Raw genomic sequence first — 144179 nt, 5'->3', positions numbered from 1 at the left:
AACCTCAATTGATGGGTTGTATTTCGTAACATTTAAAATATTGAAGATACATCATCTGTTAGATTCCATTTAATTTGTACTGTAGTTTGTTTATCCTTTCCCTTGGGCAATCGTTTGATTCTCATTTGTAGAAGTTATTAGTTTTGATTCTGTCACACAGTTTAATGCTAATACACAAGAGATGCCCATTAAAATAAAAATTAGTAAAAATTATATTTGCGTGTATAATTTGCATGAAGAATGTGTATAGATATGTTACTCACAGTATATTTAGAGACCCACTTAATTCTCTTAATGTTTTTGCCCCGTTGCGAAGCATGGGCAGAATAACTATTAGTGTATAATGATGGTATGAATTAGAACCAGTAATTCATTATCAATGGTTTACTATTGATGTTGTTTATATATGTTGTTTTCACTTTAATTCGTTAACTAGTTCAACAATTGATGTTTGTAATAGAGGTTATTTTTTGCAACGATTGCCTTAATAATTACATTTCACCAAATGGGGAAAAATCATATCTGTGTGTAATTAATAAAACCAGTTGTTTTAGATATTTTTTTTTTCAATCAATCAATTTATTTATTGAACTATAATGAATACATGCATAGTATACAATAGGTGCAAAAACCATACAAGGCTTGTCTGCACCAACATATTATGAAAAACATTTTTAGTTAATTAATATATAAAGTTGAGTTCAATCAGCAATCAACACAGTTCTATGAGTGTCCTAACGTGTTCCATTGAGAGTTACATGCATAATTATATTACCAAAAACCACTGATATTTAAATCCAAATCTCATGAAAATAACAATAAATAAATAACAATAAATAAATAGTATTACTAAGAAACAATGAGAAACAGCACAATAGACTATAACAAATAAATAACAATATCTTATAAAATTTATAAATCTAACAAAACAGAAACAAATATAGCCAACACCTGAAACAAGCATATAAATAGATAATAATTTAAACATTCAGATAACATTCACTGACAGAAAGACCAGTATCTATATTAAACCACTCCACATTCTTTCTTTCAGACTAGTTTTAAAAGCTCGATAAGTGGTCAAATTAAACAAATAATTTGGCAAGTTGTTGAACATTTTTGGTACAAGGACTTCTAGAGACCTTCAACCATATTTATTTTTAAATCTGGGAACATTGTAATAGTTTCTTCTCACCCTGTAATTATGATTATTTACCTGTTTTAGCTCGTTTTGAAATAAATAATCTGTATAAATTAAGATCATGAAGAGTTTACTTACAGGCAAAGTATCGGTGTATCGAAAAATTTCCAATGGTGGCAGTTGACTTGCATTTAAAGGTACAATACTCCTGATTGTTTGTTCCTGAATATTTTCTATTTTTTTTAGATGGGTCATTGAGGCATTACCCCAAGCCCGTAAACCATAACGTATCACAGATTCACACAAGGACCTGTATATTAACAATAAGACATCGTATGGCAAGACACATTTTAAATGAAACAGCTTAAAAGTACATGATCTTATCTTTTTGCAAACATAATCTATATGTATGTCCCACTTAAATTTGTGATCAACATGCACACCTAAATATTTAAAATTATTAACATTTTCCAAAGTTTTACAACTACAATTATCAACTAATGAGTAAGTGTTGCAATGTAAACAGTCAAAACTGTGGTATTTAATATTTACTTTGGAACACTGAAAAGCAGGTGAATGAATATGAATAACCTTTGACTTGCTACCGTTAATTATAAGGCCATTATCATGACACCATTCTAACAAGTTATTTACTGCACTCTGCATATCTGCTTCAGCCTCTTTAATGTCTTTCTTAGCAACCACAATAGCAGTATCATCTGCATACATGTATGTATTAGCCTTTTTAATATATTTGGGAAGGGTATTTGTATATATAATGTATAATATAGGTCCAAGAATACTTCCTTGAGGCACACCTGACTTAAGTTCTACTTCTTCACTTGTAATGTCTTCTATTTTAACTATCAATTTTCTACATGTCAGATAATCTGAAAACCAATTAAGAAATCTACCTCTTATTCCTATACTCCTTAACGATCCTATTATCTTTTCAAATTGCAGCGTGTCAAAGGCTTTTGTAAAATCTACAAATGTAACCAATATTTGATTTCCTTTATCTATCTCTTTATTTACGTTATTAGCAAATGCTTGCAGTAATAACTCTGTGCTTTTGTTTTTCTGAAACCCATATTGACACTTATCTATAATGTTATTCTCTGTCAGATATCTGTTCAGGTTTAGGGATATGTATCGTTCCATTATTTTATCTATTGCACATAATATTGATATAGGGCGGTAATTTTGATATAAATTGTGGCATCCTGATTTATAAATTGGTCTTACAATAGCTGTTTTAAGTCTGGTGGGAATTCTACCCTCTGAAAGTGAATTATTTATAATATTGACTATAATTTCTGAGACATCGGCACTACATTTTTTTAAGTCATCAACTCTAATTCCATCAATACCTGGACTTTTTTTCTTTAATTTCATTAAAATCATTTCTATGTCTTGCTTTTTAGCTTTTGGGATATATAGAGAGGTGTTTTGTATTATTTCCTCAGTTTGTTCAACATCAATTAATTTAACATGGCATTTATGAACAATACTATTTATTTCAGTTGTAAAAGTGTTTGAAAAATTATCACATATCTGTTTTAAAGTACTTCCTTTATTTACCATGTATTTTTGTACCATCTCATCAATGCTCTGCTTTTTCTTCCTTCCCAAAACTATATTAATCTCTTCCCATGTCTTTTTTATATCTTTTTTATTTTCATCAAAAATCTCGCCATAATATTTTACCTTTGCTCTAAATATATCTTTATTTATAAGATTCCTTAGATTTCTATATTCATTTATTAAGGTTGTATTCTCTGGGTGTTTCTTAATCCACTTAAATAATTTATCTCGTCTCTTAATCTTATTAACTATATCCCAGTTCATCCAGACCTTTCTTGGCTTTTTTTTATGTTCTGTACGTGTGATTTTAGCCTTTTCATAAATAGAATTAAACCTATTGTACAATTGTTGATAACTGTCAATTGAGGAAAGACCTGAATTTTTTAGTGTTGTCCAATCTATATTTTTTATGCCCAGATTGATCAATTTTGTATCTAGTTGTATTTTATTAGAAATAATATTATTCAGGTTTAAGTTTCCCTCTCCTACTTGAAGATTCAACAGGCAAGGGTAGTGATCAGATATCTTTAAGATATGATCAATAAGTATCAAAATAATTTGTCGATAACATGCTTAGCTCAATAAATAATACAAATTTACTATGAAAAGACCAAATAATTATATTAATGAAAATCCATAACCCTTTTTGTAGGTATCTGTGGCAGTAAAAGATTACCAATAAGGATTAGAGGGTTAATCCCCATTCACCAACACGTTGCACACTTTGTGTCATTGGTTCAGCAGTTAGCCTCTCGAAACATCTGCAAGTCATTGTAACGTGTACCCAACAATATAGTTTAAAACAATAAAACAATTTTACATCCACAAAGATTTAATTAAACCATTGCAGGTTATTTGAATGGTTTAATTTGAGTTATTTATTTATGAGATCACCAACGACATACACCACTTTACATTGGATTGGTCGAGTTGATTTTGGTTCATAATATACATATGTATTCATGTACATATACATAATAGTCGTATAAACTGCTTCAATGACATGATTAACTTAAATCAAATAAAATACCTTTTAAGAAAAAGTAAATTTATAATAGTTTTATTATATACAAAAAATATGTAGTATTTGTATTTATTTAATAGCACTGTTTTCCATGAATCTGTCTTATTTAATCATTCAAAATTATATTGCAATGGATTTAATTTACAACATCAATAAATATTTGCCGGTTTTTTACTTTACGAATATCAAAGTGTACAAACTATTTAAACTGGTGGGAACTCGTGTTGTATTGTACTATAAGTGCCAGTACAAATATTAAATTGCTATTCAAAATTATGATTGGTATATATACAGGGTGTCCGACGTAAGGTGTCTTAAAATGATAATGGAAAACGGTATAACGTACAAGGATGAAATAAAATTATTTCCCACTAAATTGACCCCAAGGAATAACGAACAAATATTTGTCACTATCCGTTAACTAAGGTTTGACCCAATTACGTTGAGGAGTTATACAGTAAGGAGTTAGTTGTATGGATGGATGTTAACAGATCAAGAAATTTAACTGTTTATAAATGTAAATATAGTAATTACTAACAAACTTTTAAACAGTAGATTTGCATAAATAAAAAAAATATATTCACATCCATGCTTTACAAACCTGTATAAAGGGTGTATTAGAAATGATTCGTCGAAATATTTATATAGTCAGGTACTTTGTAGCTATAATGGTTAGTAGTAGGCTAATGTGTATGATTACAAAGCATTAAACATTGTCAGTGGCCTTTGATTAATTAGCTAGTAATGGTCTGGACCAATTAACTTAAGGCAATTAAAGTTATAATCATCTCTAATTATAATACACAATCATAGGCTCTCATTTAGCTGTCGTATTTCGTAACAACATTTGGCTTTTATTTGTGAGTGTGTCTTGAAAAAATGTTTCTCTTTAACCCTAATTTGTTTATTTAGTTTGTTCAAGTCTTATCTTGATTCTCAACTTGAGCTGTCTTATCATCAACGGGTTTACCAGTAATTCAAATTCTTCAATAACGTAATATTAATTTATGAGGCAATTACAATATTTGGGGACGCCATATACTTCGTATACAGGAAGTAACAATACTTCAAGGAGGTCATACCTACAGGAATACTTTACCGTACTTTAATACATTTCAATGAAATGGCGACCATATAAAGTAAGTATTTTAAGCCAAGTATGAATGGAGATGAGAGTAGGATGAGTGGCGCGATCTTGCAGTCTTGTTAGTGACTAAGGCCATCTTTTTATTTCTTATTATTATTATTATTAACTATTACAGGAAGATGTCCGTAAGGCACACTTATATTAAAATTTTTACTAAGAGGCCTTATAACCACTCAGTTAGCTATTTTAGAGTAAAGTGGAAGCTTTCAATGTTGTTATCATCTGTAATTTCCATCAACACTCATGTTTATCTCGAGTTATTTACTCTCATTGCAAAGATCAATGACATATTCATTACTCCGGTTCCTAAAAAGAAACTTTGACTGATCAGTGCTTGGGGGAGTTTGTTTTTCTTTATAATTGAATAAAGCTGATGTCTTGAGGCCAGTTTAGGCTTTATATTATGATAAGACCTTTTTAGTTGTTTTTGTTTTATGTTTTAGTTTGTGAAAATTTAATTTTATGAATGTGTCCAAGAAAATTACCAAGATACAAACATTATAAAAAAGTCTTATGTAATTCCATAGTTCCGGTGATAATTAAAACGTTTTAAAATAACATAAATATAACATAATAAATGGTCTATTCTTGTAAAATACAGTCCTTAAATAGATTTCGCAGTCACATCTACGTGTCAATTAAATAAATAATGAAATAAAACGGATATAAAGCTGTTTCAAAAATCCAACTGTTTCTGGAATCAAATATTATAGCTACCTTCCTGAAATTATAAAATCTTAAGAGAGTTTTAAATGCTTTGAAAGGAAATTAAAAAGATTTCTTGCAACCAAAGTGCTATACAGTGTTTAAAAAGGCCATTTAAATAAATATTTCTAATAAATTATGTATAATGTATCAGTTTTACATCTAGTTATTAGGCGATATAATGTATGATGTATTGTTCTGAACGCAATTCATGTATACTTTTGTATATCCGTGATTAAAATATCTTTGAATTGAATTGAATTGTATACATCAGTCAGGGGATGGACACCTGTGTTGCCGTGTCAACTGAGCTCACTGTAATATCAAACAGATTTAACTTTAGTTGGATACTCAACCTCTGTGTCACTGTGTTACAGTCTTTGATCATACATGAAGTACCAATCTAACGCATTTTACTTCTGTTAAATTGATTCAATTTGCAACCAGCTTAGCGTGAGTCTACATGTTTTGTATCAGATCTATTTATTTTACATCACAAATGGGCTCGTTATTGTGCGGCAAACCAAAGGCTAGAACAAAGTTACAAAGAAATGAGAGAAATTTGCAATAATGTTTACCATGTCACAGCAATTACTGAGTACACAACTTGTTTTTTAACGTTCCGGGTGGGAAGGAACGTTATCAGGTTGGTCAGCTTGTTACACACAACATAGATAAATCGGTAATAACATATGTTAATGGGTAAATATATATTTTTATTTTAGGGAGCAAAAGTTTTTGAAATCAGACTTAATATAAAAAAATAAAAAAAAAAATTACAGGTGAATTAAAATGTGTTGTATGGTCCGTAAATGATAGACACTTAAATAATAACATTGGGTTCAATCCAAATTGCCAAGAATATAACACTGTTCATAGTTTCTTATCATTTTCTTTTACCTTATGAAATACTCTTTGGGGATAAAATAAGTGTTATTTGTTACAATTTGTTATTTTCTTATAAACTATTGTTATACGAGTTATCGGTTGTTTGTATGTGTTTGTTTATAAAAACTAATAAAAAAACATAAACATCAACATTAAAAAAATAACCAGTGACATATATATATATATATGTAAGATTATTACATAAATACCACGAATTGACTGCCTAAATACTCTTTTGTATAATAATGTATTACGGATACGCATTATACAGGGTGTCCCGGAACTCTCTACCAATATTTTAGGGCAATGTTCCTGGGTAAGAAACGTATCTAAATATCATATTTAAATTGTCCGGAAGTCCTTAGTTACTCAGATAGCCGCCATTTTGTTTTTTTCACTTATTAATTTTTTTCTGAAAATTGGTTAAACATACGAAGTTGAAACTTTGCAACAACATTTATGACAACTAGACAAAGCTACAAAAAAATTATGACGATTTTTCAAATTCATAAAACAAAATGGCGGCTGTTTAAAATTTTGTTTCTTAAATTACTTGAAAACCGTTGATTTTACAAAAATTTTACAAGAATAACTTTTTTATGGCAATTTTATTACAAATCGATCGACACCTTAGTCTTTAAGATCGGACGAGTATTAACTGAGATATGGCATTTTTAGTGATACGTGACCGCCGGATATTAGTTGCAGCGCATGCTGAAAGCGGTCACGTATCACTAAAACTGCCATATCTCAGTTAATACTCGTCCGATCTTAAAGATTAAGGTATCGATCGGTTTTTGATAAACTTGCCTTAAAAAAGATATTCTTGTCAAATTTTTGTAAAATCAACGGTTTTCGAGAAATTTAAGAAACAAAATTTTAATCAGCCGCCATTTTGTTTTATGAATTTGAAAAATCGTCATAATTTTTTTGTAGCTTTGTCTAGTTGTCATAAATGTTTGTGCAAAGTTTCAACTTCGTATGTTTAACCAATCTTCAGAAAAAAATTAATAAGTGAAAAAAACAAAATGGCGGCTATCTGAGTAAATAAGGACTTCCGGACAGTTTAAATATGATATTTAGATATGTTTCTTACCCAGGAACAATGCCCTAAAATATTGGTAGAGAGTTCCGGGACACCCTGTATAAATATTATCTTAATTTGAAATAAATGTAAAATATGCATGATGGATTAAGAACTCTTAACATAAAATAATTTTTGTTCGCTAAAGTACGAACGGGACATTGTTGAAACGTGGGCGGGCACCTGTAAATCAACAATGTTGGGTCATAAAATACACCATACCCTGAACCACCTACTTACAATTGAGACAGAGACATATATCAGTTTTTTTTTTTTTTTTTTTGTATTGACCAAAGTTTTTTTTGAGGCGTACTTCAACAAACTGTTTGTATCAACTTACTTCTTATAACAAAGTGAAACAGAAAACGCGCCCGTTATTAGATAAATACGAAAGGTCAATCGTATTGTTCAAAATGAAACATCCGGTCTGGTCTATTTTATAATGTTTCACCATCACATTATAGGACAAAATAAAAGGTAACTAAATGTATGAACGAATCTATTGATTCAATGAAAATGTCAGAGACTCCCAAAGTAAAGCAGTAAACCCTCAGGTAGCGAGTGGTCATATTTAGATGCTTTGGCCTTGGAAAAACATGCATTGAGAATTGAGAATTCGATACTTAAATATTGTTTGAAGTAGAAATATGGATCGAGAAATAAATAACGCTTGATAATCATGTTGGCTAATAAACATTTTGACATTAATAAGTAAAAATAACAACAACAAAATAGTATACTGGGATGTATTTATTTGATTTAATAGAGTTCAAATGTAGGCACTAAAATGGCAAACACCATCAATTTAGTTTTTAAGTTAGAGACCATAAAGTTCAAAATGTTAAATTATATTGTTTTTATGTTGTTTAAAAATTACACTAATCTCAACACCCGACTAAACTGCCATTTTAAGTTCATATTTAGACATATAAGGGCAACAAAACACCATCATAGTATTGATGTTTGCCACTGAACAATCTACTATTTAAGTCAATACTAGTGCTTTGTACTAAAACTGTTGGTTAAAGCAGAGATGATTTGGTAGTGATATGCAGAGATAATACAAGTTACGAAGCTTAACGTAACGGTTTCGCTAAAAGCATGCGATGAAAACTTAAATGAAAAGCTTGAATTAACAAGACAGAGATATACGTCGAAGAAAACTAACTGGACGACGAGAAAGTTACAGTTTCTCTTGACATTGATGTTGATCGCAGTCTGTTTTACAGAGCCTGAAACTGTATATTTCTATAAACTTTATATGCATCCTCGGCAATATAGTAATAAAACCATGACCACCTTCATGACCAAAAATTAATTACGAAAAATGGTGGTATTTAGTGTGGAAGAGAAACACAAAGTCCAAACAACAAAACTATATACGTCTGAAACATAATACAGATGAAGAGCTTTAATTTATTTCAAAAGCATTAAAAAATAATGTAATTGTAATAGAAATGTCTACGAACGTACTTTGTGAAGTACTATACACAGTTCTTCTTCTAACTCCCAAGTAAAACAAACGTTCGTTGTAATTGACACAGCAGCGAGTGCCTGAGATCAGTCTTTATGACTTAACCTCGTTAACACAGATGTTAACACTTGAGCTGGGTCTTATGAATACAAATTACCTCTGAGATGTCAATTCATTGTTCTCACATGCACTTCATTAATTGTTGAATAATATAATTCTAATACAATACATTTAGCGCATTCATAATTCTAACTAGGCTGTTGCTAATTAAAGTATATAATTTGGTATTTAGTTCAATTTGACCATAGTTTCCCTGAACTTAAAACTGTCTTTATTTATTTAATAGTTTATAATAAACAATTCTGGCACCCTCTTGTTCGAATATGCTACATATTGCTAAGAACATACGTAAATAAATTCAATACTATCTTTTTTGAGCTTAAACTTATACTCAATTTTCGACAAACTATGGCAAAACAACCTTTTAACATTGCAAGAGATGATATAATTTATATACACGTTGTTTCATTTACGATAAAACTTTTGATGCACACAAAATAACCAGAATACGGAATTAAATCAACTATTTTAATCAGTCAAAAATATTTATTGTTTTAGAGATTTCATCAATAAAAACCACACTGCTTAAACCAGATTGAAATGGGTTAGTATGATAGGCAAAATGTAGAATGGTGTACGGTTTCGTTTAGGTCATGCACTCGATTTTTAGTATCTTAATGTCTTTGAATTGCAATGAACCTAAAATGCCCTTCACTATATACCTGCTAGTCTGTGTAGTCTAAATATAGCAGAAATTGATAAAGAAATGCTACCAATTTAGATAAAATAAATAAAGAGGAGCAAGTTAACTTTCTTTTAATATTCATGGGAGATAATGCAGAACATGTATTAATAGCAGCAGGATTTATTGAGGAAGATGAAAATATTTTATGATACAGGGATGGAAAAGCTCACCAAGTATTTTTACACCAAAATACATCTTTGGAAGCAGAGATCACCAGAAGCTCATGTAAGGACATAAGTTCAGTCAAACTAATAAAAAAATCCATCATCCAATAAAACGATTGTAATCATCAAGAAATATAAAGAAGAATTACAGGAATTTTTAGATTAATATCAACACTAGGGGCCTTAACGTAAAAACCTAGTAAATAAAACTTAAAAGAATACTAAGATAATCAAGCAGTATTCATCAAGGTTATCAAGGCATTAAAAGATGTAAAGGGATGGCTAAAATGTCGGTGTGGTGGCCCAAAACATCACATCGAGCGAAAAGTAAACTATTGCCCACAATACATTACTGACACAGTGTCTTCTCCCGATACTATGATTCCTACAGAGGTTCTTGTAAGACCCTGGAAGAAAATCACAGTCAATTTGTGTGAACTCAATAAATGCATAATTCTCATGGATTACTATTCCAAGAATATCGATGTATCTAAGGTATCAAACTGTTCAACGACCCAATTGATTAAATCACTGAAGAAAACATTGCATTCCAGAATCAATTACATCAGACTCAGGTGACCAATTTCTGTATTCAAATCAGAAAACGATACCGTCATCAGTGGAATGGTAAAGGTTTTAAATGGGTGTATACATCTTCAAAAACATCTTAGAGAAGTGTAAGGATAGACATCTGGGCGTTTGGCCAAGGGAGTGTGGTTCATCACAGCTATTAATGGGACGGATTTCAAAAACGAATCTACCAGCGAATAACTCTGTTCTTCACACAGCCACTCAAATCACAATCGATTTTGACATAGGCAAATGGAAGAAAAGAGGAAACGAGAAAAAAATTCAAAAGAAGTCATATAGTGACTCATGTTAAGAACTACCCAGAGGCACTAAAGTTTGGATATCGGACCAAAGAGAAATTATGATAATCAAGGAGAAATTGGAAATATGAAGTTGAATCAAAATAGGGGGGAAGATATATCAGGAATTCAAAATTCTCATTTCCAATGTTCTTATCTGGAGAAAGAGAAAATCCTGATTAAGAAAATTGTGAAAGAGAAAATCCCCAAACACAGACACATTCTCCAACCACACAAAGACAGCGATCTTCACCAAGATCCAACCTACAGACACATACTTCAACCATACACAGACCTCAACAAGACCTACCAGATTTTTTAAACCTTACAAGAGATTCATAGAAGAACTTAAAGAGGGAAATGTGCTGAAGTCTGAATTTGCGAATCTATATTAGTTTGTTTGCTTGGCTATCACGTGATGACCTTCATCAGTATAGTTGTACCTTCATAGTATGGGCGATGTTAGACCATAGTGACTAAAAGTGCTTGGACGTAGCTTTTGAAGAAATATATTATTTTTTTCGATTTAAGAGTTAAATTTAAAATCAATCGAACTCATATATATATAAAGTTAAATTTCTTTGGTGTCTAGATGAAGGAGCAAAACGTGTATATACTCTACACATATATAAATAGTCTATATCTGTATAGGTACAATAATCCTTACTACACATTTTTCCTAGTGCCATAATCAATAAGTTTGCATTTTCAATCAAAAAATCAGATATTGAAAATATGATGGTAGAAGGTGGTAGACACGGTGAGGCAGGCTCACTGAGGCGTCGTAATCCGAGAGTCTGAGCTCCTCCAGGGGCCTAACGAGACTCTTAGTGTCATTAGTAGTGCTTGGCATCTCAACACTTGGTATCGATCCGACTATCTGACTCTGCAAATTAACAGACAATCTGTTAAAAACTTCGATATGATCATACTACCATCCCTTCACCTGGATAATCAAAGTTTTACAAATAAAAAAGCACTCTTTAAAATTTTTATTTGTTTGTATATTTTTGAGTACTTGTATACAAGCTTGTTGTATACTTGTTTCTTATGAATAAGAACAATGTTGGAGATATAAAAAAAATTTACCCCATTAGCATGACTATTTTTTAAAGGCATTTTTCATTCTATTAGCGAATTTCCCATATAGGGAATAAGCTATTACCGTAGTACTCATGGTAAGACCTGGACCCGGGACCGATTTTTTTTTCGTTTTGAGGTCCCTAAAGGCCAAAAAAACCATCCGTTCAAATTCATATATATATATATATATATATATATATATATATTTATAAGAATTATGGTTGTGATTAGGGCTACTACTATATTAATAATTGGAAACATTATAACAACATTAAGTACCCTTTTAAATTCATTTTAATTAAGAAACTAATTTAATTTAATTTTAATTAAAATGAATTTAAAAGGGTACTTAATGTTGTTATAATGTTTCCAATTATTAATATATATATTTATATATTTATGTGTCCGTTAGCGCGATAACTCGAGCAAAAATGATCCGATTTTGATGAAATTTGGTACAAACGTGTAAACCTACGTTTATTCGAACGAGTTCGCGAACCAGCATGATCGGACCATGGGAACGGGGGTTTATGGGGGCTTTTATGGGGTAAAAATGTGTTTTTCCCATTTTTGACCCTGTAATGTTTCAATTTAACTTACCGGTAACCGTTTTAGGCTATGTTATGCCTAGGCTAGGTTAGGTTTTTGTTAGATCAATTGTAATAAAAGTAGGCCTATCTCACATTTTTCATAGTTTAAATATTTCTTAATGTTTATTAAATTACTAATGTAATAATGTTTTTAATAGCTTGTTTTGTAAATAGTGGTACCTAACCAATAATATTTCTACCCAATTACCGTACCTAGGTTAGCTTACCCACTTACCGTATTTAGGTTAGGTTATCCATTGAAAATATTTCAGCAACACAATTACAGTTATAAATATACATTACTATTTTATTTCACACACAAAGGGATAAACATGTAAATATAACAACTAACTAAATAATTAAAACATATTTATTTATTACATTTGTTTGAATGTTTGTTTATTAGTCTACAATAGCTTCTCTGACAGCTCGAGCTCCAGCCGACAGCAGTTGTTGGATCAACGACGATCAAGCGGGCAGCGATGACGTCAGGCTGCCGGAAAAGGAAGATAACTTTTGGTGGAAACATCTGGGTTTAAAGTTCTAGAACATTCCATGGTCTCCATAGCAACCAAATCGGGTATAAATACAGCAGTCCACGGGCCAGTCTTCATTACACTTCACGAGTTGACAGTCAGCGCTGCGGGTTTAAACCATTTGCCAGGCGCAAATAAAACAATAATTAATAGTAATCAAATTTGTATTTGTGAAAGAAAATAAAAACAAAGAATAAGGTCAGTCCCAATTGTGTACTCATTTGAAATATTAATAAGGTAATTTGAATTAGACAAGTAAGTAGGATAGAAATTAGAATAGGCCTACACACAAAGCATTTGTCAGGCCCCGGCAGACCGCTGGTGCTGCGGCTTTAACACTCAACACTCACGCACATTCGGTAGTTGTCTGGCACCTTTTTTTAAAGAGTGCTGCGACCGAAATAACACTTACAACAAGTAGTGGCACTAAACAATTTAACTCCATACAAAGCATTTGTCAGGCCCCGGCTGACCGCTGGTGCTGCGGCTTAACACTAAACAAGCACGCATATTTGGTAGTTGTCTGGCACCTTATTTTAAGAGTGCTGCGACCAAATAACACTTACACATAGTGGCTCTGTATAACTTAACATTATATCTCACATTTCACACATTCTGCAGTTAGGATAAAATCAGTCACGTGGCAAAGAACCCATCCCTGAGAAACATTGATAAAAAATACAAAATAAAATAAATACAATTAAATGAAATTCAGATTTAAGGTATTGAGACGTTACAACCCAAAAAACATAAAATTTTGCAATTTCTTTCTAAACTATTTTGTAGAGCTTAAAAAAACAAATAATTTAGTATATTGAAGCAATATAATGCACCTAATGGTTTCGGAGAAAATTCAAAAAAATTTTATATTTAAAATTTCCATGTTATTCTTATGGAGAATAATTAAACTGTTGTAGTTTGCTTGTTTATTAACATATTTTGCCCAAATTTGGAAAATGTTTTTATTTCTTACCAACTATTAACATTTTACATAAAAAACACTTTTACCCTCCCTGTTGCAGCAAACCTAAGTATGTTTTAAACTGATTCTATTTAAATAGGGAATAAATGTGATATTTTTAAGGAGACATTTTAGTGTAAATCCATTCAGGGAAATGGAAATTCGCTTAGTCTGCAGGTTTGCTGCGGCGGGGGTATTGTTATAATACACATCCTGTAATTAATCAATGAATAAACCTAAATATCTCCCATTAAAATGCTTAAACATCTTTTGTTTCCAACTACTTTAGTGTGGTTTGTGTGTAATTTAAGATGGTTGACATTTTAAAAGCCTGTAGGACGAAGTGCTTTCACGGGATATTATCTTAACCCGCAAAAGACACATCTAGAGGATAATCACTTTAAATTGATACCCATTATGTCTATAAAATAAATATTCTGGAGTCAATTTTCTACACACAAAAATCCAACAAATTATTTTAATAATATAGATACTCATAAGTTGAACATGGGAAACTCCTGAGCCACTGGGGCGGAGCCAGAAAGGATTTTTGAGATAAGAGTACGTCTATACCATGATCGGGAATGTGAGCTATTGTCATACCAAATTAACCCTGTCGCGTTCAGTATTTTTCGCGTTTACTTGTCACAAGCATCCATCCATATAGGCAATCCTTCTCACTTATAATATTAGTAGGATATACATTTCATGCCAATATGGTAAATGATCCTCAAGTAAGGATACACGACATATTGTAGTGCAGCACGTTAACAGACTTCTAGTATTTACTATTTATCAACTAAATATTGTTATATTTCAGTGGATCATTATCCATGTTTTAAAGTTTATATTTTATTAGCAAACAGTTTAAAGACGACCAAGTACCGTAATTAAAATGTTTTTACAGGGCAATTTTACTGAAATAACTATTAAATGGGTTGTCACGTAATTTCTGTTGAGTTATATTTGTTTTAAATATCTGGATTTCCTCTAGGTTACTGTAAATTTTGATAATATAAAGTGGCCTGTTATATAATTTATATGTAAACATCACATTTAAAAATATATAAATATAGGCTGGATATAAAATTAGAATTCGTGAAAGCAACGCTATACTATCGAATGTAGCAGAATATACTAGCAATAATATAAATATACATTAATCTATTTTGTTTACTCTTTATTTCGTAATCAAATTACTCAACACTTTCTAGTTTGTATACACGTCTTTTTCTTTTAGAAACTTTTAAAGATCAAGTTGATGCGAGGGAGATTTAAAGAGGTTAAGTATTGACAAAAAGATTAAAAATTCATTAAGCATCTCTAGATAAATTACATAATCCCTTCTACATACAATCTATTTTTCATGTGCCGTTAATTTTATGAATATAAAAAAATAAGAAATAAAAATCAGATCATGATTGGAGTATAATTAAGGAATGTTCTATATATTTGTATTTAAAGCAATTTATAAGGTGCGAAATTTGTTTACTACCCAGTAAAATGCAGTTTCCAATTAATTTTCATTAACGAGGAATTTTTTTGGATTGGAAAACAAATAATGTCAAAATATTTCAAAGATGAATTCATAACAACATATTTTATGGACATATATTATCCTTTAAACATCCTATCTTGGAAGAACCTCTATTGGCATACGTAATCACAATTGCATGCTCAATGGCGTAATATCGATAGAGTTATCACAGGGATGGTGTTTCACAAAAGTTTTACACATACGATATTTAATTAGTGGTTTAAAGAAGATACCAATCTTCTTTAAAACTCTATTTAAATATCGATTACATTTATCGTGTTGGATACGAATACAAACGTATAGACATACGTGAAACAAGGACCGTTTGGTTTGCAAAGAGCCTTATACAGTATATTCCAATTGGTTAAATATAATTTAGCATATTTTTCCTTAAGACATAAATATTACTGAAACTAATCCACATCAAGAACAAGCCACTTTTTATAGCGAGTTGTGGCTGCTAAATTAGGTTAGGTTTGGTTAGTTTTTATTATTAATTATAATGTGAAATGAGGTAACGTTCAAAATAACAAAAGATGTGGGTTCGAGCAATTTGTGATAGAGTTAAATGTAGAAAGACGCCAGTTTGTATTCATATACTCTTTTTATTGTGTTTAGAAATGGGTAAAAATTTTAAACATTACTTCGCTTATCTAAAACCAAATTAATTTAAACTAAAGTAACCTAACATAATCCAACAACCCCAGTTCTATTTACTTAAAAATATTCTATCTAATTCAAAGACATAGTAAATGCCATTAACTTAATTCACAAATGCAATGTTTGCATATACAAATAAAAATTTTATTATATTACAATTGGATGATTTCAGCAATTTCACGAAAGATTGAACAAAGACTGCTTGGCAAATCTTCAAACCATTTCTTTAATGTGCAGCTTAAAAACGAGCTTTTTTTTAGCGAATTTCCCTATAGGGAAGTAGCTATTATCGTCTGTGGCAGATAAGACCTGGAACCAGGAAAGTGGTACTTTTTTATTTTGATAACCCTAGAGGCCAATACCACCATTCGTTCAAATGTATATATATACCAGCTGTTGATCCGTCCTACGTACGGTAATCGAGCAGTCCATTAAAACTTAATATATTTATATCAATATGTCTATTCCTAGATTAAACTAAGCTTGCTTAGTTTAAGCAGTTAAAAAATTATTGTAAATAAAAAGCTGCCAAGATGAATTAAAACGTTGTTACTTTCCCAACCTTTCCTCAAAAAGTCGAGTAGTAAAATCATTTTCATAAGCTTTCTTTTGAAAACTCGTGAGCTTCGATCCGTATACAGCAATGGATATAGAATATTGCTTATTTCCTATAATCAATGACAAAATCACAGAGTAAATAAACTAACCTCATAGTTCTATAGAATATTTTTATATTCAACCAGCTGTTAGTTATTTCAAATTATATTGCACTAAAATAAACTAAAAATGTTTAAGACTGTTCAAAAAAATAAATTAGAAGATCTAGTATTATACTATGTATATTTAAGTTATCACTCATCCTCTAACCAAATAAATGAACTATCAATGATTATAGCACTACACATATTATAAATAATTCAACCCTACGTATGTCATTTCATTTTCACCCAAATGCTGAATTTGTGTCAAAAACGCTGAATACAGCTGTTACGTTAAACGAATGGTATTAAACCAAAAGCTAGAGTAGTATGTTAGCGTCGGCTGCTAGACTTTTAAAAAATTTATAACTTAATTTCTAAGAAACTGAAACCCTAAACTAAAAATATGGCTTCAATATGAATAAATGAATAAATGATTTTATTTCCATCAAAAATTTAACAATGTATGAACATTTATAACATTTATAAATATAACTGACCACTTTAACAAGTTGTGTGGTCAGTAGAATAAATTATAATAATCTAAAAATAAACATTAAATCAGCCTAGCTCAACATAAAAAACTTAAATTTATAACGTGGACTAAGGCAGGGGAAATTACATCTACACATCTTTTGACACAATCCACTGTTATTTTATCATAACCAGAGGATTTTTTTGTTTTTTAGGCCAGTTATTACGGCAGTTACTTCTTCGACTGTAGTAGGTATAAAAAAAAAAAGATCGTGGTTGGATTTTAAGCGGCGGTAGAACACCAGATACGATTGTACCTATTCCTGTCATTTGTCCAGATTGTACAGAGATTAAGTAGTCGTTGATAACTTGAGCGACAACAGCTGGGTCAGAGATAAGCTTGTTATCATGTGATTCAATCTTAGGCCCCGTTTATGCACCAAGAGCGGGAGCGGGGCGATAGCGGGCCCGCTCCCGCTATGAATGGGGCTGTTTATGCACGAAGAGCGATAGCGGTAGCGGTTGGTTAAAGGTGAATGGAAGGGGGACACAGTCTTGCCAACTCAAACTCTGCCAAATAATTAACACAACTATTTGTCCTAAGTGCACGTGCGCGTGGGTCAAGTTGGCAACTCTGGCTTCAGCCGCTCCCGCTCCCGCCGTGCATAAACAGTCCCATTTGACTCAATGTAGTTGAAAACCGCTCTATCCCAAGCAACCGCTGCGATTTCTAACTACACAGTGGGCGAATTAGAAACCGCAGCGGGAGGTCAACCGCTATCGCTATCGCTCTTGGTGCATAAACAGCCCCATTTAACTCAATGGTGTTAGAAATCGCTCCCGCTGTCGCTACCGCTCCCGCTCTTGGTGCATAAACGGGGCCTTATCCACAGTGCCCCTGCTTGTTCTACCTGTTAGACTATTTATTATTTTCCACTGCTGCACTGTATCACCTTTGCAGCCCTCTAGTTTAGTTTCGTAAAATTGTTTTTTTGTAATAGCTATTTCATTACCTAAACTACTACTGAACCTACGAAAGTAGCTTTCAAAATGTGTTTCATATGGCCTCCTCCTAAAAATGTTATACAGTTTTTTCCGTTTTTTAATTTTATTTATGATACTTGATGAAATCCAAGGTGTAATCTTTTTTGCCTTATTCAATTTACTATTTACATTTGTCTCTTTCATGCAATTCTTCAAAGTATCAACTATATTATTATGAAAAAAGTTGGAACTAATATTTGTATCATTGCTATCAAAAACATTTTTCCAGCTTACTTCTTTTAACTTTTCGTTGAGTAAATTTATATCAATGCATTTGTTTTGCACATCTGAATTTTCAAAAGTTTCACTCTGTGTATCAAATACACCCTTATATTTAAGCCCTATAAAACAATGATCTGTTACACCTATATCAAAAACAGCACTTTCAAAACTATTTACATCCTTAAACTTAATAAAAATATGGTCAATACATGTTTGAGAAGTACTGCTAATTCTAGTAAGACTGTTAATCATCGAGACAAATCCATTATTATTTAATAAACTGTGATATGCTAACGTTGCATTATCTATACTTAACAAATTTATATTGACATCACCTACATAAATAGCATTACCTGTAACATTCTCTAACAATTTTGACAATTCTGAGGTAAATTCGTTTTCTGAAAATTTTTGTAATCTATAAAGGCAAAACTATTTGAAGAAACAACTTTTTAATTTAACATGAATAATTAGAATATCTGCAGTTTTAAAGTCAAAATGTAATGTATCAATACTAAACGAGCTATTTACAAAACATGCTACTCCACCAGCCCTGTAAACATCATTACAACTAAAAAAGGCCTTAAAACCCGGTATCTTACTAATATTATAAATGTGAAAGTTTGTGTGTTTGTTTGTTTGTTTGTTTGTTTGAAGTTCAAACACGCATTAACTACTGGACGGATTAGGCTGAAATTTGGCAGGATGATAGCTCACATTTCGTGTTTAACATATAGGCATATTCTTATCTCAAAAATCCTTTCGGGCTCCGCCCCAGTGGCTTTGCAGTTTCCCATGTTAACCTTATGAGTATTCATATTTAAATGGAATTAAATAATTTAGTCAGCTGTTTCAACAAATCAAGTTGGTTCTATGATATGCAAAAGCATTAAAAAGTTACAAGATTTACCAATAGGATGCAGCACTATATTTTTTTGCATTTATGAGAACAGATAATTTGAACTAAGCATTAACAAAAAACTGAGATACGTAATGAGAACTGTCAAAGTATGATTGTCTGCAGTTATGTTTATGTTATTAATTTCTTGAAAATTGTTGATATTTTGCCGATTTTTTATGATTTATATTTCTCTATTGTTTAGGTGAAGTGGTAGAAAGTTATAGCTATGGTAAATGTGTAATACTATAGTATACCGTAAATTTAAAGAAGCAAATTTTATCAAACTGTGTCCTCCCCCATTACAAACGCAAAGTACGAGTATAACTGCAATAAGCATTTTATACTTATATGCCAACCCCATACGAAGGACGGGTACTCTGCTAGTGTTATATAAATTAGTTTCATCTGAGCCTATCCATATTTCACTCAAAATAATAAAATGAATTGTAGCCTCAATTTGATTTAATTCTAATAAAAAACTGTCAAAATTTTTTCTCAAACTACGTATATTTAGACACAATAAGTTCAATACAGATGTTGTGTTTTTGTCGCAAAAAAAGTTACTTAAATTGATAATTTTTGACGAACTATCTTCTGTAATAGTGAAAAAGAAGACTTAAATATATTTTAATCCTTGTATTAAAATAGAAAAATTGAATACAACTAAATTATCAAGAAAAGTGTCAACCATGAAATGACTCATTGACTCACTTTTGATTTCACTTGAGCGCATCATCGTAGCTGAGTTCATCGTAGCTGTTGATTCTCTTGCAACGGTCCCCATCCGCCTTCCTCACAAAAAACTTCCCCTCCCGGTACCACTCGTAGGTGAATCCAACTTGTTTGCACTTTTCCTTCAGCGCCTTCAGGAACAGTTTGTTTTCTGGAGACAGATGCTCGCTGATGTACACTCGTTGATGTGTGAAGGTCGCATTGATCTGTTTAGCAATGAGAGGAGTCTTTAATTCCTTATAATTTGAAATCCAGGTTTCCTTTACTACGCGTGCGGTGAACTGAACAATTATAGATTGCGAGCGGTCTTTCTTGAAGCTGGGGATCCTGTGTGCCGCCGAGATGTCGTTGCTATGCACCTCTACTCCAATCGCAGCTCCTACATCTTCAAGTATTTTACTAATATTCTCCCCTGCGGTTACCGGAACACCACTTATCTCGATGTTATTTTTTCTGGTATATTGCTCTAATAGACGAACTCTGTTCTTTAACGTGCCCACTTCATCATTCAGGACCACGTTATCCTTTTTAAGCTTTATAATTTATTTAAATATTCCCTAGTTCTCAAAATTATCTTTCTTTCAACACAAAAATCATATAAATCTTTCAAGTGGTTGATTCAGAATCGTGAAATAAAAAAACCCTGCCACGTTTTAATATATATGATAAACTTGAATGAGTTCGTAAACCAACATGACCGGACCATGAGAACAGGGTGTTAAAGGGGGTTTTATGGGGTAAAAATGGGTTTTCTCATTTTTTCCCTCAAAACACATCATTTACCAATTTCTCCTTAGACCGTTTTAATGAGCTTAAAAATAAATAATTTAGCGTACCAAATTGTTCTTGTACGGTTATTGGCAACGGAGAAAAAAAAAATTAAAATTCCCCATGTTATTCTAATGCTTGTTTATAGAAATATTTTGATCAAACTTGGAAAATTTAATTATTTTATAGTAAGCTACTAATATTATATTAAAAACTACACTTTATTAGCCTCCTTGTAGCAGCAAACCTAGGTACTTGTTAAACCTAATGTTATTTAAATAGATTTAATTTAAAACCAATTCTGGCAATTAGAAGTTCACTTAATCTGCATGTTTGCTGTGGCTGGGGTATTTATATATATATTAGTAAGTATGATGTAGACCGTATAAGTTATGTTGCTCGTGCAGATATTTAAACTCTATTCCTCTCATTGGTTGAACAATTATTGACATGAATTTGACTTTTAAAATTATACTAGTGCACCTGTTGCTGGAATTCAAGCAAATGCGAAGAATTATAGGCCTTTTTTAACCAGTGACCAGTTTTCCTATGACTTTAAAGAGTCGGTTCAAAGATTATGGAAGTACTAACGATGTACAAAACAGATCAGTATAATCAACATTTCTTGTAAATATCTTATAATTTTTGAAAAGTTGGTCTTGTTTTTTAGTGTTTTCTACAAATATTTCCCACTCTAAGCCGCATTAAACTAAACAAAAACATTATTTCTACTTCTTCTACTTGGTGGTGTTATATAACTTTCCTATAGTTTGCAAATCGGCTCTTTCAATGATTGTTCAAAAATGCAGCACAGTGTTGATTAAGTTTTCTTTTTAGTATATCAAACTGTCCAGACGTTCTCGCTTTTTTCCATTGTAATATTTACGCCAACCCAAATACCTTAAATTGCAACTAAAATACTAACAGCAATAAAATTATCCAGCTGGTCATAATGTAAACAAATATGTTCTTCATAAGGATAGCATGGGAACTTTAAAAGCCACTAGGGTGGCAGAGCCCAAGGGACTTTTTCAAAAATGTAAGGTATGTTCGCAAATATACAAATCATATTTTGGTATATAATATGTGGGGTCGAATCTTAAAACAAAATAGCCTATGACTGGCATACATGAAACAACCGTTTACATTGGAAGGAGCCTTATGTATTCCAATTAGTAAACTATAATTAATATGTAGATTAGCAGATTTTTCCTAGTGACATACAAATTTCTGAAATCAATCTACATCAAGAACAAACGCATAATCATCCACCAATTCGCATTGGACGAGGCAGTGAAGAACCACTATATCTCCTTTGCGTTCCCTACCCATTACGAAGCATGGCAGAGCAACTAGTTCACTTATTATGATTAGATTAACGATAGTGTTTAAAAGAAAGCTACCCATTAGAAATCACCAATATTATCTGACCTGATGTAGCTCTAAATCTTTAGTTGGATATGACAATGGATAGAATGTATGCTACAATAAGTGTTTATCATGAGATATGACCGGGTCAAGAACATAAGGTTCCCGGGCTGCCGATGTAGTTCGTCCCTTGAGTACGCGCTGTTGCCAACTGAAGCTATCCCTTGGGACTCAAACATTTACGATGAATCCAGCCTCGTCCTCTTTCTCCATCATAAAATAAAACGCTTTGGAAGGATATTTATGTATTTATAATCGTGTAGTACATTAGTAACAAATATTTTAATGAAGTAAGCATATTAATTTTTTTTAAATGTGTGCCGTAACTGTATTGTTTAAGACTGGTAATTATAATAGAGATTTTAAGATTCCAATCTCACGTTTGAATATTCAATCTTGTAAAAATGTCAGAGAGCATAACATATATATAATATATATATATATATATATATAATATATATATATAAATATATATATATGTAAATATATATATATATATTTACATTAAATTAAAAACTTTTATTTTTAAGAATTCAACAACAGGATTAATGGGAAAAAATATATTAGGATTTTATTTAGAAGTTCGTCATTAATTAAGGCCACCAAAAGGGTTTAAATTTGCCTAATTAAACTTTGGCACGGTATTTAAATGAGTCGAAATTATTTAAGCGTTTTATTTCGGTTACACATTCGATGAACATTGTTTCAATTAACTGTGAAGAGAAACTACAATTTCTAAGATCATGTTGTATACTTCGTCGTTAACCGAGTCTGATACTTAATAAAGTTGTTGTAGAGCCTGGCTGCGTTACATTAACGTTCCTGTTAGATTATGACACCTTTATGCAATATTAAATAATAAAAAGCTCTCATATGGATTTCATATTTATCTTTCTGTGCTAATTGATATTTCTAATATTATATCGTATTCCCCTAGGTTTAAAACTATTTTCCCTCGATTGTGATATAAATATTAGAATGTAAAACGTTAATTTCATTGAAACTTCTCGTAATTTGATTTGATGTCGATTCCACAAGATTAAAATTAAAACGATGAATTTGGTTTGACACTGTATTGCAGAGACATCTTTTTTTACTTTGAAATACATTTAAATAGTGATTTTTTTTGTTGATTGTTTGTTTGTCTGTGAAGCTATAGTGATACATTTATATAATAATATAATAACTTCACACGCATCCCCCATCAGCTAAATGCTACTCAGCTTACAGCTAAGTAGCGCTGAGGAACTTAAGCTCTGTAATTACTTAGGTATGGTTGTATATATTCTCTGCAGAGAACCAAGCAACACGTGTTTCAAGCCCTTTAAAACCCGAATTATACGCGGGTTGTACCAAAGGAAAGGTTATTGGTAATATATGTGTAGGTTTTATTTGTATTTTAAAAATATTTATGTTAATTGGGTCAAAAAATGGGAATTCAACTCTTCTTATAGAGATTTAACATGCGACTAATTCAATATATTAATAGACAAGCATGTTTATTGAAAACCTTTTTCTCAGTTCCTGTGCATCGCAGAAAAAATCTACGCATACTGTTAGAAAGGGGTTTCCTGTTGATGTGCGTAATCTCTTTATAAAAATTAATATAGGTACAAAAATGAGCACAAAAATCAATTTAAAATTCAAACTTATTAACGCGGGCCTTATGGGTTACCATGCTGGTGACAAATCAACAACGAAATGTAAACAAAAATCAAAACATTTTGGAGAAATTCCAATTACATGTTTTATTTACAGCTTGGGGTTAAAACACAGTAGTCTGTACATAACATATTTGTGTTCGAGTTTACAACCATTGGATGACGTCTAGTACAATTAAATACAAATACAATTTCCTAGGTAGCCAAGGGAGTAAAGTGTTTACCTATAGATCAGAAGGCTGCTGGTTCGATCCCAAATGTTTAGACAATTCTGGACCCAAAACACTAGTTTTCCGTGGGCTACCGAATATTGAGACGTTGATGCTCTCTAACACAATACCTCCGATAGATCCCGCCAATATTATTTATTGCAATATATAATTTTGAACGAATAAACCTGAGACATGAAAAATATTTCAAACAGCTGTAAGAATAAAGTGAGACAGATTTTTAGCAAGTACACTTTATCTGAAGAGACTAATGCGTCAGAAGTTTGACGTATCTAGTTCTTACACAAATTAGCGGGAGGGGAGCCAAAACTTATCTTTAATCTAATCGAAGTTGATAGCTGATCCAACTAGAGCAAGCTTCAACATAGAGCATTTCATTTTCAATAAGCAGACTATTGTAGTGGTAGTAACCTACTTTTAGTGACTTAATTATGATATTAAATTGTGAAGATTCAGTTTATTGATTTTTATCTTGCGTTTTGAGTTAGTGTATTTTAAACAAAGAGTTGAGTAAATATGTATTGAGCCGTCCCCTCACACCGTCCCCAGACGAGCAACTAGTGGAAGCATGCCTCCATAGTGACAGTGCGAGTGGTCACCCCACATCCCTAACTAAAATCTGAAAGGCCGTGGGAGAACTTAAAACAAAAAAAAAAGATTGGAAAAACCGCCTATAATTTGTTTAAAAAATTCAAAACACAACAATAACAATAATGTCAGCTTTCCAAAGAATTATTAAAATGTTTTAAATAACACAGGTCTACCCTTCTTAACTCACAATACTGGTACCTGGAAAACATTATGCCTAACAATAAATAAATAGGTCGGTAACTGAACAATTTTAACCTTTAAATAAACTATACCAACCTCTTAAAAAAATAAATAAATAAATAACTAATGATTAGCAAACAAATAGCTAAATATTATAATTTATGGAGCCTCTTTAAAAATTGAAAGTCTTTAAATTTTTCATTAAATAATGGAATTCCATTTAAATGGTTTTAAAATTGCCGGGTGGTGAACCCCTTGCAGCAAGCAGTTCGGTCCAAACTACCGAGGTCCCCGGAGAAACAGGGCAGTTGGCAGCCCAAGGAGGTTGAAGGTTGATTGTTCCCCCAGGCGACCCTCTCCAAGCACAGAAGCTGGATGAAACCTCCCATCCGTCCCGGATGGGAGGTTTCATCCAGCTATTTTAGTGGTAGTACTCTGATTTTCCTATATTTAAGAACATGTTTCTCATAAATTGCTCAGATGTCTGTTTATAATATATATTTATTGTAGACATAGCCGTGACGGATATGTGTTGTTGTCTTTTATTTCCTGCACCAAAAAACAATGGACCAACAAGTAAATCATCCAATAAGCAACTTTGATCGGATTAATGTAAACATTGTCCAAAAGAAAAGCATAAGACATATCTTTGACATCGATACACATAATTTTAAATAGTATTGAACTGGCTTTATAAGGCGTGAAGTGTTCTCTTGTTTAGTTTATGAAACTATATACCTAGTTTTTGTATCATTTATCAAAGCAAAGGTTCACAAAAATAAACAATAATCGTGAATATGCCTAGCAGTAAAGTTGATTTCACTGTCTTGCCTGGAAATTCATGAAACCAAATAAAAAGGCCCTGGTCCAAGTAAACTTGCAGGGAAGAATTTCAGGAAAATAATTCATCTCAGATTGAATAAATAAAAAAAAATTTTCAGCTTTAAATTTTATGTAAGGTCTAACGAAGAAAACATTTGGGCTTTTTCTGGTAGCTTTCGTGAATAAAAAAAAAACTTTTAGAGTTTGTTGAGTTACAATAAGGAAATCAATAATCTGCTTAACAACCCATGGTGAAAGATTTTGGAGTATACAATCTTCTTAAAAACTATTCGTTAATTTAAGAAAAGATTGTTATTTTTGACAAAAGAGGATTCTATCAAGTTGTCTTTAATGCACAGTTAGGCTGGTGCCAAGAGACATTAGGCAGGGTTTCAAGCCTATAGATGGATTTTACAAAAGCTTTTATGGACATACTCATCAAAGATATTTATGATATATCTCTTAAAAGTAAGTTTAATAGTTTCTAGCTATACAAATGCTTTTCATGTATTAATATAACATAAAATTATTACTAAAACTAAATTTTATCCATGCCTCCTCAGAAAAAATAGCTTATATACTTTCTCCACGGAAATAAAGGGATTATGTAGTAAATAAAAATACAAATAATAGTTTAAATACCTTTTATGTCTTCAATCCTAGTCGTCTTTTTCTGATGACTATAGTTTCGGGGTAATCTATCCCGTTGTCAAATCTGCTGTCTTGTTTATTACTGTTAAAAGTATTGGTTGTTACATTCCACATGTAGTTCATACACACACTGTCCCAAGATACATTTATATTCACACGAAACATTTAACATTTAATACTTTTGGCTGGCCTAAACAAATAACTACTAACATCGTGCGGACCGGTACACTGACTGATGCATGTTATCCGATACCCTGGAGACGTTGTATTATGTTAAATTGGAAATACGATTACATTATAGCGTATCGTAGCAAATCAATCCACCTGTATTTTTCCTCTCCTGTATTTAAAACATCCAACAATATACTTTTTAAATCTTAAAACTCAGTTATAAATTGCAGTTCTGTGCAATTTACTTGATTATAGGCCTTACACGATTTAGTTAGTCATACGAGTTCCATTGATTCCGTTACATATCTCAGCATACCTTGTTTTTATAATTTTAGGCAATAATTTGAATGTTTTTTTAGCTTTTAACCTTTTTCTGTTATTAGTTTTTCATTCGTTTCTCTTTCTTATCAATAAATTATTTACATTAAACATTTATATTGTTCTCAGTTTTTAATATGAAAATCCCTGTTGCTTTCAGTCAGACAATATACTTATCTTCATAATAGATTTGCATTAGTTTTGCATCTGAACGAGTAGGCCGTCTATTATATATTACGTAAGCACTTAACGGTTTATGTTCAGCACCTCCTTAACTTAAAGCTTTAGTCTGGGTAACACAGTGCTGTTCGGTGTAGACTCTAATTTAGTATTTTTGTATATATTTAAAATAAGTTGTTTATGGTAGTAATCCCTTTTTACTTCTAAATTAAATTAAAGCTATGTCCAAACCTGTTATAAATATGAGAAATGTCATGTAAACTATTTAATGATTAAATTAATTACCATTCATCAATTGACAAGCAAAAATTGTCCCTTACCACATTTTTTATTTTGTATTTTTCTTAGCCACCGGTATAATTAAATGTATTTGATGATACACTTTGCCACATATATATTTTACTACAAATTTTCGGCCCATGAATTAAAAATATTAGAAGTAAGAGATTTAGGGTAAAAATAAAGCTTTGGATCTCAGTGGGCAAAGGTGCGGCTAGACAATGGGTGACGACATTTATTTGCCACAGAAACCTTAATAAATCAGTTCTGCACCATACAGGAGCTGGCGTAGCTCGGAGATCATTGAGGATGTTTAACATTAAAATATTATTATGATAAAATTACTTATATTTAAATTAACAGCTTTTCATGTTTTATAAACCGAACGTGGTACATCCTTGCGCAGATCTGAATCGTTAAATAAAGCACTAAAGTCGTTTATCGAACGTGTATATGTTAGTCTGATTAAAGAACCATAATAGACAAAAATGAAATTTGTTGTATTGCAGAAATATGTACTCTAACCTGCATATACAATAATTACTTCAGTGAAAATCGTGGCACTGGCGTAAGACATTGGATGTTGCAGCAAGACAGCACATTTAGTCTACATAACGATAACAATACAAAATGGCCTACTAATTGGCCACTAAGAACACAGGCAATGGCGAGTGTTGAGAAGTGTTACGATCTAAGTTCCTTTTATGGAGCGCTTTAGTGATGTTTAAGAGCCATCAACAAGACGTTACGTACATCAGTTATATCCCGGTTTAATGCATAATTGGATAAAGTTGTAGAGAATGTTATTTATCATCACAATAATGGTTAGCAAATTGTACACAATGTTGTTGTACGTAATCAGCACTACACTTTAATAAACATGTATATCAAAAACATTGTACCCGCATAATTACGATTTACATTACTTAAATTTTTTGAAGTTTTATATTCTTTAAGTAGACCATACATTTTAAATACTTTTATATAGCGTATCAAGTAAATGTTGGGGATGTAAAAATAGTTTCTATGTCTCAGTTAAAAAATGAATGAACGTGTAATAATTTCTCAAGAATGTTAAACTTAATTTGAAGTTATTAAGCGATTACGATTTTTGTGGTGGAACTAAAATAGCCTCATATCGTGTTTGAAATCAATAGAAAATCACTTATTGCTTTCAGATAATATATTTGATATTGCATTTCTAATGTGAAATTAAATCTGAGTTTGATTAGACTTATCTAGATTTTAGGTTCACTAATGTACATTAATTACTTAAACAACGTCTACGAATATTAGCTTGCTGTACAAAAAGTATACCATAACCATATTTTTCCAGACGGAAAATAAAGGATCAACACTGTTTTGAAATTTGGAAATGTACCAAAAATCCATACTCTAAAGGCTCTAAAAAGACATTAATGAATATGTTAATTTGATTATATATCCAAACTAACCTTCTTGGAACTTCTTTATCAATCGTTATGTTTATGTTCCTTTGTATGGGTGTTTCTCTTCCCTTCTTCTACAATTAGTTAAGCTCTACATCTTCATAAAAGCACGTAAAATCCGCAAATATTATTGAAAATTACTTAATATGCCCGAGTTTTTTTTAATACTTTTGTTCAAAAGAAAGTAACATTATCTCAGTTCCATGTTTACCCTGAAGTTTTGATTAAAAAAATAGTAACTAAAATTTAGTTATACATTAGTAAAAAGTATATCTGAAACACGTCATAATAATGACGAGCAGTGGGCCTGTCCTACGTACAATCATCTAGTAAACAGTTAAAATTGTATGTAATACAGAACAGCTAGTTCATACGCATAGTTACAAATTATGGCAGTTTTAATGTGTGTACGTGACCATCTATTTTACACCCAATTATAGACCTATTCAATACAATTCTAATATGCATTTTTAATCCGATAAAAAAAAACTGCAATTTTGTTAATGAGAAAAGGTTTTAGGTGAGTATTGATATTGGTGGCCGATTTGCACACCGGTTATAAGGACAGTGAGTACGTACCACCTTCTATTGCGTACTATCACTTACCGTACCTTATTTTACCTAGTGGCCACTGAAACCTTAAGAGGTTTCTGGCCTCTTATTCTCCTCTATCACCTATCTCTTCCAATGCACAGTATAGATCACAGTGTAGATAATATGTCTTTAATTACTTGGTCTGTTCACTTCATTCTTGATCTTCCAAGTAGTCGTCTACATTATGGTTCTCCACGGAATACACTGTTAACAGTTAATGTATCTTCTCTTCCCCACGCATGGCCTGCCCATCTTAGCCATTCACTTTTGGGAAGCACTACTATATCTAGATGTGTATACACTTCTCTTAACTACTTTTTTTTGTCTTCATCGTTGACCAACATTATCGGATAGATTGCGTCAATTAATTACTATATACAAATTTATACAAAACTAATATTTACAACACTACAAAAACATTGTGTCATGGCGGTTTGGATTAGACTTATTTGAATATTCCTCAGGGTGGAAAGAGCGGCTTCCCCCAGCTCGGCCAACGAGTACAATGGCCTTTTCAACAGTGCTTTAAGGAGGGTCTTTTTGAAAGGCTTAATCTTCAAGTCTCTTATCGTTTTAGGAAGTGAGTTAAAAATCCTAATAGCATACCGTGGGTAGCATTTCAGAGATCTGCTTAGACGACATCGGGGCATATCTAAGTCTACTGCATTCCGTGTCTCATAAGTATGCTGGTCTCTCCTTCTGTCAAAGTCTGTTTCCTTTTCTTTCAGAAGACCTTGGATGTTGTAAACATACTGGCTGACCGCAGTAAGTACTTGTCGTTCTTCAAAAATCGGGCGACAGTGGTCATAGTATCCCACAATAATCAAGTAATCACCCGAAGTGCCATCTTTTGCAGTAGTAAAACCTGATGCGTGGCTGGACAGTGACCCCACAGGACCAAGCCGTATGTTATATGACTGTGAAAGAGGGCGTGGTAAACATTTATCAGATAAGGCAGAGTGATTTCTGATCTCAGTTTTCTCAGAAGATAGATTCTGTGGGAAAGTTTCACACATACCTTTTCTATATGGGAATTCCAGTTACATTTGGAGTCTATCCAAAAGCCGAGTAGTTTTACTGGGTCCTCCTCCTCCACCAGTTAACCCTGTAGTAGTAACCTGTAGTTAGGCTACAGATCAGAGATTGGATTTTATCCTCATTGATTTTAAGCTGAATAGCATTAAACCAATCCTTGGCCTGGGATAGCAGGTATTTCATATCTTCCAACCTTAATTTTCTTGAAATGGCCCATATTTTTCCCCACACTCTATTCTCAAATCCAGCAATAATATATTTCGGTTCTTTGGTCAGTGACCAAGTTTCTGAACCATATAGTACTACTGGAATAGTTATGGTAAGTTTGAATCGATTTTTGTATCTACTGATACCCTGCAGCAGATTTGGACTTCACTAGTAAGTTTTCTAGAGACTCACTACAGCTGTAGATATTTTTAATAGGCCTGCTAACGAAAGTTTTGGTATGCCGACATAATATACTTTCGAACATAAACAAACTAACTACCATCACCTTATATCTCAACCGATAAAGTGCGTTTGCTAAAAAATAATTCCAAAACATTCGTTAAATTTTTCATACCAGGATGAACTTATACTTACGCAATAGTATATTACCGTACGTGACTAGTCCGGAAAATAGGTGTTTACTGGACGATTGTGGTTGTTCCCGTGCGATACCAAGTTGAGTACGGGATTACCATACGAGTCCGGTAAACATATTTTGGACGAGTGACGTACGATATTTTACACCATACTACTAAATCCGTACAAATCCTTATATGTTACCACCGACTAAAGGACTATCAAACACTAGTCATAACCTCTAAGAGAGGTTATATTTTTGTTTATAAACTAACAAAAATAATAGCTAATGTAACGTAATGTAATAGCTATTTACCTTACATGTGTAGTAAGAGCGTTTTTACATCACGCAGGTGAATGTTGTGCATTCGAGCGGAAGCGAGTTACATAATTCACCTAAGTGATGTAAATACGCACTTGTGTAACGTGTAACGTACACGATTTTACCTGACCTGACAATATACAGGGGGTTAGGTAAAACATTTTTCATTATTCATTTCACTTATCTTTTAACAGTAAACAAAAGCTTTTACAAACAAAAGCTAGGATAGGAAAATTCTTTAAAGCGTAACAATAAAATTCAAGCGCGCAGCTGATTTCTAGGGTTGAACGTCGTCGGCTCTATAGAGGTATATTTTTTTTAAGTTGAGCACTCAATGTTATTTAAATGGGTTTCCTTCACCGAGTGCGTTTTTGAAACTTTACTTCACTCGTGAATTGAAGAAGTTGTATACATCACACTTGGGACAGGGAAATTTAATATGGCGGGTTAGGTAAATAGCTATTTCTTTATGCATTTCACTAATTTTAACAGTAACGTTCTTTTACAACACAAGTATCATGAAAATCCGTCAATTAATTAGTTGATGTGAATAAAAAACACCCAAATTTGTAATATTTAAGATATCTGAATTAAATATAAACAAGTTGAACCAATATATCTATATTGGTTGTTTTAAAACATAGACAATGAATGATCAAATCCAATTATATAAATACCATTAAAACAATTATTATTTATATCAACGATTATGTTTCAATTCAATTGAGTTGTGCCACAGTGAAAACAAACAGTTGGAAGAGACAGATCCGACAGGCGGATGACGACCGTGAGATGATAAGCGCTACGTCGTCAATCACGTTAATCTCCCATCGAACCTACAGCCAGTGTATCATCACATAAAACCTACTGCCAGTATAAAATCACATCAAACCTAGAGCTGGTGAAAATCACATGAAACCTAGAGCCAGTGTAAAAACACATCAAACCTAAAGCCAGTATAAAATCACATCAAAGCTAAAGCTTGATTGGGCTTTAGAGGGTTCGTGACAGGAAGTTAAAAAATATTAAAAATATCTAGGAAATATAAAAATATATGAGACTTGACTTGAATGCGGTACTGGACTTGTACGTTGTAAAGTCATAGCAGTCCTTCTCAAAATACAACTATTTAAACTGACCAATCGGAGGAGGAAAAGTATCGTTTGACAGAGAACAAATAAGAAAATGTTGTATACAAGTGGAATTTTGTCCAACATTCGCTTTTGTCATTAAATTCCAAAATTGTTTTCATGGTTCTCATGTTGATGTGAAATACAATTAATTATGTTAATTAATCAGAATTGTAATCAAAACCAGCAACTCCATCAAGCCAATAAGATGCTAATATCGTATTTACACGAGCCTTTGAACCTGGTAGATTGATTACATTTTCCTTATTCAAGCCAACTGAGGTTTTACATAGAACTGCATTGTTTTATAGTTTATCTAGCATCTCTACCTAGCAAAAGTAAATCTTAAGGACAAATAATTTAAGGACAAAAAATTTGTCCTTAAGATTTACTTTTGCTAGGTAGAGATGCTAGATAAACTATAAAACAATGCAGTTCTATGTAAAACCTCAGTTGGCTTGAATAAGGAAAATGTAATCAATCTACCAGGTTCAAAGGCTCGTGTAAATACGATATTAGCATCTTATTGGCTTGATGGAGTTGCTGGTTTTGATTACAATTCTGATTAATTAACATAAGCAATGTTGGTGTTGCAGAATGGGAAAATTTCATTTTAAACTTTTGTAGTAAATGCAGCAAGTAAAAAATTAAAATAACAAAAGCGGCTTTTCATATGTTTATTGTTTTATACACTGCAACTATAGTATTTCTCGTAATAATAAGTTTTAAAGCTTGTTTTTATGTATACAGGGTGTCCCACGAGAGGTGTCTCAAATTGATTACGGGATAACGGCTTAACGTACAAGGATGAAATTAAATTATTTCCCACTAAATCAACCCCAAGGAAAAACGTAAAAATATTTTTAACTTTTTTCAAATACAGGGTGTGCCAAAAACTGAGGGTCACTAGTTCGAATCTCGGAATTTTCAAATGTAAACATATGTCACGTTATACATCATTTTAAAGGTATTTGATAGACAAACATTTTGGCGAAAACCAAAATTAGTTATCTTTTTCCGTTTCAAAATGGCGGCAGTTTTTTTGAAAGAAATCTATATTTTTTTAATACTCTGTATTTCCTATACCAATGCATTTAACACTTCTCCGGTTGCATTTTCTTACTTGTTATGAAATTAGCTTTACTGTGATATGCAACAAGTAACGGTTTTTTGAAATAATAAAAATTCCAAAAAAATTTATTTTTGAAAATTTACAAATGCTCATTGTTCAAAATTTTCAAATAGCAACATATGTCAAGTGGCACATCATTGTATAGGTTTTTCAATTCCTAACAACTTTGTATTTTACACTTACTTCGTATCTCTTTTAGTTTTTGTGTAAATAACAAAAAACCTAATTTTCCTATATCAAATGCATGTTATTTGGGTTTGACACTAAAGGCTTCATTTCATTTAGTGTTGAACCATGTCAAACCCAAATAACATGCATTTGATATAGGAAAATTAGGTTTTTTGTTATTTACACAAAAACTAAAAGAGATACGAAGTAAGTGTAAATTAAAAAGTTGTTAGGAATTGAAAAACCTATAAAATGATGTGCCACTTGACATATGTTGCTATTTGAAAATTTTGAACAATGAGCATTTGCAAATTTTCAAAAATAATTTTTTTTGGAATTTTTATTATTTCAAAAAACCGTTACTTGTTGCATATCACAGTAAAGCTAATTTCATAACGAGTAAGAAAATGCAACCGGAGAAGTGCTAAATGCATTGGTATAGGAAATACAGAGTATTAAAAAAATATAGATTTATTTCAAAAAAACTGCCGCCATTTTGAAACGGAAAAAGATAATTAATTTCTGTTTTCACCAAAATGTTTGTCTATTTAATACCTTTAAAATGATGTATAACATGACATATGTTTACATTTGAAAATTCCGAGATTCGAACTAGTGACCCTCAGTTTTTGGCACACCCTGTATTTGAAAAAAGTTAAAAATATTTTTACGTTTTTCCTTGGGGTTGATTTAGTGGGAAATAATTTAATTTCATCCTTGTACGTTAAGCCGTTTTCCAGTAATCGATTTGAGACACCTCTCGAGAGACGCCCTGTATAAAGTCTAATTATTTTATTATTGTTACATTTAAAGAAAATGTTTATATATTTAAAAGGGAGATATTTATGAATTCTGTCTACTCTTAAGCAGCAATATGCCTCGCATAAACACAAGGGTCGAATATGTTGATTGGGTCGAAAATCGAAATTAAACTTTTCTTATGGAGATTGAACAAGGGGCCAAATTTTAAATCTTACGACAGCCACCCTCACCATACTACTGGACTGATTTACACGCGGGTTGTACAAAAAGAAAGGTTATCGGTCCTATATTTGCAGGTTTTATTAGAATTTTGAGAATATTAATAATTAATTAGGTCAAAAATGGAAATTCAACTTTTCTTATAAATATTAAACATAGGGCTAATCTATCTATATTATACGCTACATTTATTATACTTAAAACTAGGTGAAACCCGTCGAGATTGACGGTCACTTTGAAGGGTTACGTTAATTCAACTAACTGCAATAAATTAGGTGAAATATACATATTTTGAGAATTTAGTATTATTTAAAGAGTAATAAGTGTAAAAACAATAATGATATTAATTTCGTTAGTTGCCAAATTTGGTTGATCATTCAATGATTACAATATTACCCATACTGTACGTCATCGGAGTTATTATTAGTATGTTATATGGTATCTCTTCATTTGGAAGAACCTTTAAATAGTATTAAAATCGTATTGGTGGATGTTTTGTAGTTAAATTAAACACTTCCGTGATTTCATCAGTGTAATATGATTTTATTAGAAAAGAAAATATTTTTTTGGGAAGACATATTCTAACTTCAAAGCATAGAAAACGTACTACTATAACCCAGAATGCCAACCGCATGGTAAAAAGCATTAAGTGTTTTGAGAGAGCTTTGCCTGTCAATCCGTAGGCAGCGCCACCAGCGTTGCTATGCTATTGCATGGCAACGCTGGTGGCGCTGCCTACGGATTGACAGGCAAAGCTCTCTCAAACCGCTTAATGCTTTTTACCATGCGGTTGGCATTCTCTTCAATGGGAGGTATATCCGTTACAGTGTAAGTTTGATTTTTCCTTCGTCACGTCGCGTCAGTTCATATCGTACTTCTGTGCCAATGAATAACCCTCTAGCATAGTTTTGAGAAATTGGTTGTGGGGTTACCGTACTGTTAAAGCTGGAATTCCTTGACATGGGGTATGTCAGTTAGTTGTCTCAGCCTCATCAATAACATAAAGTTGTCAATATAATCTCTCTACGGAATGTTAGGTGTAGTGGAATACTTGAAGTGAAGTTGGCTTTTATTCTTGAACTGTTAGGGGCCTCCTAGTTCATATGGTCTTGCGGCTTCATTGTCAACAAATAATGCAAATGACATAGCATTGGGACATTTCCTAAAAGCAAAAATACTGTAAATTGGCTGTTACGTATATATTGCCGTTTACATATTGTTAATCAACGTATCTTATAAAGGATTATGTGATCTAGTTTAAAAGGAAGGAAGGAAGGAGTTTGAAATGAGGCCCCAGGTTCGATCCCCGCCAAGTCACCAATGGATTTTATCTAAGTGATAATGCCGCAACCCCTAGGTCTAGCCTGAAGTAATGTGAAAAACAATCCCAGGTTCGTGCCTAGCCTCCTAGGACAAAAACAAAGTTTAAAAGGAATATGACCTTTCTGTCATGACAGTAGCTGCTTAAATAGTATTTTCTCTTTGTACCATATTTTACAGCCAAAATGTCGTGTTATTTTCAATAATTTTACCAAACCAGTGTGCCAAAGTCCGTAATATAGGCAGGTGCAAATAATTTGTCAAGATACCATATGAGGCAAGGTTTCTATGTTTTGATTTTATTAGACGCGATAAGAGCAGATATTTCTACATAAATATTTGATATGTGTGGAATAATATGATAAAATGTAGGAAAAAGTGATGAAAAAGGCAGACACCAACCCGTACAATACATAAAAGATAGTTCAATGAGAAATAATTTAAGAATTGCTGTGATAAAAGGATTTTCCACTGATTTCGTAATGGAACGTTATATTGCAAAACATGACATGATAAAGAAGAAAATCAATTTTGAAATCAGAAAATAACATTGCAAAATACTTATTTGGTGGAATTTAGTAACTCCCAATAAAATGTGTGTTGTTTGAAATACAATTTAAAAATGAACAGCTGTTTCATTGAAAAGAATTATTCACATGGCCAGAATGTAAACAACTCTGTGGAGGGATCTTTAAAGGCTTCTGGGGCAGAGTCCTAAGGGATTTTGCGTAGTTTTTCTTTTGATAACTCATCTACGGACCAAGACCTTTCTTTGGACACCTCTGCCAAGTTTCTACGCCCAGCCGGTTTCTCAAATCGGTGGGGACAACGTTTCCAATGAAATATTTAGATTTCCCCATGTTAATCTTAAGGGAGAACCTCCAATTTCGATGGCCTGTGGGGCAAAGCCCGAGGATTTGTATTACAGGAATTGGTGAAAGGGGGTGTCTACACAAAAAATACGTTATTTTGACACGTCATTTGTAAAAATCCGTCCATTATTAACGGAGGAGTAGTGTTTCGTAGTAATCGCCTTCACGTATTATATATAATTTTGACACGTCGTTTGTAAAAATCCGTCCATTATTAACGGAGGAGTAGTGTTTCGTAGTAATCGCCTTCACGTATTATATATAAGGATTATTGCAACATTACATTTTTGACAAAGTCCCTTGGGCTCTGCCCCAGTGGCTTTTAAAATTACTAAGTCATCCTTATAAAGAACATATTTGTTTACATTATGATCAGCTTTATAATTTAATTGCTGTTAATATTTTAGAATATTAGAACCGAGAAATTCTAGACAATTTGATATACTAAAAAGAAAATAAATTTTTAATGTTTAAATGTATTTTTTTTAAGAGAATTAACTGAATTAACAGTATGCTCCACTTCTTGAGAAATAATTTAAATAGCCGGTTTCCAAACTGTGGAAACATAGGAAAGTCATTGAACACAACCCAGAAGAAGAAATTGAAATAATGTTTATTTTTAGAATTTATAATCGTTATTATGGACAACCTAATGCGGCTATGAATGGGAAACATTGGTAGAAAATACTAAACAACAAGATCAGATTTCAAAAAATGATAAGATATTTATTTACAATAAATGTTTATTTTAACGAGCTGTTATGTACATCGTGAGTATTTCCATAATCTTTGAGCCGACTCTTTTAAAGTTATCGGAAATTATTTCTGATATTAGTTTTAAAATAACACCTGTATTACATGGCAATTGCTCGAATTCGAGCAACAGGTACACTGGTTCTTTATATTAATAGGCAAGCATGTTTGTTGGAAACATTTTTTCTCAGATCTTGTGCATCGCAGAGAAAATCTACGCATACTGTTAGAAATATATTTGCCTTCAGATGTGCATAATCGCTTTATAGATTAAAATATGCTCAAAAATACGCCTAAGCACAAAAAATGAATTTAATTTTTTTAATTAACATAGGCCTTATAGGCTGCCATGTTGGTGACGAAATAACAACACAAATAAACATAAAATCAAAACAAATGGAAGAAATTCCAATAACATGTTTTATTTACGGCGTGGGGTTAAAATAGAGAAGTTTGCACAATACACACATACTTTTGTTCGAGTTTTCGACCATATGGCAAGCTCTAATTTGAGATTATTTGTATGGATAGTTTTAATTATACTTCATAAATGGTATTAGAACGAACAATGTGGACAATTAATTATTGAGGTTTGTTCTTTCAATAAACACTTACATTCAAATTTATTTTGTGATAAAATAGGGGCTCTTAAATTTTCATACTAGCCCACTCATTTTAGTAAAATGGAATCTTTTAAGAAAGGATTCTGCGCGAATCTATTCAATGAGATCTAGAAATTGGATAAGGTCTGGAAATATAATCTAGATGCGAATGCTTAAGCTGCGTCGGCTTATACGTGATACATTTGTAGTATGATATTGGGTACACCGTAGTAAAGACCTCTGATCCCTCATTCCTGAAAAAATAACTTTTCCCTTCTAATCACAGGCAAAGAAATAATGCTGCAGTGATGGTATTTAAAAAAGCTTTTTTAACATATTTTTACTTAGACGTTCTTTAAAATTATTTTCTTTCACCTTTTAACTTTCTTTTATCATAAATGTTGATTGCTCTTGCAGCTTTACTAAGAATTAAAGGTGAACATGAGCACTATTAATTTACTCAACATAAAAAATAGCCGAGTGTACTTCTAAGTCAACACGCGGATTGCCATCAAGTCGTTGGGAAAGCCTGTCTTGCGTGCTTGTTGCTTTCAAAGGTTAACATGTACACTGCCTTTGTGACATAATGAGCATAAAATACGAACTTGTACATTACCTGAGTCTTACCGAATAACTTAACGAAAGCTATTTAATTTTATTGGAAAGAGTGATTTTAGCTATAGTAGTATAAGCCAATAGTAAACAACGATTAAATGACGACGTTATAACGCCCAGCCAATGATTTAAAAACAATGTGATTAAGAACGTTATAACACTGAAAATCATATAATTTCTGATTCAGCAGATGTAAGTTCAACCCACAAAGAAGTCGATATCGCCCTAGGGAATTGGTTCTCACTCATCGTTCATCTTTTGTCTGACCATTGCAGCTCGTCGGTCTATAGTCTGTTATTAGCGCTCGTGATTTTTGTTTTCCATGATCTATTGTTTCTAGTTTGAACTATGTGACATTTAGAACGTATTATCTGATGAAATCATTTCTTCAATTATTTAGAGACTGTTAGTAGTTAAGAAAACATATTTAGTATAACGTGTAATATAAAAATAGTATCCATTGCAGCTTTTTGTTACATCGAGGATATTAATGTGGCTTAATTGGAATTTGGGACGTGCGCTCTGTAAATTCTAAATGCTAAGTGTTTGTTGTAAGCTCACAACGCTTTTTAACCGATTAAAAATAGTACTATGTGTTCTAAACTATGATACGAATTTATTAGATTTAGTGTTATCGTTTCTGACTCTTATAACAGTAATTAAATATCCGAATTTGATTTTAAATTACCTTTTTAATACTTTGATGTGTTTATTGTCAGTTTAGAATCAATAAATGTTTATTTGCTTTCGAAATTGAAACATAATTGTTAATTTATATTTTTAATAGTTAACATTTCAAAACAAAACATATCTACAACGTGTACGATTATTAAATTTACTAAATTATAAAACAACAACAACGGTTAACACTAAGCAACATTTCGACTCATTATTTAAGAAACAAATTAATTACATTATAGATTCATTCATAAATTTCACTTGTTAAATATTCCTTGTTGTCTAAATTAAAAAGGCATAATAAAAATATATAAAACTTAAAAATTGGATTTAGTTTATTACTTTGATATTACAATGTGTCTAAGATTAATGATTGATGGAGGCTAGATATGTCACCAGTTATCATTGCTTGCAGTGGCCGTTCCCGTTGCATTGGTCCTGGAAATGGAAGCATTCATCAACTTGTGGATTATATATTTTAATCTGTCATCAAGCATATTTTACATAGTAAAATATATTTTCCCACTAGGGCCTCAAAGGTCTCAATCAGCATTGTCCTAACAGATTAGAGTTACTACAACCATTGACTATACACCTCTACTCTACTATCTATTTTATTTATTTATGTTACTAGTCGAGGGGTATAGCCAATACTACAATGCAATTTTTATCTCAATTTATTTCCTACTTAAACAATAAAATACGTTATGACCCTCTCTCCTTAAGTGATTCAGATTAATTGTGAGATTTGAACAATATTTACTAAAAAAATCCTCTTCATGTTATAAATAATATTTTGTAAAAAATTGTTTCTTTTCACCTAATATGCTAAATTGCTCTACTACATTTTAGACTATTATTTATTGTATACAGCGTTCTTTGTTATCTTTGTTACTCAGGAATGCCAGTATTTTTTTGTCAGTAAAAGTCATCGGAGCTGCTTTTTCCCCTTGTAACTATATTAAGGAATAAAAGGCTCCAACTATATACAAGTACCACAAAGAATTAACAATGGCTATATTTATTCTAGTGTAATAAAGAAGTGGTGATAACCTTGGAATATTTGATATCATACCCAGGAGAGGACCAGGCTGCACCTTGCTCGGAGATCACTAAGTTTTCTGACGGGCTTCTGAAGAAAAAAAAAAACAAAGGTGATAAAGTGCATTTAAAAGCCTGAAACACACGTTTCTTGGGTTCTTAATATATAAACTCACCTTAAAATAATAATTAATACTTTTCTATTCATAATTTTCTGTCCTAAATGTGGTGAATTGAGTAATGCAAGTAAAATATGTTGAGCTTTGTTATAAACTTTTGATCCATCAACCAAGAATAGTTTTATTAACATTACTGGCTTAAAATAATGTTTGTTATTATATTCTATTATTATCCTATACTCTAATATGAGTAATGTTAGCTTGTATGCTTGCACTAAGATCTCGAAAACATCTTCGACGATTTTCTTCTAATGTTGTAAATTGTTATATTTCCGGCCTAAAAACGTGTTTACTGCAGTAAGAACTGCCAACAAAAATATAATTACGTAGAAAAATGAAACTGAAAGTCAACGGTTTTTTAACATTGGCCTTATGGGTTGCTAAGTAACCATGTTGGTTGAACTAAATAACATTGGACAAGGTAAACGACATAATGTACAATTGACGTTATAACACGGTTATTTAATTTATAACACGTTATCTTACAGTCTGATAATGTAGACTCGTAATATGTGTAGTATACTAAGCCATCCACAGTATAATAGTAAATTACAATATACAGTACAAAGGGGAAACATCAGTTGTAACTATTGAGCAAAGATTACAATGAAGATTACTCGATACATGGTAGTAAAGGCTTGCAGTGCGGAGTTGGGGAAGCGTGTGTGGCAGTTGGATTAATGTATCTAAAATACTAAAATGCTATAGGAAGGGAGTGGAACAGGTCTAAAACGTAGGAAGCGGTGAAGAAAGTAGTAAAGGCGAGCAGTGCAGAATGTGGGAACTGTCTTTGGCAATTCGATTAGTGTATCTGCAATCCTAAATGCTATGGGAACGGAGGGAAACAGGTCCACGATGTAGGGAGTGGTGAAGGAAGTATCAAAGGCAAGCAGTGTGGAGTGTGGAAATGGAGAAATGTATCTGCAATACTAAGACTGCTCTCAGAGTAAACTGAAGATTTTTCCCGAGCAAAGCTCGGTCCTCAGGTACTATACTCTTATATGAGCAATGTTAGCTTGTAAGTATGCTTGCACAAAGATCTCATAAACGGCTAAAACTGCCAACAAAAATCTAATTACTAAAAAAAGTAATTGGAAGTAAAAAGTGTTTATCACTACCCTTATGGGTTGACGAGTAACCATATTCGTTGAACAAAATAACAAGGAAAAAGTAAACAAAAGACTCGTAACATGTGTTTATAACAATCCAAAGTCTATTTAGGAAATTACAAAATACAGTACAAAGGGAGAAACATCAGTTGTTACTATTGAGCGAAGTTTATACTGAAGATTACTCGATATAAGTGAAAATTGTTCCTATCAAATACTGATTATTTTACTTGGTTCTCTCCTATTAAACCATAATCCCCGAACAACAGAAATCTTAAGCAAACTTTGGTTTACAGTGAAATAAATATTTAATAATCTTATATTTATTTTAGTAAATTAGAATTTAAACAAAAATATTCAATCATCTGTTTTCAAACTGACATAACAATGTCTATGTAAACATATGCTATTAATGTTATTATAGATGAATGATTTTTACCCTCGACGTAAAATAAATTGACGTGGTGTAAATAGCTCCAAATTCCCATTATAATAAATTAAAATTCCAGTGAAACTTAAATAATTAAAGACAAAATTAATTGTAAATAAAATGTGAATTGCCTTTATATTGCTTTTAAAATGGAAATAAACTACACCGAGCCATGGTGTTATAAAAGTCCCTAGGTACTTAAAGATTATTAGAGCTCCGAAATTTCTAAATACAGTTTGCCTACCAAAGATACAAATCAACCAGAAGACGATCCCAGAGGAACCTGTCTTCCTGTCAAAGTCTGTAAAAGTCTTCTGTCATAGCCAACTGGGATTGGATTGCTACATGTTTCTCTGACTTGTGACTTCTCAATATACTTCCTGACAATATACATCCAATTCCTCCGGATTGTGTTAAATGTGTACATAAAATTTAGTGAATAATATAAATGAATAACATTCATTTTTGTTTAATTTATAAATACTTTAATTAATTCCAACAAATATTAATCTAACGCATATTTTCGAGAATCACAAGCATTAGTCTGTATGTAAATGGGCTACCCACCCAGAGGATCTGCAGCCCTGAGCCCTGTAGTAGTCAACTAGCTTAAGACACACCGGCGTCGCCACCAACAGAACTATCAGGCACCACATGGAGGCGAACCAGAACCCGTTCTGTAAGAACATACGGAAGTACATATTTATCTGGTAAACTTGGTAAGAACAGTTTCATCACGAATACTTGAAAACAAGATTCAATTGTGTACACTACGAATTCAGTGTTAAGCTTGTAGGAAATGTAGATTTTTCATTCTACCTTTGAGAGGAGAATAAAAAATAATCCAGAGATTACACACTAAAAATAATACTGTAAGATAGTACTGAAACATAATTTTCTAAGCAAATGGTAGAGATGCTTTGACTTTTCAATTTACTAGTGGAAATAAATTAAGCAGTTTTGTGATTTTTAGCTATTTCGACCGTGTGGTAATCTGGGTTAAATATACAAGTTTAATACATTTGTGTAAAACAAATACAAATAACGTAGGTATGATGGATATCATGGAGTCGAGGAATATGTTATAACAGGAGTACCTACTAGTGATACAAAACATTAATTTTAAATTTCAAAACATTACTACGCCACTGTTATGATTTCGAATTGAAGGTCGCAATTCAATTCCAATGAATTCTTGTCGAACAGTAAACTAGTAATGGACACTGATAATTGACGACTTTTATACATTTCCCAAAACATTTTCAGATTTTTGTTGCTTTAACACATTGAATTTGCAAGTTAATATTTAATATTACACTTGTGGTATTAGTGTTCCACCCACCAGGGGATCCATGGTGTGTCGACAGAGGAACAGCCTAGTGGTATTGAAGATGTCCCACAGAGGTCGACAAGTAGCTACGTTGGAGCTGACAGAGTCGGTCACGTGACGTCTCAGCTGATCCACGTAGTTCAGCAGCCGGTCTACGTACTGACGACTCTTCTGCGATACAACAAAGAGAAGGTTATCAGCAACGAGTATTGCACCCACCTTGGAGCGATAATGTCACCATCAGATATAATTTTGGTACAGTATAAAGGTATAATTTAGTTACTAATTTATTATTTACCAGCAACAACTTTTTAAAATTTATTCTCTTGAGGAACATGATCTTTATATATATACGTAACTAATTATCCTTTACAGAGCTGAATATTTGGATGTATACAAAACAATTATTCAAACTTTTTACAAACAAAATAGGCCTGACCAGATGCGCAACAAGTGAGTAGTATCATTTGTCTATGGTAGTGTTGCCTAAAACGCGGATTGACGGATAAAAAAAATACAGTTCTCTACGTGTAACGAGTGTTTAAGCAAGTCTCTATCTCTATAACACGGCATAATACAAGCATTGTTGGTTTTAGAAGGGAGAACAAATCGTGTAAAAGCAAAGACTACAAAATAAGCTAGACCAGATGAGTAGTATAACCTGAAACACAATTAATGGACACACAAAAGAAATTCGTACAGTTCTTGATGATATGCTGTGTATGTAATACGACTCTATCTCTGTCACACAGCATATTGACAATTCATCATTCACTGAACATCATTCTGTATTAGAAGTGAGAGATATTTTCGTGTAAGACCAAAGAAATGTAAGTGATTGGAAAGGTAATGACATTATGTACATACACGTTGAGCAATCGCTTCGCCTTGGCTGTTGATGAAGAACTGGATGGTCTTGAGATGGGAGAGTGACTGGTTCACTTGACGCTGCAGTGGCCCTGTCTGCACCTCGAGAGCCGTCAGTTGGTAGACTAAAGCATCCTGGAAACAACAATGTCAACTGTCAATACTTAATCGCAAAACTTTCCTTAGTTCATAATACCATGCCTGCCGCAATACTACAAGCTCTGCAGCGTCATGTTACTCCTCATATTACTCCTTCATATTGGCGCTTTACTTTGTTAGTGAAATAGAGATCGAGACGAGTACTATGCTTTGTCCAGTACATATTTATTAGGGATTTACTTGGTGATGCAGTATAGAGTTTAGTTTAAGTATGTGCTTGAAAAACAAATGCTTTAAGCCTTATTTATTCATACAAGTCGGTTATAAAGGAGTTCTCGTATACAACTTTTGAGTTTTTTTATGACGTCAACTAAAAAATTGAAACGTATGTAGCTAGTTAGAGATTTAGTATGTATTGTATACGATGCCAGCAATAATAACTAAAGACCCTATAAACAGTCTAGCCTCGGTGACCCAATAACAGAAGTGTCAGAAAATGCAACTAACTTCCTTTTGTCGGTGTTCTTCCGACTGTATTAAATTAATCCTAACCTAGTTTCAAATACAAACAAAATCGTTTGTATTCTGTTTATTCAAACATACCATTCATTATAAGTTTTATTTGAAAATTCCTGTAGCAAATTCCTCTTATTTTGGGGTCAAAATATATTTATATCGTACTAAATATGAAAGGTTCTCATTTACTAGTGATGTACACATTTTCATAGTCTCGGTACCAGTTTATGATCATAATATATCCTCGATACATAACTATATAACGCTAATTCAATTCTTCAGAGGAAAGCTGAAAACGTAAATACAATAGTTTGTTGAAGATGTAATACTTAAGATCTATGATAAGAACTGTGACTTAAACAAGAAAATTGTATTGTTTTTTACGTGCCGGAATCGCAGGTTATTACTGTAAATTAAATAAAACTACCATTCCAATGTAACCTTCCAAAATAGAAACTGGGGAAATCAGGTATGTACGGTACTGTCATGGAATCCCAACTGTATGTAAATTTAAAGACCGGCCAAATGCCTGCTAATTGCCTTTGAATTTTGTATCGGACAGATATGTTTTTAAATAATCACCACTTGCAACCTATGAGCAAAAGTCAATTCGGAGTTCCGTTGGGTTTTTACACGTTATCACGTCAAGTAACAAATTTGAAATCGCACGAAATTTGTATTTAACATTTTTGAACGCAACATTTGCTTATGAAGTAACATAATATGACTGGGTAGCTGAGTGGTTATAGAGCTCACCTAACAACGAAAACGTTATCGGATCGATCCTGACAAAAGTCAGTAGATTTTCTATGTTCCTGATCATTGTACTTTAAATAAATGATCCTGGTTAATAAACAGCTGATCTTAGTCAATAACAAAACTAAAAAGCTCGTCTCACACCATTCTACTCACATCCTTCACTCATATTCGGTTTTAAATACGCATATGAGTGGCGTTTCCATCTCAATTGATAATGATAATAAAAATAACTACTGTTACATTTCCAAAGAAGAATGTTTCTCAAGTTTCGGCTTAGGCACATCACTTATATTGGTGATGAGTTAGAAAATTAAACTTTGCATCCAAAGATTGCTCTAAAACTGTCCCACCTACAATTCTCGTCAAGTCTTGCTTAGCAAATTCTTGATCTTGATCAGAAAATTTTGATCTATTTCTTTTGTCTTTCTCCATCTAAAGCTGTGGCCTGTTTCTAGACCCTAAGATGCGACTAATATGACTTTTAGTCTCCAGTTTCTTACCCGAGTTTAGTTTGAAATCACAATCCCATGCAAGGAAGGTAACGCTGAGTTTTTCAGCACTTTTTATAAGAAATATTGAAAATCAAATAGTTAACATGGGAAATATAATTCATAAAACCGATAAAGCTTTTAAATTGAATTCGTAAGCACAGCATTTAAACCTACCTAAAAACATGTTTTGATTATGAAACTAAAAAAATACATTCATAAAAGAAGAATTTGCTATTTAATTTTCGTAAAAAATCGCACGGATACCCCTGTTATTTTAAATTTTCCTTATGACATAACAGCATATTTATTTAAGGATGGTGGAAGAAAAACAGCTTGTTGATCACATAATTCTAAACTATTATTATTATAATTGGTTAACAGAAACCTTATTTTAAAATAAGTTGTCAACTAAACACAATGTTTGGTTTCGTTGTTCATCTTTTCAATCTTTACCTTCTTGCTCTCTAGCGGCCTGATGTGAGAGTCTATGAGTCGTCTGGTGCGAGTACTGAGAGTCTCCATGCGAGAGGCCACTGCCAGGTCTCTCATCTGGTTGCCGATGTTATCCAACTGACGAGCAAACGAGTCCATGTCCTTACCTGTCACTGGACGCGACATCTGAAACGCACCATAACATCCAATTTTAGACTATTTACTTTTGACGCTTTCTTTCGTAACTTGAACTATTTTTCTCATTTTGTACGATAAATTTAACGCAAAACAAACTAAAGGCTTCATCCACTTTTAGTGACTAAAAAAATACAGGGTGTCCAAAATACTACAACTTACATAATACAAGGTGGGATGACAGAAAAATAATGAAGCCTGAAAAAAGGTTGGCTGACACCTTGTTCGTTGTATCTGCTAGTCAACAATTTTAATTTTTGGTCACAACTCACAATATACACTCAGGTGACAAACTTGTCAACAATTATGAGTAAAACTAAACTTTGAATGTGGCGGATACAACCATCACATGTAGAACCGCTTTCGTTAGAAAGTTACAGGCTTAGGTATGAAATTATACCACTCTACTGTGGACACCATGCAATACTGTTGAATATTACATGTATAGGAATTACTGCTTCAATAATGTCAAAATGTTTAGAATTATTTTTCTGATAACGATTTGAAAGTGAGTTAAAGTACAGCCCGTTACTTAGCAGTAGCAGCATAGTTCACCTGTATGCGATGCTCAGTAAAGTTGACTGACAGAGTGGTCAGCAGATCGCCCAGCTGATCCTGAAGCACCGGACTCAGTACCTCCAGACTGCTGAGGTTCGCTCTGACTGAGCGCAGCTGCATGCTGACGGATGACCATCGGTTCTGATCCACAGCAGCCTCCACATCAAACACTCGCCCTAGCCCCAGAGTCGGGTACAAGGCATGGTTCTCTCGACACTCCCTGAACAAAACATCCACCATAGGCTACAAATCATGACAAAAACTCTAACTTATACACTTTACTTTCGAACTGTTTTTTGTTTTGTTTTATTAGTACAGTATATTCAATAATTTCAAAACCAATACTAAGATATACACTGGTAAACCTAGACACTGTAAATATATAAAATAAACATACAACCCACTAACCAGAAGTTTTTATTTAAATAAATAAAAAAAAACAAATCCTAATCAATGATGGTATTTTTAATAAAAATGAGATCTGATAGGGTTGTTGATCTTTGATACGTAAAACAATAAAATTCATTTTGTAAAACTAAATTGACAAGTCGAGATCGATGCAATCCTCTAGATTGTAATACTAGGACAGCAGGGAAGCCTCACTTGGTTGGTATTTGCAGTGAGGGAGGGGGGACTGCAGGGATGGAAATGTTGATTACTTGTTACATTACGTGTGGTCTTACCGAGGAATAACTCGAATGTTCACCTCCCTAACAAGCAGAACAAGAAAACTTCACGCAATCTATGTCTGTATTACTGTGAGTTATTTAACATCCGTACAATCAAATAAAAAGCATAAGAAAGTCTATTACTACAGTAGAATGTTGGTTTGGTTTAGTACTTAGGGCATATTTTTTTATATTACATTACATTTCGAACAGGGTCTTTTGATTTGAGCAACAAACAATTTTCGTATAGTTAATTTCGGATACAGTAAATCAATGATAACAGCATTGAGTCATACACGTTGTTTATGTACGGGAATAATATAATAGACAAACTAGCCAACAGTGGGTTATATACTGCCAAAAACCTGCTAATCACTCCTGTGTATTGCTAAACTTTTTGCAGCAAGTTGGTACCCCAAACCAGACAATCAAAAATGTTCTACTTGAACGTTGTTGTACAAATACTTTCTTGTCAAAATATTTTAATGACAAATCGTATAGGCCTTATAGATGACTAAAAACATGTTTACTGTCAAAATATTCATAAATAGCCGTTGACTATATATGGATTTAATTCCTCCCACTAATTACTATTTTATAGACCAACTTGCTGAAACATTAGCAGAAAAATAGTAGGTACTTGTCTCATTCTCGTACTATGTGCGCTCTTCTTAAGCAGTCACCGAGAGGTTATTTACTGTGATTAGTCTAGACTATAAACCAACGGTAGAGGATGCGATCTTTGACTACCTACTCCAGTACATGTCTTATAGGCACGTCCAGAGTGTCGTTGCCATAGATGACGTTAGCTATGAACCCTCCCTTGGGCTGGCTGTAGAATACTCCAGGCTGGTCCACCAGGCGTGTTATCACGTGGTAGTCTGGCTCGTCGTACAGAGGTCGACAAACAAACACCTCCCCGTGGCCACCGAACAACATCCCCACCAGAGCCACCGACCACAATGCCGTAGACAGTAGACACACCAGAACTATCGTCCTGTAATAGTTTCACCTATTACAACATCCTATACACCCACATGAAAACGTTAAACAACGTTGCTTATGCAACGGCTAAAGACCCTATAACAATAAACACAGCCCATCAACCACATCACTTGAAATCAAAATACGAGAGATAAATGAAAATTATCTCACTTGGATACCCAACATTGCATTTAAACCTACCTATAAAAATGTTTTGATTATGAAACTAAATAAATACATTCATAAAAGAAGAATTTGCTATTTCATTTTCGTAAAAAATCACACGGATACCCCTGTTATTTTTAATTTTCAACAGCATATTTATTTAAGGATGGTGGAAGAAAAACAGCTTGTTAATCACATAATTCTATACTAATATAATTATAACTGGTTACCAGAAACCTTATCTTAAAATAAGTTGTCAACTAAGCACAATATTTGGTTTCGTTGTTCATGTTTTCAATATTTACCTTCTTGCTCTCCAGCGAGTAACGTAAAACCACTCCTATGCGTAAATATATTTATCTAAAGTTATATTGATAACTTGTATAACTTGATATTTAAATATTTAATAAGGTCTCCTTTGCCTCTGCACATGCATGATACTTCTATGTTACTGTGTATAGTGATGTGGCATTACATTCTGTTGAGGTCAGGGCTGTTTTGGCAAATACACGACAGCAAAAACAACATTTCAATGCAGATAAACACAATGTAAGTGGGGGCTTAGGGGTTATAACAGGTCTCCTTATAAATTATGGGGGTATTAGGGTAGAGGTTGAATATAATATATATGTGGGGGTATTTATTATTGTAGCATGTATTTATTTCATACGTTATCTGGTATACACAGCGGGTTAGTAGAAATCTTACTAATCTTTTCTCATCTTACCAATATTGTAAATGTGACTACAGGACCAATTTCTTTACAATTTTTGCAAGATTCAACCAAATATACAAAACATGGACTTTGGCCAATTTTTTAATCTCTCCTAAGGCTCCATCACTGGCTACCAAAGTTTCCATGTTGATCTTATAAATAAACTAACTAATAGAAGTAGTAAAATAATGTATAAATCAAAAACTTTTTTTAAAACAAAACGTTTTCATACGCTCTAAAAAGTAGAAAATAATTTATAAATATATGGAAAGTATAAATACTTGTAAGATTTAAAACGAAAAAAGTGGGGTGCATGCAATAGATAATTTACAATTACCTTCACCTATTGAACTAATGTATTATTATCAATTGCAAGCACCCCATGTTTTTCGTTCTAAATCTTACAAGGATTTATACTCTCCACATATTTATAAATTATTTTCTACTTTTTAGTGAGTTTGAAAACTTTTTGTTTTAAAAAAAGTTTTTTATTTATACATTATTTTACTACTTCTATTAGTTAGTTTATTTATAAGATCAACATGGAAACTTTGGTAGCCAGTGATGGAGCCTTTTTGTTTTAAAAAAAGTTTTTTTTCCTACAGTCACCCGACAAAGTTGGCTTCCCTGTACTGTTTATAGTACAGAAAGCTGCTAATTGCTGCATATTTATACTTTGCCGTACGGTTTATACTTTGCCGCACGGTTTATACTTTGCCGCACATCAGGATTCCAACCAAACAACACAAAACAGCGTGGTTTTATTATGCACGTAATCCGTGTACGCTTGGAAATAGGTTGGCAACACTTAAAGATAATAATACTATGAACAGCTGATTGACTATTATAACTACGATTTAACCTGTCATTTCGTGTTTATAGTTTTGGTATTTCTGAACTTTCTGGACTTTTCTTTTAAACGTTTTTAAAACATTCCTACGGTCTTAATAAACAAGAAAATACCTTTAAAGCATTTTTTTTAGGCGCGGAAACCACTTCAAATTACAAAAACATACGGAACTATATTCTCAAAAGACGGAGCACATTTCTTGCCGAGGAAAAATAGCGGAGTGATACGGACCACGGGTACTACTTTCTCCAGGGCACCATTTGTGTAATTGTGTTGCTAGCTGAACCTAAAAACGTGTTGTATAGTGTTTGAAAGACTAATTATTTATGTTTTATAGTGACTGTAGGAAAAATATAATGTGTAACACGAGTGAAAAAGGCCTTTGCTGCACTCGAGATCATTCCGCACTCGCCTGCGGCTCGTGCGTAAACATTGCTCTCGTGTGCAGCAAAGTGCCACTTTCACCATTAGTTACACAAATAACTATATTTATAAATTATTTTCTACTTTTTAGTTTAGGAATCTAAGGTTTATTTGAGTTTCTTTTCATATAATTATGTATTAGATTGAATGTATGGCCTACCTACTAACTATAAATATATCAATCTATTTAATTTATTGTTTACTTTATAGAATACTAAATAAATAACAATCGACATTATTAACAAACACCTTTATATCTGCACTCAGATTGTTTATCTTTATTTTAAAATGTTTGTTTGTATAAAGAATCTCTTGGGAGCATTGTACCTCTTAACCTCTGCTCTTTGAACTGTTAAATTTAAGTATGTACAGCTGACTTAAATTAATTAATATATTTACATTTTTTTCAAATGTAAACATGGGAAATTTGGAAGCCCATGGGGCGTAGCCCAAGGGAAATATGAAAATTAAATGATATAATATTGCATTGTATCCATTTGTGAGCTATGTTTCGAATTTCAAGTCTCTAACTCGTCGGGAACTTCGTTTAAAATTCATATCAAAATTTGTAGGAAAGCGAGGTAAAAAAACAAGCCCATGGGGCGTAGTCCAAGGGAAATATGAAAATTAAATTATATAATATTGCATTGTCTTCCATTTGTGAGCTATGTTTCAAGTCTCTAGCTCATCGGAAAGTTAGTATACAATTGATTGCAAAATTTGTACCGGACAAGAAAGCGAACTAATAAAAACGTTTTAATAAATCAATTGTTTGTGATTTATTTACATTGTGGAAATTTGGGAGTTGTGTAGTGTTAGGACATAGCCTCCTCTAACACAAGGCCGCGGCAAGACAAAAGTGGCAACGCCGCAGCCCCGTCCCACCGAGATAACTGAGCTGCCTAGAATGAAAGTGGTGTAAGTCACCTTAGTTTGGAGTAATTTTTGTTATTATGACATAAAAAGTTTAAAACCCCACGTTATATAATGAAAGTGGTGTAAGTCACTGAAACGAAGTTTTGAGTATTTTTTTTTTTTGTGAAACAACTTTTAAACAAATCCAGACTATATATATATGTAGAAATGGTTTTGGCTTAACATTTTATTAGCATAAAACATTATATTTAAGTCAGATACCATATATGGCTTTAAGTGACTTACATCCCTGTAATTCTCAGTACAAAAGTTGTTTTGGTTAGTTGATACTTTTGGTGCTGCTCCTGGTGGCCAGTTTTTGAAATATTGACTAACACCACCATCATACTGAACAGAAGAGCTAAAAGGAGCCCAATTTTGTATATAACTCAGATTTGCAAAATTTATACTTGCGCCACTTTCATTCTAGGCAGCTCACTGTTAATCTAATTCACAATGTGTCTTCACAATGTTTATGTTTACATGTTTGTTATTACTGTACAAACCGTAATTGAAAATTTACGGTCGATGCAACTTGGACAAATGCCAACGACTACATAACCAAAATATTCGTAATTTAAACATTATATTATATTAAAAGGATGAATAGTTGATAACATGATTTTGTAGGGCGAGGCTTGCTATGTAATTGTTTACCCTGTATAACGCTTATGAGTCAGCCCTATTAGATGTGTAAGCTACTTACATCAGGATGGTAGGACCTGCAGCCTTCTCCGAACCACAGCAGCCACAACAAAGACTACACAATAACATCGTCCAGACCATGAGCACGGCCGCACCTCCTCCTGGAGGCGAAAAGAGATAGTAATTTAAAGCTCTTCCCCAACCAATTATGTTATAGATGTACTTAAAAATCTGTAGTCAATTTCGAACGTATGTGCAACATTTAGATCATGTTAGGTGCTCAATTTCATAATCAGGGAAGTGAAATATGAATTTATCAGTTTGAGAGACTAAGTTTTATTTATACTATCATGTGCCAATCTTAAATAACTCACCCATGCAGATGATCCATCTCCAATACTCAAACTGGTTAATATCCTGCATCCAGAAGCCTGACTGGTATTTAGCCTCGCTCACCTTCTCTGTCATGTCCCTGACTAAACGTTCCAGTGCAACGCTGCGGTCGTCCACATCCGCTCTCTGACGTATTAGTTGCCGCCGGGCCGCTATTATCAACACAAATACAGATGACAATTAATGTTTAATACAATATCACACACACAGGATAAAGAACAACGTAATAATTCACAAGAAACCACAAAAGTGCACAATTAGAAATAAATCACAAGAGTGTATGGTTACAAAAAATCACAAAAGTGTAGTTTATGGTTTTGTTGATAAAAAATGCATCGTTACTTGTTTAATAAATTTTGTATAGACCATTTTTGGTTTCTAGTTACATTGATAAACTAAAAAATATAACTACAAAACACTAACACAAACAAAAAACTACAAAAAAGGTATTTTACTGAGACACTGGGTTCTATGAGACATGTTTTACCCTCCCTAGCGTCTCTCGTATCAGTCACAACCCTGGAAGGGACCGAGGTGAAGCGAGCCTTGGCTTCTGCTGATGCCGTCTCCAGCCCGATACCTCCCATCCGGCGCATGCGGTGTAACCTGTTATCGTTCTTGAGCTGCAAAGACGAATAAATTAAATTAACCAACGATATTATGTTGGTTTTCACATTTAAAACACACCTCAGTGAAAACACTAGCGTCTAGACTGCCAGTGCAACTCCGAGGATCGTGGATCAGAGGCGCTGTAGCACCACCGCACCATGTCGTACGCTTCCGAATCATACCGGCTCATCAGCATAGCCTATCTAACTGTTCGCGGAATATTGTTATCTCTATCACTGTCGCTGTCAAAACGTATAATTTGTAGGTTTAATTAAAATTAAATATAATTAAACTGCCATAACCTAACCAAACTAACCAAACTTGCTGATACTGTAATGATAAACTCGAATGAAGGTTTACTAATCGAAAAAATAGCTCTGTTCTAAAAACAAAATTATAAATGTCTCAAATTCAATTTTATGATTTTTTTATTATAAAATAAAACCGTCATAACCTAACCAAACCAACCAAACTTGCTGATATGAAAAAATGTGTTGACATTTTTGTCAATTATTCCCGTTAGTAGCTCTAACTTTTGTTAGTGCTACTAACGGGATTCGAACCCGGTACCTTCAGGATATCAGCCCAAGACGCTATCCACTACACCACCAAGGCTCATGACACATCTCCGTATCGTTGCGGTAATGGTTGACGTCACACCATCGGCACGGAGCGGTGGTGGGGGTTTTCCGATCTGATCCACGATCCTAGGAGTTGCACTGGCTGCCTAGATGCTTATAGTGAACACCGGTAGCTACAAATATTATGTACAACTTTCCTTACCCTATCCACCCGCAGAGTCACGTCCAAGCCAGTGGCGTCGATGGTGTCACACAAGGCTCGGTCTCGTGGTCCACACGCTCGCCGAAACAGTTCCACCTGCTGTCGTAGGTCAGACATCTTCTCTGAGGTGGATATGACCATCTCTTGGACCACTCGAACCTCATCCAATAGGCGCTCAACCTGCTGCGTCGTCTCCTTTGCCTCTGCACATGCATGATACTACTGTGTTACTATGTATAGTAAGGTGGCATTACATTCTGTTGAGGTCAGGGCTGTTTAGCAAATATACAATAGCAAAAACATTACTTCAATGCAGATAAAACTTGGATTAAAAGGAAGAGATTAGATCCAAACAATAAGGCTAATGCTTTGAATATTGTTATTATTTTAACTTTTTATCTGAAGAGATGTCGAAGAGTACAAGTACACAAACGCTTTTAGGGAAACAGGTACACATTTTAGTATTTGCATTCTGAAAAGCTATTTTAGGTCACATAGCCAAGGATATCCAAAACAGGCCCCAATCCAGATTTGGATTGTATCAAATCATACAATGAATTTGTATAATTATTTCATTGAATATAATATGGGATTGAAAATAATATGAATTTGTTTAAATAACAGTCTGTCTAAATAATAAGGTTTCGTTGTCATTTTAACTGCTTTTAATGTGGATTAACTATGTAATAAAAAGTAATGACGGAAATAAAGAAAATATATTCCTAAATAAAAAGAAATATTACTTAACACACATAAATAAAGAAATTACACATGAATGATGTTAATCTGTCATTTTCAAAAGAAGGGAAACAACATATTTCAATATTCTATGATATGAGCATTTGCTACAGGAATAAACATAATTGCGGTAAAAATCAATTTCGTACACCAAACAATCAACGATATTACAGTGACAGCAAATAACGACGATCAAATTGGCTCTGATTGGAGCAAACGTACAATAATGAAACAATTTATTTCATAATCTGAAGACCAATATTATACTTTCCATTCTCGACAAAATGTTAAGTGTAGAAAATAATATCATATTGATTAGTGATTATGTACCTCAAACCTATCTATAAATTTGGGTGCCAAAATACATTATTTAATGATTAAAATAATTAAATATGTTTTAGGACACGTCAATCGAACAAAAAATGTGTAATAGATTTATTGTATCTACCTAGATGTTAAGTCACACTTTTATTGAACATGTAGCATTTTCAAAGTTCTCTTATGTTTGTAAGTGTAAGTGGCGTTTGACGTTGGGGAACTGCAGATATGTTCTGCTGTGTGTAGTGTGTAGGATTGTTGTAAATATGCCTGTTATAATTTAGATAACTACTGTACCAACAATCCCCTCACCTCTGGTCAGGTCGGCGAGAGACTCCAGCGCGACATCGATGCCTGTCTCTCTGACCATCTCCTGTTGTATGGGTCGACCCAGCAGTGTATCCACATCTGCAACAACAGCCTTGCCTTAGCGTGTCGTGCTATAGGGATATTGGCCAGTACTTACTCAACTGTTTGTATTAGGGTCCTCAGAATATCGTTACACATGTATAACGTTATTTTTTGTGTGGAGTTTCGACAAATGAATAAGTTTTTTTACCTTATATCTATATATGGTCCATAATTTACCCGTCATAAGATATATGAATTTTGGTCATCCCGCTATCATAAGATGAAACTTTGACACTGAGGTTCTATACCTTTTAATTTGTATAAACACTTTTTAATATAGGGGTTCTAGTTTATACGGTAGGTAACAAATAAAATTATCCTAAAAGTCGTTTGGTGTGCAGATTTTCTGTGAAGGGAGTTTTATATTTTGTTATAAACTATGATGTTTTAAAATGAAAGCTCATAAATTGTAATTGCAGTTATTACTGCCATTCCGTTCATTGCCTACGAATGAGTTCCGCTTTACAGAACGGTGCAGTTAACTTGTTGATAGCATTATTAGCAGAATATTTAAAATATGAATTCCTCTTCAACGTGCATTACAACAGTAGATTACGGTCAGCTAGTCACGTCAAATACATTATGTTTGAATCACATTACTGATCCCAATCAAAGTTTGTTACTCTACAAATGTATCACTCTTATATTGCTTTAGAGGCCTTTAGACAATGTTTGTAACATAGCTTAAACAATGATTTTTGGTTTCACTTTAAATGGATTTAAAGTGGCTACTTCCCCAACGGTCTTATACTTAAATTTATATGTGGTTAAAAAATATAAATTAAACTAAACAACACACAGCAACCATCTATATTAAAACTGATACAAAACCTGTCAAAGTAAACATTGGATTCTCGCAGTTTTCTTTCACTCAGAATAACCAAAACCAAAATCTATTCCACGAATATTTTTCCAGGAAACTCTTGACTCGTGTTATCTCTACTGAATCAAAGGAGATTTATCTGAGCACGAAAATCACTGAAGCTTTTGCATTCTTATTTAATTCTAAATCTTCGCAAGCTGACGCTTTATCTTGAATAAATTTATTATCCTAATAAAACTACCAAAAATGTTTTTCCCTTCCTTTTTGTGTTTATTTAAAAAAATGAAATAGTTTATACAAACCCTCCAAAACTGGAAGGAAAACTAACATAGAGTGTTATTAAGTAAATAACATTCCCATTATTGCAACATAACGAATCCTGTATTTACTTTTCTTGGCGTCTGTTGTTGAGTCAAATGTTATCGTTTGATATTTACATGCAAATATCACACATTCTTTCTATTACTTCAAAATTTAATCTGGATTATTAATTATTTTTATACATTTCTTATATGTTTGTATATGGTTGATATTTTTATTAATTGTTTCTAGTTATTTAATAGCTATTTACTAAACATTATTGAATTTTCATTTAAACAAGTCACGGTACACAATGAAAAACTTAAAATATTAATTATACAGTTAAGTAATAAACAAATTAAATATACGGCCTAGATCCTCTTTTTGAGTTTTTCTACTCGGGGCAGTTTTATTTCCTTTTAAGCCGAAATAACAAAAATAATAAACAAAATAACTTTAAGGATTTATATATTTTGTCCTGAAAAAAAGTTCTAGATATTTCAGAGCAGTAATACCTACCATAATAAACTGTATATGATAACTATAATATAAAAGCGGGCGATTATTGTGATCTTGAATGTGTTTACCTACGACCGTTTTTTTTTACTAGCCGTTCATTTCAGTTCCCAGAATTGAAAAGATTCACTCTACAGAATTGTTTTCTTACTTAAAAGCATTGTTTTAATTAATAATACGAGTAACGGACCAATTAGGTTTGAGGATCGAGAGAAAAGAAGTAAAATTGTAATGCTTTGAACTTCAACTAATCAGCTGTTTACCAATTTAATTGTTAATGATCGGTGCAGTTTGTGGTTGGTACAATGAGTCTTTGCATCGCTGTCAGTGGCAATGAAAGTTTATAAACTAAATCATAATCTCTATTAGAAGTTATGAGTAGTGATTGTTATTAATTAATAAGGTCGTAGGTAAAGAAGTTAGAGGTTTTTAAGATACTCGCCAAAGCTCGTACCTTAAATTTCTACTGGTGTCGTTAACACCGCCTTAACGCAATCGCTGCTTAAAGTACTATAACACACATTCCGGCAAAGTTATAGTGGTAGGAGGCTATAGTGTATAGGAGGAATAGTGCTCACCTAGTAATCGAAAGGTTGCCGGGACGATCCTGAGAAAAGTGTTTTTTGAAGGTTCTAAAATACCTTCCTCTCTCCTTGATCATTAAGCTTTAAAACAATTTTCCTGACTAATGAAACAGCTAGTCATAGTCAGTAACAAAGCTACACAAGGCATCACAATCCATTCTACGACATCCCATCCCCGTGTGTAAGTTGCTGCAGTTTTTATATCAAAATCGTCGTAGTTGATGTTAACCACCAAGAGATTGCGCTGAACTACATTTAATTTGTTTTTCGAATACACGATTTTTACTTTCTCTCCCTATGCCATAAGTAAATGGAGAAAAGATTGCTTTCGTCAAAATTTTGGAGTTTGAGTTTTGAGTGGATATATCCGTCTTCTTTGACCCAAAAAAGTGGCTTTTAAAGTAATGTCTGTGTGTGTGTGTGTCTGTATGTGTGGATGTGCTAAAGACTACTCATGTGGTCCGATTTTGATGACATTCGTTACGTAGGTACTAATCTATGATATACCCGGGAGGTTTATTCATTGTTTTGTAATTTTGATTTTTTAATGTTTGTTTTCCCATAAAATAAAGGAAAACTCGAATTTCCTCGAAATGGTCCGAACAATTTTGATAAAATGTAGTATGTTGTAGCCTTTTAGTTCTAAAAAAAATGTATAACTACAATTTCTTAAAAAAATATATGGTTCAAAGGTTATTGTAAATTATGTAACTCTCACATAAAACACATAAAATAAGAGAAAATCGCATTTAAAAAAACCGGCTTTGATCGAAATTGGTATGCGATGGTCCTTAAAACTCTTAACAGCATAGTGCAACCCCCCATTGGTATACAAATTGTGGTCCATAAGTTATTGAAACTTATAATATTTTCCCATAAAACCTTTAAAAACGGAAAAAATGGATTTGAAAAAAACCTTTCCTGATTGAAATTCTACTGTAATTCTAAACAAAATAGTGCAACCATCCCTGTAAAAATTGTGGTTCAAAAATTAATGCAATTTTTGTGATTTGTCCTATTAAATATCATAGTTAGTTACTCTCATCGCTTACCCATGATAAAGGTTATGAGAAGTTATTGGGAGAAAGTACAGTTTATTTTTTAACAAGTCCAACTGATGAAACGACTTATTATAAGCTATAGCAACTGATATGACTCATGCGTTAATTTCAATACTGTTATCTGCCTGGTAAATTTTTTACGCAGGTAATTATAGTGCTGTCCTGTTCACAGATCTTTTTGAGTAAACAATTTAAAGACAAACCGCTAATTTGAAACCCTTAAGTTTGCTTTCTAATCAGCACTTTTAAGTATGGACAAACATTTAAATCCTAGTAAATATATAAGCAATTGTAAAACTTTTCTTTGTTATTCTATAACACAATAAGTGTGCTCAATATAAGATACGTCTACATTTTAAAGACGGTACGGTATTTAATTTTTTGTTCACTCGTGCATAGTTTTGAAAACGTTAAACTACAATATCATACATAATAAATTCGAAAGAAGTTTTATTCACTACAGAGGGAAAAATAAACAAAACCGACAGGTAATAAAGTTAGCCAGACGCCGTGTAAATCCGCACCTGACACGACATTACCTTGTATACAGACCTGACAGTAGCAGCACATAAACTCTCTATACCTGTGTTATTGGATGGAAACATAGATAAACAATGACATGAAGCTATAAACATGGACGGTCTTCGAAGTACATCCATGTGTGACATATAACAAAATTAGCTTTCCAACACATGGGGAAAACACAAATGCTGTGGTATACAAAACATCCACTGGCCTTAAATGTGAGACTTTACTTATTGTTATCAAACAATATTTTTATTTAATCGACATCAATACACATAGTGAGATCATAATCCAAAAGCAGTGAACATAGACAGATTTTAGAGTAAAGCAGTATATCTCAAAGTACTGTGTTCTCACGTACATGCAGTGTCATAAACTAAGCATTTTATTGTCTTTGTCTCTGTGAATAAAGTGTGATAACGTAAAATGGTTGTAATTACAGGACATTAATGGCATTCGTAAAAAATATGAAGGCGATTTTACTAGTACACATGTAAATTGTGTATTCTTTGCTAACATTATTTTACTACTCAAAGATTGATTGACGCAAAGTCTTTCGTATGATTGTGAATTTATTTTTGGTTAAATTTGTAAAAAAACTGCATTAATTAGAATACTATACAGTAAAAGAGTACGTTTGCATTCATAACAGTTGAAATAAAAAAGTTGTACGCATGCAGCTAATAGCTACTAGCAACAATACCAACAAATGCATCTACAAATTGTCTATTGCTACTTAAATATACTAGTATTTCAACAACTCACTGTCAAGATCAGCATATATGGCCTGGAGGACCTGGTCCATAGACTGAGTTACCAGAAAGTGTAGCTGAAGGTGAGAGTTATGGACGAATGTGGAAACATCACTGAGGGAGGTCTGGACAACATCAGAGCTCTTCACTACAGCTTCAGATAGTTGCTCATTAGTGACAAACATAGCCACCATTCCTCCCCTAGACAAATAAATATAGACACATCACTGAGGGAGGTCTGGACAACACCAGTGCTCTTCACTACAGCTTCAGATAGTTGCTAATTGGTAAAAAAACATAGCCACCATTGCTACCCTAGACAGACATAGGCATATCACTGAGGGAGGACTGGACAACGTTCAGAGCTCTTTACTACAGCTTCAGATAGTTGCTAATTATTGACAAACATAGCCACCATTCCTCCCCTGGAAATACATAGACATGTCACTAAGCGAGGTCTCGACAACACCGGTGCTCTTCACTACAGCTTCAGATAGTTGCTAATTGGTGAAAAAACATAGCCACCATTGCTCCCCTAGACAGACATAGACATATCACTGAGGGAGGACTGGAAAACGTTCAGAGCTCTTTACTACAGCTTCAGATAGTTGCTAATTATTGACAAACATAGGCACCATTCCTCCCCTAGACAAACATAGACACGCCATTGAGGAAGGTCTGGACAACACCAGTGCTCTTCACTACAGCTTCAGATAGTTGCTAATTGGTAACAAACATAGCCACCATTCCTCCCCTAGACAAACATAGACACATCATTGAGGGAGGTCTGGACAACACCAGTGCTCTTCACTACAGCTTCAGATAGTTGCTAATTGGTAACAAACATAGCCACCATTCCTCCCCTAGACAAACATAGACACATCATTGAGGGAGGTCTGGACAACACCAGTGCTCTTCACTACAGCTTCAGATAGTTGCTAATTGGTGACAAACATAGCCACCATTCCTCCCCTAGACAAACATAGACACATCACTGAGGGAGGACTGGACAACACCAGTGCTCTTCACTACAGCTTTAGAAAGTTGCTCTTTGGTGACAAACATAGCCATTCCTCCCCTAGATAAACATAGACACATCATTGAGAGAGGTCTGGTACCAGTGCTCTTCACTGCAGCTTTAGAAAGTTGCTCTTTGGTGACAAACATAGCCATTCCTCCCCTAGATAATCATAGACACATGGCCGAGGGAGGTCTGAGCAACGTCAGAGCTATTCACTACAGATTCAAATAGTTGCTTCTTAGTGACAAACATAGCCACCATTCTTCCCCTAGACAAACATAGACATATCACTAAGGGAGGTCTGGACAACGTTCAGAGCTCTTCACCACAGATTCAGATAGTTGCTAATTAATTGGTGACAAATATAGCTACCATGTATCTCCCTAAAAAGAAAAGGACACAATGTCATGTCATGACTGAGGGAAGTCTGGATCGCTTCTCATTAATGAGCAACTATCAGGCATAACAACCGTTCGTATCCTTAAACAGGAGTGGTTACAAGATTAAAGGGAAGTCTTGATCACTTTGGACCTCCTCACCACATCCTCTGTCTGATAGTTCTCATTGGTGACAAAGGTGACCACCGTACAGAATGGATACATGACTGAGGACAGTCTGGGTCACGTTGGAGTTCTGCACCACAGCCTCTGTCTGATAGTTGTTCGTTAGTAAGTCAAATATCCGCCGTTCTTAATCTGAACAAACTAGGACACATCAGGACGAGGTTAAAAAACTCTTTGTCAATGACTTGAAAGTCCACAAAAATTAGATTTTATGAATTATCAGTTCTTTGGCAGGGGGAATAGATACAGTCATTTTGTCAGGGGATGGGGTTAGTTTGTCCCATTACAGCGTACTGTTGAATCAAGGAAGATGTAAATTTTGAAACCTCTTAGGTTCTTTAAGAGGTCTCAAGTTAAACTAAAGTTACAATTTATACAATGATTGTTACCACAGGATTATTCACCTGAGGAATTGATTTAACAGTGTTTACTCAGTTATAACTTACAGAAGAAGCACAAGGAGGATCTGCAGGATGAAGACGAGAGTGCGACGACGGCAGTTGCCAGCCCAGCCCACCTTATCGTCGGCGTCGTCGTCTTGACTGGAGGTGATGCGGTAGCAGGCATGAGACAGAACTACTACAGGCACAGCGAGGGCTAGCAACACCCCTACAACCAGTAACGCTACAAACCCCACCTCCACCTCTAGTGACTGTGAACACCACCGTAGTGCATTAATTAACTTAAACATAAATAACTGAAATAAAACATATAAATGCAGTACAATTAGTAGAACTAAGCCTAGCCAGTATGATTAAATATTAAAAATCCTATACAGCCTTTTGTTTTTCATATTTATTTAATAAAAATGTAAACACTATGTTATAAGTAGAAATAACTTAAAAAGATAATGCTAGAGGACTTATTTTCAGCAGTTTTTTTCAAACAAGGTTTCTCTTAAAAAATACTGGAAAGATATTCCCGCAGATAATTAAGTCTTTGTAACGGTCTAAGGTTGTGTTATTATTTAATTTAGCAAGGTAATTTATGGAAATTTAAACTCTTTAAGTGTGTGTATGGTAGCCTTAACTGTATAAAAATGTTTTACTTAGCTACATTTTATTTCATTTTTATCATACGTAAGCGTGTTTAAGAGACCTCTTTTTGGCGTTTTACCAGTTTTCTAACTTATTTTTTTTCAACAAAGTAAATAAACCTTCCAAAAGGTAAGCCACCTCCAAATATTAAATTAAGTTCCTTGCTCATTGATGTAATATGGCTGTCATATACACTGTATCTCGTATGTTTGATAAATCGGACAGAAACGATTAGTCTTTTGAGAATTTTGTAATAAGTAAACAAATGTAGTAAGTAATTTGTTCAATATTTTGACAACTAACTTAATTGGAAAATTACTTGTATTAAAATATATTAACTGTACCATATTATTTACTATTAAATGTAATGTCTATTTAATTAAATATGTATTTGGCATTGTTAAATTGATAGCAAAAAAATAATGTAAACTTTTGCCAAAAGACACTTCTTGTAAATAATTCATGATATAATGAAATAACTTATAATAAAATAATCCAAAAATAGGTAATATAATGAAATTAAAATGAGACATGGCCATGTAACCAAAACAACTCCATAAAATAAATTTCCAAATTTCTTTCACCAAACAGTTTTTGAGATGTTAAAGGAATTGTGAAAACATACGCAGTCGATAAACTAGGCTCTATGAAGGCCCAACCAATATTGTTATAGTAAACATGTTTGTCCTGACTCAACGAATAACACTGGAAGTAACTTTTGAGAGTTCACCTTCACGCATTTTTATTGTTATGGCAAAACAAGGTGCACAAAGGTGTCCCAAATATTCTGTGAGTGGTACCATAGACTAAGCAACACAAGTAGACTCCTCATCCCATTGTAAATTTTGAAGCTTGTTTTTCATGTCTAGTTCATGTACGTCCACACTGATTGCTGTGGTGGACAAAATTTTGTTTATATTATTTTCATGATTTGTGCTTTACTATTTGGTTATGTAACTAGGGGACCGGTTATTGTTAATGATCAAATTGTTTTATTTGGTTAAATGAGGTTTTAAATGACTAAAATTACAAGAAACAAATTGTAAACAAAACATAACCTCTACAGTTGGACGTACAAAACTAACAATAAAATTGGCTTCAGCTGTTCCATAAGGATGACAAATCTACTAAGGGAGAAATGATTTATCTATGGTGGTACCTAGTAATAGGCTTACCTGAGTAATAAGGCTGACCCATGTTATTTGGCTTCGCAATGCGTCTCTCAGTAATTCTGAAATGATTCATCACAGATTGTTAATTACTAATTTCGTTCATTAATACTCACTCATTCATTCATACTTACTCAATCATTGATTCTCACTCATTAATTCATTTCATACAATTCATGCAAATCCTTTCAATTCGTTACAGCTCATATTTTTTGCTGCTTATGAAATATGACAATTTCCCTAAACGTTGTGAGATGTATTATTAAAATTGAAAATAATTAGCTTTCTCAGTGTCAACATTTACAATATTAAGTGTATTGATTGTTCGCAGTACCTGTAAATCGAAAAAAAGAAACAAAATAAAAGTAAAATATTTAAACCTTGTTAATTTACTATAGCACAGCAATAACATTTGTCTCACGACTACCTTTGAAATCATCCAAACTTCTTATTTTAGACAGTATTATGTAATTATTTATTAATTTAAATGTACTTTGTTTTATCATCTATTTTCTTTAGTAATATGTGTATGTAACGGAGTGATATCTATGAATTGAATTGTATTATCAGTTTCCCCATAATCATACATAATAATATGTCAACAATAGTAAATTATTGTCTGAGAAGGAAATTTGTCACCGAGATATTCCAGCGTTAACCATTTATTTGCTTGACATTTATCTCTAACAGTTTATCATAACCATCGTCTGGTAATAAATTAAAATTATGCTCGCACAAACCTTTGCACTATTTATACAAAGTGTCTGATGTCTACCATTTTCTACTGTGCAATGCTAATATTTATTACAGTCTTGCAAAACAATACAACAAAACAACCAGTTTCGGAATATTTTGTTAAATGTTGTTATGAATTAAATCTAGCAATTGATTATTTTGTGGATCTTCAAAAATCTATTCTCACTAATAAGTAAACAATTCGTTATCATTGATTTCCATATTTTATTTATTTTTATTATTTGTATGGCTCTACAAGTGAGTTTATTTTCTTTCCTGTTTCCTCGCCCTAAATCTGTCTATTCTTACGCCCATATCAGATATACAAAGTGCCACGTTATATTAAACCACAAGTATCTTAACATATTTTTACTGTTCCTATCAGCATTGAAATTAGGCTGTGAACTGTATATTACCAATTTTTACCTAAGTTCACCCTACACCGATTGAAGGTCTCATATCTAAGATCTAATTTGCCTGGGATGATAAAGTTAGTGATAAAGTTTGTGGCATGATAAAGTTTTTTTTTGGGCTATTAAGCACGTTAAGCTATTACGTTTGTCTTTGTAGTATTAAACGTTCAGTGTATACGTATATTTAACTGTGCATTTAACCATGCACCTTTGTTACATCTTGATTTTAAAACATAATATTTAATATGAAAAGAAAAAACTTATTTAACCAGATCAGATTTGTATCAGCAAGTGAATTACTAAACGATGAATAACTAAATTAAAATAATATAAAATCTAGTTAATTTACTATTACAACAATGTTAAAAGTTCTCAAGTTTCATATACATATTGCAGACGTACATATGTTAGATATTTTTTAATGGCATGCAAGAAATAAATTTAAAGTACTTTGAAATTGTGAAATTTATGCTCACCTACTGGGAAGTCATTTGGTTGTATCCAAGAGAGAAACTCGCCAAGGTATCCAAACAAGAATGATCCCTCTGAGAGCTCTAGGGAATATATCTGAAGTTCTCTCCCCTCTGGGAGATCAGGGAATCTAATGGTTGGCGTCGATAGTGACTCTTCTTCCATCTTAGGGGCGTCACGCTGCTCAGATGGTCTTATCGGCAAAATGCGAAAGTCACAGTCAACACACTCCTCGAATAGAAGACCAGGCTCGATCTTTTCTTTCTTAAAACTTGGGTGATCAGGTAAAAGATTTTGAGTTTCAATCACATCCTCTTCCGAAATATCCTTAAAATCACGAAATGATTGAGACGACGTTGGTTTACGGTCTGTATCTAAATCGCGATAAGGTCTATAATCCGAAATATTGCCTTTGCTGTGCTTTTCCATTTCAAATGCAAAAAACCTTTCCGCTGTTGGATTGTTAGCATTAAATTCATTTTGACTAGAATTACTAGGATTAGTAAGCTTTGTCTCATATTTTGGTTCAAATTCTTTTTCTGTGGCAAATCCCAATCCAATGTCTTGGCTTGTGTGTTCTTTAGAAACATTTGGCTGAGCAATAGTATTATTACTTGATTGGGACTCATTCAATGAGCTAAACGTGTGGTAGGTAACAGGTGATATCGTCGATGGCTGGGACATAATGGACGTCTGTGTTGTTGGTAATTGTTCTAAATTGTTATAATTACTGTAGTTACTTCTTTCTTGTTCTTTCAATAAATCGTTGTACTCTTCTCTTTGGTAAACGTCTGCTATTGTATGTTTGTTAACTTCAGGGATATCTACATCTATAACATTTGTTGAATTGGTTGTTAATACTTCGTTATCCTCAAGCACTTTTAAAATATCATCGCGTTCACCTGTACTTTCCTTCCACATATCGGCGGTTTCTTCTATAGTAATTTTTTCTGGTACTTCTACAGATTCCAGATTCGGTTTGTCATAAAAAGAATTAAAATCCTTTGAGGGGTTAATATGATCTGTTTCGCTTAGGCCTACGTCTGCAACAATAGCATCATGGTATGCTACTCGGCTTTTCATGAAATCGTCAACCTGTACCTCAGAAGTCATCGGTTCGGGATTTAAATTGGTTTTATTCGAAATGGAAGTCATCGATGTGATTTGTTTGTCATTGGTCGCTACGGTGTGTCCATTCATAGTATGTAAGCTAACATCAATGTCGTGTTTCTGTTCGTGCTGTTTGGTTTGTATGCCATCTGGTTCTTCACTGTATGCCTCTTCAGCCGTTTCAATGGCAGAGGATTCTGTTGAATGAAGATAAACCTTCTCCTGTTCTTTATTCTCATTCTCAGACTCTTCGTATCCGATGCCACCTCTTTCCGTAGTTGTAGTGTTTTGTTCTTCAGCGGTTTTAGTTGTTGTTAATGTATATTCATCCTTGTTCTCTATAGATTCACCATTTCCCGTTGTTGTAGTTGTTGTCGTCGTTGTTGCATATGTCTTTAGATTGCCCTCGTCGATTACACTAGTAAACCGCGCACTATTTTCACTTATAGCCACACAGATAACTACTAACACCAACAGTCTCGTAGGTAAATGAGTCATGTTTACTACCAACACTCGATGTTCAGAGACCGACGCGACGCCACTGACTGACTGTCACGAGACTGTGAGGCTTCTAAGCCTACAATCCTGTTTAAGCCCCTTGCTCGTTCACCCCAATCCATACATGTACTTCCTTGTAAATATTTATGGTTAATTTTATAACTTGACCGACTTTTATTAAGTGTTATACTTAAAATAACAACAATATATTGACTGTTTATAAAAATCGTATTTGATATGGATTTAGTAACGAATGAATATTTTATACTATATTATATTTCATAGTAAATATTTGCCATTCAATTAATTGTTTGTGTATGAAATATGTGATATTCATACAGTACTTAACAATCTGGTTTCTAATTTACAATTCAAATATTGCCTCACAAATAGAATCTTTTGCTTCAGAAATAATCACCAATCTCAATCATGTTATTTAATATTTTTACATGCAGGGCAGTCCCAAGGCTATTAAAAAGAAAAAGAGGTTGCCTCAGTCGCGCGTATGACGTCACCCGCTGACCCGGACGGTGCTGCTTTTAATTCACACAGCTGTCACCTGTCAAGTACTTTGTTATTGTTGTTTGTTTTTCATTTATTTATTTGTAAACAGATCCGGGTCGGCGGGTGACGTCATACGCGCGACTGAGGCAACCTCTTTTTCTTTTTAATAGCCTTGGGGCAGTCCTACTGATTGGATTTCCAAAGAAAGAGACCACGTTCCAACTGAATTACAAACGTACATAGGGAAATCTTGTTGTTCCTTCAAAAGACGGCAGACATTCTTGGCAAAAGATTACTTTTAGTACATAAAATCAAACTGCTCAGTTTTTAAAAAGAAAATTATTATTTAATGGTGTCAATCTAGTTAACCGTTAAACTTCAGAGGATCACATAAGGCTAAACTATGGTTAAATGTATTTATAAAGTACAATACAGCGACAGTACAATACAGAGTATTAATGGTTTTATCATGGCCGATACGCCTGATATGGGTTAGGTACTAAAATAATTGATCAAACCATCTTGAATTGATACAGCATTAACCACATGTCGGTAGCTGTGTTTAAACTATGTAACGGTTGCAATCAGTAGACTTTATGTTGTTTGAGGTCATCTTAATACATGAGGTTATTTCATTAGATGCTAATAAAAAAAGAAGCATGAAGTAATTATACTATATGAAAGATGGTAAATAATCAAGATTATATCCTGTGAGATATGAAAATATCAAGTCAATTATTTAAACATATTAAAGGCAGCTGGACCCTGTTTTCAGTTTTCAAGGAGAGTTCACAACACTTAATCAGTATAACTGGACCTTATACCATGAGAACAATTCACTTACTTCTCATTTAAGAAAGCGAAACAAAATAGTTTAAGTGATAGAAATTTTAAATTGTTGTGACAATCCACAACCATAGCCAACAATGAGTAGTAATACAACATTATGAGATAGTGTGACAATAATTGTCAGAATAAAAGAAAGGTTATAGAATAAAAAACTAGAATGATACAAAACCTTTTCTTCTTTTTATCAATCTACTGTTGCATCTAAGTCCAGCTGTCTTTGCTACAAGCGTCGACACAGATCACTATTGACAATACACACCACACAATTACAGCTTTCTCTATTGTTCTAATATTCTCTCTATATCTTGCTCCAGCTGTCATAGACACATACTTGTACACAAATCACTATTGTCATAACAGTCCATGCAATCGCCGCCTTAACATGTTCCTTTGTCCCTAGAATGTATTATAAGTGATCATTGGCTATTAAAATGTTACTTATCAATAATTTTAGTTTCAGTTTCCAACTAACAAAAAATCACTTAAATATTAATTCAAAACAAAAAACCAAATTCCAAAGATGATGTACCGGTATATAAAGTATACCTCAAAATCAAATCAACTTATATGTATGATAATTACTTTTTGCAAGCATTGCCATTTTTTGACCTCTACCAGGGGACGACCCATGAGGAGTAGGTACATAATCTTTAATGTAAGCATAAGTTGATATGCACATCATTTTAAAGGTCTGGTCAAGTGGAGTTCATTGCCGGAAACCGCGTCAAAAAAGGTTCATCCGTTAAAAAATGGCGGCAGTCCAAAGTTCTTGCGGAATATACCTGCTGAGGCCTTAGTATTGGTAAATACTCATATTCAACATTAGCCGGGAAATCTGAAATCCGGTTAAATTTGTTTTGAAGATTTTATAATATTAGTCTATGAGCTAGTTGACTTTAAAATACAGTTGCAGCTCTCAAGCTAATGTTTAATACGAGTATTTACCAATACTAAGGCCTGTGCGGGTATATTCCACAAGAACTTTGGACAGCCGCCATTTTGTAACGGATGAACCTTTTTTGACGCGATTTCCGGCAATGAACTCCACTTGACCAGACCTTTAAAATGATGTGCATATCAACCTATGCTTACATTAAAGATTATGTACCTACTCCTCATGGGTCGTCCCCTGGTAGAGGTAAAAAAATGATAATGCTTGGAAAAAGTAGTTTTCATACATGTAAGTTGATGTGAAAGGTTTGAATTTTCTAACGGATTTATTTAAAAAGATATTAAACCGTTTCCAGACTTTTTTGTCACCCTGTATAATAGGTGATGATGCTACAATTTATATCTTCTTGAATGCAAAGTCATGATGTTACGGCCCAAACCATTTTACGATTTGGACCTTCGATAAATCGAATGTGTTGGCCGTTCCCCAGTCTTACGTCTTTACTCACCTGGGATTTATGTACCTCCATGATTTGTTTCATCCGTTTTTGTCTCTGATTGTTTTTCATAGCTATATACTATTTATTTATAAAATCACCTTAACTTCCCATGATTATTTGAAATATATATAAGGATACGTAAATCATTCATTGCAACATAAGATAATATGATTTACATAAAAGTGTTTGTGATAGTAACATTCTTTAAAGGTTTTTGTAAGCAAAACGTGATAATACAGCAATACCAAAAGTAATACAGTTAAGTGGCTTCACTTAACAGTATTACTTTTGGTATTGCTGTATAATTATAACACATTAATAGTGATTAGTGAATTTCCCTTCAATGGCATTACATCAGATACTCTTTTAGTTATATTAAGACAAACAACGCAGTCGGGAGTCGCACACTTAACTGCACACAAAAAACTACAACTGCAGACCATAATATTAGAAATATGGTGGTACATTACTTGGCCTAGTATAAGATGAAAATAATAAATTTGCAAACTTCAATCCCAAATTATCCATAAACAAACAGACTACATAAGTTTTCTTTTTACATAATGAAATATGTAGACTCTAGTTTAATAGATTGTAGCCACAAAACGTTTTAACTGTGTTTTAAAATACATACACATTACACTTATATATTTAATATGATGTAAAATCAATCGTTGGTGTTTGAAAATATAGTGTATTATGAAATTAGCTGCTTAAATTATTTTAAGAAATAGACGAAACGTGATTTTCAGTGAAAATGTGTGGCTGCACCAGAAGTTAGTGAAGCAAGCGAACCATGAAGATAGTGTAATCCGTTTACAAGAGGTTAACACATTTAGCAGCGGAGAGACTGGTGTAAGAGCGGCTTTAACTGTGTGACTGACTCATCATGCCTACACTGACTTAGATCAAACCTGTGCTGATGTCCTTGATAAAGCGTTACTGTCAATATAATTAAAATGGCGACTGGGTTGATGAAAATCTCATAAACATATTTTATTTTTAGGTATATAGGCTACTTACGAATATACTCCCTACATACTTACGAAAGAAAAAACATATCACAAAACATATTCATCACTATTCTTTTTGTTGTTTTTAAATAACCCTACATTAGTTATTCACAATTAAATAAATTGATTTTTGACTTTACAGTATATTATTGATGAGGGAACTGTTTTGGTTAATATTTAGAATATAAAAGTAGAACAAACCATACCTGGACATTTACATCTAAATCCTTCTTTTTCTGGCCACTCTAGTTCCATAAAAATTCAATGTTTTATGCATGAAATGTTTAAAGTGACGGTCATGCGTGTCACAGATTTAGTTTGCCACCCATATACTGTGTCGGAGATTTTATGAGTGGCTTTTGATCCAATTTTAACTACCGACTGCGTCATAGATATAAATGTGCGAATAAAAAAACTGCTTTAAATACAACTTTATTTATTTATAGTTCCAATGTAATAACGAAATGGCGAATAGATATATAAAATATGTAACTTGGCTATTTACTTCGCTCTGTGTCATTGGTTATATCCAAGTCCACTCAGAGACTTTGAATTTTTGTTTTTAGGTTGGGTTACAAAGCTCACAAAATGTTGAATACTTGTAAATCCAAGGGAACTTTAATAGGAAAAGTAATTTTTATTAAATTTCAAGGCAAAAAGGTTTGCACTAGAGCGTATTGAAAGCATGTGATGTTTAAGAAATCGTTAACAAAGTTACATAATTCGATTTTGTGTGCTTTCTGAACAAACGTGTAAAAAAATGCTGTTACAGAAATGCGTGACAATCTATTTTTACCTTCTGATATTACTGATGATATATTTTCAAATCCATTTACAAAATATAGTTTACAATCTTGGAACTAAAAAATAAATAAATATCAGTTCAAGATGTTTTTTAAAAACACTTTGTACATTATAGGAGAATCGGTAGCACTATTGACTTCGTGGGTCCAAAGGCAACGATGTCGAGGGTTCGGATACTGCTACCTTCCACTATATCAGTACATTTCACAAGGGTACTGCACCATCTCTCTCCTTGTTTTGCTGGATGCGTTCCACGCACAGAATATGTGGTCTATGTGGACGGGCTAATGCAAGGCTAAACGAACCCTTTATATAATAAAAATAATAATTATTAACTGTATGGTTGAGATTCTGAAACACAGTTTTTTTTAATTTAATAACAAAACATACCTGAAATATAAAACAAAATCAAACTTCTGTAAAGTGAATTTATTAAGTATTACGTTAAGTTGTTCGTTTTATTAAAAACAGATATACCTTGAACATTGTAATTTTTAAAATGATTAAATATTCAAACGATTTTAATCAGTTTCAGTTTATACGAAAGTTGTCCACGTTTCGAAGGTTATTGGTATAGACCAATATATTATACTGGTATAGATCAATATTAAATTACCTTATGAACAATTATGTCAATTGTGTGTTTTAAACAATTGCAGTGTGAAAAACTTGAGAGCCTTTAGTGGTTTAATGCAATGTAAACATCTAAATGCTGAAATTATAATTCCTTTGTGACTCTATGATTCTTGGTTTTTTATGATCTTTTTCCCCTTCTAAAAATCAGCTTAATGATTATGTCTGATGACTGGTGTGCCCGATATATGTGCCTAGAAAACAGTATAAGTGTCAAGATATCGATTATTGATGGATGACGTGTTTTGTTTTATCCGTGTATCAGCACGACCATTATATATTTCTAATCACAGAATTATTTAATTTAACATTATACAGATAGGGTGGTTATAGGGTATATGCATTGGAAAGATAGAAAGTGTGTATTAAGATTAGCAAGCAGTTATGGAAAATTGTCATCGCATGAAATCACCTCTAATAATATGTCTTACTATACGACGACAAACCGTATTGTATGTGATTGTTAGAAGATCGCAGTTAATGGTTGAGTTTAGGTAAGCGCAGTCGTAGTTTATGTGTTGAGACAGAAGTTATAGTGTATGTCTTACGATACTAGATAGTAACTCTAGCTTGGATTTGGTTAGATGCAGTAATAATAGGTATTGTATTTTGAAGGAAAGACAAGGAGTGTGAAGAGAGAGCTCTGTATTTACGATCAGTCAATCTTTCAATGGCGCAAGTTATAAAGCCTGATAGTAAAGAAGCGGGTGGCAGTATCAGATCTGCGAGGGAGTAAAAGTCACACTGCAATGATTTATGATGCAATATATAAAACCTACTTCTGTACTGATTGATCAGTTTTGTAATCGAATTAATTATTCAAGCTACTATATTGACTATTGCCTTAAAAACAGTTTTTCAGGTCAGCAATATTTAAAATTTACTTGATGATGAAATACCACAACAATTTTAATACATCAAAAAAAGTTGTACTTAAAAGAAAAAAAATATTATAAAAACTAAGGTTATGTGATTAAATAAAATTCTTATAATAAAATAACAATAATAGGTAATTTGGTCAAATGAATTCGCTTTTACAGTACTGTGAGTTTATGTTAGTTGACTGTTTTTCCTATCTTACATTACCTTACCTGTAAATAGAGTCTAATATGTTTGAGTTATTCGTAAAGACAGATAGACAATGTAATCTATACTATTATAAAACTCTCGGACTACGCCCCTTGGATGTCAAAAGTTTTAAGGTGAGGTTTTCAAAAGTAGCATAAGAACATTCACAATGATTACTTTTGCGTTGACATTTCAAAGTAAACAAACAGAACTACCAAATTGCTTATTTCACAATTTATTTCAGACAGCTGATCCAAATAAATTAAATATAATATTTTACACAACTATGTGGCAGGTTTATTTACTTTAAAATTATTTCATTGATTATGGACCAAAATTTGCTATAACCTCTGCTTTCGATTTATTAAAGTGTTACAGCTATGTCACCATGTAAACAGAAGGACAATTATTAATTACATTGTAGGTTATACTTTTTGTATACATTTGGGGCCGTGTTGTTTATAAATTCAAACTATTTAACAAGGGTTTGGATTAGGCGGTATAGTATATCTTCGCTTTGCGAAGCACGGGTACAGCAGCATCCTAATACAGTATAAAACACGACAATTAACACCCAACTCTAAATAAATATGTCGTACTTCTTACTTTTACAAGACTTCCGTTTTGTATCTGTCGTTCATTTGGACTCAACCGCTACGGCTTGACGTAGTATGTTCGATATAAATTAATACTTTAAAATAAAAAAATAACTCAATATGACCTAAGCAAATTTAAAGTTAACCTTCCGTCAATTCCGTTGTTATTGGCCATGTATATTCGACCTGATTGTTGTTGTTTTCCCAATAACGCTGGCAGCCGTCTACAGTGGCCAATGGCAATGGACAGCTTGATTGCTTTGTTAGTAAATGGAAATAGTTTACCTTTGACTTGATTTTCGTGATAGAATTCCATATCAATTAGAAACTATAATAATGCTATCTTAGTAATATGAATTAATATATATATAGATATTTATAGATAACATAAAATATTATATTTTATCACTAGGGCGTAAAGTGACTATATTCGTCGAGCTCAAATTTAAAAACAGAGGCGAAGCCAAAGTCGGAAAATAAGCAAGAACTGAACGGCAACATTTAGCCCGTGTGATGAAAATCTCCTACAATTTTCGTCATAATGCACCATTCTTCAACAAATTAAATTACAAAACGAAAATGCTTCGTATGTAAAGATAAGGTCCCAAAATGACTTCTATCGTGTTTTCAATAGTGTACGGTAGTAAGGTATCAATAACTTTGTCAATTACAATCGGGTTTGCGTCCATTATGTTATCGATACATATCGATAAGTCGAACGATTGATCGGTCAATTGTCAATAGTTCAGTGGAAAAAAACCTTTTCCCAGTGACATGCATATCTGTTAATATTCAACGTAAACAAGTTTAAATCGAGACGACGGCAATACAACAGTAAACTACAATTTAAAACAATCGATACAACCAATTGAGCTTAGAATTGAAGTTAACAAGTGAGCAAAATGTATTGCTGATGTCATTGATTTCGGCATATTTTTACTCCCTAGGGATGTAAAAGATACTTTTCAGCTAATGCCGACAAAACCAGGGGTTTTCTGCTATACTGACCAAAAAAGTAACGTTAGGTCAGGTATTTGTACATTAAAATCAGTTTACGATCATTTAAAATGTTCAGTTATCTAACCCAACCTATCCTAACCTAACCTAACCTGTTGTGTTTGGTATAACTATTACTCTGAGGTATAACACTAGAGTACCAGAAAGAGCTACTTTAGACTTGGAAACATTTGATTTTTGCTGCAGTACCTACGATGAAAAGTATATTTTCCAACAGTCACCCGACAAAGTTGGCTTCCTTGTACTGTTTATAGTACAGAAAGCTGCTAATTGCTGCATTTTTATACTTTGTCGTACAGTTTATACTTTGTCGTACGGTTTATACTTTTAGCGCACATCAGGATTCCAACGAAACAACACAAAACAGCGTGGTTCTATTATGCACGTAATTCGTGTACGCTTGGAAATAGGTTGGCAACACTTAAAGATAATAAGACTATGAGCAGCTGATTGACTATTATAACTACGATTTAACCTGTCATTTCGTGTTTATAGTTTATGTTCTATTTTCGAGATTTCTGAACTTTCTGGATTTTTCTTTTAAACATTTTTAAAACATTCCTACGATCTTAATAAACATAAAAATACCTTTAAAGCATTTTTCAGGAACTGAAACCACTGCAAATTACAAAAATATACGGAACTAGTTTCTCAAGTCGCGGAGCACATTGCTTGTCAAGGAAAAAAATAGCGCAGTGATACGGACCTCTCGTGTGCAGAAAAGTGCCGCTTACACAAATAACTATTTCCTACTGTCACCCGACAATGTGGACTTCCTTGCACAGATTGTAGTACAGAGAGCCTTACTTTGGCGCACAGGTTTTACTATGGCGCACACCAGTTTTCGAACCAAACAACACAAAACAGCGTGCCTTTACTATGCACGTAATCTGTGTACGCTTGAAAATAAGTTGGTAACACTTAAAGATATTACGACTTCGACAAGCTGGTGTAGCGATTCCCATTTTTATTAATGTTTGGATTTAACCTAACCTAAAAACGCGTTGTACTGTGTATAAATCAATTGTTTTTAAATGATTTATAGTAACTGTATCAAGAATATAATGTGTAACACGAGTGCAAACTGCCTTTGCTGCACTCGAGAAATTTTCCACACTCGCCTACGGATCGTGGGTAAACATTTCTCTAGTGTGCAGCAAAGTGCCACTTCGCCCACTGTCCTAATGACACAAATAAACTGTTTCACTACACTTCTGTGATATTACCTGTTTTCGTGGCATGTTTAGCCCCTCCGAAAATGTTTTCGTTACATGTTTATCACATGCGAAAATTCATCACTACATTGTTTTGAACGGAAAGTATTGTTTACCATGCAAAAGTAATGTTTACTATCTTTTTTATTTTACCATCGTAAGCAAACAAAGATCTGTTATTGTTTTGTCACTGTTTACATTTTCAACAACCAAACCTGTACAACGAAAGTAGGTAAATATCAGCTTTAAATTGGAGGCATAACTGAACAAGTTCAATGAGTTTTGTGATGTTTCTAACTGTAATAAAGAATTATCCAATGTCTATTTTGATTGAGAGAATAATCTTTGTAGTGTAACGAAAAGTAACATTCAAAACACGAGTAACATCTGGTCTAAACATATTCTCAACCATTAGGTCTAAAATATCTAATGACTCACTTTCTTCTCTTGTTATGAAAAGATCCTTACATATCTACAACATATGCATCCATCTGTTTCTATTAACATATTTATGCCTCTATGTCCATTCTTTACTAAACATTAATTTGACGGGCTTTGTGCCACCTACCTAAAGTACCTGTCTCCACAGTATTGTTTGCTTATCTCTCGTAATTTTTAAATGTTGGTAAATGTATAGACATACACAATGCTGTTTACATTTTAAGGACAAGGACGAAATTAATGTTGTCGTCAGGAGCCCTCAGGGATCAAAGCTACGATCGGCTAAGACAATAGCAAGAATTGTGTAGTGAATCTTTTAATTTCTGAGTAAAATACTTGCATGGTAAATTTAACAAATTAAATCGTCCTTATTATTACAGCATTGTACATGTGGTGCTATTAAGTACGAGAATTTTAACTGTTTATAAGTGTCAATATTATTTTTTTTTTAAAGCTGTAAATTCATTACGATAAACGTACTTTATATATTTACCGTGAGGAGGAGATTTAGTTGAATTAATATATAGGCTAGCTTACTTGCGTTATATATTTGAATGCATCAAATTACAGTAAATATAACTACTGGTAGACATTATTTATTGATACTATTAAATGGTTAAGAATCCTAGTAGGATTGGAATAATCTGTGAAGCCACAATAAGTAGCTTGAAGGGACAAAGAACATTAAATTTAGGGATATTACCCCACTAACAGGGATATAAATGTCGATGATAATGGGGTTACTGCAAGAGCGGTGTTGTTGCATAATGCAATGGCGTGGATAAACCAGGACATTGTACAATATCCCTAATGTAATTTATAGTATTATATAAAGCTTTCAACTGATTAGTTTATTTAGTATTTATAAACGGTACTACTGGTTAGGTTTAGCCAAACAACATTACTCTTAAGTCTTAAGAGAGATTTTATTAAGTTAAATTAATTACATTATTAAATTTAATAAAACATGGACTACTTGTTCACATTACACAATAATAACATTAGACTTGGGTATATTGATAGGCATTAGATTTTAGACTTAGATGTAAAAGAAAGTGGCTTGATCTCAAGTATAAAAAAAACTTGAGGCCTTTAGGCCGCTTTTCTTTCAAGTTGAAAACAATTATTTGTCATAGATTTTGCTAGAGTACGTTATAACTATAACAAAAAAGTGGGTCAGCAGAAAAATAAAATAACTAATTATTGTTTGGCAAATAATATGGCATAACATTTCATAGTATAAACAATAATTGTTGTAAGGATAATTCACAGAAAGATCGCAATTTCTTTCAGCAAATCGATGAAATTTGTGCACAATAAGCTGTTCCAGCTGCGCTGCAATCCCATTTTTACTTGTAAGCCTGACTCTCTATACAAATTGATGAAATTATTTCTGGCAAATAAACCATTTATATTGCTTTGAAAATTCACTCTTATGTAATGAGTAACCTCAAAAGAAACATAGTGAGGTGCAGTGAGTGAAGATAACCGTAGGACTAATTATTTTATGCAAGCTACAAGTTACTGGAAGGGTTAATGGAGACATTAGTAGAGGCGAGATGCAGTTAGAGTATGTGATGATAAGAGTAGAGTTTGTAGCGAGGGAGTGGTCGATGTTTACGATCACTCGTTCTCTGGAATGGGACAAGTTTTGAGGCCTGATAATAAAGAAGCGGTTGAACCTATAACTGATCGGCTGAGAAATGGAACTGGAATCAAGCCAAATAAATTGAATACACTATCATATAATCGTTTTAGATTTTATCAAACGTTTGGTAATGCTAATGAAGGTAGTAAGATGTTTAGGCGACATTTGTACTAATCCAGAAGCTCCAAAACATGACATCCGATTACTCGAGAGAAGAATGAATTTAACTATATATTTGTATGATATTGGAAATGGTTTGTGCTATATGCCTATATACTAAATGCTCTAAAATGGCTAACTCATGAGACAATTGCCTCGCAACAGAGAAAACTATACGACTACAACACGATAGAATAAAAACAGATTTATAGCATTGAAACTGAAATCCAAACTGAATCCATGTAGTATATCTATGTAATACTGTTCAAGTTTAAACAGTAACAATGTGACATTTTTCACAGTAATTGTAAGAAAAGAAAATACATGCCTCTCTACAACCACATCACAAGCAAAATTAATTATTATTATTTAAAGTTGTTGCAAGATGTTTCCATGTATTTGTAAATTATCAATCACATTTAGTACAAATCATTGATGAGGACTACTTATTTCCGTTTATATCATTGAGATTATGTTAAACATATTACTATTTTAAATATATAAACAGTTAAAATCCTAATTGAAGCGATTATAGATTTACTATACCGATGTGTTCAAGAGAGATGTTTATAGTGCATTATCAATGTTTATTGTAAATGAGTTTTGGTTATCGATCAAAACCAACCATGTTTATTGGCCACCAGACACTGCTTAGTGGTCACACAGTTCTCGGCTCATAAACATTGCATTCGCCAATTATTAACTTTATTTACGTATCAAGATTTGTTGTAGGATCCTGGAATTTCCAGAAAAAATATACAGTAAATGTCGTGTCACACAAAAAACTTCAGTCTTCATAACAACTTCATAACACTTTTAATAAGTAAAATGTAAAACCAGTTTTTTGTTTCTCATATTGTAAGATGTTGAGATAAATAAGTACTGTTTGTCATAACATCAATAAGGTGGCCATTAACGTAAAATGTTTTTGAAAGGAAAACGGAAGATAGTTTTAAGAGAACTATGAACAAGTAAAATACTTGTGAAGGTATTAAAACACCTAATGTATTCAGCGTCCTTAAAAAAATCGTCGTATACATCGGATTTCTTAGTGAATAGTGGATTTCAAATTCCTCTCGCTGTGTCTCAAAATATGTAAGGTGGAGTTTTAAAACATTTCGATAAGGCAGTAATGTTTTAATAGAATGACTGTCCCAGTAACCAGGTAACAAGCGAGCTGCGGAAACCACGGCGAGCTTCCGGTGATCAATTGGTATTGTCCCTTACCAAACTCATACAATAGTTCCAACTGATCCAACAGTTTAAACTCATCCAATTCGTATACAAGAATTAATACCTTATAGGGTTTATCTGTATAATTCTTTTAACTTAGTTTTTACGATTGAGGTGTCTTTTATACTAGAGAGTTTCGTCAAAGGTTACAAATTTGTAACAGTTTTAAATGTAACCCTATATCCAAAGTAAGCTTTGCGCGCGTAGGATTGCACACACAATTACCTAAAACGGCTCTTCGTTTAAACACCTACCTAATATTTAAATGCAACAGTTGCAAAAGAATCGAAAAAAATTCTGTAGTGTACCAAGAAAGTTTATCAGGCCTGTTTTTTCTTATGATATGCCATTTTTATTCTAGCTCTTCAACTATAGTCAACCCTATATACTTATACATGTAGCTCGTTTATATAAATATTTCACAAAAAAGGTAAAAAAAGAATTATACAGAACTTTCTTTAAACCTTAACTTCTCTACAGAACCTTCTTTTAATTGAACAATACCCTCTTTCTAAATAAGTCACGAATTTCCCCAATGTAAATAAATACCGACAAAAACATCTTCCTACAGTTGTGTTATACTATAGATAGTATAGATAATCAACACATTTTAAATTGCAAATTATATTCATTTAATAAATGTTTTCAACATTTATACATGATATAATGTGTCCATATGTTACATTTTTTTAGTAACGAATTTATCTTTAAAAATTTGATGGTTATTGGTTTCTTTTCCGTTAATCATCTACCACTACACTTTTTATTGCAATTCCGATATTTTTTTCAGTTAGCCTAGTCTATAAATATATCAATTATAAAATGAAACTATTCTAAACTAACCTAAGAAACCAAACTTGCTCATTATGAAAGAATTCTGGTATAGTCCACTGTCAAATGTGCACCCGTATGCTCCTTGATGAGGCAGGTGTGGGAGTAGTCTTAATCTCTTCGTTTGACATTTGAGAAATACAATTTCGATGGTGGCACTCTTGAAAATGGTGCGTTTGAACACTGTGGGTAAAAACAAAATGGCCGCCATTAAAAATGTTTAAAGTAAAATTCCATGAAAACCAGCTATTAAAACAAAATTTGTCAACACATTATTTAAAGTCCTTTTTATTACAAATCGAATGACACTTTATTTGCGAAAATCGGATAACAAATACAAACGTTATGTAACTTTTATTATTAACAGTAATTATCAAAATGGCAGTCATTTTGAAATCACAAAGCTAAATTCCATAGAAACTAGTGACAAAAACATAATACAAGTTACATAACTTTTTTATTTATTATCCGATATTCGCGAATAAAGTGTCGTTAGATTTGTAATAAAAAGGACTTTACATATTGTGTTTCAAAAATTTGTTTTAATTGCTGGTTTTCATGGAATTTGACTGTAAAGAATTTTAATGGCCACCATTTTGAAATTCGATGAGCCTGATCAAAGATTTTTTCGGAGAATGTTTATAGTTGTAGACTTAATGTTTATACCAAGTTTCATAACAATATCTCTAAGGGCTTTTGAGTTATGAGTTATTTTCAAAGAATACAAAATGGCGGAATTCGGCTTAACTAAGCCGAAATCGAAACAATGTTATACTACATTTTCGACTTATTTTTGCACATAGAATCTGAATCTGCATAGCCGATCACACTTTACTGAAACACCCTTTATTACTTTTTGAAATATTTAACTGTCCTGGGACATTACATCCACACTGATTAATTTTATTTATGAAAAATATAAAATTAAGTTTTATGACAGAATGGTTGATCCTACATAAAAACCGTAATATCTTTTTGGTGCAGATTTAAAATAGCTACATTTTGGATTCAACAATTTTTTCATAACTCTAACGGTTACTGATATAAGTAAGAGAACAAGTTTGCGATGGCGGTCATTTTGTTTTTTACCCACAGCGTTCAAACGCACCATTTTCAAGAGTGCCACCATCGAAATTGTATTTCTCCAAGGTCAAACGAAGAGATTAAGACTACTCCCACACCTGCCTCATTAAGGAGCACACGGGAGCCTGTATATGTACATTTGACAGGGGACTAGTAGTGAATAAATGGAATTGCAACAATAAAAGTAGTGTTAGTGTATTAACGGAAAAGTACCGATTATTGCATCATTCGTTATGCTTTAAAGACAATCTAGTAACCCTGTTAAAATGCGCAGCTCGCGCATGGGCCCCTCTTTATTTAGATATTATAGTGAAGTATGGGATTTGTATTGCAATAATGGACCATCCAAAAACATTCTACTTGTATGTTACTTAGATCAACGCAGTTTCCGAGACACAATTCAACATGTTCCATGCTTAATGTACGATACGTTTGAAAACTTGTGTTGAACTACCTTACACGAAGATAAATTAAATTCCCATCAATTAAAAATGACTCGACCATGTTGTTTGTAGTAGTTACTAAGATCATGTATTTCCGTTTGAAAATATTTATTTGGTAAACAATAAACATATACATTTTTCGAAATAAATAATATTGTAAATACATAGCCTAAATATTCATCGCGTATTGTCTTAGAACAAAGTATCGTTTAGACTTAAGAACACTTCAGCCTTAACTGTTTATATCTGATGTTCACAATGTTAAGACTCTAAACGTCGAGAGAGTGATGACGGAGCGGATTACATCTAAAGTATTTGTTCCGCGATAACTTAAGTATGCTCTCAACATTATTATTGAGAGCATACTATTGTTGAGATCCAATAGTAGTCATTTCAAGTTTGCAGAACACATTCAGGGCTCATATGTTTAAGGTACAATATAATCGATGCCATGTACGATAAGGATGTCTCATGGTATAGAGCGATGACTATTCAAACCCAATTAACACGAGTTTTTATGGCGGATCCCTAAAAGAAATGTGTTTTAAGTACCTATTATTTTGATACGTAGGATTATGGTTGCTTCCCCCTTACAACTGTTAGGATTCAAAGATACAAGTGACTAAATATTTTCACGTTTAACGCGGAACTATTATTCCTGACCTCATGGACAACAGATCTCTGCAGGGGCAACCATAATACTACGTATCAAAATAATATACATTTATTTTAGGGATCTGCCGTAAAAACTCGTGTTAATTGGGACTAAACAGTCATCGCTCTACACAAAAACATACTAACTTAAACATGCAATGCCTCCTTAATAACTACTTCCTCAGGAAACTGCAATATTATTGTTACACTATGTGAACCAACCATGTGGTCTCCAGAGTCAGGCATAACATTAAAAACAACAGATTCCTTGTTAACTCCCACATAGTTTTAGTGATTAGTATTATCATCGGTACAAAACAGTAATTGCTGGATCGTACATAAGATCACCTACTTGTCAACCCGAGGGAAGCATTGAGTGAGTCACCCTTTGAAACATGAAAACTTAGTTTGTGATTTAGGCCAAATCAACAATAAGAAATACAACACTAATCATATCAGCAGGAAGTCATCAGAACCAACCTGGCAATGATAACTAAATGCAAATGGTAATTAAATTTATATGCATCATAATATATTTTTTGTAGTTAAACGAGATATTCCTTGTAGATCTACAATCGGTTTTAAAAAATTTGGAATATCTGCTACACATTGCTTAATAATGTTTGTATTGAGAATAATCATCCCGAAATGGTATTAAAATATCAACACGACAAGGTTAATGCATCATTCCAGCAAAAATATATTTCCTGATGACTGTAATACCCTGTTTGACCTAATGGTCTTTAAATTTTATGTTTAACTGTTCATGATAGTTGGATTAATTTTTTAAAGGTCTTTCGTGTTTTTTAAAACGATTTCATGACAAGCGCATTTAGGGGAGAGATCCAAAAATACAGTTTAGTTCCTTCTACAACAAGGTTGTCTTTACAGTTTACATTAAAAACGTACTTTTCAACACTTACAAAAGTAGTGTGTATTGTTGCTAATAATGCTGATAGATAAGGTAGACAAAACCTCTTTAAAAACAGTGTGATATATTGGTTTAAACTTTGCTACTCAAATGTAGATTCGTAAACACATTCATCATTATACGGACATCCTTTTTCGTTTGTTTTTATACTAACCAACCTTTATATCAAATTATTTTGTTTCCTAACTACTGGTGTAAAGTTAGTTTATTATGATGGAAATATCGATGAATATATCTTGAAAATTATTAATGTACAAAAACACAATAGAAAAAATAACTATATTTTAGCGAGAAATCAACCCATTGTTTTCTGACGTTTTGTCAACGTTTTCTTGTCAAATGCATTGTTGGTGTGCATCAGCCATTGTAAACAAATCTTCTGACTATCATATTTATTTGTATATTGGTTTATTGCACTATTTATATATTCGTGTATGTTTATCATAAGTATAAAGCCACACATCACGTTAATACGTGAAGTTAGCAAGTTGTTCCTACTCACCTACTTGCCAACCCGCGGGAAGCATTGAGTGAGTCACCCATTGAAACATGAACACTGAGTTTGTGATTTCGGCTAAATCAAAAATAAGAAATACAACAGTAATCAGCCGGAAATCGTCAGAACCAACCTGGCAATCTAACAATAATTACATCATGATAATGTCACTGTGACTTGTAATATTAGCAACACCTGTTTTACACATTCAAAACACTTATGTAACAGGATATGGTAGGTTGTTGCTAAAGTTTAACTTTAACCACTAAATGGTCAAATAATTGGACAAGATTGGATAGAAATCCTTTTGGCAATGTAGAGACAAGAGGTGTGGCTCACTCTTGGATAGAATATTCAAGCATCATGCAAGCATATGCCGATCAGATGACCGGCAGAACTCGGGCAGTTCATATTCCATTTATTAATAACTGCAACTGTTCAAAGTCTGTGTTTTCACCTCCCCTGGCAATCACTGCAGGGGTTCCCCAAGGATCGGCGCTTGGTCCTGTCGTATTCATCCGTTTTATCAATGACCTGCCAGGTTTGATGACGATACCTCATTTTTGTTGTCTGCAGCATGCGTGCGGGCCCTCAGGATAAAACCAATCAGTCAGGTCAGCTCAGTATTACATTGGTTTAACTGCAATAACATGTTTTTCAACACCATCAGTTATAAAGCTCAAATAATTTGATTTCACACCAGAAACAAAGAAAACACAGCAACCCTGGAAGTTTCCATAGACAACAATCATTTCATTCCGTCCTGTTTAGAAAATATGTTTCTGAGCGTCCAAATTGACAGCCAGTTTAAATTCACACTTCATGTAGATTATGTTTGTAAAAAATTGAGTTCTCATTGAGAAATTTGGCAAAATATTTGGAGAAAAAGTTCTAGTGGTGGCTTTAGGAATGAAAACAAGGTAAGCAGTGGGACGTTAGTATGTATTAATTGTGGTTTGTAAAACACATTGGTTAATTAATTGTTTTTAAAAATCAGTATTAAGATACAAGCAAGCAGTTATAGTAGTTGTGTTCGAGTAAAAAGGACTAGTTACTGTGTGTGTTTTAGGATACGAGCAAGAAGTTATAATGTTCGTGTTTGGGGGTCTGACTTAGGGGAGGTACAAATGAGGCATTTAGTTCAAAATTCCTCCGTGAACAGCGCTGTAGTAGAGAGCACTTTGGCAATAAAGGTTTACTAATCGCAAAAATAGTTCTGTTCATAAAATAAAATTATAAATGCCTCAAATTCAATTTTACTATTTTTAATTATAAAATTAAACTATCATAACCTAACCGAACTAACCAAACTTGCTGATAAAGAAATAATATAACAAAAGTTTAGTAATCGGAAAAATAATTCTGTTTATTAAATAAAACTAGAAATTGCTCAATTAAAATTTTATAATGACTTAATAATAAAATTAAACTGTAATAACCAAACCAAACCAACCAAACTTGCTGATAATAAAAAAATCTTAAGACAAAAAGTTACTGCTACCAGCGGGATTCGAACCCGGGACCTACAGTATACCAGACCGGCACGCTAACCATTAGACCACCGAGGCCGATGGCCAACGAATGTTTTGTTACGGTAATGGCGTTCCCTCAGCTAATAAGAAGTCCTCAGCTGTCATCGTAGCCTCTTCTATACCTCCCCTGAGTAAATACCGTGTTTGGGTAAGAGCAAACTGATGTAGACTAAAAGTTAAGATGGAAGTTATAATGCATGTGTAAGGATACGAGGAAGTAGTTTTCATGCGTATTTTGGTTATTGTGTGTGAGTTTTAGAATGCGACGAATTACTTATTCGTAGTTAGGTTGAGTGCGTGTTTGAGTATTTAGTAAAATAAATTATCTTTAATGTTGTGTTTGGATAATGTTAAACCTTTACAGTTTGTGAGTTGAGACAGAAGTTATAGTGTATGTCTTACGATACTAGATAGTAACGTGGATTTGGTTAGATACAGTGATAATAGGTATTGTATTTTGAAGGAAAGACAAGGAGTGTGAAGAGAGCTCTGTATTTACGATCAGTCAATCTTTCAATGGCGCAAGTTTTAAAGCCTGATAGTAAAGAAGCGGGTGGCAGTATCAGATCTGCGAGGGAGTAAAAGTCACACTGCAATGATTTATGATGCAATATATAAAACCTACTTCTGCACTGATTGATCAGTTTTGTAATCGATTAATTTTGACATCACCTCCCCCTCCTCCTCTGCTAGTTTTATAACATATCTCCTAATGTCAACATTCTTTATGATGAAATTGCTTATACAAAAAACATTAGTAGGTATAATGATTCTGCTATAAACATTTTTTTTATTAATAAAATAGCCTAATAGCTATTGGTGGCTTTTATATAATGAGTTCTTGTTTGCATACAGTAATTTGACGGTCTATTGCTGTTACGTATCTTATATCACCAAACATTAAGTGTAATGTGCTATAATCATTCATCCATACTGTTAGGGAGTTTACTATTAATATAATAATTAAATAACATCTTAATCAGCGTGTTATTAATTTTACGGAAAGTAAATAATAATTGCACCAATATAACGTGTGTGTTTTTTTATCGCAGTGTCCAATTGAAAATGATCACCACTACTATATTTGATATATTTACCGTCTTGTTAAAGCAATATAAGTGTAAATATATATATTTCAGGTGATATAAGACGTATTTTATATACTTTCCAAATAATAATTTACGCAAACGATTATTGAATTATACGTTTCTTACCTTTGCAAGACTTGGGGTTTATATCTGGCCGTTGATTGGACTCAACAGCTACGTCTGGGACATAACCCAGACAAATATTTTTAATGAAATTAAATGTCTTATGGAATTTGTTTATTTAATTCTAAAATAGGGAATATTAAAAAAAAGAGTTTCATTAGTTCAATGATTCAACTATCTGTGTAGCCACTTAGATATAGTGCTCTCTTTCTAATCTGAAGGTTAATGATTCGATCCAAACTGTGTCAGTTCTGGACACAGATAGTATTTGTCACTATACAATCAAAGAATGGTGTTATTGAACAAGTTTCGTCGTCGATGGTAACAAGATCCACATTTTGGATGGTTATTTTACAAAAAAATAATAAAGCTACCTAGAGCTCTAATCAACAATGAGTTTTATTTGTATGACCAGAGGGAAAATAGTTAAGATTAAAACAATGTTACTAAAAGATTTTTTCAGATAAATTTTTGAAATTGTAATATTTAAGTGCTCATTACATACAACATATACAACTCCTTTCAAATGTAATGTGTCTATATATTTATATGTTTTATATAGGAGATGCCAGTAGATATAAGCGTTCAATGTTTCTAGTTTATTTCACCACTGTAAGTTCTTGAGGCCGCGGAATATAATTCTTACTTTGCTCATAAAGTGGGGTTCTTAAATAATGTTGTAAATTATTTATTATTCAATAAAATCCTCAAGAATACTTAAACAATGGATTAATAATGGACAATGTATGACCTAAGCAAATTATAAATTGATCCTACGGTCAATTCCTCCGTTGTTATTGGCCATGTATGTTCGACCTGTTTGTTGTTGTTTTCCCAATAACGCTGGCAGCGGCCTCAGTGGCCAATGGCATTTGACGGTATGATTGCTTTATTAGTAAAACGAAATCGTTTACCTTTGTTATGGTTTTCGCGCAATAACATAAAAGCAAAATGTTAATATTTCTATCATATTAGTTTGAATATAGCACCTACCTTTATATATAGGTCCACAGAAAAATAATCTAATAGATTATCTACCACGTACAGTGCTTACCATCATAGTTTATATCCTTCATGTTTTTCAAATATTGGTAAATGTATTAGTTCAACACATTCAACATATTTAACATTGCTGTGGATATTAATTTCAGGGACGAGGACGAAATTAATTTTGTCGGCAGGAGACCAAACAGACCAAAGTTACGACAAACTGAGACAACAGCTAGAATTGTGTAATGAATCTTTTCATTGTTGGTTAGAATCCTTGTATGCTGAGCTTACTAAGTTTGACTATTTATCTCATTACATAGGCTGTGTCTTTAATGTTAGTTTCAAGAACATTTTAACTGTTATTAAGTGTCAAGACACTATAAAAACTAAATGTTGAACTTATAAAACCTGTGACTTCTAGTTATGTATGTATGTTTACAAGTGATACTTTGTATATTCACTAGTAGCCTAATAGTCTAACTTGAAGTAGTCTAATGTGGACTTAAGTATAAATCAAACATAGCAGACTTGTATTTTACATCAAACTGTGTAAGTGAACACTTACCTGTAAAAAAAAAAAAAAACTATTTACATCTCGGTCAATAAAACTTACCTGTTACAGCATCAAAGAATTTGTAACTAAAATCAGCTCCTAGAATATAGTGTTATACATTTTTTACAGGATATAAAACTGTATTATTTGAAGTTATTACATTATATAAGACTTGTATATTTGTAAATAGTTTTTAAGTATCTTGTAAGCCAACTTGTATTTTAATAAAGGACCTAGCCAATACAACTTGTATATATGTTGTTAATTCTGGCTGGATAAACGATTTGATTTGACTAGTATTCAATGATATATCGCATTTATTACAGTTAATTACATTAATAGAAGTTAATATATCTGGAAATTATTGAAAATACCAGTAGAATCGGGACAATGTGACGAGCTACAATGGGTAACTTGAAGGGACTAAAAACATTAAATTAAGGGATATTACCCAACTAACAGGGATATAAAATGTCAATGATAATGGGGTCACTGCCAGAACGGTCGTGTTACATAATGCAATGTCGTGGATAAACCAGAGCTTTGTACAATACCACCATGTTTTAGCTCCTGATTATTTTACTATATCAATAAACAGTTTTACCGCTTAGGTTCAGTTCCCAAAGCTCCTAGTTACCCTTTAAAAGTCTTAAGTGACATTTAATTTATCTACAATTCGAACTCATGGACAATCACTCTACCATACACTTAGCTATAACTTAGATTAGCCTATTGGAGAAGTTGGTTTGGTGTTGCCTAGCTATATAATAATGACTCTCTTAGGAGTTGGCGTCTCAGGTTTTGGTGCAAAAGGAAGATTTGCTAAAATATGTCTTTGAGAGAATTATTTTCGTTAAACGTGTCAATTATGATTGTTTTTGTTGATTCTGCTAGCGTATACAATAATAATAATAAAGAAATAATTTGTTTTAAACAACAACAAAAATTAGTTGTTACATATACGCCATTCTAAATATTTTAAAAATCAAATATTACCTACTAGATTCTACCAAAAGTAGTACACATGGGACAAAGTAAGGTGCAGTTAGTAAGAAAAACCGTAGGTTTAATGATGTTATGCAAGCTACAAGTTATTGGAAGGGTTAATGGAGACATTAGTAGAGGCGAGATGCAGTTAGAGTATGTGATGATAAGAGTAGAGTTTGTAGCGAGGGAGTGGTCGATGTTTACGATCACTCGTTCTCTGGAATGGGGCAAGTTTTAAGGCCTGATAATAAAGAAGCGGTTGAACCTATAACAGATCGGCTGAGAAATAGATCTATAACTGAATTTAATTAAACTAAATTAAATAATAGTACGTATAATTTAAATAGGTTACGTTTTGCTGAGAGTTGGATGTAAGATCTTTGAGCAAAATTTATATTAATCAAGAGGATCTTCTAAGTGTCTATACTATATGAATATTTTAGAGAAGTTAGTGTATTTTTAGATGGAGAACCATCTGTACTATATATCCATACACTTTGTACTCTAATATCGCTAACTCGTGAGAAAGTGATAACGAGAGAAATAGGAGATGATGTTAACATTCCTAATGAGCCTTGACTAATTCCACTGGCGAATGTCACGACTCATATTCAACGGTCCAAGTGTTTTTTGTATACTAGGTGAAACCCGTCGAAATCGACGGTTAAACTTTCAAGGCTTACGCTAATTCATCTAAGTGCGATAAATTAAGTAAAATTATACATATTTAGCATTGTTTAAAGATTAATAAGTGTAAAAACAATAATGATATTAATTGCGTTAGTAACCAAATATGGTTGATCATTCAAATGAATAAAATATTTCCCATACTGTATGTCATCGGAGTTGTTAGTATTGCTATCTGGTATCTCTTCCTTTGGAAGAACCTTTAAATAGTATTAAAATCGTATTGGTGGATCTTTTGTAGTTAAACACTTCCGTGATTTCATCAGTGTAATGCAGATTAATCTATGATTTTTATTTATTTTTAATCTGTTCGTTGGGAAGACACGTTCTAACTTCAAAGGGAGGTATATCCGTTACAGTGTTAAGTTTGGTTTTACCTTCGTCACGTCGCGTCAGTTCATATCGTACTCATAATGAATAACACTCTAGCACAGTTTTGAGAAATTGGTTGTGGGGTTACTGTTAAAGCTAGAATTCCTTGACATGGGGGATGTCAGTTAGTTGTCTCAGCCTAATCAGTTACATAAAGTTGTCAATATAATCTCTCTATAGAATGTTAGCTGTATTGGAATATACTTGAAGTGAAGTTGGCTTTTATTCTTGAACTATTAGGGGCCTCCTCATTTATATGGTCGTGCAGCTTCATTGGCAACAAATAATGCGAATGACATAGTAATGTGGCATTTCCAAAAAGCAAAAAAATAATGTAAATTGGCTGTTACGTAAATATTGACGTTTACATGCATTGTTAATCAACGTATCTTATAAAGGAAAGGATTATGTGATCTAGTTTAAAAGGGATATGACCTTTCTGTCACGACAGTAGCTGCTTAAATAGTATTTACTTATTGGGAAAATTTTTACAGCCAAAATGTCGTGTTACTTTCAATAATGTTACCAACCCAGTGGGCCACGGTCCGTAGTATAGGCCACTGCAAATAATTTGTCAAGATAGGTACTATTTTAGGCAAGGTTTCTGTGTTTGGATGTTATTAGAAACGGTAAGAGCACAATAAAATTCTTCTGCAGATTAATTTTCTGTTGGAGAAATATAAGCCGAATTATAAATGTCACAATGCGAGTTTGAGCATTTTGTAACTATATTATATGGGTAAGTTACGTAGATTTTTTAAGCTGCTGCACTTTAATAATATATATTTTAGAGATAAATTAAATGGTTTTTGTTGCTGGGTATTGCTAGTAAACATACACAACCCCTTTCATTAGTCTAATAACATTCAAAGACTCTCTAAGAGTTCACGTTCTTATTTGTAAAAATTTTATTTATATAGACATATCTATATTATGTTTCCATTCCAAGCTGAATGAATAAATCGAAGTAACCTCTATAAAAAGTCTGCAGTATATTGCAGTTTTCCAACTTAATGACTTTCAAATCATGCACATATTTCTATATCAATATTGTAGGCTAGGCCTAAAATGTTTTATCCAGTTGCTGTAAACTATTAGTTTAACAAAATATGGACACGGCTCAAATGGGCACCGTGCCCTTCTGCACTTGTATTATTTTGTATTATATTACACAATCAAAAATTTTTCCAATGATTAAAAGCATGTATGAAAATATCTCATGAACCTATGATGATCTGTCTAGAATAATATGATAAAATATACAGGGAAAAGGTGTGAAAAAGGCAGACACCAACCCATAAAATAGATATAAGATAGTTCAATAGGAAATAATTGCAAGAGTTATTGTGATAACAGGATTTTCCACTGATTTCGTAATGGAATTAATATTGCAACACATGGCATGATATAGAAGAAAATCAGTTTAAAAATCAGAAAACAACATTGCAAATACTTCTTTTGGACTATTCAGTAACTCCCAATAAATGTGTGTTATTTAATATACAATACTTTAAAATTAACAGCTGTTTTATTAAAAAGTATTCATGACAAAAATGTAAACAAATCTGTGGAGGGATCTTTAAAGGCTTATGGGGCAGAGCCCTAAGCAAATTTACTTCGTTTTTCTTTTGATAACTCATCTACAGACCAAGATCTTTCTTTGGACACCTATACCAAGTTTCTACGCCCAGCCGTTCTCTCAAATTAGAGGAGATAAAGTTTCCAAGTAAATATTTAGATTCCCCCATGTTAATCTTATGGGAGAAAATCCAACTTTGATGGAAGATCCTGTCCAAACTAATAAAGATATCAAAAAACGAAAAACACTTTGCAAAACTACAGATCAGGGCAATTTTTTTGACACTTTAATCATCAAAATCGGTCGAAAAATGAGGGAGGAGTTCTGTTCACAAAAATCGGCTTAGCGTATTATATATATAGATTAGGTTAGTTTGGTGTTTCGATTTGTTACTTCCCACGACCTTCAACAAGGCTGCGCCTTGTTCTTCTTGCTCCCACCACCAAGTGTCAGAGGCTCCGTGATTGTCATTTTGTCTGCATCGGCATAAATTTTTCATCGTATTACATCTTAATTTTGTGGCATGTTTGCAATGAATTGTTTGCCTTATTTCTTCTTGGTGAAGATTTTGTCTGTTATGGAGTAAATTAAGAGCGCCCAGCGCGCCTTTTGGAGCCCAGGAGGACTACCGTTAACCTTTGACCCTGGGTGCAGGTACGAGGGTGCGGTTCACTAAGTACTAAAAAAGGAATATAGCATTATCAAGAAGTATGCCACTTAATAACAACCGTGATCTTATGAAAATATTGGCATGTCTTTTTGAAAAGGTGGTTTTTATGTTATAGATAAATAAATTCAATAGTAAAAAACTTTATAAAAATATCGTATTGGGGCGTCGCTCTTTATCTGAGTAGCAAAACTAATAGTAAAGTATCCGTTTAGTCAGTTTTTTTATATACTATTTCTGAAAACATTTCTAGAGTTTCTTATGTTGCATATACGTTTCACCATACCCATATTATTTATAATGGTTGTTAATAACTTACTAACTTATTGTTAGTCATATTGAGTTATTCCCTAAACGTAGTCTTTGAACGTTAATCTGAAGTTAATTGTATCTATGATTGTTAAAGATCAATTCTTTAACACCTTTAAAGACTGTTAAGACTGAATGTATTTGAGTATAGAACATATTCTGTTTTCTTTCATGTTCAATTAATTGGCCATATAAATGAATTATATATATAGAAATATATGTATATTATAAATTAATTAAACTGTTTTAATTAATTAATTAAAACAATTAATAAATTGTTTTAATGTTGTGTATATGGTTTCAGTCTCTCATTTTCCAAGTTTAGATTGTTAAATACAATCGTTATTTAACAACCAAATGTAAGGTTTCCCAATGTATTACTTCCAACAGTAGAGTGTAACATGATGTATCTATACTGTTAATATTACAATAGTACACTTTTGCACAGTAAAATAAAAGTTGCAATATAAAATGTACATCTCTCTAGAACCAAGATTTTAACTGTAACCATCAACCGTTAATGTTGTTATGAGACGTTTGCAATACTTATTTGTAATCTTTATAACCCACAATCTTTAATACTTAACATAATATGGGATATCACAAATATAAGACTTTTTCATCGACATTATGTAGTGTTTGTTACTAGTTGACCATGATAATGGCTGTACCACTGTAGCACAGCTAGAGATACAAAATGTATATATGTTCCATATCCAATATTTATGGTAAATGAGATTTGAATACCTATCTAAACCAACGTTGTTTATTGGCCACCAGGCAGACTGCTTGGTGGGCACACAGTAGATGTGGGCACACAGTAGGGGTACGTAAACTAAATTTACTTTATGCAGACACAGTAGAGGGGGGCACACAGTAGAGGTGGGAACACATTAGAGGTGGGCACACAGTAGGGGTGGGCACACAGTAGAGGTGGGCACACAGTAGGGGTGGGCACACAGTAGAGGTGAGCACACAGTAGATGTGGACACACAGTAGGGGTGGGCACACAGTAAAGGGGGGCACACAGTAGAGGTGGGCATACAGAAGGGGTGGGCACACAGTATAGGTGGGAACACAGTAGGGGTGGTCACACAATAGGGGTGGGCACACAGTAGAGGTGGGCAGACAGTAGGGGTGTGCACACAGTATAGGTGGGCACACAGTAGGGGTGGTCACACAGTAGGGGTGGCCACACAGTTGAGGTGGGCACACAGTAGATAATTTCACTTCAATTTGCCGAACATTTACATTACTAACACATTTATAGACCCGTTTAATAATCCTTGCACTTTTATAGTCATCATTTAACATCATGTCGCACAAGAAAATTGAGTATAATAATTTTAAGTTATTAAAATTATTTTCTAATCCTCTTAAAGTTGAATTAAATATGTATGACCTATCAACATTAGGAGGGGTTAGCTCACAAATATTGTTACAAAACCAGTGTTATTTTTATTCTTATAAAAGAACTGTTCAAAAATATAGTTAGCAGTAATGTTTATAAGTTATTGTAAGGGAATAGTGGATTTTGCTGTCTCTCAAAATATTTAAGGTGGAATCATAAAACATTTCAATAACTATGGAATGTTACAATAGAATGACTGTCCCAGTAACCAGGTAACAAGTGAGCTGCGGAAACCACGGCGAGCTTCCGGTGATTTATTAATTGGTATTGTCCTTGACCAAACCCATACAATACATTTTAAGTAACTCAATAATTCTGTTGTTGATGTGATGCAGCTTTACAAAAGTAGGTCAAATTAAAGTCACATTTTGCTGTATTGAAAAGTAACACATCTCCAGACACGATTCGTTGAGTTACATGTGTAACTGAATGATACATTCATTTAATTGTGACTTTAACCTAACTTCCTAAGATGAGATATTTATATGTCAATGACCTTATTTTGATGTATATTGCAGTTACCAGGATGATGTATTTTGCTTAAAATATTATTTATTTCGCAAATTTAAATATATAGGCTTGAAAGTGTTAAAATGTGGACTATAACATTGGAATGCCCTGTGTAATAACAAACTAACGAACAGATTCAAGAATACATATTAAACTTTTTGTTATTTCTTATAATACAGGATTTTGAATATTGAGATAGTGGTCAGGGATATGATACAGTTTAACTATTCGTTCTGCAATAGCTTAGGCCTTCAGATAACTTACAGCCATTACATATATAGCTTACTCAATTAAGCTACTAAAGTGCAAGTCACTAAAGTTAGTGGAAGATAACCATGATTTGTAATATGTAAACACTATTCCTGACACGTAGGATTCGCTTGACTCACACATTAAATGTCCGAATCCAATAATATTACATGACACCATTGAGCGACCATCAAAGTCACCAGTAAGAGTCACTGTAGTCAAGCGTGCGGAATTCACAGGGACAGTATGTTAAAGGCATCATCAAACATGTAGGATTAGGAAGGCTCATATACTTAGCGTTAACCTTTCAGAATCGATAATACTAGCATAGAATAAATATATTACTTTATCTATGACACTAGTGACTAAATCTTATCGTGAGTTGTTCGATTGATGTATTATCTCTGGGAACAGGTCCCACAGGGATGGCACATTTCATATTTAGCAACAATGGTTTAGCACTGATAACACTAATCCCAACAAAATAAATCCTTTTTAATGCTATGTCGAACTCTGGGGACTAGACAGTTGGTTCAAATATTGATGTGATAACCTGCTGAGCCAATATTATTAGCTTACTCATTACTGTAGAGTGTGTGTTATCTGTTCAGGAGTGTGTTCTGATACACAAAAATAGCCTATTGTTAGACAATTAACGTGTCTTTAATTCGTACTTCTTTTAAATTCAATATTAATAAATATATTAAAATAATACATTGTGATAAAAATTTATTCTTTGTACTTTATTGTAATTTTGTCTTAGGTAAAGTAATAAGAGGTTAATCAAAAAATGTCCCTAATACCTCTAGGGCCACGTCCAGTGATGTGCAAAATCGTAAGATAAATCTCAATACTCCGTTAAAACTAACCTAAAGTTTACGTTTGCTCTATGCACATTTGCTTGATTACATAGTGCAAGTAAAACGTTGTCAACGAAGTGGTCCAGCTGAGAATTATCTTAACATACATTTAAAGACGACATAAACATAAGGTGAGTCGGTGGCTCAGTCGGTAGCGTCAAGGACTTGGGCGATGTCGTGGGTTTGGATCCTGGCCACTGTCATACACACTTTATCAGCACAGTTCACCTTCGTACTGTACCGGCTCATTCCTTGCTTTGCTGGATATGACCCACGCACGAACAGCTAGACTATGTGGACGGGTAATTGCAAGGTTAAAGGAGGCCGCCAATCTAAAAAAAAAAAAAAAAACAAAAACAAAACAGTGCGTTAAAGTAAAATTGACAGGTGTGTTTCCTTTATTGTTTTTCAACACCAGACTTGAGGTTCCAAACAATTATTTCCATTTACTTACCTACACTTTGTGAGAAGTTAAAATAACTATCCAAAATATAGCGTTGAAACATAGTTCGCGATTGAAACTAGATGAGACACAACAAACACAATAGTGATCAGTCAGACCAACTTCTGCGTGAGTCATCAGCGCCAACCTGGCAATCTAACAATCATTACATCAAGATGATGTCACTGTGGTTTGAGATATTAGTTACACCTGTACAATGTTGCCACATTTATAGTTTAACTAATCATAAACAATAACTTTGCACATTATAGAAGTTTTGCAGTGCTAGATTTTCAAATATCTACTGTACAAGAAGATACGATGATCCTTGGATTATTTTAAGAAATTGCTTGGTTTTTTGCAAGTAGCCAATCAAGCTACACATTAGTAATGTAGCTTAAGGGTTACGCGCTAATCTAAGAGAGAGCCGACATTGATTGATATATGAACGCGTGAGAACATCTAAGACTAGAGGGCTTTCCGTATCAGAAAATGTAGGAAATTCTCGGTAACCTGTAAAATATCTTGAAATATTAGCATAATAATAATAATAATAATAGCAAAAGCAGAAATAATAGCGGCAGTTTCTAATGATTTTTTAAACTCTTAGTTAAACTTACCAAATACTTATGCATACTTTTGAAATACTTTTTTAAATCTTGTATTCTACAGTTAGTCAAGTCAGCTTCTTTCTAAAGATTTTTGACATTCATCAAAATTTGTTTTTGAAAAAAAATACATATTTGTTATTTTTTGCTAAACTAGTATATCTTTTATGGATTAAATCATCCGTTCATAGTCAAGTAAACCAAACTTAACAAAACAAAATAACATTATGTTACCGTTACGTTGCATTAATAAAATAAATACAAGATTAACGTAACGGTACGGTACACAACTCAATATCAAGATTACAAAAATGTAAAAAAACAATACCTAGATACAATTATAATTAGTATCGTTTCATCATTTTTTGTTTTGTATTCTTCGAAATGTTGAATATATTTATTAACCACCATAACATGCAACAACCACCAGATGTGGTTTTTTCGACCTCAGCTTTTGGGATGGTTTAACTCATTTACTTTTGTTTGTTTAATTACTGTAGGTTTAAATAGTATATTTTCACAATGGCTTTTTTGATTAATATAATTGTTATTTATTGGATTTCCTACAAAAGAATGTTTATTATTGAAAAATTAGTATAAATGACTACTAAAAAACTAAAGGTTATGTGTTTATGAATAACTTTCTAGATAACTTCTAAAATTGGGCTTAAAGTAATCTTTCTCTAAAATAGGTTTCGTCAGAATAATTTAATTCATCTACCTATTTTTTAAGGTGAATATACTACTTTCTAAAATAGTAAAGAGGAATTTTATGTTATTACATTGTACTAGGAGATTATACAATGACATAGTTTCAGCAGGAAATGGAATTGGATTGCCATCATAACGTCAACAGTACTGTATTGCTTTAGTTGTTCCTACCAAGTTAAGTTCGGTGGATACTGGAGTTGTCTTGACGTTTAGCTAAGTTACGACAGCAGAAGTTCTTGAGTATTAAAATTTGCCCTTGTAGTTCGTCGTAACATACGATATTCGTTCACTACTTCCCTCAGTAGTTAATTTTTGGACAACAACAACTGATTCGACATAAGTTAGACATACAGGTTCAATATTTAACGTCGGTAGAACTCTTCTTTCATATATATAACAGTTTTATTTCAGTAAATGTTAAACTTGTTAAGCTTTTTTTTATTAAATACTCTAACCACAATTACAGTGTATGCTTTATAATTTATGGGTGAGTATAAACATGTTTAAACATAGTGATCTAAATATATTAGCAATCACTAATACAAGATATTTTTCAAATATTACAGATTTATAAATATTGAAAACTAAAATTAGGTAGATAAAAATAGAATACCATGTTTTAAATTCATCCGCTAGTAAGTACGATAAAAGTTTGTTTCAAAAGATTATTTACTAAATATATTGTTATCTATTTAAGCTTTTCCCATTCGGAATAAATCATGCTAAGCTAGGATACTGTTTGTTTTAAACTCTTGTGACGATCATATTTTTCATGTAATTCTACTAAGGATATTACTATAACCGTTAGACTATCATAATTCTATGCTATAACCTATAAAATATATGCCTAGCCATATATTTTAATAGTATTGAAAAATATTTCGTATAAACTATAATCAATTTGCACTCAAGAAATAGTAATAAGTACATTCTTACACATCATAAATGGCCTAGAATACTATGAATAAAATACTATGCCTAGTATACATTAAAAAATAACATACCGTGGTCGCAGCACTTAGGGGCCATACTGTACGCTTCGTGGTAGTCATGTGATACCTGTATGTTAACAGTTGAGTGTAAGATCGATACCGATTGGCCAGATATCAATTAGGACCTCACAGTGTCCTTTGTAGCAACTGACCATTGTGTCAAAGGTGGTTGCAGCACCGAAAATAGCATTTACTCTTTACTAACCGTAACGACATCTTTGATATAAAAATACGTAACACAAATATTAGAATGCTAAGCATTTTTTCCAGTGCAAGATATTGTATAATTGCAACTTTAATAAGTTAGTTTAGAGGACATACATGTAGGTTTTGCGTAAACACTTTAATACGCCTGCTTAACATTTTAGTTATTTGCTAAAATATATCTTAAATAAATATAATTGATTTTTGTAAAAAAAATACAACCGACTTCAAACGCTCTAAGAAGAATGAAATAATGTCAATTAAGTAAACTTTTGTATTAAGCAAGCTCATGTATTTTAAGTCGGCGTGGCTCTATGATGATTTTTGATACAAAATTGAAAGAGTGTGTCCATATTGCAGGTGACTATCCATAACTAAGGTGTTAATCTGCATGTATTTTTCATAGTTATGCGTTAATTATTATTTTAATACCGTAATCAGAGATCGGCATTATAGTGGTATTAACGGGTATCTTTAAAAAGATTATAACGCATTTAAATGTTTCTAACTTGGAAAAGTAACGTTTTAATACTAAACTAGCTTCTTTTCCCTATCATAATATCAAACTAAATTATTTTCCTATTCATATAGAACATTTGTGTGGGTTATTTTCATGATGCATTTATTCTGAAGTAAACATAAAATACAAGAAAATATTTCCTTGAATATATAAACAAAACAGTTTAGTATGTTTTTTATATATTTATGTTATCCAGCTACAATTTATTGATTTTCAAAATACACACACAATATTTAATTTCAATCATATTTGCAGTTTGAGCCGCGCCGACTTGAAATACGTGAGCTTGCCTAATACAAAAGTTTTCTTTATTGAAATTATTTCATTCTTTTTAGAGGGTTTGAAGTTGGTTGTATTTTTTTTTACAAAAATAAATTATTTCATGATTTTTAGTGACTGTATAGTTTTTTTTATATTAATTACTTGAGGATTTTTGATAAGCAAAACTGTTTGAAACAATCAAAAGTTCCACAGAACAATCATTATTTTAAAACTGCTTGAGTCACCTGTTCAGGTTACATAATGAATGGGCACGAAAATAAACATCTTTAGATATTCCTTAAAAAAGAAAGAGTTGTCCATTACATTAGGCCTAATGAAAAACTAATTGTCTTTTCTAGATACATTGAAATGTCAGACATCATCGTTTCCTGCAATCGGTGTACTTCTACATTATAAAAAGAAATACAGTAACGTCTCAAGTTGCGGTCTGAGCGCCGATGAGGAAGGACCTCTTATCTCGTCGTTCCAACCTTATCTGAACGCGTGCCTAGTCCTGCTCAGTGCCTACATTACCGTCTGTTTTAGGTTATGTAAGACTTTGCAACACATGTTATTTATTTAATTATTTATCTCGTTTTTCATTTCTGTGAGTCAGCATGAGTGGCAAATGCGGAAAGTGCGACGTCTTATGTTCGTCCGGTGATACTACCGCCAAGTGTACCGCATGCAAGTCGACGTTCCACGCCACGTGTGTGCGCGGCTTTACTAAAACTAAGACTCGTTCGTGGAAGTGCGAAGGGTGCAGTGAAGAAGCCTCGTCAGTGTCATCCCTCGATAAAGACTCAAGTGAAGATAAGTCATGGTTTCTCAGTGCCCTAGATGACCTAAAAACTAAAATCAATTCTAACACAGACGAAAGGGTATCAGCTCTTCAACAACAGCTGTCTGAGTTTAAAATTCAGTTAGACACCATAGTCCGGCGTACAGACTCCGTGGAGACGTCTCAACAGCATCTGGAAGAGAGATGTACCAAGTTTGAAGAGGAAAACGTGCGGCTTCGTGACGAGCTCCGGACGACGCGCATGCAACTCGCTGACATCGAGCAGTACACCCGTGTCAACAACCTCGAGATCACCGGCATTCCTGTAACTGCGGAAGAAGACATTTACACCTGTCTAGAGATGCTAGCCAATGTCATCGGCGTTACATACAGGAGGGCGTTCATCTCCATTGCTCATCGGCTTCGATTGTTCTCGGATAAACACGACCACCCTCCCATCATCGTGCAATTCACCTCGAGAACAGCGAAGGACGCCTGGCTGTCAGCGGCGAGGCGTAAGAAGACCATCGAGACCAGGGAGATCGCCGCAAACCTTCGTCCAGGGAAGGTTTACGTCAACGAGCATCTGACACCTCTCAACAAAACCATCCTGGGACGGGCCAGACGTCTGAAAAAGGCAGGGAAGCTGCACTACGCGGGATTCGTCAATGGCAAGATCCTCGTCAAGCTGTCCGAGGAAGCAGCCGCCATCCGGATCCAGCAGAAGGCAGACTTGGATAAATACGATGATGTTAACAGTAATTAGGTAAAACTACAATTTTTTTCATAATTTATTTTAGGCATGCATAAAATATACTACAAATCTACTACAAAATAAAAATTTATAATATTTTAATTTTATGATAAACTTATATGTTGTATTCAGTTATGTTTCTTTCTATGGTTAAAGCTAAAGTAGTTTCATTTTTATCAAAATATTTATTGATCTCAGTTCAGTTAGCTTTGCTCTTTGAATTTAAATTTAGAATCACTATTTTAATGTTTCATTTAATCAAGGTCGTTGTTAATGTTATGTTTATGTCTTTCACATTTTTTTTTAAAGCATGATTATTGCAACATAAATATGTTTCATTATTCATTAACTTTTATTTATTATTTGCAAGTGTTGACTTATTTTTTTTTACCAGCCTTTATCACTACTATTGAGAGAAAAACTAATTATCTAGTACTCTAAAGATCATGTGTTGAACAATTGCATGGAGTTTAATAAGTGAAATATTTCATTAAATTATTTGTTACCTCAGTTCAATCTTTGTAATAGCATGTTTCTTTGCATGTAAAATTAGTAGAATTATTTATTCAGTATTTAATTGAGATGCAAGGGATGCAAGAAAAGTCCATTAGTTATTTTATAATATTTATTACACCAAAATACCATTAATTTAATTTAAGCTATTCAATAACAATTTTATTTATTTAGTTCCAAAAGAAATTTATGTATTTAAGTGTTCTGAGGTAAAGCAATCCTAATAGTAAACTTTTCGTGTATTTAACTCATATTATATCTAATTCAAGTAATTTTCGATGATTAGATTTGTATGGTTTGATTAATAATTGCATAATTTCATTTTATGTATGTAAATATTAATTTATTATTTAAGTTATCAGGATAGGCACGGGCAGGGGGGCCTATGCGGGACGATGATTGGCAACATAGATGAAAATACACCTTTTGAATACGATTCTTGCTTGGAGCTGGATAATGTTTTTGAAAGCGAAATTTTTTTTAATGAACCCCCAATAAATAGTAGTCTTAAAATATTTCACACGAACATCAGAAGTTTCTCAAAAAATTTTGACAATTTATCAGTGTATTTACAGTCTTTGAATGCTAATCTAGATATCATCGTCTTATCAGAGTGTTGGTTGAGCGGGGGGGAGGTGGGTCACATGGACGGGTTTGACTGTACAATGACGGATACACAAAACAACAAAAATGACGGAGTCATTGTTTTCATCAACAAACAACTGTCTGCTACCGTAACACAAGTAAACATCAACAGAGTTTTTGGTATTTCTTTGGAATTCAGTCTTTTTAATAAAACATTCAATCTGTTAGCTGTTTATAGGACTTTTGATTGTGAAATTGATCATTTTATATCTGGTTTGGAATGCTATTATAATCGCATAAGTAAAGATACTAACTGTATCTTTTTGGGTGATATTAACATCGACTTACACAAAACTGATGCAATAACGGATCTTTACTTAAACACTTTACTAGGCGCTGGACTAGTCCAGTGCATCGACAAGCCGACCAGAGTGACACACAACACATCTACTTGTATTGACCACATTTTTGTCCGTTTCCAAGATATGAGACGAGTCAAATCTGCTGTCATACACTCTCATATCACTGACCATTACAGCACTGCTCTTACAATCACTAACACCATTCAGACACCTACAGGAACTGAAACGCAGTCACAGAACCAATTTCGCACCTACATTGATCACGCTACATTAACTGAACATATTACAAAAACAGACTGGAGTCCAATCATGAGCAATCACGAGGTTAATCAGTGCACATCATGTTTTTGTTCGACACTGAGTAACTGCATCAAAGCCTCAACTAAAACAATCAAACATCACTCTACAAGATTTAAAAAAATGAAGCCTTGGATTACCGTAGATCTCATAAAATTAATTCGAAAACGAGACAAGCTAAGTAAAAAGATCAAAACCCAACCGTTTAATTTATTACTACTAGATAGATTCAGGGCCCTGCGCCTATCTTTAAATCAAAACATAAAAATTGCAAAGAAAAATTATTATAGGGGTAAAATTTCAGAATCTAACAGGGATCCAAAATTATTTTGGGGCATAGTTAGTGAAATATCAGGCAGGAATTGCACTAAGGACCATTTCCCATTTGAAAAAGTTTTACCTGGTTCTTCGAATAATGCGAACATTAAGATTAAAATAGCAAACGATTTCAATAACTTTTTCACATCAGTAGGTTCTAAATTGGCCAACTCAATAAATTCAGCTGGGGCTCCAGTCGTAAACGACGCTGACTTCTCACTTGACACGAATTTTACATTCAACACGGTCACACACGCTGACATAGAACGTTACGTCCAGGGTCTGCGCGGAGGGTCTGCGCCGGGCCATGATGGTATCTCGGCCTTTGTTCTTAAAGAAAACATCCACTCTCTATGTGCTCCTCTTCTGCACATTGTCAATATTAGCCTGACATCTGGTATATTCCCAAACGAGCTGAAATTGGCCAAGATCATTCCATTGCACAAATCTAATGATTTCACAGACATGAATAACTATCGTCCGATTTCTTTGTTAAGTGTAATTGCTAAGCTTTTAGAGAAAATTGCCAAAGACCAACTTGTTTTTTACCTCCACCAGTGCAATATTTTAAGTGAAAATCAGTATGGTTTCAGGAGTGACAAAAACATATCTGATGCTTTATTTGATATTAATAAATACATTAACGAGGCAATTTATGGCAACAAACGAAGCATGTTAATTTTCTTAGACTTGAAAAAAGCTTTTGACTCAGTGGACAGAAGTAGATTGTTGCGTAAACTTGAGCTTGTCGGGGTGCGCGGCACCTCGCTCGCTTGGTTCAGCAGCTACCTCTCTGATAGGCTACAAACTGTCGCACTTGGTGAAGTGGCAAGCGATGTATTGCCAGTGGAGTATGGTGTAGTCCAGGGTTCGACCCTTGGTCCTGTTTTATTCCTCATTTATATTAATAATATTTCTAAAATTAAAACAGAAGGAAAATTAACATTATTTGCTGATGATACTCTAATATTTGTAACCGGAGCATCCTGGGAGGAGGTTAAAAACAAGGCAGAATCAGACCTCTGTTTACTAAAAAAATGGCTTGATCAAAATGTATTGTCCCTTAATATATCTAAAACAAAATTTATGCCAATTTCATTACGCAAGATAACCGAATACAAACTTGATAACCTAACTATTCATGTCTGTGGAAATCATTTCAATAACTCTTGTTTTTGTAGCAAAATTGAAAAAGTTGATTCATACAAATATCTTGGTATTGTTTTTGATTCAAAGATGAAATGGTCGGAACATGTTGAATACCTAAAAAATAAATTACGTAAATATATTTATGCATTTAGGCAACTTAGTGATATTCTCGAAGAGCAAGAAATTAAAATAGCATACTATGCATATGTTCAATCATTGTTGTCTTTTGGAATTATTGCTTTTGGTGGTGCTTACAAAACTATCTTGCAACCTGTTTTTGTAGTGCAGAAAACAATACTTAAAGTTTCTTTTAAAAAACACTTTAGATATTCAACTGACGATCTTTTTGTAGAATCGGGAGTTTTGACAGTCAGGCAGTTATTTTTAAAATTTATTTTAGTTCACATGTACAAAAACTTTGATAATATTTTTGTAAAAATTACTCATCCCCACAATACGCGCTTTTCTCGAAATGTTGGTGTAAGTGTTCCACAAACTTTCAAATCATTTTCAAATACGAATTGCTTTCACTTAACCCAAATCATTTATCGTAACATGTGTAACAGATATCAAAATGTCAACATTCTAAATTCACCCTCTCTCTCTCTATTTAAGAAGCATGTTGTGGGGTGGCTTGTTGGTCTGAGTACAGAGGACACCGAGGCCGTTATCGCGTTGGGCGGACCTGACCGTTGACCCTACACAATCACTGATACACCACTTTCACTGACTGACTAATACACTACACCCCACCTCTCCTCTTCAATCTTCACCAGATATTATAAATTACCTCTGTTTGCACAAAGAGTTTTTTTTTTACCGTCAATTTATTCCAGAACACTAAAAATTCAGCTTCAAGCAAGACAAATAAAAAAAAGGTTTAAATTATACGATTTTTTTCTCCTATATATTTTTTACTTCCCATTTAAATTAATCTTTTCGCAACTCAGTCTACGCACAGGCCCTGCCTATGTAGACTTTTTCCTTTCTTATAGAATGTATTTTTTTTTTACACTTTTATTTACTTATTTCTACAGTATATAATTTTTGTTTTGTTATCTAGTTAGTAATATTTTGCTGTTTCATATTTAAGAAAAGAAAAAAATACAATGTACTTGTCTGTAAATAATTTATGGGAAATAAAATATTATTTCATTTCATTTCATTTCATTTCATTTCATTTCATTCATTTCATTTCATTTCATTTCATTTCATTTCATTTCATTTCTCAAGCCTTTTGGAACAATATGAATGTTAATCCTCAGCTACCAGCACTAAAAAATCTCTCAAAAATGGAAAATTTGTCGTTAATACCATAGTATCTTTCGTATAGTACCTTTGGAAAATATTATATGAAAGATTGGTTCAGCTAAAAGTGGTGTAAGTCATGTAGGGGGTTTTGTTTGCTCAAGATATAGCCTAGTCGAAATTGCAAATCATCTTCCTCTAGGACTTTCCGAAGCAGGCATAATAGTATTGATATGTTATAGTAACTGTGTAGAGAATATTAATAAACATTCCACATCTGCAAATGAAATATGTATATGAAAGATTGGTTCAGCTAAATGTAGTGCAAGCCATGTAGGTGGTTTTGTTTGATCAAGATATAGCCTAGTCGAAATTGCAAATCATCTTCCTCTAGGACTTTCCGAAGCAGGCATAATAGTATTGATATGATATAGTAACTGGATAGAGAATATCAATAAACATTCCACATCTGCAAATGCATGTTTAGTAATTAAAATATTTAACACTTTTAAGACAATTGACGACTATGCACTGTCGCACTTCTTAGGTCGTGTAAGGAATAATTGCATTTGATTTATATTTAGACCTGTTTTACGAATGCTTTGGTTTTTACAATACACCTTTATTTGTCAATATCATACAGCTATTTACTGAAACATATATGTTTTTGTAAGTCAGAATATTCAATACTAAAAACAGAATTACTGTATACACAAATCAGGTCAAACGTTAAAATACATTTTTTATAGTAACCAAAACAAAATGTATTTTTCTCAATGTAATTCATTTAGGCTCCATGGCAAGAAATAGTTTATTGATCAATATGAAGCAACTGTTTCATGAAGAATTATTGTCTGTAGCTTCATTTAAATGGTTTCAACTAACAGCTGTAGGAATGTTATTATTTTTTATTGCCTTCTCTGCACAAATGTAAACAATCTGCACAAATGTAAACAAAATAAATGTTGAATATTAAAGGTTTTCAGAATTTTTCACCGAAACAAATATTATACTTAAACATAGTATATAAGGTACCAAATAGAAACTCTCCTGGTTATTTTGGTGGTGGAACCACACTGATCGGTAAAAGAATCACAGAGAAATTGGTGAACATACATAGAAAAAAAAACATCGCCACAAACAAATTGAGAACCTCCTCATTTTGTTGGTAGTGGGGAAGTAGGTTAAAAATTCTAAAAATGTTAATGTCTTTAAAGCTAGTTAGATTGGAGGAAAATTCAACCTTTTTAAGGAATAAGTGTAACATGAATACATACAGTACATTCCAATCACATATTATGTAACGAATGAATAGTGTAGAAACTAAAATAATGATCATAGTTTCTGTTCTGGCAACTAACCAAAAGCGAAGCTGTATTTTAAGCGTACAATAAAACATGAAATATTGCAGACATTATTCTTCCCATTAGATATATACAGACCGCACTACAAAAATGTTTTGAATAATATTTATTTGCTACAGAGGAAACATGATTATAAAAAATCGGTTTCTAGAGCTACTAGATGCGACTTGGAATAAGTGCCAAACAACACTAACGGCCTTCGAGGCTTTATACAGTATACGGAGGTGCCTATTTATTCACTAAATTAATCCTCTAATTGTGGATGTTTTTGTCTTAACTTTAGTCATAACTTCAACGTGGACTATTCCAAGGAAAGGGGAAACAATGTGTATAAGTAATTTTAAGAGAGTAAGGGGTTTTGTTTGTATGTCTTTGTGTATATTAATAGACAGATGCAATTATAAACCTAAAATAATAGTAAACCTAATCACACATAATACCCACTATAGCTGCAAACCTCCAGATAAAAACGATAGCCAATGTAATTCGAAACATAGTGTGCAATTTGATTTGTGTTTGTAAATGCAGTTCATGCTAAGGCTTTTTCAATAATTAGAGCAAGAAAAATTAAATAAGAAAACTAAATGTAGGAGTGAGCTCTTGACCATGAACACAATCGGATATAAAGCTATTTTCACATTTGTATTCAAGTTTCACAGAATAATTTATGCGAATTATCGTGTCTATGAACACACATACGTTCACCAAACAATATGTTACAGGTGTTAAACATTCTATAATTTGAAGATATTTGAAACACTTTACCAATGGAAATATTCAGTCGAGTTTTTGAATTTTAAGGAAAATCATTAAAATGAGAAAAATAGAAGTAAAATAAATGTTAAATTAGTAGATATATTAGAAGATTCATACCATACATTTGTTCGAAGCTTCTCTGTCATCGATCAACATTGATCGTAGATAACTCTTGCATGCAGAGAAGACAGATACCAAATGTTACTAATACACTAGATTAGTCAATAGTTTCATCCCTAGTGTAAGCCACAAACACAATATATGGCATGCGTGGGGATGGTATGGGATGGCATGGGGTATCAAGCCATCTATTGGCCATTGGCGGAGATTGGGTCCCGGCAATCGTCCCTCAGTGACCTGTAGTGTTAGCATTAGACGAGCATTCGTAACCCCGACGCTACGGCGAGGCACTACCAATGGGGCTAAAGTAGTCTGACCACTGAGTATTGGTGCAGACGTTGTAAAACCGATGAATAATTTTATGTAAATGTTGGAAACATGTAAAATACATGATTGGGTTGCTAAGTAAATTTGTTACACTAGAATTCTAAAGGTTGTAGGTTTAAGGCTGAAACATTTTAAAGCAATTTGTGAGTGCACATCAGCTAACATAATACAGCTTTGGGGTTAAAATGGAATAACTCCAAAAAAAAAAAAAAAAAAAAAAAAAACAAAGGTGTCTCGGGATCGCAATGGCCCCACATTATGAGCAGGACACATTCAGACTGGTAAACACATTTATCACATCACCAGACGCTCCTCCCTTTTCCTGTTCGTGTTTAGTGTTTCAATTGCAACTCTCGCTCGAGCTTTAATACAGATTTTCACTTAACACTCAATCAATAAGAAGATTGGGCGCCGGTTTATTCCGAATCAACAAGCGAACAAAAAATTAATGTTCAATGCCGTTCTTTTATTATTCATGTGTTTTTCTAAAATCAAGCTTTTTAAAAACCTAATGTATTTATTTCTGTATGTCCTTAATGTATTTTTTTGAGCTGATCAACGTGGAACTTTGGGAATGAATTTTAAAACATGGAGAAACGGGTCTCTTACTAATGCTGGATCTTAAAATCCTTAATATTGTTACTTGTTTAAGAAAGCAAGGTTATTTAATTGGTTGGTTTTTATAATACCGTTAAAAGGGTTCCACCCACCAGCTGGTTACCGCGTAATCATGGTCCTACAAAATGACCCTCGTGGCATCATTGAAGTGTTAATCGAGTTTAAATAAACGGTAAACTATTCACAAAGATCCAAACGATATTCTGGATGAACTGAAACTTCGAAATTTTCTATTTAAGTATTAACAAAAAAAATTTAAATGTCCGTAAATTAGTCTTTTTCCGTTAAAAATAGATAAAAAATAGATTTATCTTCCAATACAAGCTCTGTTATGTTAAGAGCACATAAGGTACATGGTCATTGGAAACCATCTGATTTTCGAATTAGGAGAGCTTGTACAATAGAGGCATGTTCAATCACGAACTATATTTAAATCCATCCAATCCACCATCTTGAATTGAATTCAGGCTGTCGGGTAGGCAACGTCACTTAAGGTATCAAATTTGCATTAACATTTTAAATATAAAATGGCACAGCTGATGAAATATATGTTAAATATTTTATAAAACAAAAAGATTTTTTTATTCCATGGTGATTATCATAGAATATTTGTGAGGATTTATAATCTTTTTTTAAGTAGTTTAAAAGGCTTATCTTTTCTGGTTATGTAGCTCACTGCACGAGTTACTCTACCGTTACTAATTAAGTACGAGTTGTTTGTAATGTGTGACCTTAAGTATAGCTATTTTAAATGTAAACAGTAAGTATCTACTATGCTGATACATGTTGACATATTTTCACACTGCTTCTGTAATAATTCAGTTGTACGTGAGATAGAAAATTAATTAGTCGTGGTTGGCCTGAGGGACCTCTCGCACTTGACAGAGTTGATAATGCACACGTTACCTTGGGAATTCACTTTGTTCGTTTAACTCCTGGTAATGTTGGAAGTCTGCACTCACTACATAAATATTACTTTTTGCTAATCAGCCACTAGATATTATTTTTATCTTGCATGAACTGTACCAAATATCCTATTTGCACAACTAAAAACAATATTTACTTATAATTGTATGGATACTAAAATTAACTTCAAGTGAGTACTGAATCATTCAACAGTATATAATTTATTGTATTGGTTGTAAAAATACGGGATAGTAACACCATCTACACTTTGGAGGTATAACAAAAGGTACAAACTGAGATTAACATTGAATTTGATCAGGTAGACAGATCTTTGGTTTACTGTTGCTTGGTTGTAAGTAATGACAGAGCTGCCATGTTAGAGAGGTATGGTCCGTACTTGCCCAAATGAATCTTTCGTCAAGTGCATGCCTACGGTTGTTATTAATAATGAACTTTATACAGCTATCAAATAACCATGGTGGAAGGAAAATACATAGGTGTGCTATTCCCGTCATATGATGACGTAACCCTATAAAAAATGTAACAAAACCTCTTTACAATGGACTGACAAGTATGGACGTAAACAAACTAAGATACAATAGAATGATATAAATCAAAGATAACCGTATTTTATATTTATGTATCACTGTATACTCTTCAGATTTAAATTAAATAAATATATAAATATTAACAACTTCTTTGTTAAGTGTTGGATAAAAATTCAACTCTTTTAACAGATTACATCTGCCATGAAGAAAGCGTTTCGCTGAATGACATCATTACAGTGACAGACGGACTAACAGCTTGGTATTATGTACTCCTCTCAGATGAAAATGTTGGGTAAATATTCCTGTTTGTAAATGTAGTTTGAAAGTACAATGTAAACGAAATTAAGAGTAGAGCTAGGTCACAGGTTCTAACATTATCATATGTGAACGTTTACAATTCATAATGTTGTGTTTTAAAAAGAGTTAATAAATACAATTTTTATTTTAGTATTTAATAGTTTGTGAAATAATAATGTGCGTATATTGATTTAATAGAAGAAAGTGATTGGATAGGTAAAATGAATGTGCCACTTTATCTCAAATGGGTGTGAGGAGCCGGTGAGGGGAAAGCAAGGGGATTGGTATTGCAAATCGTGTGAAAGCCTACACCTAGTGTAACAGTGGAGAAATAAAGGTAGGGTGAAACGTTTTACATTCTATTGAGTGATGATTGTTTTTCTTTTGCCATTCTTTATTCCATTTCAAACGCTCGGCTCGTAGGTTAATGCTATTTAGCGTTAAGGACGAACGATTTAACCTATCATGTAACTATTTAGGATAACTTTAGATAAATGTTAATGTATTGGCGTCAGCCGTTGGTCAAAAAATAAATAGATAAATAAATGAGCTTCTATTAGCAGTAGCACTGGTCATAGGTGCATTTTTTTTACATGGAAAGTCAGAATAATTATACAACATTAACATTAGCCTCCTGCACATTTTTTATGTCCTTTGTTTCCTTATTATTAATTATGTAACTATATGTTAAGTAGTTGTAAACCAATACAAAAAACGCTTAAAAAGAATTTTAAAAATGCATCTTGTAAATTTCTTTTTTGACAAAATAGTATTAATGAAACAACCGTTCAAATAAATAAAATAAATTAATCAAAAAGTACAACTCCTTTCTAAACATTACACAATTTAAAAAATCATTTATACAAAACACATAGATATTATATTTATTAATCCAATAAATATCCAGTTAATATTTAACTGGAATATTGAAGCGTTTTCAGGCTGGCAGGATATTTGTGTCAAAATGGATCTTAACACAACATTTAAAATTAAGTTTATGAAGTAATTTCCACTAAAAAAGTGGAATTCACTCAGCGGAACTTTGGGTAGCCCTAGGCTGCAGATTTAAATTAATATGAACTTCGACAAAGATATCTAATATCTGACTGTTAAAACAATAAAGTTCGGGATTTTGTTTGATTTGCATACACGCGCATTCACAGCTTTTAAATTGTGATTTGTTCAAATCGTAATGTTAAATGATTGTTCATGGATAAATATTTTATCTAGCAATAATTATCATTGTGAAATTCACACTTATTTGTAATTTTTAATAAAAACTCATGCTGGGCTTGTCAGTATTTTATTTAAAATGAATCATTGTAATTTTGATTGTGTTTCATTTTTGAATAAATAGTAGAGATGAAAATGGAAAAGGGTAGATCACTTTATATTATTTGGTTTGTAAGTGTTCAAATTAATAATTAAACTTTTCAAATCATGTCTGGGTTAGATTTTAATTAGACACACTACATTTCCACGTAACGTACTTACGAACGATCACTAGCCCTGTCCGAGCCAATCGACATGAGAAAATCAATCTCTTGTTAGTGACGTCTCGGGCCTTCATAACTAAGTTTAAACCGGATATAGCGTGAGTAAACATTGACTAGAAAATTAAAATACAAAAGTTCTGATTACGACTAATTATTAACTAAAATCCCACAGCCTACTAAGATCTTTCTATAAGGGGCTTTCTGTTCTACCGCTGGGTTACATTTTAAGTAAATAACATGATCAAGAAGTATTCATCTATCAACATAACCCTCTTCAGTTCAAGTTTTAGACCAACAATGGATCACTCAATTTAAACATGTACGATAGTAATAAAGTGTTTGTCATAGTAAGATGTAACAATTATTATCGAATTGACTTGAAAACAATTTGAACCCACATGGCAGCACAAACTCGCCGGTTGATGAAGGTACCGTGAGTGATGAGGTGGTCTGGAGAGGACAGTTGACCTTTGTAATTGCCTAACATCTGACAAGAATACGTACACCACCTGAAGACTGATTGACGGTCCATTAAAAATATACAAGGCCGCTATTTTGTTAAGAGGAGGTTAGTTTTATTGTCTAAACCTTACTATCGTCTTATACAAGTTTATAAGCCACCACAACAAGATTCCATACACAAGAGTTAGGTACAGAATTTATTATCAGTTACAAAACATTCGTTTACATAATCCCCAAGGGTAATAATATTAGAAGAATACAAACTGATTGTGTTCAGTACATCTTTTATTTACAAACCATACAAATATACAAATTGTTTGCGTGTATATACACTCACCGACGAACAGTAACCTACGCAAGTATGATAGCCTAGTTAGGTTAGTTGATATGGAGAAGGATCAATAACAACTTTCATCCTAGAAAATTTACATTTACGGTATTTAACATTTTTATAGAGGTATAGGCAGTCAATATTACGATTCAACAACCATTTTTAGACTATATTAATAAAATACCAAATAAATTAGAATTTAATAAAACAAGCACATAATAAGCATTCAAATTATCAAGCAACACAATTATTACCCGATTATTATTGACAATTTGAAGAATTTGTGTTAAAAAAAAGTTGGTTATTCGATATTTAATATTGGGATTCATTGGACTAAAGCAAAGACAAACCAATAGATTATTATTACTAAGATACACTTTTAATCAATAATACGTGTCCATAACTGTTAAATACCACATTAACATTACATTATAAAGTAAAATAAAGTAATGACGTGTTAATTAAGTTGGGCTTTATCTTTGTACAGATACCTTAAAATACAGTCATCAACACAACTAAACTTTAAAACTATGTGAGCTACTAATCTTAGATTATAAACAGTCTTAAATAAAATCTATAAGTTATTGCAGTTCATGTGATTGTCTTATTTCAAGGAAAGGTAGACTATAAAAGTAACATTCGAATGGAGATGAGTTAAAATCTTAACACAAACGGTCTTTGAAATAGTCGGTAGTTTTGTACAAGCTGGTCACCACTAGAGTGTGCTGTGGGTCTTGATGCCATGCACCTCACACCAGTTCTGGTCGCTAAACGACTCCTTGGTGATGGAACAGTGGAAAGACCAGCCAAACAGCGCGCATCACTGGGTGCGCCTACTAGCTGCGGCAGTGGGGAGAGGTAGTGGTGGGGGTACACCGCGTGACATAGCCTGTAGACTACTACTACTCACTGTGCGTTCTAGGATCTCACCCCAATACCGCTCACTCATCCCCTCCAGGTCACTGCGACTGGCTATTGCGGCTGCGATTGGACCCGTCGACGTGCAGCAACGAATGGCCGCTTCACTGGGTTTTTTAGGCTTTCGACACAACACCTAAAACCACAGATTATTTATATTTCAGTGCCAGTAACCTTTTTTAGATTGTTCGTTGCATAATTAATAGTTCAAATACTGCACTGAATACTTGTCCCAAACGAATAAGTTCCATTATACCTTTATGTACTTTGGATAAAAAAATACGAGTTTATTTATTGCCTGTCCACCCACCACATTCACATTTTTGTGATGTTCCCAGTCCAAAAAAATATTGTAGGCTATAGTAACAGACTATTAGACTACTACTACTGTAGATGCTAGGTAATTCTATATAGCTATATGATCACAATCAGAGAGTTTACCTTTTGCAGGAAAATTTCCTTGCTAATCCTTCGGAAATTGTTGTTGAGCAGCCAGTATAGAAATGGGTTCCAGAAACTGTTGCTGAGTGCTAGCCAAGTAATCATAAAATCCAAGAAAGGCGGCATCTAAAAATAAAATAACTTGGGTTACGGTCATTTATGATTTAAGATATAATTTGAAATATTATAACGATTAATCAGAAATAACAAAAATATCTTCAAAGATAAAGCCGGGAAGCCAGATTTATTTAACGTTGTGAATCTTCTTGTGCTGATGTGTTTCATTCTGCACACTGAAAAAGGATATTTTTATAACTGATATTAATAACAGAGATTGACAGCTGAATTGGTTTTTACCTTGGAGCCAGTGCAGGCCACAACCACTTCCTGGATGGTCCATGGGGTGACCATGACGATGAAGCCCAGTGACATGGCCGCCATGGTGCGAGAGGCATTGGTACTCAGTCGTCGCTCATGGGCCATCAACTGCAACATCACTTTTATTAAGGAGATTTTATCCTTAGAGTTAGATAAATAAATAAGTCAGGTTTGAAGTGGGATTCGTGGATATTCATATTATTTCCTTTTCTTTAGCAGTTGTTGGGTGTTGAGTAATTATGCTTCAGTCAAAGGCAATTAAATTTGGCTGTAACTTCGCCTACTCATAGGAGTAAGATAATCACTCTACATAAGTTAGAGTGGATGTAATATTGTTTTAAGATTGCTTTGTGTTGCTTACGCACTAATCTTTTTACTTCGGTGTGTTGCTTTGTAAAAAATGGTATAAACGGCATCAATATTTGAATAAAAACAATAAAGTACGATCTCATGCTAAAGTAAAGCTTTATTACGTACATTTTAGTCATTATTTGACAAATTCAATCGGTCATGATAAAACACGGTATTTGTTAGATATCAGTTCATTTGGTTTTGTGTGTTTCTACGTCAGTGGCATATTTTACGTTTCCAAAGGTAACGGTCCTGTTACTACCTTACGTCGACCAGTTTGTTAGATTGGTTTTGTAATATTTTTTACGACCGAAACAAATTAAATACCACCGACCATGGTCCGCTGGTACTGGATACTGTTGCAACACATATGTGGGTTCTTTCCACACTGTCTAAGACTTCAGTCACCAAGATCTATAAAACATAAATAGATAATGGGCACTCGTGTGGTGTACGAAAACAATGTTTATAAGTTTTTGTTTCATGAGAGAAGTCTCTGAGTAGTAAGACCTACTTGTTTAACAGAACTTCTAGTTTCAAAGAAGATACAATACAAACTGCACTCTGACCTAACTTTTACAACTCTATGTAAGAGATACTAGTGTTCTCCTGTAAAGTTTGAAGCTGTTTCAACTTTTCTCTAAAACCAGTCTAGACTTTACTGAGCCAATTACTCTCATTCATCAAACCCTTATTTCTGTTACACAGTTCCATGTACTTTAAAAAGTATATATAACTAGGCCACTGACAGTGACCGACACGCACACATTTGTGTTTATAACTTACAAGATAACTACATTGAAGATGTGATACTACACGTTAAATGGTATTTCCACTTTTTATTTGATATTGTAAATCAACAAATTTAACATATTTTCTTGAAGCGAGGAATAAAACCCCCCATAATAATAATTATCGGTCAATTAAAACTTTTTAAAATTGTGCTATCATTTTGCAGGGTTCACATACTTCTTATAAGCTGTTTGAAATTAAAAATGAAATGAAATGAATTATTGTTTATTTACAGAGGCAAAGTTAACACTTTCTTACATTTAACCTCTTTAACCTTCGATAGGCAAATATTTTATTTTAGGGACGAACTTTTACATATATGAACAAAAATATTGATTTAGGACCTGAGTGATGGGTACACGATTTCTTTGTATCACTTAAATTTGAACTAGCGATGGAAGAAGTAGATCATCATGTACAATTGTCATTTCTATGTTTTACTGAAATAACAATGTGATTCAAATCCGCTAACTTACAATTAATCATATTCGTACCCAAGGAAAGAATATGAGACTGCTCTACATCGAAGCTAGACTTTCTATTTAGTCCTATGTATTTCTTTCATTTGAATGTATCACCAATGTAAAAGAACCTTCATAAGTTATTTTGAAAACTAGTTCAGTATGAGGCAATATTTAATACAATCTTGTGTTAATAATATGTTTTATTAGACTGGATTTGCGTCGACGTCCTGTAATCCAAGCGACTAGGAGGTCACAAGCTGGTGATATATATAGGCGTGAACTGTGGATATAATACTTCCTGGTTTAGATTAACGTCCGCACTAGTGAGTAAGCGACTATCCGCAGTAATATCATAATAATGAGACCAATTCGTTAACTAAAAGGCAAAAATGTGGTTCGGATTCTACTATAAAGTGTAGGTCCCTTATCGCCATTGGCTGTATGTGCTAATAATTAACAGCGTTGTCTAAGTGGTCTAAGTCCCTAAGAAGGCTAGGTACAAGATCGTACCTAGTACATAATCGTAGGATGAGTGTAGACTCAACTCCATTCATACTTGGCTTAAAATACCTACATTCGTATGATTGCCATTAGTAAAGTATTCAAGTATAAAAGTCTATTACAGTAAGTATTACAGTATTTGGTGTGCAGTTTTTAAAAATACGTATAGGCCTACGTATTTCCAAATGCTTCTTAAAAACAAAACACTTTATATTCCACGTTTTCTTATATGTATACAAATAAATACAGTAAACACAAGAAAAAATTTCCTTGTGCAAGGATGTTTTAACAACATTATATTATTGATAATATAGTGTGCTGTTCCATTAATATAATATGCATAGCATAACTTATTGATACCAGATATTTAGAATAGTAGCTTTCTTTACTTGTTCTGTGCAGTAGGTGCACGATACTGGAAAAAATTATCTTTAAAATCAACTGTAATATTCGTTAAATCAATAAAAAATCGTACCATAAAAACGTTTCACAAACACTTAAAAATAAACTATATTTATTGTAGTATAAAAATTGACATTTGCTACAATAGAACAAAATCGGAAACCTAGTATGTTTTCTGATTCCAATCAATAAAATTACTCTCGTGTGCTAATCACGGAAGAGTGCACAAACCTCTCGAATCGTACATGGAACATTTTTATAAATCACGTGGCATGGCTGAACATTTGAGTATTGCAAAAAGGATACACTACACGTATCATTTACTCACCTTTTCCATGGAGGCAGTAGATATTTCCTGCTGAGGACTAGCAGCAGAGACGGATCGTTTCAGTCTGAGCTTGTTGACATGGAACGCTGAGCCGTAGCAGTACATGAGCACCATTGTGGTGGGGAAGTAGAATGTACAAGCGGCGAGAATGCGGAGACTGGCTCTGGTGTAGAAGGGGTCGCAGGCTGCTAGACCCGAGGCATTGAAGTAGTAACTCCCCCGGGGTAGGACCAGGGTGGAGAACACGGTGAGGGAGGTGACGAGAGTGAGGCACAACAGTGCCATGCAGCCCTAAAGTAACACACAATGTGTTTATTGCAATACGGTATATGAAGAGTTTGAAGTAGTAACTCCCCCGGGGTAGGACCAGGGTGGACAAAACGGTGAGGAAGGTGACGAGAGTAAGACACAACAGTGCCATGCAGCCCTAAAGTAACACACAATGTGTTTATTGCAATACGGTATATGAAGAGTTTGAAGTAGTAACTCCCCCGGGGTAGGACCAGGGTGGAGAACACGGTGAGGGAGGTGACGAGAGTAAGGCACAATAGTGCCATGCAGCCCTACAGTAACACACAATGTGTTTATTGCAATGCGGTATATGAAGAGTTTGAAGTAGTAACTCCCCCGGGGTAGGACCAGGGTGGAGAACACGGTGAGGGAGGTGACGAGAGTAAGGCACAATAGTGCCATGCAGCCCTACAGTAACACACAATGTGTTTATTGCAATGCGGTATATGAAGAGTTTGAAGTAGTAACTCCCCCGGGGTAGGACCAGGGTGGAGAACACGGTGAGGGAGGTGACGAGAGTGAGGCACAAGATCCCTACAGTAACACACAATATATTTATTGCAATACGGTATATGAAGAGTTTGAAGTAGTAACTCCTCGGAGTAGGACCAAGGTGGAGAACATGGTGAGGGAGGTGACGAGAGTAAGGCACAACAGTGCCATGCAGCCCTACAGTAACACACAATGTGTTTATTGCAATGCGGTATATGAAGAGTTTGAAGTAGTAACTCCCCCGGAGTAGGACCAGGGTGGAGAACACGGTGAGGGAGGTGACGAGAGTAAGGCACAACAGTGCCATGCAGCCCTACAGTAACACACAATGTGTTTATTGCAATGCGGTATATGAAGAGTTTGAAGTAGTAACTCCCCCGGAGTAGGACCAGGGTGGAGAACACGGTGAGGGAGGTGACGAGAGTAAGGCACAACAGTGCCATGCAGCCCTACAGTAACACACAATGTGTTTATTGCAATGCGGTATATGAAGAGGTTGAAGTAGTAACTCCCCCGGAGTAGGACCAGGGTGGAGAACACGGTGAGGGAGGTGACGAGAGTAAGGCACAACAGTGCCATGCAGCCCTACAGTAACACACAATGTGTTTATTGCAATGCGGTATATGAAGAGGTTGAAGTAGTAACTCCCCCGGAGTAGGACCAAGATGGAGAACACAGTGGGCGAGGTGACGAGAGTGAGGCACAAGATCCCTACAGTAACACACAATATATTTATTGCAATACGGTATATGAAGAGTTTGAAGTAGTAACTCTTCGGAGTAGGACCAGGGTGGAGAACATGGTGAGGGAGGTGACGAGAGTGAGGCACAAAAGACCTACAGCAACACACATCATGATGGGGTTGACTCACAACTCTGAACAGTTATCACAGAAGAGTGAATGATAAGTTTGAGGTTTTGTGGAAACGAGTGTCTGTGTTTAGAGTGAGCTAGATAGAGTAGCACTGTACGTGGTGATTGCACTGTTCTTACCACAACAGAGTTACAACTGTAACATAAGTTGAACCAGTTGTCTGATGAGACGTTACAGTTCTGGGGTATAAGTACAGTAAGTACGGAACACTGGAATGTGTGTGGTGGATCCATTGTCTTAGTTGTGACTCGAGTCTAAGTACGATCTCATTAACGTGGATGGTAAAGCGGAAAATTGTTTTCAAATATCAATGCCCACGTCTACATCTTATGTATTTTCTCTTCATCATATGACCAGTTCTGAAAATAGTCGAACTGATTTTGTTTTACATCAAGTTGATTTACAACGCCATGCAATCTCTTATAGGTACCTACAAACTCATCTCTACACTTACAAACTTGGCTCTATTTTGTTTCTTGTCAATTATTACAGATTTTTAAAATACGGACATTTAATTTGAAAATTAATTACGAAAAAACTCAAAAAGTTGTATTATTACATGTTTTTGTTGGTTGAAATCAAATGTCTTAGTGACTTAAAAAGCTCAAGTAGATCATATTTATAAATATTCTGACAAATTAAATTAAATTGTAGAGGTAAGAGACTGAAATAATTGGGTGAAACATGAGTTAAGATAAAGTTACGGTAGCAGATACATAACCAGAATTAGTTTTGTCAGAATGTTAAAATTTGCGTAAGGATTTAAAATATGCTGGGTAGATGAGCTTGTTAAGTGCAAGTGACTTAATTATTGTTTTATTAAACTATATTATGAACGAATACAGTATATTAAGCTGTAAAAAATAAGTAATGTGTGAAACTAATGCACACTCCTAATAAAAATGAGGGCAAAATCATTAGCATTATAAAACCCATTCCACCCATTTGTCATTGATATATCTCCCACGGTGTCATAAAGAAGTGTGAACTAGTTCAGCTAACTATATTTGCATTCTTTTTTATGTATTGTAACATAGCTAAACATTAATTATATATTTTTTCATTTTTCATTATTCTCAATTATAACTATTGAATTTAAACAAATATTAAATTAACCTTTTATAAAAAGCGTAACACGTGGTTTGACTAAATTTTCATAAACCAAGAAAAGTAAATTCATTTTACCTCAAATAAAATATAGCTCTCTTAAAAAACCGTCCAATTTGATTGTATTCAGTATTCTAAGCAAGGTACTGAATGCATTGCAATATAATTTATTGAAATACAAAAAACAAGTGAACCCGCTGAAGAGAAAGTCTCACATTGCTTGTTTGGAACTGTGGATAAGATCATTGTTTGTCTCAACCCCTTTCGCTACTTAATCTATTTTTAAAGTAACCGTTGGCCTCTATGCAATATTAAAGTTTTCTGATATATTGTTCCGGACACTATGTTTTCAACACACCACCATGGCTAACACTGTGATGCATTGACGCTAAAATAAAAACCTATAAGGTTGGCCGCTATAAAGATATAGTTAGGTAGTTTTAGTGTACCTTTTTGTTGGAGTGCTTGTGGTAGCTGACGGGGTGCAGCATACAGTTGTACCTGTCCACAGCCATACAGATGAGTATAGCTGCACTCTGCTGGGTCAGTGCGCCTCGTAGCAATGCCTGCACATTGCACAACATGTCATCTCCATCATCTCGCGTGGATACGTATTTTAGTATAGGAGTATGATTTTAAAAATGTGATACAACATAGCTAGTCTCTCATAATTTGTTTATAAAGGAACGTAATTTAGCTATCCTTCATTGGGCACATTACTTTAGTTACATTAGTTTGAGTTGTAATCGGACAGTTGACATTGATTTATCCAGCCAAGTATGTGTTTCACAACAAGCAACGTACAAACAAATTTAATTGTGCTCAAGAGGTCCAATACATAAACATAAATATATGTTTATTTATTTGGTTTATCGAAATTATAGGAATATACATATTCAGACAGCGGTAAGAGAAGGAAATGCAAAATATTGTGTATATTTATTGTGCAAACATTTAATGTATATTTCTTGTATCTAGATTACTATGACTATAAAACTCCTACATACGGTGAAAGAAACTAAACTAGGTAATTCCATCGATCTCTATTGGTAATTCTAGGATGCAATGTTATTTGGGGACAAACCCAAAATAAAAATTAAAAATAAAGAATAAATAAAGATTGAAATTAAATTAAACAAATTAAATTATATGGACTGAAACGCATGTATTTTAATACTATACAAGTTCCAGGTAATTTAGAGCAGAGAGTCGTGACAAAAGATAATACCCAATTCTTTAGATGTAATAAAAAAATTACCCAATCACCAATGAATATAGATATAAAACTTAATTTCATCGTTTCATTTATAAAATTCTCTTTAATCAACAGAGTAGCTACAACGCTTGAGCCCATAACACTTGGAAATACAACCAAAGTTAATTAAAATATAGGTAATGTGAAAACTTTAGTATTTATCTTTGTTGCCATAAGGACTAATCAGTATTTATTTAAAATACTCTACCTCAATATTTTGGGCTTGCCCGAGGGGATTTCGGGGATATAAATAAGCCCACGTGTTTTCCAAATTGATGATTTACGTCGAAATAGAATTCAAGCCCTATTGGTTCCACAGCTTTTGTATGTACTTTAAACAAACATATATGCAGGCAGAAACTAACTATATTTATCAATTATACCTAAGGTTAATTTTTTTACATGATTAAATAAACACATGACGTTGTGCAGCAGCTGATACCTGTATCTGACAGAGCATATCACTGTAGGGCCAGCAGCCATACACAGCCGGCAGCACGCCGAAGGGTGTGATCAACAGACCAATGGCCAGGTCGTTGCCTGCCAGTGACGTCAGCAGGTAGCGGGGCTGCACAGTGCACACACACTTGGATTAATCTATTATACAAAATATTGCCAAATATGTTATGATTAGGTAAAACTACCTTCATTAAGGATAATTACATTGTTTAAACAGCCATTTCTTGCAAAAAGTGCAAATAAAGTAAGTTGTTATTTTCGTATAAATATTTTTTCCAAACAATTTTTTAAATAAATAAAATAATAAGAGGTTTATTTATTAAAGATTTTCTCCCAATGTTGTGGTAATTAATTTTGTAAGCAAACCTGAATTTAACCTTACATACTAGTTACAAAACTGTCCAAAATGTTTCTATTTAAACACAACAATGAGTTTTCGTTATGATGAAAGACAAAGTATTAAGTTCAATCATATCGTCTCGAAGCTTGTGTGGATAAATACAGGGTGATTGATATAAGTGTGCCAGCCGTTTTATTTGAAAACCATAAGAGATATCAAAAAAAGTTAAATAGTAACTGCCTTGGACTTTTTATTTAAAAAATTGTAGTAAAGTCGAAAAAATTATTTTAGCCGCCATTTTTCCAATATGGCCGCCAACTTAGATTTTTCTAATGGAACACCCTGTATTTTATGATGTATTCTGGTAGGAAATGTAATTTTAAGACGATTTTATTCTTGAGATTTTTTTCATAAACCTAACCGTTTCAAAGATATTAATGGTTTAAGTTGTGAAATTTTGAATGGTGTTCGAATAAAAAAGCTGGCATGCTTGCTTAGGCCTTTATCGAAACTCTTTCTCATGCGGAAATTTCAAAACTTTAACGTTTATTATCTTTGAAACGGTTAGGTTTATGAAAAAAAGCACAAGAATAAAATCGTCTTAAAATTACATTTTCTACCAGAATATATCATAAAATACAGGATGTTCCATAAGAAAAATCAAAGTTGGCGGCCATATTGGAAAAATGGCGGCTAAAATAATTGTTTCGACTTTACTACAATTTTTTAAATAAATAATTCAAGGCAATTACCATTTAACTTTTTTTGATATCTCTTATAGTTTTCGAATAAAACTGCTGGCACATATCAATCACCCTGTATTTCCACTATTTTCAGATTATAAGATAATTTTTAGTTATAAGCAACTACATAAGTTATAGACATAAGTTTATCAATTGAACGATGGACGTTGACAGCCTTTGAAATACTATAATATTTTCTTTATGCAAACCTACCTGTGCATGTATGTACTTGGAGTATCTCCTGCTGTTGATGACGATGATGACCAGCATGTTGGCTATGATGATGCCGACAAACAATGTGAGGATGATGGTCCCCTGCACCAGACCCCCTAGCGACGCCGTGGGTCCCACAGGGCCGTAGCGGGGGTGCGTACAACTAGAGTTGTGGAGGGATGGAGGCACCAGGAGACTACTCTTGGACGAGATGCTTCTCATACTCGTCTATTGGCTACGTAATACGATTAGTTGTTTTATCTAAATGCGTTTGAGTTCAGTGAGAGTTAACTCTTATTTCAGACACTCCGGCAGTACAACCTTCTACCATGAAACTCATGACTAATGAATCGAGTCACGCAATATTGTACACTCGTTTAAAATAAGTGCTCTTCACGCATTAAACTAATTTCAACCTACTTTTAACGTTCTCAATAAAAGTCTTGCTTTTTGATATGCAGAGTATATTGCAGTCCTTTTCTGAAACAACAATAATTAAGTTACATGTGAGTTTTATCTAAATTACCTAATAATATAATTAAACTATGGAAAGAAATGTACTATTTGTTGTTAATTATTATAAATAAGTATGACTATGGTTAAGGAATGTTTTAAATTCGCTTAAAGTATTTAAATTTAAAAAAAATCTTGTTGATGGGACAGTTTCAATATTTTTTTTATCAGATTATGTTTAGGACTACAATGTGCAATGTCTAAGGTGCCATATAAAATAGCAACACTAAAGGATATGTGAACAATATATATAAGCATTGGGATTGGAACAAAATAAATAGGAGAGAGGTAAGAGGGAGGCGATGGCAGTGATTTGTTCTGTGACCGGTATCCTTGAGAAACAGTCGCCTATCTCTACCTCTTTGTAACAAAATACTACAGTAAATCATGAGTTAAAAGCACATATACACATACACCTTAGGCTACGTACTATTTTATTTTTGTAAGCTACTGTTTTTTTTTTTTTTTTTTTACAATATCCTATACAAGAAAAGGGAAGAATTCAGGGTTAAATGTCACCCTATAATTTCTTCTTTAATATAATAACAGCTCTGGTAATAATATGTAGTTATATATATTTTTATTGACTAGAAGCTTAAATGGAGACACCTGAACAAAATAAAGAAAGACAATTATTAGTAAATTTCCATTTTTCTATGCCATTAGGATTTTTATACTTTTTGTTCTGTCAGAGAACGGTTGACGGTTCCAACCATTATTGTAATTCTTGAAACGCAACATTTTTTTAGATAGCATCATTAATTGATAGCCAATGACAAATGACATCTGAGCCCAGAATCGAACCTGAAGTCGAACCAGCAACCTTTAAATTCAAAGGCGAGCACTAAAACCACTCGGCTATCCATACATTTAAAATTAATATATATATAAGCAAAAATATCGAGGGCTGAGGTCTCAAATATTTATATGTAGCTGTTATTATTATAGTACTACTCAAATGTTATTTAACCGTACGGTAGACTTGATTATAAAACGCGGCAAGCATTTGGCGGGTGTTAGGTTTTCTGGCGCCAAATTCTGCAGTGGACGACGCTCCGTTGTAGCTACGATTAGGAACATCCGCTCTTAACCTTCCACAAAATAACAACCAGCCTTAGCTAAGTGCAAATGCTAACATTACTAAAAAGTCTATATATTTAATGATAGGGATATGATAGTAGGTATATACTTATATACAAAATATAAAATGAAACAACCCCTCTTGCGTTTACATAACTATAGCAATTCTAAGATAATATTGAGAACTCTTATAAGATATAAAAAAAAAAAAATTATAAATACGAATGTTTGAACTCAGATTAGGACAGACGATTAACTAATAATGGATGCAACTGCTTTTCCTGTCCCCTTGGTCTTCTAGGAGGGGATAGAATTATTAATTACTACGCTAAAACGATAAGAATCTTATAAAAAAAGCTGTGTATACGTGTGTCTTAAAATTATGTTACATTGATGACATGTGGTTTACATGTGTAAGGTGAGATGAACTTGAATGAGTTCATGAACCAGCATGATCGGGCCATGGGAATGTGGTTTTACGGGGGTTTATGGGGTAAAAAAGGTTTTTCTCATTTTGACCCTCAAATCACAAAATTTCCTAATTTATCTCTAGATATTTTTAAAGAGCTTAAGAAAACAAATAATTAAATATATAAAAGTATTTATGTAGTAATTTATGGTAATGGAGAAAATTCCAAAAAGATTTATATTTAAAAATTGTAAAATGGTGTTTATATATTTTCAACACTTGTTTATGGATATATTTTCATCAAACTTGGCGTTTTAATTTTGTTTTACTAAGCTTATAATATTTTACAAAAAAATCGCACTTTATTCATTTCCTTGTAGCAAGCAGCAAACCTAGGTACTCGTTTAACCTAATGTTATGCAAATTGATTAAATTGAAAATCAATTCAGACGGAAGGAAATTCGCTTAGTCGGCAGGTTTGCTGTGGCGGGGGTATTTGGTTTATAACGCTTTTCCGGTTATAAGAAATGAGGATTACTTACTGCAATTAATCAAACATTTAAATTTAATTATGGCCCACCCCTTATAATGAGAAGTCTGTCTGTGTACGTTAAATAGTATAACGTAACACAGCCTTTACAACAGTGTCATAGCAAAGTGGATGCAGATAGTCGTACGTTTTATGTTTTATTTATTAATAAGTTATACAATAATAATAATATTTGCAATAATATTTTTATTGAAACTAGTGCATTCCATAAGCAGTAAGCACATCTGAACTATACAAGAGAAAAAAATTAAATCCGTGTTTAGTCATAAAGCGCCGTACTACTAAGTGATACTTCAAGATTTCAGTAGTTAAATTGCGCCACGGCAGTTGCAGGCGCTTACTGAGTAATCTACCCAAATAAATTACCCTAATTGAAATTACTTGTTTTAAAATTATCGTTTTTTGTTTTAAACAAGTCAATATTAGCCTTGCTGTAAGAAGTTGCATTATGACTTTCTGAGGTTAATTTTATTTTTATTTTATTTTTAAGGCTATATAATCAACAACGTAGTACCAAATGTCCTTTAGGCTATTAAATGTGTAAAACGGCAACTAGCCTTTGAGTGAAACTCAAATCATTGAGTCTGGAAAAAAATCTGAAATATGTTATCGGGTTAAAATATAAAGGTGTCTGTTGCTTGACAGGCTCTATATGTTAATGAACTTATTATAGTACCTCCCTGAGAACTGAAAACACGCTTAAGATTACAACTACACATGAAGCACATGGTTTTAGTAGAAATATTGTGCAGTGTAAAAATTAAAAACTACTTATTATGACGAAAAAACAAATAGGCCTAGTCGATGATTTAATATTTGTTTGGAAATCAACAACAATCAAAGTAGCTAGCCGTTTCTCAAGTCTTAAGACTTTAAGATACTTCCTATCATCAACTGATATATGTTTTTAGTTGTAATACTCCTTTATTAACACACCTCATTACAGTAATTATAATATTAATTTACTTTTTTTAATCACTTTTTTACCCATAAGAAAGATTTACTGTAACGTATAAATCTGAAAGAGGGTAAAATAATATTCAAGTTATCGCTGTTAACCAAATGAAACCTAATAATGATAAACAGACGTAGCCTTGTCTCTTAAAGAAATGTATTTTACCCCTGGACAATATTGACATTTTTACATTACAATCAACCAGAGACAACGACGAAATACTCCCCAACGGCGGCATTTTCCATTAACTGGAATCTGTTTAAATTGTTTCCGTATCTCAATTCTCAATTTTCATTATAAATATTTCAAGCCTTTTACATGTTTTAAGTCAATTGTTGAGGTAAGATACTGTACAACACAAGTCATTCGTATTTTATTGTTAAATTATACGTTTGAATACAATTTTACGTTGGTATTTTATAATAGCCCAATTAGATATTAAATTCGTATTAGTGTAATCTCTACAGGTCTATGCTAATTATTTAGTTTAAAATACAATATTTTCAAAATGGTGTGAATTATATAAGATACGTATTCCTCTTCTAACAACAATAATTATAAAAGTTGTTATGAATAGTTAATTTCTTTCTTTAAGAAATAAACTTTTTTATGAGTTTTATAATCCAAAAAAATAATTGTTTATACAATTTTAGAGCTACTGTTCAATGTAAATTCATTCAATTTCCCATTATTATAGATATGAACAGGTAATGGCTTCCGTTTGAAAACATATGATCAGCTGATATTTCCATGTGTTTAAATTACCAAAAAAACATGCTAATAAAGTGCTAAAAAAGTGCATAAGATTTTTGTGAAAATCCCTTAGTTAATTTGGTGAAAATAACAGTAATCCAAAAATGTGATTTAAAGACATAGGTGTAGCAGTTATAAAACTATTCCTGTAACACTTTTGGTTCGGAGTTCTATAATTTTCTCCACTACGCAGGGTTTCATTCAGTATTATTTCTAATTAGGCACAGCTCATATTACTCAGAGAACTTACTCCCTGACGTGAATAAGTATTCAAAATGTTGTTTTTCAGTCAATATAAAAATATATACTTATTATAAATGTCACCTAGTATTTAAAGTGAAATCGTATCAACCGCATAGTAGAACAATTTATATAACTTACAACTATACAGATGAATCCAAAAAATCCCACATTTAACATATGAGTGCTTAACTTCAAAATGTTCAACATCAAATACAATACATTAATGTTAATTTGATCTATAATGCACTAGTAGTCGCACAAACAACATCATTTATCAATCAAAATATACAACACGACATTCTTTTCAGAAAAATCCCAAAACCAAATCCATGTCTTAATCTTGAGCAGGTCCCAGTATTACATGAGCTCACACAAAGAATGTCGCGTAGATGTGAGATGCTCATTCATGTTGAGTTCCTCAAGACTGTTCAGCGACAGCAGCGGCCCAACCCTCATTCAATCTTTTGTCAGCTTGTATCCGACAAACTCTCGCATATTCTACATTTCCCTTGAGTAATCGTGTTACCCGAACCTTGTGAATGAAATACTTTCTTGTATCTTGTTTCATTGCAAAGTAATTATACTATATAAGCGTATATTCAGTATTTACATTTTCCATTACTTCAGTTTTTAAAACGAGTTTGACACAACTAGGTCAAGTCCAGTCTCTTAGACCAGCAGATAAAAAAGGATAAACCACAGACAGTATCTGAAGGGAAATTTAGAGCAGCTGTATCGTTTTGAATCATGTTCTCTATTCCTGTGTAGTCATCAAAATACTAATTTTAAAAAAATAGTCCATTACATGTTAAATTACATGACAAGATTCAATTGAAATATATGGCTAAATTAACGTCAACATAGAGATGTGAAAAGATTTCAATAGGGAATTTAGCTGTTTAATTTTATGTAAACCTGTATTTAAATCCGTTTTAATAATAGCTAATGCATTGAAGAGTAAGAAAACCGGTAAGTATTTTTTTTCTTTAAAATTTTACAAAAATAAAACACTTAATTGCATGAAAGTTCATAATGAAAAATAATTAATGTATCCTAAAATAGTTTATGATTGCTTTGAAACGTGTTTTGAAACTCATACCTGGTCATATTCGTTGGCCAATTCGCCAAGGACAGTACATATCAACATGACCTACTCTGTCTCTCGACGTCCACTCAACTTAATTGAAACCTAGTGCGGGTTAAATTCAAACATACAGATATGGCAAGCTGGATTAGCCTATGACTTTGCAAAAAATACAATTGCGAGATGTTTAAACTTTATAGATAACATTTGGTAGGAAATAAGGTTGGAGAACATTGACATCAAACCTAGTAAATCACATAAGTGTGTGAATTAACACAGTACTTAATACAGTATTTAATTAGGATAATAATATTTAAGTATGAGTACTGTTTTAATATGTCAGTATGTACTGTTTGAATTTTTAGAGAAAATGACGAAACTCCCTGATACCAAAATTGATCAGTCCGGTAAATATAGTATTTTATTTGATTGTAAGGCGAATTTTTCTGTTAGTTTAATTAGGTTGTTTTCCTGCAGCAGTTATTTGCTTGTAACTGTCGTTGCCGAGGAGCTGGTCCAGACAGTTTTATGTACGTATAACAAGGCAGTACAGAGTAGCAGATGAGTTATAGTCGCTTGCTGGCGCCGAACGTTTTCTTAAGATTACTATTTTAATGAGTTCTTATTCACAATTGTCGTAGCCCGTAGTAAAATACTACATTGATTTAATTGATTTAGAATTGTGTACAAAAAATATTAGGTTATATATTAATGGGTTCGTCGATAATATTTACTGAACAAATAACACATTAATTAATAATTACACATCGATTCGGAGATATTCATCTTCCTCAAGTTGTTTTCTTTGTAATGATACAGAAATCATTTGACAGTGAAGCTAAAAAAATCGTATTCTATACAGGGTGAACGACTTAACTGTACCACCATTACTACCTCATTTAAACTACAGTATTAGATTAGTAGAAAACATTAAAAAGTGGATTTCGATTATTTCCTTATAAGATTAAAAGATATACATTCCACTTCTTAAAAATTTTAATATTTTTATAGGACAACTCGTATTTTATGATGATTTAAAAACGTAAATGCAATTTAAAAACTTTTCATTCCTTGGATTTTTTCTCTAAAGCTGTTAAGGAGCTACAAAGTGTTACATTTTGGAAAAAGTGGCTTTTTTTACATTCTGTATCCTATAGCTGATAAACGAGTATGTTTGGAGAGGAAAGTCATTGCATCAATTAGTCTTAAAATTGAATCTCTTCATTCTTAAAAGATCATAGAATTTATAATAAATGTTATAACAAGTTTAAATATAACCACCATTTAAAAAAGGAGAATCCATATTTTAAATGCATTTCATGATATTACCAAATAATATAGGCACAATTTTAAGCTAAAGTAAATTTATAAGGTAAATTTACTAGTTTAGGAGCTTCAGGTTGCAGAATGGACTCAGAAAGCTAATTTTACTTAAATGTAGCACGCAGTAACTACTAAACATGTAGCTTTAGAGAAAAATACGAGAAATACGTTTGAAATTGCATTTACATTATATAATTTTATAACATACAAAACGTTCCATAAGAAATTTTAAAGTTAGCGGTCGTATTGGGAAGTGGTGGCCATTTTTGAGAAAGTGGAATTCATATTTTTAAGCACATAAGAAAATAGTTTTTAATTACCACTTAATGAGCACTCTAAATCTTTAAGTTTCCGAGAATGCAATGGTGGCACATTTAAATTGTTAACTCTGTATATTGTACATAAAAATAAAACAACTATTTGATGTACGTTCAATAGCTATTACCCAAATGGAAATAGCGCTAAAACACGTTACAAACGAATCCTTGATATATTAAAAACGCACGATTTCTGATCAGTAAATGCATAATTCATATTACTATTAACGTTTTGAAATGTATAAAACTGTACGAGAAAATGATTTCAAAGAAAACAAAAAGCTAGACTAGAAAACCTTGTGCAAAGTACGTTTGGTTGAGTGTGATTTAAATTTTACTTAGACAAAATTATACTTCATAGACACATTTTCAGGAATAAATTAATTTTCAGCTAAAGACCCTTGATAAAATACATTTTCCATCAAGATGTACTCTGTTAATCTTCGAGCAGGAGTAGACGCTGAACCAACAACATTTCCGTTCAAAGCAGAGACGCATTCATTCTCGACTGGCATCGTATTCAAACGTTGCGCTGACCGAAATTTAATCTTTTGTATATTTTATGGTTGCTGGCAAACATAGTCATATAAACTCATTCAGTGATATTTGGTAATATAGTATATTTTTACAATATAATTGAAATTTAAATATATGATCGCATAACTTATAAAAATAAATGTGGACGTGTAATTTATAGCATGTACAGTATAAACTGAAAGTTTTACTAATAATTTCGAACAAAATAAGGATATATCGTATTAATAGTCATTCGTTTGTAACAACTCTGTACCAATGTGAAATTACTTAATTAAAGACTGTTTAATGTCTAGGGAATAAGAAGTAAGTCTAAACATTTAATTTATTAAACACTAGCTGCTGTACCCAAAGCACGGGAAGATTTATTGACATTGATTTAAAATATATAATCTATGATAAGGTTTTAGATCAAAACATTGTGAAATAAGAACAGGGCAGTTCTTCTTGTTTACATTGAAATATCAAAGCAAAGAATTTTTCATCCTGCCATGGAGACCAATCCAATGCCAATACCAATGCATTGGTATTGGCTTTTGAAAACCTCACCGCAAAACCTTCGACATCCATGCGGCGAAGCTCGAGGGGAACTCAAGGAAGGTAATAGGCAAATGGCGTTCCTAGATATATGTGGACCATCGTTGTGGTTCATTTTGGCTATATTGGTTTAGTATTTTAGTCGTGACAACCATCCAGAGAGAAAAAAAAAAAACTAAATCTTATAATAGTATAGATTATCAGGGATAGTTCCAACATTTTGATACCAATTTTGGCATAGACCTACTTATCTAAAAAAATCACAAAATTATCGTTTACATTTTGGCTTCATATAAAATATTTTGGAGGTTCCTATTGTAGTTTATAGATTGTTAACTTATTATTTCTAACTCTAAAGTTTGAGCTCTTCCATTTGCCAGTCCAGGGGTTTTTAGATCTCTTGTCGTTCGTAACTAAATGAGACACTTGGTTTGAGGTTCCTCAGCTGAATAAATCAACAGTCCTTCTTAATAAACAGTCGTGGATTTATCTGCCTCGAGTGCTTGGTGTTATTTGTGTTAAAACTCTGATGATAAATTTTCGTATAGTCGTAGTTTTACCAAGAGGTTGCCATTTATCATTGACAATTTTAAGTTTTAGTTTCATTGCATAAATAAACATACAAATTCTTTGTATATCTTCATTATCATCATCATAGCACAATAAAAAATAAATCTACAAAAGTTTAAGTAAATACAATTTTCAAGTGTATGGTTCTAAAATATCGTTAGCTGTTGTTGGAACGTAATCTCATTGATGGAAATTGTGTTTTACTGTATGGGGATTCTTTCTCGCTACTATCGATAAACTGTCAATTAATGTGGTTGAATCATTCAATGTCAACACATAACCATATTTAGTAGGTCAGTCAATCACAGTTTAGTGGTACTGTAACTATATTATCAGCAACGTAGTCGTTTTAATATATTGCATTGTCGTTGCATTTCTCCTAGATTAGCCTTATTGGCTAGGAATACATTGTTTTTGATAACAGTTTAGTATTTATTTTACTATATTGCGAAAAAATATTATCCATACTTTAAGCGTAGGCAAATTTATATGCTTTCAAATACATCTTGATTTTTAAATGTAGTCTTAAGCGTTACAAATCTTGGTATGACGTTCCCTAGTTTACATGCTAGTCTGTTATGCTTTAAAATCTTGCAGTACAGTATATTGTTGAAGTAGGATGATTCCAGTGTTATCCTTACTTACGGTACTGAGTTGTTATTATGTGAACTGGTGTAACAGTGTAGTGTATAAATTGGCATTGCTGCTTACACTCTGTATCAGCCTACAGTTTTGTATATTGTTGTATCACTGGACAGACAGCGCTACGACAGCTAGAAGGCCGTATGAGGCGCCAGCCGCCTGGCATTGCTGCCTAAACTCTGTATCAGCCCACAGCTGTGTATATTGTTGTATCACTGGACAGACAGCGCTACGACAGCTAGAAGGCTGTTTGAGGCGCCAGCCGCCTGGCATTGCTGCCTACACTCTGTATCAGCCCACAGCTGTGTATATTGTTGTATCACTGGACAGACAGCGCTACGACAGCTACAAGGCTGTTTGAGGCGCCAGCCGCCTGGCATTGCTGCCTACACTCTGTATCAGGCACAGTTTTGTATATTGTTGTATCACTGGACAGACAGCGCTACGACAGCTACAAGGCTGTTTGAGGCGCCAGCCGCCTGGCATTGCTGCCTACACTCTGTATCAGGCACAGTTTTGTATATTGTTGTATCACTGGACGGACAGCGCTACGACAGCTACAAGGCTGTTTGAGGCGCCAGCCGCCTGGCATTGCTGCCTACACTCTGTATCAGGCACAGTTTTGTATATTGTTGTATCACTGGACAGACGGCGCTACGACAGCTACAAGGCTGTTTGAGGCGCCAGCCGCCTGGCATTGCTGCCTACACTCTGTATCAGGCACAGTTTTGTATATTGTTGTATCACTGGACGGACAGCGCTACGACAGCTACAAGGCTGTTTGAGGCGCCAGCCGCCTGGCATTGCTGCCTACACTATGTATAAGTCCACAGCTGTGTATATTGTTGTATCACTGGACAGACAGCGCTACGACAGCTACAAGGCTGTTTGAGGCGCCAGCCGCCTGGCATTGCTGCCTACACTCTGTATCAGCCCACAGCTGTGTATATTGTTGTATCACTGGACAGACAGCGCTACGACAGCTACAAGGCTGTTTGAGGCGCCAGCCGCCTGGCATTGCTGCATACACTCTGTATCAGCCCACAGATACAGTGTATATTGTTGTATCACTGGACAGACAGCGCTACGACAGCTAGAAGGCTGTTTGAGGCGCCAGCCGCCTGGCATTGCTGCCCACACTCTGTATCAGCCCACAGCTGTGTATATTGTTGTATCACTGGACAGACAGCGCTACGACAGCTACAAGGCTGTTTGAGGCGCCAGCCGCCTGGCATTGCTGCATACACTCTGTATCAGCCCACAGCTGTGTATATTGTTGTATCACTGGACAGACAGCGCTACGACAGCTACAAGGCTGTTTGAGGCGCCAGCCGCCTGGCATTGCTGCCCACACTCTGTATCAGCCCACAGCTGTGTATATTGTTGTATCACTGGACAGACAGCGCTACGACAGCTACAAGGCTGTTTGAGGCGCCAGCCGCCTGGCATTGCTGCCTACACTCTGTATCAGGCACAGTTTTGTATATTGTTGTATCACTGGACAGACAGCGCTACGACAGCTACAAGGCTGTTTGAGGCGCCAGCCGCCTGGCATTGCTGCCTACACTCTGTATCAGGCACAGTTTTGTATATTGTTGTATCACTGGACAGACAGCGCTACGACAGCTACAAGGCTGTTTGAGGCGCCAGCCGCCTGGCATTGCTGCCTACACTCTGTATCGATATATCAGCTTAGCTTCTTATTTATGTTGATATTTTCTGTCTTCAAATCTACGTTTACTATTAAAATATTTTAATTTAATAACATCTCCATCTCTTTTTTGACATTTTATAGTATCTTACGGTTAGAAAAGTATATTGCAGTTATTTTGCGGAAATATATACCTACCTCCAACCTAGTTCCTAGTAAATATGGTGCTAAATATGGCTGTTAAGTTGTTTTGTATCCCGACTATGAGTATATGGACAACAGTCTGTTTTATTTCGTGAGGGCTTGCTTACGGAAAGTGAGGTTTTAATGTTGTATTTTATAGTTATATATAAAACAGTCTATTTTATATACGAGTACGAGGAGTGTGGTGAGAATAATTTTTTAACCAAACAAACAGTCTCTATTTCTGCCTTTTATGATATGCATACTATTCCACATAATGTATGAAATATTGTGTAGGCTTTACGAATATAAAATTATAACCTCTCATATATTTTGGATGGATTTTTCTTCTATGGAATACTATGTGAAAGTCCGTCCATTCATATTGTATACGTATTACTTTCTCTCACTATAACTACTTATCTACACACCAAACTAAAGATTTTCAAAAGGCCATGTCAATGATGGACAGCAATATTTTATCAAATCATTATTAGTCAACATTGATTTATTTTGGTTCAAGCCAATTCAGTTTAGTTTGTTGCAATGAATTATTTTTATACCGACTAGACTATGATATAAATAGCAATAAATAAACTAGTCATTTCTAAACGTAAAATATTTTATATTAGAGAGTTTGATTTATAATTTTATTTTCATGAGTAGGCCCTAATTTGATTTTAAATTTCGAACAATATTTAATACATACATACCTAAACATTAAATATAATTTTTCTTTTAAATGTTGCCATCAAATACCATGGGGTATAATGCTATTAGGATGTATGACGTTTTGTCTAACAAACATTGAAATTTTATAATATTTAAAGTTATCAAATATGTATAGAGTAAAAAAAACTTAATTCTAACATTTTTTAAGAAGCACCTAGCCTTGAATTAGCTTTCGGGATATATGTATATATGTATGTATAGGACTACATAATTTCAACAATAACACTAATCTTTTGGTTTTTGAAAATTGTTAATTTCAAAAAATATAATTATTCTCGCCTATGAAACCTATTACCATAAGGGGTACCATAAGGGGACCACGTGGTCCTAGGGATCAAGCTGTCTCGAATTTCTGGATGTGGATTCCGAACCACCCAGTCACGGTATTATAAGAAGTGTTCGTGATTGGTTTATGATCAACGTACCACGAGGTGATTTAGCCTGGGCTTCCACGACAAATATCCCTCGCTCTAACCACTAGAGTTCATCTAAGATTAGCACTTTATTTAAATCAAATAATGTGATTAAGAATATTAGTTTTAAAACAATAATAATAGTAAACCTACACGATGTAGACAATCTAAAAGCGATTGCCCGTTCAGTTCAGTAAAAATCGTTTCAGCAACTTTCAGGAATCACAAGACCAGCAAATAAGATATATCCAAGATTACTGATATTTTGAGGATGGAAATACATTAGATACAGAAAATATTTCAGTAATATATTATATGTCGTAACCATGTAGATACATGGTCGCAACATGGTATACACGGTATTAGCATCAACATATACAATATGTGGTTCAAAAAAGTAATGGTTAATCTAAATAATAATAATTTAAGCTAGACCGAATACAAATATAAGTCTGATTTATTTTCTCCGTAATACAACATGAAGCCTTCATCTTTCTTCAAAATCAACTTGACATTAAATAAGTAAGATGTTAAATAAATCAATCCAAAACAAGTGATATTATGATAAAATTTTCAGTAAAAAACCTCCATGACCTATATATTTTGACAATCAACATTAACATCAATATTTTGAGAATCCAGATATATCAGTACAGGGCGATTTAATTAATTCGAACTGGCAATTAAATAAGCAATTAAATTGCAGAAAATTTATAGAAAAGGCTATAATAGTTTGTCAAGAAATTTTAGTGACAGTAGAAGTTGTGATTTGTGACAGCATAAGATAAAAATTGTCATGCTAGAGTATACAACTTTCATCGAAAGAAAATCATTGCTCATTGTTTCTCAAAGTTATTTGACATCCCTAGTTTTGAACATTTCCACCAAAATACAACACATGAACCACAAGACTATCAGTATGTACTGTATTTGAAAAACTGTTGGAAAGAATTTATTGCAAACGTCCAATCAGGAATTATATACAGATTGACCTGAGAGAAGCAATCAGAAAATACTGCGAAAATGTATTTCATGTTCTAGTAATCAATTTTTTGTCTCTTTATATGACATACCGACACCTACTTATCTATGCTTGAATTCGTGTTTTGCTGTAACCTTTAATAATAACCGTCGCAGTCAAAATTTTAATAAGTTAAAACTATTTTAGTAAATAATAACTAATATTTTTCGAGCAAGTGCGACAACCACTTGAAATATTTCATTCTTCAGGCAATTTTACAAATTTTTCGAACATGTGTATGCTTCTATTATTTAAAACTTACTTAGAAACTCGTGTTGAAATCGTCGTATCCCAACGCGGCACAGTAGGTACGCGTAGAGAAGCGGGCCAGGCACAACTAACTGTGGTGGTGAATCTCTCTCACCCTCACCCTCCCTCTATCAGTCTCTCTCTCTCTCACCTACTACCACACTGGACCACCCTCAACCCCCTCCCCTTCTATCACACACACACACACACGCACACACACACCTGACTAGACTTGGGTGAGTCCGATGGACCAGAGTCAACCTACGAGGTCAACTGTTTGCATAACCTACGTACAAATGGGAACAACCAAAATTACACCACGAGAAACTGCCATGGAGATTTAATTCAGATACTATATTTAAAAACTAAAGATGGTTAGTTTTAAATCCGTTTATTTCAGGCAATACGTGTTTCTGTACTATAGGATATGAAAAAAAAAACCGCCCCAGCAAACCTGCCACCTAAGCGAATTTCCATTTGTCTGAATTGAATTTCAATTAAATCTATTTAAATGACATTAGGTTTAACGACTACCTAGGTTTGCTGCTACAATGAAACTAGTAAAGTGTGTTTTTAGTAAAATATTAGGTAATAGCTTTAGCTTAGTATAATATAAATAAGTTTGCCAAGTTTAATCAAAATACATCCATAACAAGCAAACTACAAGCTTTTACAATATTATCCATAAGAAAACCATAGGAGTTTTAAATTTAAAATTTTTTTGAATTTTCTCCGTTACCAATAACCGTAAACAACACTTTGATATACTAAATTATATGTTTTTTAAGCTCTTTAAAAAAGCCTAGAGATAAATCGGAAAATTTTGTGTTTTGAGAGTCAAAAATCAGAAAAACTAATTTTTACCCGATAAATCCCCCCGTAAAATACCCGTTCCCATGGTCCGATCGTTCTGGTTCGCGAACTCATTCAAGTTTATCCCGCCTTACACTTTTAACCAAAATTCATCAAAATTGGACAAAGATTACTCAAGTTATCGCGTTCACGGACACACACACACAATCTTACCATGAGACCTACGGTAATAGCTATTTCCCTATAAGGAAATTTACCAAAAACCATAACCTCATAAGGTACAGTTGCCTCATATGTTTTTTTTATCCCTTTCATTATAATAATGGCATATAAGTAAATGAAATTGTAAATATTGCAGAACATGAGAGTTGCAAAACTCTTTTTACCTATTATCACCGGTTGTAAATGATATCGTAGAATTTTGATTACATATGTCTCTTTAGATTACAAATTAAATAAATTACGTTAGTTAGGCTCCGAATCGCTTTACTTAATCTTAGGATCTGACGTTCATTGTGGACTTCCCTGAATATTATTCAAAATAATTCAGTGTGGCAGATTGCGTGAAAAAAATATATAAAGGCTACTTACTGTTCTCCGCAGATCCTGTTAATTTAGTGCCTTAATGTTTTCGTGTCGTGTCAGTGTCTTGTGTTGTATGTATTATTTATTAAACTTTGACACAATTAAAATGAAGAAACCCTGTAAAAAATTTAAATAAATATGTTAATAGTTCAGTTTAGTGTATGATTACTACGCACCCGACGATGGAGTTATCTCCAAAACGGCCGTAGTGCTAAATTAACAGGATTGCGAAGACACTAAATAGCCTTTATATAATTATTCATTTAAGTATATGAATCGAATGAACGTATTTAATTTGCAATTTTCAATTAAGATATACTGTTATCAGCAAGATGAAAGAAATCACGTAACAAGTCTTGGATTTAAAATTAACAAAATTGTTTAGCCATTTCATAGCATTTGACATTTGGAACCTAACTTCTCGAAACTGCTAAACAAGTCTAATACTATATAACTACATTTGCTCTTCAAGTTAAAAAAATCCTTTTTAAAGATTGAAAACTTTCACCATATGTGTCAATTATTATTACAACTATACTAATTATTAATACATATTATATGATTTTTTGGTACATTAATTTGCCTCTTACAAACTGGTGGAGACACTAAATGTGAATAATAAATTTTAAATACAGTACTATTTTAGTAATAATACATTGAATAAACAATCATAACGATTATTAAATATTTAGTTATGCTCAGTAACACTGTAATATACAATGTTTGTGTTATAGTGTATTTATTTTATATACAAAATACCTTAAACTAAAATGTTTAAGACAAGCTTTTCAAGGAATAAATAAAAAAATAAATCGTCGTGTCCCAATAAAAGTTATATCAAAGTGCTGGAAATAATTTCAAGTCCTTATCCAGACAATTTAATTCTCTGTAAAGAGAAACAGACCCACCCGTTTCCTGCTGCTTAATAACTGAAGAGAAATATTATGATTGTTTCAAAGACATTCTATAAAATATAGCTTTGTGCCTAATGTATCATAAGTAAATGGAATCAATCACAGTTTTAGAGTACTTTACAGGAGAATAATTAAAAGACATATTCCTAACAAGGTGCGCTACGAGAATAATTTGTATTTGCAAGGTTAACATTTAAATGTAGTCCGTGACTTTAGATATATCAAGCGTTGGTAACTCCCTTAATGAGAGTTTCAGTAAAAAAAAAATAGTTGTCACTGGTTCAAAATATTCCCTGTAGTAAGCCATACATGTTAAACGCTCTATAAAAGTATTTAAGGAAATGTTTTTTTTTTTTTTTTTTTTAAACATGTGTTCGGTACAACCATTTGTATTTGTAAAGAATCAAATCCAAAATCATAAGCAATGAGTTAAAGATTGTTTATTATTAAGTTAACTATTTAATGCTAGCCTATAACTATTATCCTGTGACTGTTTGAAGAGGCTTACTTATCAAAATCAGGGAGAAACTGTAAGTTACTTGCAGTGTCAAGGAAAGTTCAGCTATAATCAAAACAAGCTTCAAAGTACAGTATTCAATCAGACAAGTGTAAATCTTCGTACAGGGTGCGACGTTGATTGCGACATAACTCACAAGGAACAAACTTGCCGCGTATGTATTACATGTTAACCGACAGTAATGAACTCAACACCGCGTGTAAACATAGGTATTCTCGTTTATTGTTTGTGTATTGTTTTGGTTTGATTTTTATCTGTAATCAAGGAACTATTAGTTAAAGCATTGTATATTTATTTAAAGCACATTTAATCTATCAAAGTAACAATTGTGAGATGTTTTAAACTTCAGTTTTTATCAAGAGACAGCAATAACTATGTTCAATGAGTGGAAATATTTTCATTTTACTTGGGTATACACATTACAAGCAGGTTTTGGGGTGTGAAAGCTGAATAAACAAATAGTTTTCAATCCATTTAAGTGATTTTGATCAATAACAATATAAAGTCGAACTTCTGATTCCCTTAATTAGGGTCGTGAGCAAGAATAGTATTATAGGTTTAAAACTAGATACACGATAAAGATACTATAAATAGGACTAGATGACATTGTTAAGCCATCCTAAAGGTTTACTGATTGTTTTGTTACAAAATATTGTTTTTTGTTGAACACTTTTAAGTAAAACATAAATAATCAACAATTGAACCAGTTAGGCATTCTGTTATACCCAATTCTGTGCTAAAATATTCGATAAATTTATTTTGGTAGCTGATATTACACCCTTTGCAAGTAAGCCCCAAGGGTAAGCCGACTCTCAATAAGGCGTAATCCTGTACATCCCCTCATACCGAATACTCACTTATTTTGAAAACGTTTAATATACTTATATTAACTGTAGAGTTAATGTAAATATTGTTATAGAAAAAAATATAAGACTTTTATTATTAAACATTTAATTTAAATACTATTATGAATCAACGAACCATAACCATATGAGGGATCCGTTACTGAGGGTTAATTCAACACCTAGCATTGTTAGTAACAATAAACTAATAAATTAACCATCGTACGAATTTTAAAATAACATATTTTTTTACAAAAATCTGAGAAATAGGAGCAAAATTGTTTAATATTCCTTAATAGAATAAATTATTACATTGCAAATTATTTAACATAATAAAAAGTTGAGCTTATAAAAAAAGCTATTTAAATTCTAAATACATTTTCTAAGACTGTGTGTAAATTAGAATACAACCAACCATTAAACATTAATTAGTTAAACAATTTAGTCACTATAATCTTAAATTTTGATTTATAATACCGTGATATTAATGATGGAACCCATACTCTGTTGGGATATTTAATTTTTCAGATACAAAATCAAGGTTTCTAAAATTATCTGCAAATATTACGTCACGAGAAGAATTCCTTTTTACATCATAGCGAGAACTTAAATTTTCTTTTATCATACTAAACTATTTTAAAAGTTAACTCTAAAAGTATTATTTCATGATAAAAATATAATACACCAATGAAAGTTAACAAGCATTTTAAGAAAATTTTCACTCGTCCACGGCCTCGCAATATACAACTTAGAAGTATTTATTCAAATTGGACATTTTTCAAAACTCTACTTTTCTTAAGTGCATTTTTACCAAGATAATATTTATTTGGATCATTGCTAATATGTAATAGTACAATTAATACAACCCATCCATTGTATTTTATCTTTCAAACGAACTACACTATGAAATACGTTCTTATAATTTTGGCACAAAACCATTAAAGTTTGTTTTCACATACCTACATTATAAGGGAATTTAATAAGCGGGTAACATCCCCAACAAAATACGAACACATTCTCTTAGAAAGCATATGGAAATCCTTGCTATTCTATAGAGGAATTTAATAACATATTATATTGCACAAGTCTAACATTACACTTACACAAATGGTAAATGTAATAACATTTAGTTGGTTTTTCTTATTTTCACTGTAGTAAACTGTTACATGCTAAATATAACACGTGATGATCTCATTCATCAAATCATAAATGAGGTTAAATAATAATTACGCTTGTATATAATACAAATAATAATAATAAACCATTGAGTTTTATTCTACCCAAATGTTTGTTTTAAATAAAGGAACTCGACGTTTGTAAATGTCCTTTTTTGGAGGGGTCGGGTGTTGCAATTACACGACAATAATGTAATTGTAAACTTTTCACTCTCAATGGTAACTTGTTATATCCCACCATAAACTTGTCTTTTTCCAAAAATAAGTTAATAAATTTGAATGTAATATCTCAAAAGGATAATACATTGATAATGAAAGGTTATTAGTGCTAACTTTGGGGAACGAAACGTTTCGATGATGACAGTTTTTAAACATTGGTTATTTTAAAGCATAAACAACACTAGCAAAATATAGGCAAAGTATAGGTTTAGGTGGTGTTTGGCAAATATATTTTATCTGATTACAAACGGTGTTGGATGTAGGATTAAAATGTCTTATAATTTACAAGTAAACAACAAGTCCGTAATTCAATTTTTCGTTTTACGTAGTTTTAACCCAAGTTAAAAATAACACAAAATCTTTCCTTTTAAGATGTAATACTAAATTAATAAGCATGATATGATGTAGATACATATGCTTTCCAGACCATTAAACATTTGTTCGCAATAAAGATGTTCTCACAAAAAACGTTACCCTTTTAAGGTAGGCCTAACTTATAACCATCCAACAAGTATGTCTCTGTAACTAAACATATTAGACAGTTCCGCTAATTTACAGCAAATTATACTAAAATGCAGTAATTGGAGGAACTCACAAAAAAACCTCTTTAGTAATTTGTAAGAAAGCCCAAAAAACATAGTTTTGTTATTACCTTTTAATAAACTTACATTGGATAAAGCTTAAAGGATAACCACTTGGCTGGAGAGCATTGCGGCATTGGCTGATGGCCAGGACTTGATTTCTCTCCTCTTCTTCGCTTGTAGACATCAACAGATCCTTTATCAGATCTACTACTGGGACGGGTGTCAAAGATACATTAGCAGGTTAGTACAGTATGTGCAGTAAGGTCATACATCATATCACTTGTAATTAACGGTATTTGCTTTCATGAATAGTATTCGCTAAAGAATACTTAATTGGCATACATACTGCAAAATGTATGAAATAAACGGTATCAGCAACCCAACACGTATAATTTCTTCCATTAGCTTGTCAACCACCTTTAACACGGGTAAGCGGTGGGAGTAACTATTATAGTTTATTGGAGAAAATCACAAAACTTGCAATAGCTTTGGTAACGTAATTTGTATAACA

The 144179-nt window shown here is 33.1% G+C and overlaps 3 protein-coding genes across 4 annotated transcripts; all 3 read right to left on the bottom strand.

The window, feature by feature from the left end:
* Window positions 1–40117: 40117 nt before the first annotated feature.
* Window positions 40118–68045, bottom strand: LOC128982884 (prominin-1-A). 2 transcript variants are annotated; one of them, XM_054401932.1, is made up of 17 exons: window positions 66415–68045; window positions 64797–64852; window positions 63031–63236; window positions 61014–61201; window positions 56341–56436; window positions 54973–55175; window positions 54068–54203; window positions 53562–53732; window positions 53249–53348; window positions 49245–49487; window positions 47820–48042; window positions 47091–47255; window positions 44773–44907; window positions 43918–44076; window positions 43143–43252; window positions 40870–40948; window positions 40118–40254 (listed from the first exon to the last, which is right to left on the bottom strand). In XM_054401932.1, the coding sequence occupies exons 1-17, from the start codon at window positions 68015–68017 to the stop codon at window positions 40219–40221; spliced, it is 3909 nt and encodes a 1302-aa protein (XP_054257907.1). In that variant the 5' UTR covers window positions 68018–68045; the 3' UTR covers window positions 40118–40218. The 2 variants fall into 2 exon arrangements, with proteins under 2 accessions (XP_054257907.1, XP_054257908.1); XM_054401933.1 differs by having other exon boundaries at window positions 40143–40254; window positions 40892–40948.
* A 26713-nt stretch (window positions 68046–94758) lies between these two features.
* Window positions 94759–99732, bottom strand: LOC129000826 (keratin-associated protein 10-5-like). The gene is made up of 2 exons (XM_054427860.1): window positions 99708–99732; window positions 94759–95141 (listed from the first exon to the last, which is right to left on the bottom strand). The coding sequence occupies exons 1-2, from the start codon at window positions 99730–99732 to the stop codon at window positions 94759–94761; spliced, it is 408 nt and encodes a 135-aa protein (XP_054283835.1).
* A 14177-nt stretch (window positions 99733–113909) lies between these two features.
* On the bottom strand, window positions 113910–138099 carry LOC128982885 (trace amine-associated receptor 9). The gene is made up of 8 exons (XM_054401935.1): window positions 138033–138099; window positions 124261–124740; window positions 122948–123073; window positions 121700–121816; window positions 118488–118778; window positions 115629–115757; window positions 115272–115397; window positions 113910–114966 (listed from the first exon to the last, which is right to left on the bottom strand). Exons 2-8 carry the CDS (start codon window positions 124480–124482, stop codon window positions 114733–114735), a joined length of 1245 nt encoding a protein of 414 aa, XP_054257910.1. The 5' UTR covers window positions 124483–124740; window positions 138033–138099; the 3' UTR covers window positions 113910–114732.
* Between the last annotated feature and the right edge of the window lie 6080 nt (window positions 138100–144179).

The sequence above is a fragment of the Macrosteles quadrilineatus genome, unplaced genomic scaffold (assembly GCF_028750875.1).
Source record: "Macrosteles quadrilineatus isolate MER2022 unplaced genomic scaffold, UCM_ALF_1.0 Scaffold_1__1_contigs__length_201487025, whole genome shotgun sequence".
Lineage (NCBI taxonomy): Eukaryota > Metazoa > Arthropoda > Insecta > Hemiptera > Cicadellidae > Macrosteles > Macrosteles quadrilineatus.
Note: the sequence above shows the minus strand (reverse complement) of the source record. Positions and strands in the feature narration are given on the sequence as shown.

Excerpts from the sequence above, each read along its gene's own strand:
- LOC128982885 (XM_054401935.1), bottom strand. The coding sequence starts at position 124,482 with ATGAGAAGCATCTCGTCCAAGAGTAGTCTCCTGGTGCCTCCATCCCTC. Across the intron at positions 118,779-121,699 it reads ACAAGCACTCCAACAAAAAG|GGCTGCATGGCACTGTTGTG; the intron begins GTACACTAAAAC and ends GTGTTACTTTAG. Across the intron at positions 114,967-115,271 it reads AGGAAATTTTCCTGCAAAAG|GTGTTGTGTCGAAAGCCTAA; the intron begins GTAAACTCTCTG and ends CTGTGGTTTTAG.
- LOC128982884 (XM_054401932.1), bottom strand. The coding sequence starts at position 68,017 with ATGACTCATTTACCTACGAGACTGTTGGTGTTAGTAGTTATCTGTGTG. Across the intron at positions 43,253-43,917 it reads GACACACCATGGATCCCCTG|AACGGGTTCTGGTTCGCCTC; the intron begins GTGGGTGGAACA and ends ATGTTCTTACAG. Across the intron at positions 40,949-43,142 it reads CAGGGCTGCAGATCCTCTGG|AAGCCCGTCAGAAAACTTAG; the intron begins GTGGGTAGCCCA and ends TTTTTTCTTCAG.
- LOC129000826 (XM_054427860.1), bottom strand. The coding sequence starts at position 99,732 with ATGGCCCCTAAGTGCTGCGACCACG. Across the intron at positions 95,142-99,707 it reads CCCTAAGTGCTGCGACCACG|TGAAATTATCTACTGTGTGC; the intron begins GTATGTTATTTT and ends GGCAAATTGAAG.